Source organism: Lepisma saccharinum, chromosome 17 (assembly GCF_977018435.1).
Source record: "Lepisma saccharinum chromosome 17, izLepSacc3.1, whole genome shotgun sequence".
In the NCBI taxonomy this organism is placed as follows: domain Eukaryota; kingdom Metazoa; phylum Arthropoda; class Insecta; order Zygentoma; family Lepismatidae; genus Lepisma; species Lepisma saccharinum.
This window is the reverse complement of record NC_139245.1, coordinates 1,548,744-1,676,361: the sequence shown is the minus strand read 5'-3', so window position 1 is coordinate 1,676,361 and position 127,618 is coordinate 1,548,744. Positions and strand designations below refer to the sequence as shown.

Below are 127,618 nucleotides of genomic sequence, written 5' to 3'. Positions count from 1 at the left end.
CGGAACTTTATGTGCTAAAAAACTCAAATATTTTTTTATGTGTCCTAAATGTTGAAAATATGTGAAAAAAAAACATTTGGTAACAAAAACAAAATATTAGGTACATGCATATTAAACACCTGAAATCACTTTCTAAATGCTTACCTCTTAGTGAGCTATTTCTTGGAAGAGTTGCAGTGGATCACCATAGTTTTTCCAAATTCTCCGTTGTAAATCTGTGACGATTATCTCTAAAAAGCATGTTATATTGCGAGAAAGATCGCTCCACGTCACAAGAAACAATTCTTGCATATTTGAAGCACGAATGCCACTAACGCTGAAATTTTCCAAAGCTTCATCTTCCTCACCTTCCAAAACACGTGCAATTTGGCACAAAGTTTGAAAACCTTGATTTTTCCCAAAATTGTCTGTACATTTACACATTAGCACTTGAGGGTTAGATCCAATGGGGGTAATATTTCCCCCCAATAGGATCGTAGGCGAGGCGCCACAAGTCTGCCAGCGAGCGTTTTTAAAGACAAAACAAACCTAACACTCTCGATATGAAAGAGGTGCGGAGAATAAACATTTTTCCTTCGAGGATTTCGAGGTAGCTGAAGTCAATGAGCGATTTTATGTATTTAAAATGAAAATTCCAAAAATATGTATTTACATACGGCAAACTGGAAAATATGTGTTTTTATGTAAAATAAAATTTGCTGTGTTGACATATAAGGCTATGATCAGAATTTTGGCAAAAACAAGGGTCTCTATCTTATCGCAGAAATTCATTCATTCATTCCTTTATTTGGAACCTAACAGCTTTTATGCCGTTTTTTGTCCATAACAATACACACACAATTGTTTTACAATAAAATTATCAGTCCATCCCCCCTATTTTACAGATATTAGTTTTTTTGTTTTTTTAAAGAACATTTTGCCTTTTACAATTGTATGTTACACTTCCTTAAAAATGATAACAAACTATAACCAATTCTCACATCTGGATTAACAACTAAACTTAACAAATTTGTTGGAAACTGAACCTTTAGATTATTTAAAGTTTTATACAAGATATTTCTCTATTATATTTTGAGCATTCCAGTATTATATGTTGCGCATCTGCACTTTCCAAGCCACATTCACATTTCTTATTGTTCGTTATTCCAATTTTGGATAAATGTTGCCTAGTACACAAATGGCCCGTTCTCAGTCTATTAATTAATACAATTACATTTCTTGTAGCACTTACATGATGAAACCATGGTTTTTGTGTTTTGAATTCAGCAAATGGTCTGTATGATTCTCCAACTGTTGTAAGTCCATTTCGACACCAATCAAACCATTCATTCAGAATTTTCTTCTTTACTCTAGGGAGAAGATCCGTATAGTATAATGATAAGTTCGTAATATTTGGAAGGCGCACTGCTTTCTTTGCACATTCATCTACATGAGAATTACCTGTAATATTGCTATGAGCTTTAACCCAAGAAAACTCGATGATTTTTCCAGATTTTTGTATTGTTTGAACTAATTGTATGCAATTTATAATATAAGGGGATAATTTGTAAAGACTCTTGTAAGAAGATTTAAGAGCCTGTAATACACTTTGCGAGTCAGTAAGTATTAAGAACTTTCGTAAATTTAATTTTTGGACATATATTAAAGCTTGGTAAATTGCGTAAGATTTTGCTGTAAATATTGAACAGTCTTGTGGAAGCCGAAATAATAGGTCTGTTTTATGTTGTAGATCGTACACTGCACATCCAACTCCTGACTCACTTTTAGATCCATCTGTGTATATGAAATAAAAACTTGGCCATTGAGTAAAATATTCCGATATGTGCGAATAACGAGGGAAATGAATATTATCCAGAGACTGTTGAGGATAATCTAATGAAAGAACAGGCCGTGAACGCATCTGTAGAACATCCTGATATTCTTGACAAAACGAATTATACAATTCTATCCACATAGCAGATTTTCTGTTTGTTATTTTTCCTGTTTCATGTAAGTGTATCATATTTGTTAGCACATTGTTGAAAGGATGCTCACGATATGATTTCACTTTGAAGAGCATATTTGCTGCTAACATCTTCTGTCTACATGAAATGGAACATTCACCCGCTTCCATGTATACTACTACGTTTGGAGTGCTGAAAAAAAAACATTCATTTACCTAAAGTTTCGTTCCCTAGTGATAATACAATTGTTTGTTTATTCCCGGAAAATTTGGACTTCGGAAGGATTCAAGTTCAACAGGCTCTCTTAAATACGCCACTGACTAACAATGTTAATCAACGAAACAAACAAGCTGCACAATATCATGCGAGTTCTTCAAGACACGCAAGCTCTTAAAAAATACTGCAATATTCAACATAGCAGCGTTGTATTTGGTACACTCCTACGTCCTACGCTTGCAGATCGAAGTTCCTGTCTGTCGCCATAAACTCGACTTAAAACCTGTCTCCTTCCTTTACGTTCAATTTTTAAACCTGTCTGACGTCAAGTAGTATACAGGGCATTTCGTTTAAATTATTAAATTGGCACGAATGCAATGTCTTCCTCATGCAACTTCTTAGCTTCCCATTAGCAGGGACGGCGCTACAGGGAGCTGCACTCCCACTCTCCCAGATTTTGATAGTACGGCGGGAAACAAGAAAAACTAGAAGTTTTCTTACATAATATTTTCCATTGCAATGTTCAAGGACTATATTTCCTCATGGCCGTAGGCATGAAAAATTTTCGGGGGGTTCATTCATAATTGTTCCCATGGGCGTCGCCAGAAATTTGAATAATATGAATAATAATAATAAGTATACAATAATAATTAAAATTTCATAATAATAAAACAATTTAATTCCAAAATAATAACAATAATAATAATTATTATTATTATTGTTATATCCTCGAGGGGGCTTACTCAATCCATCACAAGGTTTTTTCTTTTGTTTCATACAGTGTACTGAAATGAACACTTATTATACTTTGTTATTAAATTTTAGATACCTTTAAGAAAATGCTCTGTAAGTTAGATGGAAATTTTAGTCATAAAGTTCTTGTTGATTGACCTTAAAACTTAATTTTTGGAATTTTGAAAAGTGTGGAACCAACTTAGCCTGGTGCCTGGATTGTAACCTCAATCGCGAACTTAACGCGCTCCAAAACTGGAGATCCTATTGTCGGGACGAGCTAGCAAGCGGCGTGGGACCACCCACTCTGGTAGCGACGCGCTGTTGCCGGATTGACCTACTTCAGGATTCTCGCGAGCCCACAGAAACATGAGGAAGGCTGAACTACTGCAGCTCCTTATGTTACACAAACCCCAGTTCCCCATATATCGAATAGACAAGCTTGCAGAAGAAGCGGGACATACGGTGGTCCGTCTCCCGCCTTATCATTGTATGTACAATGCAATCGAATGTATTTGGGCACAGGTCAAAGGGCTGGTAGCACAGAGGAACACTTCGCCACCTTTTACACCGTTTAAAATTTTGCAATTGATAGAATAGGCTATCGGGGATGTGACAGCAGATAGGTGGCGTTCGGCTATAGAACACACAAGGAAGATTATTTCCGAAGCATGGGAAAAGGAGGGAGTTGAAGAGCAGCAAATGGAGGATTTTGTAATTTCACTTGGGCGGGAAGACAGCAGTGACAGTAGTAGCTCAGATGAAGATGTTCCTTTACCAACAATGAAGATGATCTTGGGATAGCGCCACTGCAATGGTAGCCGGTAAGCAAAAACAACTGATTCTTTAACTACTACTTCTGTTCTTTCATTCATTTTTTTATGTTTTTACATACAGGTAGCTCAAAGCATTAATAACACATGTACCAAATGTATCATTAATGTTAAGGAAATCGAGCAATTGCCAAGCGTTTCGTTGTAATTTATTGAACTCTGTATTGCCAGAGCCTGTATTCTCATATAGCTCCAAAATTATCTCACTTCACACACCCACATGTGCCTCCCCGATGGCACAGTGGTAGGGTAAGTGTTGTCGCCTTGTAATCAAGTAGTCCTGGGTTCGATACCCTGTCGAGGCACATAGTGGTTCGGATCCCACTTCCATCTGTATGTCCATTCCAGATTAGCCGTAGTGTGCATAAAGTAGACTTTAAAACAACAACTCAATCAATCAATTCACACACAATTGATTTGTTCTTGATAAATTCTTCTCCGTAATACAGTAACTCAGTTCTGTAAAATTCTGTTTTAGAGGTGAATTTTTGTAGGTTCCTCAAAATATAATTTAAAAATGTGTTAACGAAACGAAGTTGTACGTAATTTGCCATAATTTTCAAGAAATACATTTCATTTGTATGTTCTGAAGCTTCAACAATCGCGGCGTGACAAAGAGGCGGCATGAAATCAAAGGAGAACGATTTGCCACAGTGTTGTTCATAACAGAAGACGCATTTTCTTTTGTTGGTAATTGTGATACGATACAACATAAGTAAAAAGATGCCGGTAGCTGATGCTTGCAATGTACCATAATAAAAACACAACAAAGGTTCTTTCAGTGAAGGTTTTCGGTTGCTGTGTAGAGCAGGAAGATAAAATGTTTCATGCTTACCAGAATGCCCGAGCTTGCCAACAGCTGACGCCTGTCCGCCTGTTTGCGCGAACGTGGCAACGTAGAAACCCCCCAGCCACATGGCAGCCAACGAGGAGACAGAATTTGGTCACGTTCTGCCGTTCTGCGTTTTGATTGCACGCCGCTTCTTATCGCGTCCGTACAGTAGGTTTGAACTCCTATCAAGGGGGATTTTTTACTTTATCGGACAAGGAATTAAAAAATTGGAAAGGGAATTTTGGGACAATCGTAAGGGAATTTTCAATCTACATTCCTTGTGACACAGGAACAGCACAAGACTAATATTTGTAAACGCTGTAAGTGCCACAATAATTGAAACACCGTTTTCCACGTTAAACTGTGAAATGTGCCATGCTTTATAATGTGGTAAACGTGAAATGTGGCTGGTAGCCGTCTACGTAGTTCAAAGGGCGTGCAAAGAGGCCACTAGTGTGCACGTTCTTACGGGCTGATGTGCGGAACGATGCGATTTCCCAACACTTTCGCTTTTGGCACTTAACAACGTTTACCACTTTCAGTCCTCAACACTGGAAAGAGGACAGCAGAAGTGAAAATGGAAGGGTCGCGGGTGGGCTGCGATTCCGAGAATAAATCCTGTTTCACTCAAGTTTCAAAATTCCAAATGTAGAAAATTCTAGCCCGAAAGTCTCAACATTGTCTCCTTGTATTTTTGTGATGCTTCGAAAAAAATTTTGAAAATGAGTTACAGATTTTGGTTTCTGAACTTCCATTAATCCAACATGTCAGATGTTTCTGGGGGGGGTTGAACCCTAGAAACCCCCCTTCTAAATACGGCCATGTATTTGCTGCTTCAGGCCGTGTCCGAAAGGTGCAAGACCGTACTTGAAGAGAGCATCCTCCGAGTATGGTCTTGGAGTGCGGTCTTCAAGTCGTGGGTTGGAAGTGCTGTCTTTCGAATTGCACTACGACTGCAGCGCCAAATACGACCAGTACATAAAACTCAGTACTCGTTGTTTTCCTCGCCGTTTAAACACTTCATTTTCACAATAGAAATCACATAGCATTTTCAAATGCTCGTACACATAGTCCACACATTAGAAGAACTATAACCAACAACTTGCTGGCCAATAACGTATATCTACCTGTGCTCCTCGCTTTCTACCTCCGTGATTTTAAACAAATGAACAACGAGTGTGGAAACCACGTGACCTAGTCACCAACCATCTGTACTGCACGCTGTGTACTTGCGTACTTCTGTTCTTGGCGCTTTCGAACTGTATTAGGTGACGTCACTTCCGCCAAGACCATACTTCAAGTCTGTGCTTTGTACCTTTCGGACAGAGCCTCAGTAAGATCGTCATATTACTTCATTATGGTGTGTTATAAAATCGTAAGGAAGGGCGGGGGAGCTGCAGATCAGCGTGGATCAACAATGGCCACTCATCATCTGAACTAAGTAAATAGTGGCTGTGAGATTGTTCTTTAGCGTAGCGAGTCTAGCAGTGATAAATCAATGATCTCACACATCTAATTATTTTTTAAATCGCAATATTTATTGTCTTCTCGAAGTCAATGAGCAACACTTTTTCTCACGTGCTCAGTCCCACAGGGGTGAAACTGTAATGTGGATGTACTATGCCTCATTTTTGTACAAAATGACTGATACAGTTAAAGAAAAATGTGAGTAATGCTGAGAAAAGTTGTGTGGCTCCATACCGACAACAAACCACCCCATGCCTCTGCTATTACCAGGGACAAAGTGCATGAGTATGGCTTTGAACTTGTTCCCCAGTCGAACTGTTATCTCTTCCACAACTCAAAAATCACCTAGCTACAATCTGATTTGCTGATATGGAAGTGAGGAGTTCTGCACCCCCTTTCTTTCCTTCTTTCTCTTTTTCTTATTCTCTCTCGCTCTCTCTCTCTCTATTTACACATGCAAGAGGATACCTTCTACTTCTATTCAGAACAAGGAAAAGTCAAGTGATGAGCACGGGGTTTTTAGTATATTCATAATTATATATACACCAAAGTTCACCACCTACTTCCTACTTCATGTAAATCTGAAACATTCCCCTCCCCCAACCTAGATTGCTTTTTACTGTTCAGTTCCCTCTGCATTTCCATATTTCTGCTGGTATCCTGTCTTTCCCTTGTGCTTTGAAATTTTTTAGATTCTGAATAGCTTTTCAAATTTCTGCTAGTGTGGGTGGCTCTTCTGATTCTTCTTCCCTCCTTGCTCTAATCTTTTGGTTCTCATTTTGGGGTTCTGTGTTGTTCAGTAACTGTTCAAAATATTCAGTCCATCTACTTAATATTTGCTTTTCCTTCCCCAGTAGTTTTCCCTCTTTATCTTTGCAGATGTTTGTTCTTGGTTTAAATCCTTCCCTAATATTCTTTATCTCCTTGTATGCCATGTATGTATTTCTTTGTTTAAAGTCTTCATTGATTTTATCTGCTAAGTTTTCATTTCTTCCTACGACATATGTTGCATACTCTTTTTCCTAGCTCTTCCAGTTTTTGTTTCTTTGATCTTGTTGGACTATCCACATATGACTGATATACGTACTATATCTCTTTCTTGGATGGCCCTATTGCATTCTTCATCAAACCATTCCTTCCCTTTGTTGTTCTGTATTGATCCTAAGACCCTCTCTGCTGCTTCCTCAATATCTGATTTCATCTTATGCCATATTTCTTCCACTTCTGCTTCTTCAGTTATTTGCATGCTGTTTGTGCGCTAATTCTTTCTGAAACCTCTCACTATGTATCTTTTCTGTTACTTTCTTAAGATCGCACTTCAGATTCGTTTTGTTTCTTTGTCATTTTGTTATTCGTCCTCTGAAGACACAGCTGGGCCCTCTGTATGATCATATATTTATAATGCTTGTTGCTCTCCTTCGATCTTTCAAAACGTCTATTTGATTGTTGGTTCTTCCATCAGGTGATCTCCATGTATATTTATGTAATTGTTTTCTGGGGAACATTGTGGATGCTATTATCATATTTTTACTAATTGCCAGGTCAATGAGTCTATGACCATTATCATTGGAATTTCCACATAAGCTGTGCCTTCCAATTGTTTCTTTATAGGATTCTTCTTTGCCTACCTGTGCGTTCAGGTCCCCCACTATTATCTTCGCATCACTGGATGATACACTGTCTATTATCTTTTCTAGTATATCATAGAAGCCATCTTTTATTAGACGTTCCTTTTGTAGGTGCAGACATTTATAACGGTTACATTAAAGAATTTAGTTTTCATTCTTATTTTACATATTCTCTCATCTATAGGTTTAAAATCAATTATGTTCTCTTTCCTTCTTCTCTCTACCATGAAGGCCACCCCTGCTTCTTTATTTCCTTTCTTTTTGCCACTACTGTATATAACATGTGTTTTTGTTTCCCATATATCATTATCTGTCCACCTTGTTTCCTGTAGGGCAGCTATCTGTATGTTATATTTAATCAGTTGGTCCGTGGCTATTTTCAGGGCCTCTGGTTTGAGTGTGTTCTGATGTTCCATGTACTCATCTCAATGTCCATATCCCTTCGCCCCGGTCGTCTTAATTTATGTCCATCCTTCTGAGGCTCTGGTTGTGGTTTTGTAACTGTTGGGATTTTTCAGGGCTGAGTTGTCGGCAAAGCGCCCATCTCCCAAAATGGGGGCCAGGATTTTCTTTGAAGTTTCCCTTCTCCACAAGGCAGTGGTTTCCCTCTTCCGCCATCTCTGCCATTCCGAAGGTCTCCTTCTCTGCCACAGATGCCGTTGAGGTCTTCACCGTATCCCTGGTAAGGGGCCCTTACAAGGTGTTGCCATCCGGAGCCAGATGGACCAAGGTTATTTAAAGAGGTATTCCTCCTCTTGGTTCCTCCGCCTCCTCAGTCATTGAGATGACCATCCATCTTCTTCCGCCTTTGGAGCCGTTGCTTCTTAGTCTGGCTCTTTACCTGCTAGCATGCCTGGCATGGGAGACCCTGCCAGAAGCTATGCTACCGCCAGTAGAGCCTAGGGGATCATCAGAGCATGCAAGCCCCACCACCAAATACAAGGTCCTGCAACCACTAGATGGGGTATTGATTTTTAGTTATGGTTATCATGTACAGTTGTTCTACCTACGTGTGGTGATCGCGGCGGTGGGGTTGAAAAGAAACACAACCTCTTATGCCTTTAGAATTGGTTTGGAAAGGAAGGGGGGGTGCTGTTCCCATTAATACAAGATTAGACAAGCAGACAAAATGTTAAGAATATGATTCAGTACATTAACAATGGTGTGAGTCTGAGCAATTCTGTACGTTTTATGTTAGCAAACATGAAAGTGAGGCATGCTTTTTCTTTCTTTAGTCTTTTAACCCATATATGACTAACTTTTTTAGTCCAAAATTTGTTTGTATTGACAACACTCACCATGTGTTGAGTTAATGATGACACAAAAAGTGAGAATTTATTTTTTTGACATTTTATATGAGAAAAACACTGCCCAAAAATGGGGTGCTGGGCACTGGAGGTTACATGCTATTGAAGCCAATTTTATTTTTGATTCTGTTATATTTATTTTTCTCACTACTATAAGAGTAAAACATTACAATACTGACAGTATAAAAAATATATACACTGAAAAGGTACCGTTTGCACCCTCTAACATGGTCTTCTTCAGACGAATATTCACAATAGATTGGTCTGAAGAAGACTATGTTAGAGGGTGGAAACGTTACATTTTATTGTATAATTTTTTCTACAAAAAATGTTGCCTTGGTCAGCATTTGATAGTTTTACTTAAATATGTCTGTATTGTATTCCACGAATTTAGTCTGACCAAAATAAATTGAGTAAACAATTCCACACAAAGGGAGCAGTGGGGTGAATGTTCTACTTTTTTGGGGGGGGGAGTGCATCATAGGTCTTGGGGGTTAAGGGGACCCCTGCTAGCAATCATTCCTAATCTAAAATTATTATTACTAGTAGTACATAGTAAAAAGTGCTCCCCTGTGCTTTGCATAATGCCATGAAGTTGTATAGGGATGTAGAGTTAGGGCCCCACACATGGGAGTGATGTGATAAGCACCAAGCCCCTAGCCACTTTTACCCCCTAGAGTTTGCTCCAGGTACCCACTTTATATGATGCTGGGTGGGCGCTAGAGCTGCTTGAGCAGGTTGAAAAAATCCCTGTTCTTCCTTGCCAGGGATTGAATCCGGGTCTCCCCCCATGGTAGTCAGATGCCCTAACGACTGAGCTACCACGACTCATATTATTATTAGTAGTGGTAGAATTTTGCAACGTAATAAGTTTACCTTCTCAAAAAATGTTACAGTGTCTTTTTGCACTTTTCTTAAGCCCCCCCCCAAAAAAAAACACATCAATTGTCTGTTGTTCAAAGTGAAGTAAATGCACATGGGCATCGGGAGCAGGGGGGAAGGGATAAAACTGGTCTGCTGAGCCCCAACCCCTTCCCTGTAGATATTGCCACTATTCATTTCAAGTTAAAGGAAAGCAGAAAGGCTGTTATTTTTTATTGTTAATGCAGAAATAAATTTCAGTTCCAACAGAAAAACCCAAGTAAAGCATGTCAGAGATAATAAAAATTGAGTGTAAAATGCAAGGATCATATTCTGCCACATAATCCAAAGAATAAATGGCTCTAGTGTTTTCAAAATTAGATTTTTATGTGAGAGGTCTTACATTAACTTAAACAGAAGTTCCCAAACTTTATCATTTCATGGTGCCCTTAGTGTTTCAAGATTTTTCCGTGGCACCCAAGTCAAAATGTACGTCTATATAACACTTGCAACGCTCAGTTTAGTGTTATTAGGTTGCTTGCCTTCAGTTAAAAAAAAACAACACATATTTCAAATTCAGAAACGTTTTATATGTAAACAGTACTAAATAAGCACATGTTTGGAATAAGTGTCATGTCAGTGAAAATATTGGAACATTTCGCGGTGCCCCTGTAAGGTAGCTACGGTGCACCAGTGTGCACCGCCGACTTATAACAAAAAAAATCCCCTAACTTTCAAGACCGTTTCTTATAAAAGGTATGTAAAAGAAAATAACAAAATATAATAATTATGTATTTCAGTAGAGTAACTATGTGTAATATATATGAAAAAGAGTTGTGCTGGATATTCACTTGTCTGGTGGACCTTCCCATAGATACAATAATAATAATAATAATAGGAATAAAACTTGCTTATTTTTATTAGTTTATAAGTTTATAATAGTTATTGTTAAAAAACTAAATATGCTGACCAAGGCAGTAATTTATTTTATTAAAAACATAAACTAAACGTAACGTTTCAACCTTCTAGCAAGGTCTCCTTCAGACTCTGTATCAAGTACAAAAGTAACAAGATACAAAAACAGGGCACAAAACATTACAAACATTACTCCCTCCAGACTATTTAGAAAGTTGTTTGGAACTTTCTAGCAGGTGACTTTCACTTGTCAACTTTACTTTCACCTAAAAGGCTAAACACAATTACTTCCATATAGAATGTGGTTGGACTTTTAATCTCACGCTCTTTTCCCTTCATTTTTCTTCCTTCCCCTCTCCTCTTTCTCTCTTGTCCTTTCCACTCTTTCTAACATCTTCTTCCATTCTTTGTTTAACTTCAGTCCCCCATTCCAGTTCATTGTGTCTTCTTCACCTTTCTTCTCTATTTCATTGGCTTCCTTCCATTTTCTCACTAGCATTCTCTTCTCCCTTCCTATCTGCTTAGCCTCATCCCACTCTATGTCATGTCCTGTTTCTCTCGTGTCTTTAAATATTGCATTTCTCTCTCTCTTAAGTCGTACATCATCCCTATGTTGTTTCAACCTGTCTTTCAGCCTTTTTTTCGTTTCTCCTATGTACACACACACTGACATTCTTTAGATTTCACTTCACTGCCTTGGTCAGCATATTTAGTTTTTCATAATCATGGAAACAAGGCTTAATGGTGTTATAGTTATTGTTGTAGAATTACAATTATTATTCATTGGAACACACTATGGAATTTTAAAGTGAAAAATCTGATGTTGGCTTTTATGCACAAAGCTCCTATGTGTAATGACAACAATAAGATAGTTTCTCACTTAGAAAAATGGAAAAATTAGAGCTGACGATATCTCATTTTTTGCAGTGTCTGCTCCTGTGAAGTCAAACAACCTTGACAAAATAGGATTAGTAGGTTTTTTGCTTTTCGTGATTGGCATTCTGTGCCAATGTTCTGCCACTGAGCTATCAAACCAGCTTCTGTCCTCTCCACAACTATAACTCAGATCTCTGTGTAAGTTTACAAATGCCATCTCTCTGCAATTCAGGGAACTAGTTACATGAAATACCTTTAGCACACAGGGGACATATTATAACTTACTGAAAAGTTATGCTGGCATCCAAGGCAGAAAGGTTAGCACAGTGTGCTATGATGGCAGGTGTCCTGGGTTCGAATCCTACCTTGGGCACTGGTGTTCTTTGTCATTGTCCATTCATCATTTCATCATATCATCACCCATTCTCTTCTTCGCAATTAGCCAAACGTGGCAGAAAAGTGAAGTAAAATAAACCAAATCACTGAAAAGTTGTAGTGTGTCAAAAACCCAGTTCTATACCTGGCTCAGCCACAAGTTTCAGTAAGTTATAATAGAACATATTGTTTAAAATAGTTCTGAAAAAAAATTGCTGTGTAATTTCAAACCTGGATGAATTATAGCATTCTATTTAATTAATGAAAGGACATGTTAGAAATGGCATAGAGCCGATATCACTTTGATACCAATACACACACCGATGCTCGAAAATCGTAACAATTAAAGAAAGTTGTTCAGGATATTGAGTAATATTAATATACAAGTATTCCACTGCAAATACATGCATCAATTTATCAGTTTTGCTTTAACATATTCAAGAAATACATTAAAATATTAAAATAGCATTAAAATCCATCTTTAACACAAAATTAATGCAAAATAAATTAAGATTTTCAAACTTTGCACAATTTAAAGGATGATTAGACTCTGAGAAACTGTTGCAGGCAATTTTTGCAAACTCTGTGAAATACCAAACTCTGGAAATGTATCTGCCAGCATTAGTGAATGAATTGCAATCAATATTTCTACTATTTGATTGATTTGTTTTTTTTACTTCACTTGTCTGCCACTTTTGGATAATTGCAAAGATGAGGATGATATGATGAATTTGGTGAAAGAACACCCATGCACAGGCTGGGATTCGAACCTGGGATTATCAGTAGATAAGAATACAATGGTATCAGCCCTGGCTAGAAAGCTTACAAGTAAACACAATTCTTTCTTTACTAAACACACTTTAATTGCACAAACATAACATGTTCAAAAATTTGAGAACATACTACAGTACACACTCATGATATTCGTCAGAACTCTTTCTCTTACCCACAACACTTTGAACCCAAACCTTCAATATTTTTTGTCCCGAGATCGGTGGAAGTTCAAACATAACTTTCGGTTTGCGAACTTTAAAAAGCTGTTCAAAATCACCATCAATCTTAACAACTACTTCATAATATAAATCACTTGCTATATCACTATTTACTGACGGCACCCACTGAACTGCAACTAAATTATCTCTCTCTAAGTTATGGCAAGTAATATGAGCCACACGTGATGGAAAGAACCACTTCTGTAATGCAAGTTGAGTTTCATTAATTTCATAAAGCGTTGAAGAAAAATGCTTTTGACTTCTCAAACCATGTTCAAATACTTCTACAATACTGTCATCTACAATTGTATCCTGAAACATTCGATATAAGTATGCAGGATCATGACAACAATATACGGCAGGTATATTGGTAGTTTTTAAAATTTTCTCTTGTTCCTCTTTTGGCAAATGCACTATACCACCTAACAATGGGTCGGCCTCTGGATGAACAACACTGTTCTTTACGTTCACATTCCTCCATGAATGATAGAATAAACCATATTCTGATTTACTGTACAAAGCCTTCAGGAAAGAAACATTCTCTGGGTCAATTCCATATGGGAAAAGTTCAACAAGTAGAGAGCCTGGTTGTAAAAATATTGATAGTACCATTCCAGCACCATGCATTCCAACGATAAAATTACAGGATAATAATATTGATATAATTGATTTTAAACTATCACTTGAAAAGTCGACAACAATAACATTAAAATCTTTCTGACCAGAGTATACTGAATTATATGCACTTCTCATTGCACCAATTAAATAATCTTCATTCATAATTTTTCGTGTGTTCTTCCTGCTAAACAATGTTCCACACGCTTTATTCCTTCCATGATTAGATGGAGTTATATTAAGCTCCTTTATTATATATTGTGAAAATGACTTGACCACATTTGGAACAAAGTAATTATTATTTATTGGACCTTGTGGTGAACCAAACCCATACTGAAACCACAAGGTATTTCTAAGGACACCAACATATGCTTCATCAAAACATATTGTAACATCTTCAAGCTGCTGTGAAAGATACAAGGGGTCCGAATTGGAAAATATTCTATACAGATCTGCGAAAGGATCCAAATGACTTGTATCTATGTACACTAACCTATTTTGTTTGACACATTCGTTAACATCTCCTGCACAAAGATGAGAATATGTAAAATACAATGGTATTAAATCATCATGAAAAACATGCATTATATTATCAGGTTTAAAGCGAGAAATTATGAATACTGATTTGTGCAGCATCACCTTTCCTTTTAAAAGTGTACTGTTACGTGTCACAATTGCAAGTGACATAAAAAACTGTGTATGGTTAGCTACTGACGACATTTCTATTGTTTTCAAGTCATCAGCATTTTCAATACCAGATATTACCGATTCACTTGTTAAGATAAACAAAAATTGTGAAGTTGGTGGAGAATAACATATATTTTGAAATTTACATGTTTTATGTTCACTCTTATCAGCATTACACCAAACAGAAGATGAAGAATTAAAATATGGCACACTTTTGTTCTTATGTTGATATGTCATTGATATTTCTTCATATATTCCTAAATACTTATAAAATGCATAGTGCGTAAATAAAAAACTAACAAATAATGAGCATACAAACCATAATGCACTATTTGTATATTCACTCATTGTTTCTAGCTGAAGAGTAAGTTGTACATTGTGAATAAAGTCGAATCTGAAATAAAGAGAATAAAAAATATAAGTGATGTTTAAATTAATTAAGAAACTGACAAAAGCTAATAAAACATTAAAATACTGACCAAGGCGAACTTTTATAGTATAAAAAATATATATAAAAATGTAAATACATGAATTTATTGTGAATATTCATCTGAAGAAGACCCTGTTAGAGGGTTGAAACGTTACATTTTTATACTACAAAAATTTGCCTTGGTCAGCATTCTAATATTTTATTAACATGGAAAAAAGGCTTAACAGTGTTACAATTGACAAAAGTTATGTATATGAGTGTGTGTATATACATACACATAGAGGGTGTCCGAAAAGTCCCACACCATAGGCAATTTTTTTTTCTCTCTCTCTCTCTCTCCGTTCTCTTATAGGGAATGATGCTGTCGCAGGACGAACGTGTGGAAATAATATTACTGTGTGGGCATGAAGTTACTCACACCGAGATGTTGTCAGTGAGTTCAAGCAATGCCATCCTGGATGACAACGATAACCAGTATCCCACACCACAGTTGCACGATTGCTGGAGAAATTTAAAAGGATGGGTTCTGTTGCGGATTTGCCCTGGTCAGGAAGGCCACACAAACATGTGTGGAACTCAACAGAGAGCACATTGGTTTTGCCTATGGTGTGGGACTTTTTAGACACCCTGTACAAACACACAGAGGGTACTCTGAATGTCTTTTTCCAGCTCCCAAGTGATTATCACAATAGAACTAATTAAATTTATTCACAGACATTCCAAAGTTCAAAGGTGATATTGAAGTCCAATCAGCCAAAAGATATATGCATGAGTTAAATGTCAGTTTTGATCTAATGCAAGTGCCTGACCACGATAGGTTGGAATTGTTATCCAGGGTTTTCACTGGCAAAGCTGGCCATTGGTTCGCTGGTAATATGGACAACTTAGTAAATTATGCTAATTTCTGCGCAGGCTTTAAGGATGAATTTGCCTCTGAAAAGGAGAAACAAAGGCAACTAGTGGCTGTGAGGAACTGGAGAGCGAGTGTCTACGCAGCATATAGAAACCTCAAATGGATGTTAAAATAGGATCCGAGTGCCTCGATGTGTCTCAGAATTTTCAGCGAGTGGCTTTTCAACCCCCTTGTAGGTCATTAACAGGCAGGTTGGGTGTTGTCCTTGTGTCCAAACAATGCATCCAGCTCCAGTAGTTTGTGACAAGATTGAAGAATGACAGCTTGTGCGGCGGTAAATCACATGTATGCAAACAGTTACAACCAGTCCCGAATCAGAGAATTGAATTGAATTTAAAATTTTGGGAGCGTCAGCACTCAGGCTATTTTGCTCCCGTCACATTATACGGGGGCCAGCCCCTTACCATTACAAATAACAACTCGAACGTTGCATAACTTAAAAATTTAAAATGTTCTGACTTCTGTTAAAAGCTGAGGCTGTAAATGGGCACTCAGCACATATAAGGACAAAAACCAGGAGAACACACACAAAATTATACTGGCCATAGTGCCAGTCGCCAGAGCCTCGTTAGTCTTTAGTCCAGGATGCACTACGTGGAAGTGAGGTTGACTATTGAGTGCACTACGTGGAAGATGCACCCCTTACACCCCCCGAATCAGAGAGCAATACACGTTAAAATGAGTATAATGGTGATGGGATGCCTATGTAGATTATCAAATAACTATTCTATAACTGAGTCAGCATAAAACACACAACATGTTAATATTAATTATCTTCACTCTCTTTGAGTCACAAGTTATTTTTCTCAATTTCATGAAGACCGATTTTGAGAATCCTCCTTAACAAATGTTTCGAAAAATGAAAAATTTAAACGTTAGTTTTTGTTCTTTGTAGCTGACCAGTGGTGATTTATTCATTCTTACTTTTTGGGCTTTTTTAAAATACCAACGTTTTGGAGGCTGAATCTGCTTCCGTCTTCAGGGTAGTGTGTAGTCTGTTAAATCATATGGTGTCTATAAATGGTTGCCCTGGAGGATTATTCTCGGTGGCCAATTCTCCACCTCGTCTGTCGGTTACAAGTTAGTTCTTGTCATTATGAATCTGCCTCGTACAATAAGTTTATTTTATTTACGTGTTTTATTTATTTAATTGAAACACAACAGGTGCATGCCCAATTACAGTGTTCAATATTGGATGCCACCATTACATTACCAAGATCATAATAAAGATAGTCCACAAGAAATATGAATGACGTAATATACAATTTGCATTAAATAACAATTGTGCAAAGAATTTAATTATTAGAGTATACGACAAAAATTAACACAGAGGTATTACAATAATAATGAAACTAAATTGTGGGATATAACCTTACAAGCTAATTGAAAATTGAAATTCTGTGAACAGAACAACAGAACAAAATATATAAAAATTCAACGATTACATCTAAAGTTACAATTACATTTAATTACATTTTATATGGCTAACGCAAAATAAATAATAAGTGAAGATTTTCGATTTTCATTTTTTAAAAAAAAATTGAGCCCCCATATCTCTGTTGGCAGACCTAAAAAAATTCGAGCATTTTCAAAGAGCTAACTAAAAGATGAAACCAGTAACAGAGCTCAAATATTTTCTGTCAAAAAGTTGGATGTATATGTTTTATCTTAAAAATATATAGCTCTGATATTATATTACTTCCCTACTAATAAAATCTTAAACTTTGATTTTTGTTCAAAATTAATCATCAATTTTGGCCTTAAGTTTCAGCTATTTTTATTATAGAGATTGTGAAAAAGGCACAGAACATAAAATGAAGCTTGAAATGTACTGAAAACAATGTTGTTTAGCATAGCTTTCTATCATTTCTCTTAGCTGAGTTATAATTATCACACCTGTTTGCAAAGACCAAAAGTCATGAAACAAAAAATGGCCACTATTCTTAAACAAAGTCAAAGTTTTACAAAAATTAATGCCTGCTTTGAACTACCCCTGCATAGGTGTTAGAACAACAAAAATATTGAAAATGTTAAAAGTGGTCAAGCATCCAGTGCTGGACCGTTCGGTATGGACTGACCCATATGCATTCTGGACAAAAACTCTGGTCTTAGAACAATTTCTATGAACTTAAAGTGGATGAACATCATAGTAATGCTTCTCCCACTTATTCAACATTTGTAACAATATTATGTGCACTCATATTAGTGGTAATTTGTGAGTGTTTTAGGGCCATTTTTCAAAAATATAGCTGTATGCCAGTGGAAAATTGGTTTACACACCCTATACTGAAACCTGTGATATTTTTCAGGAACAATATTACCTTCCTGATTTTTGAATATTATGTTTGACATGTATTGATTATGCTGTGGAACAATTTTCATTGTGGTAAAACCTGGGACTCCCTATCAAACAATTACCCAAAGTTCAGTGTCTTCTTCATCACAACATATTACTTTATTTATAGATTTTTCTACTTTCTGCATAGGTAAGAGTGATAATGTAGTCATTTTCTGTTAGGACTGTCCTTTTCCTCTCCAACAATACCTCATCACAATACTCCACATAGTTTCAGAGATATAACATGTTTTGTGTCACATGGTGTGTTCGTTCGTCCACCCAAGTTATGAAAATCTTTAAAATTTTCAAAAATTTGAAACTTTCAAAATATTTATTGGACAAGTCTAACATTACATATTTGTCATATTGGACCGAGAATCTATCAGTATATAAAAAAATTGAAACAAATCCTTGACTATGAAGCAACCTTCTCTGGGTGATTTCACATGAAATGACCCTACTCTTGTTTCATTCAATTTGCAAACTAAGCTTGTAACACTTCTATCAAGCATGCATGCCAGTAAAAGGGTTTGCAGTTCTTCAAAGAAACATCCACACATATTGTGGGATGAAGGACACAGAGTTGACACCTTGGAACAAATGTGTCAATCCATGAAGTGTGGTTGAAAGCTCATATACGCTGGTCTCTTTGCTTCTTGCATATTCAGTATTGCTGGGATCAATGGCTTAATACATACATGAGTATTACAAAGAAAATGTTAGGCCGAAGGTAAATGTTCATAATTTAGCATTGTGGAATAAACATTAAACAATGTACACATTTATTTTCCTTGTTTTGTAACAAAATTCTGCATTATGTAAATTTTGGGTAACAGTTTCATAGATCGGAAACACATTAAAATCGCATATTTTGTGTTTCGCATGGTTCGTACTTACCAATTGTGTATTGCGGAACATAGTTCAAGGTGCCATTATGCTTTTTACATCAATTGTGTATTGCAGAACATAGTTCAAGGTGTCATTATGCTTTTTACATGAAAACAAACACAATTTTTAACATTCTTAGTGCTTTTTTTTTTATTCCTTTCTTCGCTTCCGGAACACATAATATGGCAGGCACATCTTGACTCACGTTGTGGGTATGCAGTGTTTCAACCTTCTTCACCGAAAAATATCTACCATCGTGTTCGTCACCGGTGGAAATTATACATTATGCACGGGTAGATGACGGATAGCCCCACGAACCATACACGGATAGCTCCACAAACCATTCACAGATAGCCCCATGAACCATTATGCACGGTAGCTGACCGATAGCCCCACGAACCATTTCCGATAAGGTTAGGTTAGGTTTGGTTAAGTTAGGCAAGCATAGTAAAAAAAAGGGGTTTGAAACACTGACGGGTTTATGTCATCAAACGTACGCAGCATCCGGCTGGCGTAGAGCAAACAAATGAAAGCAATGGAAATTGTGCATCGGTGAGATATTTCTCTTGAAAAATATATGATTTCCCGTTCAAATATATTCCACGATGACCTCGACGAACGTTGTAAACCTTGCAGGAACTCATTTCTGTAAGTAGTTTCTTGTGTACAATTGAAGAAATGTGTCTCCGATGTATGAAACTGTTACCAAATTTTCTGTATTTTTAGTAATAAGCACCTAATAAGTCTGTTAAAACAGACTTTGGATATCCTTGACCGTCTGTACCCTCTAAAGGAAGTAAAAATATTTTGCATGGTTTATGAAGATTATGTTGTTCATGAATTGTTACGTACCCAATAGGACCAAGTAATGTGAATAGTTTGCCACATTAACAGTTTCATGCATCGGAGACACATTTAAATCCGATATTTTATCTTTCTCGTGGTTTGTACTTACCAATTATGTATTGCGGAACATAGTGGAAGGTGCCAATATGCTTTTTGCACGAAAACAAACACTTTTTCTGCTAAAATAAACCATTTTCCTTAATGCTACGGAAAGCACGTCACGGTGCGATATCGCTTGCTTTGCGAATTGTAACGCTTCTTTTGTTTTCGAATATCAATGTTTCCAACTCTATTGTGTATGAAAGTTGTAAAAAAGCCCCAAAAACCATCCACGGGTAGCCCCACAAACCATTGACGTTAGCCCCAAAAACCATGCACGGGTAGCCCCACAAACCATTGACGTTAACCCCAAAAACCATCCACGGGTAGCCCCACAAACCATTGACGTTAGCCCCAAAAACCATCCACGGGTAACCCCACAAACCATTGACGTTAGCCCCAAAAACCATCCACGGGTAGCCCCACGAACCATTCACACGAGGTTAGGTTAGGCCTGTTAGGTTAGGTTCCATTAGCACCCATTTCACCCCTAAATTCATCGAAAAACCATTTTCCTTTCTCGACAAAAAAACGCGCGATTTTCTTCGAGAAACGCGCGTTTGGAAACCCTGATTCCACTAGCGAGATCGCGTGACTTCCGACGCTAGAGCCATCTGCAGGTACATCTTGGAAACAACGGCATAATGTTGTCGATTTTCACAAAATGCGCAATATTATTACATGAAAAGTGATTATTTATTGTTCTGCTGCATTGTAGGATGAAGTTCTAGGAAGAATATATATCGACGGAGGTTATAAACCTTGGAGAAACTCATTTCCGTAAGTAGTTTCTTGTGTAAAATTGAAGAAATGTGTCTCCGATGCATGAAACTGTTACCGTTTGCCACAGACGAATAGAGATGGCAGCACCAGGCGTGCAAGGTTAAGAATTGGCATAATATATGTGAATAACTTTATAAATAAGAACAAAGCAAATTGGAAAGATGAAAAACAATAGAATATATTATAAGAAGACAAAGAATAAATATGAAAGAAGTAAATTAATATATATATATTTTATAAATCAAATCAGTGATCACATGTAAGTTAATATGAAAATTGAGGAAGTCAAAGCACTGATAGAGCCAACGTATTTTCGGAACAGCTACGAGATCTTTCACTTCACTAGTTAGCGAGCCTAAAATTCTACTCGTGGATGCGATGACGTAGCAAGTTGCGCAGAAAGAATGCTCAGAAATCACTTGTGCGTGTAAAGTCGAGGTGATAGGATCGGGTGTTTGAGTTTCGCGTTCTTGCCGGGCTATTGTTGTTTTCTACAATCTTTTGTTGAAGACCGGGTAGAAGTGCTATTACGTTTCACGTGAAGAATATGCCTCCTACACACTCCAAAATATATCATAGGACACTTAAGGGACAAACGCGTGAAGTTGTCGCGAACGTATTGAAATTTATGCAGGAGGAAGCCGACCAAAAGGATCTGAAGTTGCCTCTGAAGAAAGTGATGGACCGTGTTTGTACTGCGACTGGTGTCTCTGTAAATACAATAAAATCAATTAAAAAGGAAAGTTCACAGGTTAATGCGGGAACATCCTCGTCATATAGCACGCCACGTAGAAATAAAAACCGACCGCGACCATGTACAAATATTGACGATTTCGATATGTGCGTTGTTCGAAGGACAATAAACGAATTTTATACCACAGACAACCAAGTGCCTACAGTAAAATCTGTGCTCGCTAAATTCAAGACTTCAATAGGGTTTAAAGGGCAGGCGTCTAGTTTGTTAAAGATTTTTAGAAAACTCGGGTTCAGGTGGAAGAAAGTGCAGAGTAATAGGCGGATACTTATTGAAAGAAATGATATTCGCAATGCGAGAATAAGTTTTCTGCGTGCAATTTGTAGATATCGAAGGGAAGAGCGTCCTATTATTTATTCCGACGAAACATACATCCACAGCTCTCACACAACATCCAAAGCATGGTGTGACGACACTGTTCAGGACCTAAAATCACCAGTATCTAAAGGGCAACGCCTGATTATTGTTCATGCAGGCACCCACAATGGCTTTATCCCGAACGCCCTTTTGATATTCAAGTCTAGTCAAAAAACTGGTGATTATCATACAGAAATGAATTCCAACAATTACACGCGATGGATACGGGAAATGTTATTACCAAATTTACCACCAAATTCAGTATTAGTAATTGACAATGCATCATATCACAATGTCCAGAAAGAAAGAAGCCCATCCTCTAATAGTAGAAAAAGTGAAATGGAAGACTGGTTATTGAAAAACGGGATACCTTTTACTAATGATATGTTTAAACCTGAACTGTACAGTCTCATAAAACTACACAAACCAAAAATAAAGTCTTACGTTATAGATGACATAATGAGTGAGCATGGTCACACTGTCCTTCGTTTGCCCGCATATCATCCCGACTTGAACCCAATTGAGAAAATTTGGGGGATATGTAAACAAAAGGTTGCCAATCGCAATGTCACCTTCAAATTGAACGACGTCTGGGAACTGTGCAAGGAAGTGTTTGCCGAAATTGGCGAGAAGGAATGGGAGCCCTGTTGCTGCAATGTCAAAAACGCTGAGGAAGAATACATTCGTTTGGAAGGTTTGCTGGAACCGGAAATTGAACGTCTCATTTTCAGTGTTGGTGACAGCAGTAGCAGTGCAGACGACTCTGTTTCAAGTGCCGGTGAGGATTTGTGCGACATGACAGATTCGGATTCCGAGCTTGATGGTATTGAGCAGTTGGAATAAAAACAACTTTGTTTCATCATGACATTTGCGGCATTACAATACACAAGGTAAGTTTATTAAATTAAATTGTTTTGCGTGTGCCTTTCTAGTCAGATGTCTGCTTTGTGTCACTGTCAGCCGCCGTTCCTTCGTTTACTTGCAACACTGCACAAGGCGCGCTAACATCACTTGTTTCTCCTCCCCCACAGCTGTAGGGGGCTCGCTTCGAGCTTGTACATAAGAAAACCTCATAGCTGTTCCGAAAATACGCTGGCTCTACAAGTTTGTGTCTTTGAACAGATATTGCATCTGTATGATTGATTTACCATTCCTATAGGGGAAATTTTGTTTACATCAGTGGCGAGCGCGTTCTGATCGACGCCCCACAGCACTTTTTGGTTGCGCAGTTTAACTGTAGCACCTACTTGGATGCGCATGTCAATCGGCTGCACCAAGTATACACTCTGTTGTACCTAGTTAGTGGTGGCACGTTCCAATTGCAGCCCCAAGGGAGGATATTAGTATTATTCCCAAAGCTTGGAGGAAAAAGTTGGAAAAGGATAAAGGAATTCGTTAAATAGTCAAAACCTAAATAAATTGAAATCCAGAGGGAAGTTTACAAAGAAGATAAGAAGGAAGTCCCTATCCAGAACGTCCATTGAGAAGGAAGTCCATATCCTCCATATTAAGAAGGAAGTCTAGATCCAGACTGCCCATTGAGAAGGAAGTTCCGATCCAGGCCGTCCATCAAGAAGGAAGTCCCGATCCAGAACGTCCATTAAGAGGGAAGTCCAGATCCTCCATATTGAGAAGGAAGTCCAGATCCAGACCGTCCATTGAGAAGGAAGTCCCGATCCAGATCTGCCCATTACGAAGGAAGAATATTGAGATGAAAATTGACTGTAAACGAGAAAATTATAGAAGAATGTAGCTTATCATGTAAAATTCTTACTCCATGTATCCTGTGTTTAAATAATATATTCGTTTAAACGTCTCCATTGGAAGGCATCCTGTCTGGTTTCGTTGTCTACAAAGAACCCTACCCTGTAGATAAGCTAGCTGAGTTTTAAGATTAAGGTTTGTGTACCTTTGCACCAAATGAAGGTAGCATAAATAAATGGCGCCCAACGTGGGGCTAGAGAATTAGGAACCAGACAGCGAAGAGAGAAAGAATAATTGAAAATGGAGGAAAAGGATAAAGATGGAAATGAGAATGGGGAAGCTACAATGAAGGAAGACGGAGAAAAAAGGGAAACTTTCATTTGTTGCGGAGAGGAAGGAAACAAGGAAGAAATTATTTTCTGTGTCACACGTAAGGAAATGAAACATTGGACGTGCGAAGGAATAAGAAAGGAGAAATACATATCAATAAGTAAAAGGGAAGAATATTATACATGTAAGGAATGCAAGAAGGAAAAGCTAAAAGAAAAGCAGAAGAAGACAGAAGAAATAAACTTGATGGAAATGTTCCAAAAGCTGTCAATGCAGATAAATGAAAATAACAGAGAACTGAAGAAGATTGAAGAAAGTAATAGGAAGGCAGAAGAAAATAACAGAGAAGTAAAAGAAAAGTTGGAAGAAAATAACAGAGAAGTAAAAGAAAAGTTAGAAGAAAATAACAAGGAAGTGAAAGAAAGGCTCGATGAAAATAGTAGAAAATTAGAAGAAGTAAGAAATGAAAGCAAGAAAAGGTACGAGATAATAACAGAGACATGTGAAGAAAATAGAAGATCATTGGAAAAGAAGATAGAAGAAACAACACTGCTAATTGAAAACAAAAGCGTGGATATAAGTAGGACGATCGAGGAAGAAGTTTCAAAACTTAGAGAGGAGAATATACATAGAACCAACAGTATGGAAAGAAAAATTGTTGAAAATAAACCGCAAATAGAAGCAGTATCTTCTAGAGTAGATGCAAATGAAAGCAAGATAGAAGAAGCAAAGGTCCTAATGGAAGATAGAAGCTGGGAAACACGCAATAGAATGGAAAAGGAAGTTCTAAAACTGAGAGAAGTAAGTACACGGGAACTGCAAGAAGTTCAAGAAAAAACTAGCAGTATGGAGAAGGACATTGCGGAAAATCAAAATAAAATTAATGCAGCAGATAAGAAAGGAAAGGAATTAGACAGAAAATTAAATGGGGCAGTGTCAAAGATAGAGAAGACAAAAAAGAAAGTAGAAGAAGTGGAAAGAAAGTTAGGAAAGCTATTCATCAAAGAAGGAAACACAAATCCTAGGTTTCGAGAAAGTGAAGAAACAAAGGTTAAGAAAGAGCTGAGAGAAGAGAGTTCAAGCGATGAATCGACGACAGAGGAAGAAGAGACGCATAAGAGATATAGAATAGCGGGAGGTCACAAGAAAAGGAAATGGAAGAATAGCGAAGATGGAAGTAATAATGAAAGGCTCTTAGACATATTGGAAAATGAATTCCCGAGAGACGAGAACTATAGGACAAGGATACCTAGGCCACAAGAATTGCAGCATCTTCCAAAATTCAATGGGAATATATCTGATAAATGTCCCAGAAAGTTTTTAAGGGAACTAACAACAAATGTCAGACTTATGAGGATCCCCGAAGGAATGATTTTGAACGTCATAGAGACATGTTTTGAACAGTCGGCAGCAGGATGGTATCAACTAAATGAGCACAAATTTAGAAATTTTAAGGAGTTCACCCGAAAATTCCTGAATTACTACTGCAGTGAGGACATAAAGGAAAGGCAGCTAGAAGCATTAAAAAGAAGATATGTAGATTGGTCAAAAGTCGACAGCCTGGAAGAACATACATGGGAGACTCTAAGAAGCTTCACAAACCTAAAGGAAGGATGCAGTGAAGAGGAGCTGGTTAAACAAGTTGTCCAAACATTGCCATTAAGAATACAGAGAGCTATAGCAGCGGTTAAGATAAAAGCAGTTGATGATTTGATTGAATATCTAAGAACCGAAGATGTGCTAACAAAAACTCAGAATTCCTGGAACGATAAGGAAGGAAGATTCTATGGAAAGAGGCAACAATCAGAAGAAGAAGGGTGCTCAAAACCAAAGTTCCGGAGACAGGAATTTGATGTAAGAAGAATAGAAGTTAGAAACCAGAGACCAAGTGCAGAAAGAAGAGATGTAGGAAGAAACAATGGAAGATATGAAAGAAACATAGACTCTGTGGAAGAAAGAGAGAGAAACGATGATAGATATCGAGGAAATTGGAGAAACTTGAGAGGCCGAAATAATTTCCGAAGATACGGAAGAGGAGGAAATCAGCGATGGAGGAACATATATGAACACAACGAAAGAGAATACCGAGTAAGTGTGCCCAATGAAGAAATGGAAAGAAGAAATGCACTTCCGGATGTAGAAAGAGACGAAGCCATAGAATTAGCCAGAAATTATTGTAATAACGGAAGAAGATTACAAGACAGACTACGGGAAGACAATGGCCCAAGAAATGTAGACTTTAACGATGAGAGAAGGTTTCCGGATAGATTGGTGGAAGAAGATCGCCAAAATGCACAAGATATAATGGCAAACAGATGAAAATATAGTAATATAGTTAAACTGTAAATCGAAGTAAACTATATGTAAATATTTGTAAATAGGAGAAATTATAATTGATCAAATAATCTATATAGATAAAACAGAAATTTTGTTCGAAGAGGAAAGTATATGTTGAGAAGTTAAATAGAGCCCAAAAGATTATTCAGATAAGAGACTCACAAGCTCACTTGAAGACATCGGACAAGGATAAGAATAAAATTAGTCATCGCAGTAGAAAATGGAATTAATATAATAGGAACTGTTGATGGGGATATGAATCTCCAAGGAATAAGTTTCATTGACGACTCAACCTTACCAAAAAGCTGGATATGTAACGCCAATGGTTGAACAACGTTTGAGAAAAGTAGGCTGGACATGATCTACGTTAACGAATGGAAGGCGAGAAGACAATTAATGTAAATGAATATGCTAGGTGTTCCTATGAAAAAGCAATTGTGAAGCAGAAAAATGTGCATTAAAAATGAGAATCTTGTGTATAAGACGAAGAAGTTATGAGACATGTGAGTTATAGAAATGAATAGAGAAAATGAAAGATAATTATAATGCATATGTCGATGATACATGAGATAAAGATGATGCACGCAAGAATGTCCCGAAAAAAAGAGACAGAAGAAGCGAAAAATGTGCTATTTGAAACGTAGTAATTCATTTATGAAGAGCCTAGACCATCCATAATATATGTTTGTCATGTACAGAAAAAGACTGAAATCTTCCGACAAGAAAAGAGTTGAGTGTTACAGAAATTATAAGAATAGAGCATTTTAGGACAAACAAACATGCTAGTTCCTGAAAAGAAAGCAATGAAACAGAAGCCAAACGAAGATGCTGCGAATGCTAAATATAGTCTGTGAAAAGGAGAGCGGTGTATACATAGCGAGTTTTGTGAATCCAACATGAAAATTATGAAGATTGAAGAATAGATGAAGAAAAGAAGAAATTTAGGAAGAAGAAAAAATTTTCTATCTTCATATTTTTACGATGAATTTTTTTTTATGGCCAACGGGGGGAATATTATGTTACGTACCCAATAGGACCAAGTAATGTGAATAGTTTGCCAAAGACGAATAGAGATGGCAGCACCAGGCGTGCAAGGTTAAGAATTGGCATAATATATGTGAATAACTTTATAAATAAGAACAAAGCAAATTGGAAAGATGAAAAACAATAGAATATATTATAAGAAGACAAAGAATAAATATGAAAGAAGTAAATTAATATATATATTTTATAAATCAAATCAGTGATCACATGTAAGTTAATATGAAAATTAAGGAAGTCAAAGCACTGATACAAGTTTGTGTCTTTGAACAGATATTGCATCTGTCTGATTGATTTACCATTCCTATAGGGGAAATTTTGTTTACATCAGTGGCGAGCGCGTTCTGATCGACGCCCCACAGCACTTTTTGGTTGCGCAGTTTAACTGTAGCACCTACTTGGATGTGCATGTCAATCGGCTGCACCAAGTATACACTCTGTTGTACCTAGTTAGTGGTGGCGCGTTCCAATTGCAGCCCCAAGGGAGGATATTAGTATTATTCCCAAAGCTTGGAGGAAAAAGTTGGAAAAGGATAAAGGAATTCGTTAAATAGTCAAAACCTAAATAAATTGAAATCCAGAGGGAAGTTTACAAAGAAGATAAGAAGGAAGTCCCTATCCAGAACGTCCATTGAGAAGGAAGTCCATATCCTCCATATTAAGAAGGAAGTCTAGATCCAGACCGCCCATTGAGAAGGAAGTTCCGATCCAGGCCGTCCATCAAGAAGGAAGTCCCGATCCAGAACGTCCATTAAGAGGGAAGTCCAGATCCTCCATATTGAGAAGGAAGTCCAGATCCAGACCGTCCATTGAGAAGGAAGTCCCGATCCAGATCTGCCCATTACGAAGGAAGAATATTGAGATGAAAATTGACTGTAAACGAGAAAATTATAGAAGAATGTAGCTTATCATGTAAAATTCTTACTCCATGTATCCTGTGTTTAAATAATATATTCGTTTAAACGTCTCCATTGGAAGGCATCCTGTCTGGTTTCGTTGTCTACAAAGAACCCTACCCTGTAGATAAGCTAGCTGAGTTTTAAGATTAAGGTTTATGTACCTTTGCACCAAATGAAGGTAGCAGAATGTTTTCAGTTTATGAAGATTATATTGTTATGAATGTTTTCAGTTGTTTTGCTTGCAGAAATGTGTTATTGTGAAGTAAAGTATGTCTGTTACCTTAGCATGAAGCAGAAGAGCCTGAAGGTTTGGCGCAAGTGAATACAGCACCCAACATAGCATTCCACAACATCGGCTGACAGAACATTGCCTACCGTTTCATAAATGTATTATAAAATAAAGTAAATAAAACACGGACTGAAACCTTATGAATCCAAAATAGAAGTGAAATTGTGGTAACAGTCCCAAAGCATTAATGCACATAGTAAAAAAAATTACCTTTATAATATGTTTAGAGTGCAGAAATTGGTAATGATTCCGAATGTTTAACGGTTTTTTCAAAGCTTCATAAGAAAAAGAAGGAAGTATTGCTGAATTGTTTGTTGCTATAAATTTCAACCTTGGTGAAAGAAATTACCACTGTTTGGAGATACGCAAAGTGCAATTTATCAGCGAAAAAAGAAAAGTACCTTATGTGAGCATTCGTGCTATCCATCAACAAGGCCACGGCTTGTTTTAGAAGAGAAAGTATCCTAGAATAGTGAAAATGATTATGAAAGTAAATTTGAAGCTTTTTGGAAGCAATTAGCACTGTTTGCAGTTCCAAAAAGTCCTATTTATCGGTGAAAAGAAGATGTAAAATGTACCTTACTCAAATTTCCTCACTTCACATCGACAAGGCATTCCAGACTAATGCTGACTTGAGGCTCGCAGGGGTGTCATGCTAGAGACCAGCACCAACATGATGAGATGTTGAAAGCATTTAGAAATTATTGTACTGCTAAAAGCTCTAAACCTGGCACTTCTAACTTAACCACGAAAGCACTAAAACGGACTTGCCTAACCTACCTTCGAAATTCCTTCGCACCACACAAAGTTACCTAGATGGCATATCCAGCAGCAGTCCGTAACCAAATTGGCTGGTTGCAAAAGAAGAATCGTGTGAGAATGAAGAAGTATACAGAAGTGAAAAACCAATCTCCAGCAAACATGCATTAAGTAATCGCTAAAACTCGGAAGTATGTGCTAACACACACAAATAAAATTCGAAGCATGAAAAAATGGGTAAAACTTCGATAGCGACCCAACCCCTCTCACTCGTTTATTTCGTCATTTTTAATATTTGTACTTAAATATTCTGCATTGCGAAAGATTCTTCAAGGTGCTATTTTGCTTTTTTCACGAAAAAAGTTCAATTTTTGAACAATTATTAAACCATTGACGTTAGTTCCACAAACCATTGACGTTAGTCCCAAAAACCATCCACGGATAGCTGCACAAACCATTGATGTTAGCTCCAAAAACCATTGACGTTATGCCCACAAATTCACGATAGCCCCACGAACCATCACGGTGACGAGGTATGCCTACGAGGTTAGGTTCCATTAGCACTCACGGACAACATCGGTTTTTCTTGATGAAAGAAAATACCATCAAGAACTTCTAAATGCTACAGTAACTCATTTCGGTAAGTAGTTTGTTGTGTGAGAATGAAGAAATCTATTGGGATGCTATCGAAGTTTTACCAAAAAATACGTGTATCATGATGAAATCGGGATTAAACAATCGGAACTTGGGCCGAAATGATAGTTAGGAATGTTTAATAAACTATGTCTTTTACCTTATTGTGAAGCAGAACAGCCCAAGGCTTCGCGTAAGTGAATATATAGCACCAAACACGATATTCCACAACAGCAACAGACAGGACGTTACCTACTGTTTCATAAATGTATTATAAAATAAAGGACTGAAGTAAAATAAGGGCAAAATAGAAGTGAATTATCGTTAGGAGTGTTAGATTTGGTACTACTTTACTATACCGGAGACACCTATCAATGATTTATTTTGCAATTTTTTACATTGATAACGTACTATTCTGCGTTGCAGAACATTTCTTTAGGTGAAACAATGGATTTCTAACGAAAATAATGTCTATTTCTTAGCCCCACGAACCATCACGGGGACGAGGTATGCCTGTTAGGTTAGGTTCCATTAGTACTCCTTTCATGAATTTAGCATATACGGACATCATCGGAATTACAAATTCCACGGCATCTTCCACACCCGGCAACAATTTCACGACGCATCATGTTGTAGCAGCAGCAATAGCGTGTCGGAAATAGATTTTCGTAGAAAACCACATGCATTCGCATTAAAATGGATCAAAACTACATTCCCGAACATCAACAACGCTACAGAAAATGATTTGCGTAAGTACTTTCTCCTGTAAATTTCAAGAAATCCGTCTCCGGTATAGTAAAGTGTTACCTTAGATTTATTGGTATTTATAAATTTACGTCGTTAGGTTAGGTTCTGACAGCAATATTCGACGTTTTTGTTAAGTTAGGAGTGCGAAGTTTGATCTTTTACCTCTCTAGCTATTTGTGTGTGCATACAACCGGTTTTTACTAATAAAAAGCGGAGAAAGTACTCCGAGATGGCAGGTTTTTACTTACGCGGGCCATATTTTGGGATCTCAAATATCTCAGTTAGTTGTGTTTTTCATGCGCTGGATTAAAAAAAAAAATCAATGAAATTCTCGAAGGGTAACAGTGGGTCAACGGCACGCGCGGATTGTTCTGCGATTTCCAATACAAAAAGTAAATAGAAACCACTACAATAAGCACATTATTAACAGTGACGTTTAATATAAAATACGATTAGTTTGTATAAAAAATATATCTTGTACATACATTTGAACAAGTAGTTTTGGTAAATTTCTCGTATCGGATCCTCGCCTTGAAAAACCGCCCTTATCCTGAGTGATCAATATTTGTTATCAGTCTTTAGTCCTACGCCGCGCAGAGCTGCGTAGCAAATATCTATTTCACTTAATCATACCTTTATTGTAATATTACATATACACAAAAGTTCAGTGCCTGTGGTTCACTTTTTGGTCGTCATGACGTACTTCACTTCACAGGTCATCCCCAATGCGGGACAAATTGCGGGATGCGCGATCTGTCCTCTTTGCTGGCGGCTGCTGCGTTCTTCGGTTTCCTTTATCACACAACGTGCAACCAACTTCGTGTTCCGACGTCAGACAGATAATGCCTACCAGCACAGACAAGAAATGAATGTCTACGTTGTTAGGCTACGTTATGTTATAAATACACTGCAAATGTATTATTTATGCCGAGAGAACTAAACCTGAGAAGCCTAACCTAACAACTAAGGAATGTAGCCTAAAAATGCAAGCATTCCAAGGTGACATAGAATAAATGCATGGGTGCATATTGCTGGTGACGTCACTACTTCAACAAGTGGTCACGTTTTTTTGTGGGCGTGGCGCAACCCATAGCTGACGTTAGCTTAGCATGCGCTTAGCATCTGCTGACCTAGCGCTTCCTCTCAAGTTGTAACAATACACTACCATTATAATATCCCCTTTCATTTGTTTTAATACTAATTAAAAGCAATTTGATTGGATAGTGTCTTGTACTTTTACATCATTCGATGACACGCAAGTGATTTGATGTTTTAGCAAAAATTGTTAAAACAGATTGAATCTCTTATTGCAGGTAATGTAATTTTTTTATCCCCTTTTCTCCCACGAAACTGACATTCTGAAAAAACAGTTCAATTTTACTTTGCCATTAATTAATTTCTGGAATTTTCTGTGTGTAATAAACTGGCGAAGTATTAAAACTATCTTGAGGCTCTCTATTAATAAACATGAGTAGCCTCCCCCGGTGGCGCAGTGGTATCGTCGTCGCCTTGTAATCAACGGGTCCTGGGTTCGATACCTGGTGGAGGCACATTGCACAGTGGTTTGGATCCTGGCAGGCCCAGTCCCAATTTACCATACTGTATCGGACAAACGGCTGAAATTTGCTACCTAATTTAATTTGAATATTCGTACTTACGTATTCTGCACTGAGAAACATTGTTGAAGGTGGCATTTCACGGAAATAAGCTCTATTTGCGACATCGAGTAAGTTTTCTTCGTTTCTTTTTGCCTTTGGTAACACGCAAAATGGCGGTCACAGTTTCACTACCTTACTCGGCATGCAGTGTTTCCACCCCACTGCCCCAAAAATATTTACGTAGCCCCACAAACCATTGGCGCGTAGCCCCACGAACCATTTCTGGTAAGGTTAGGTTTGGCCACGTTTAGATTACAATAGTTAAAAATTGGTTTAGATAAAAAAAATGCTTAGCCCCACGAACCATTGACACATAGCCCCACAAACCATTTTCGGAAACGTACCTTCTTCAGTTACAAAAACACATGTTTGGAAACACTGACCATGATTATGTCATCACACACAGGCAACACCCGGCTGTAATATGTTTTTGGATAGTAAAAGTGATACACCATATATACATACACATACAGTGCTGTAGTCCCACAATTTTCAGAGAGTACACGTCAAGATTAGTGAAGTGGACCCGGTTTCCATTAACTTTGGGTTATGTTCCCATTAAAATGTAGGTATGAAATCAAGTAACTGTACAAAAAAATAATTCTATGCACATTACAATAGAGAAGGCATTGTTAAAAAAAAAAAAAAGGTAACAGTTTGATATAGGCAAACAGATTTCAGATCTTCAATTTTACAGGAGAAAATACATACGGAACTGAGTTTCTGTATACTTTTCAAAGGTCTTGGAAGTGTTTACTCCCTTTGTTCAATTTATTCTGCCAGTAAATCATGTATTTTTCGACATTAATATCTCTCAAATGCACAAAAGCTCTTACCTCCATTACGTTTGACTACATGAACCAAAAGTTCTGTGCGTTCGATGACTAAACCCCTAGTCAGCGTTTCCAAACATGCCATTGTTTTGCCAGAACATGACAATTTTAACTATGTTTGCCTAAACTAACATTACCATGCATGGTTCGTGGAGCTATTTATGAATGTTTTATTGGGGCTATCATTCATGGTTCATGGGCTATTCGAATGGTTTGTGGGGCTATCCGTGAATGATGTTGGGGCTACACGTGCATGGTTCGTGGGGCTACGCGTGCATGGTTTGTGGGGTTTTCAAACCCAGAAAAAATACAAAATAAGTAACACGAAAGTAGGAATTTTGTCAGTGAGTAGTTGGAAACACTGCATACGCACAGATGATAGACACCGCTAGTCAAGATTTGCCTGCCATATTGTGTGTACACAAGCCAAAGAGGAACGAACAATAATGTGGAAAATTGAGGCTATTTTCGTAAAAAAAAAAAAGCGAAATCCCACCTTAAAGAATGTTTCGGAATGCATAATAGTATGTTATGGGCTACAGTACAACATGTTATTGTATTTTATTTTCTTTTTGATATTGCTTTTGTGAATTATGAATTTCTATACTATTAATGACTGTATTAATGCTACTAAGTACAATTAAAAATTAAGAAAATAACAGAAATAGCAATAATTTTCTTGTAATGATTTTCCATTTAAAATTTAGATATGACCAGCCGAATGGAATCAACAACTATAAAGGCAAGAAGCCAGGAGCTCTTACAATCAGGATCCTATACTGATTGTGAATTTCTGGTGGGAGCTGAAGGGAAGGAAAAGGTTTGTATTTTCAAAGGGAGTGTATTTTTTTAATGTATTTTTGTTCTACAGTTGCTGTCGAGCAAATAACAAAACAATAATCCGCCTTCCAATTTCCAAGTGACGGCACATGAAAGCAGTGTAGCAACTGAGCATTGAGTGCAATGAAATTCTGATAGGAAACACAGTACATGATGCCTTAGTATGTAATACATAACCCTAAAACACTACCATGTTCCAATATTACAGTGTAACTTGCGCTACGTAAATTTTACGTACATGAAGGAATCGATTTTCAAAACAACCTCTACATCATGAAATCAAAATGACGATTCTTTGTGAACATTATTTTGTTTATTTTCCTTATATTGGTGTTTTAATTTTCATTTTAAAATGTATAAACATGGTTTTGTTAAACATAGAATATTTTAAGAGAATGTCTTGATTGACAAGCCCATACATACATTAAGAATAAAAAACAAACAATAATAATATTCATAACACTGTAAATAAGGAACAAATGTAATTTTATAGTCTTACACGAAAATAGTGCATGGTTCTGAACTTTTGTTTCAAAATCTAACTATCCAAATCGAATTTACAAATGTCAAAATTAAGTGAAAGATTTTTCTCGTTTTACTAGAGCTACGTAAAATTGACGTACAGTGTACAACATAACAAACTAAATCAAGATGATCAGCGCTTGCACCCCTCCTTACCACAGTGCTGCTCAGGATGTGAATCGTTGCAGATTGGTGGGGGGAAGAAGCAGAGACAAACACACACACACAATATATATAAATATATATAATGTCATTAGAAGTGGCTGCGGTGGCGCAGTCGGTAACGCGTCTGACTACCATGCTAAAGGTCCCGGGTTCGATCTCCGGCCGGTTCAAATCCGGGAACTTTTCTATTGATGGAAGCGGCCCCGGCGCCCACCCAGCATCGAATAACATGGGTACCTGGGGGGTAAAGGCGGTCAGGGGCATGATGCTGATCACATCACCCCCACTCACGACCGGATCAAGAAAGTGTGGGACGTTACCCCCACATCCCCTATACGCCTTCATTATTTTATAAAACATACAATATATTATATCAACTGTCCATTTAAAATTTGATTGCACATTTAAGATTATAATAATGGCTACTACCAATGCAATGAACGATGCTTTCCGTGACTAAGGAGCAAAGATTACGAGACATTAAGAAGATAATTGTTTCCTTTAAAAAATTCACATCTAAATTCTCTTGCGTGTTTTAGTAATATATTTATATACAGTACTTTGTAGTTGGTAGCTGAATAAAGATGAGAAATGGAGAAGAAATAACAAGTCTGATTAATTTCTGTGTTCCAGTAATTGCTGGGTTCAGAAATGCCATTAAAGATGAGGAGGCTCTTTGTTGTCCATTCCTTATGTGTTTTAGATATTATTCCAGTACAGTATATTCGACTCCCAAACAAATTGTTTATGTTTGTTGTTACAACCAAAACTCTCTCCCCCCGGAAAAGTTTGGTGGGGGGGATTTCAGGACGAGATCGTTGGTTGGGAAATTCCCCCTCCCCCCAGGATTTCACACCCTGAACTGCTGCTGACAGACTGCTTGAAGCACTGCTAGCTGGAGGGGTGTGTAGGTGAGGTGGAAGGTAGGGAAGGAAATTAAGGGCACACCACACGTAAATGTTTTTACGTATGGTAGTGTTTTAGGGTTAATAACAACATTGTTAACTTTGTAGTGATAAAATTTTTCACTTAATAAACAGTTATATTATGTTTAATGTAAAAAAAATTAACCATTGTTATAACTGTATCTTTAATTTCAATAAAAATGAATGTCTGATGAAGGAAGCGTGTGTTCTCCTGAAACGTCACAACAAAAATTGTGTTTTTATGCTTGTAACACCTGAAGGCTACAAGAGAAATAATTCTACAATGCAAGCAATGCATACATACAAGGAAAACAAAAGCTGGTACATTGAAGATGCTTTGTTAATTATAATTAAAAAATATAAGCGAATAAAACACTTTCGTTCCAGATGTTTGCAGCACATAAACTGTTACTGGCAATTGCAAGTCCTGTTTTTGAAGCCATGTTTTTTGGAGAACTCAGCAAAGAAGAGAAGATTCAGATCACAGATATATTGCCAGAGGCTTTTCAGCTGTTGTTGAAGTAAGTGTAAATTTAAAAGTATGTTTCACTGGTTTCCTTCAGGTTTTCTTAGTCAGTGCTATTTTATTTCAATATAGGAGATTACTTTTGTTATCAATTCATTTGACTTAATATGTCTTCAAAGTACTAGCACAAATGGTCACTTCAAATTTGTCATACAAAGGTTAAAAAAATACTCTATAATATACTGTCACTGTAGTAATTAAATAACACTTTTTGCACATTGTGCTGCAAACTTTTGGATCTTACATCATGTGGGTCATTGCATGATATGATGATTAAATTGGACCCCAAAGCTATAATAATAATAAAAAACAAAAGATAAAGGAGATGCTATAGGCAGCCCAAAATAAACGCACAGGCTTCAGGACAAAAACGTCCGTATGGGTTTCATGTGACGTCAGGATTCGTCCTGCCACAATGTTCAGGGCCAAGCTTGTTTGTCTGCAAGGAAATACCCACCATGTAGCGTTCGTTACATCTGCACCAACTGAACGTTTGTTGTCAGCAATGTTGTTCCATGCCATGTGGAAATAGCAGTAATTTTCCATATGTTCAAGCTCTTTGCACAGTTGACAGAAAAAGATATGAAGAAAAATGAAGTTCTTTTGTGCGGTGTAGATCCATATGAACTGGACGATAACTCAATGAAAAGGGGGTGGAAACTTTTGGCCATCTACAAAGTGTGTAAATAAAGTAATGAGACTGATTTTTTTTTACCAAGTACATTACAATGCAACATTGTCTCCTTCAAAGTAATTGCCTTGTGAAGCCACACAGCGCTGGAGACGGTTCTTCCACTCCTGAAAGTCACAAGGACTCAAGTTGGGCAAATAAGGAGGCTGAGGAGCCACAGGAATGTTCTTACTGGCCAAAAAAATGTTTACTGAAATTGCTGTGTGACAAGGCACATTGTCATGATGCAACACCCAGTTCAGTTTGATGTTTGGTCGCACACGCATGACCCTTTCTCGCAATTTATTAGTCAACAGCTGATGAACAGTGGTGTGACTCAAATTCAACTCTGCCACGATCATTCTGACTGTCAACCAATGACTTTCCGGACTCTGTCGACATTTGCATCAGTTCTTGCAACCGAAGGCCTTCCACTGCGAGGTTCATCTGCAATTGACTTTCTTCCTTCTGCAAATGCCTTAAACCAATGAAACACCTGGGCCCTTGACAAAACACGGTCTCCGTAGGCCTGTTGCAGTTTTGCAAAAGTTTCCGTTGCACTGTGTCCAAGTCTGAAGCAAAACTTGATTGCATACCGTTGCTCGATGTTCGAACGCACAAGCAAAACCTGCTTCACTAAAACAATCGCTACAGACAACCAGGGGCGGCGCCAGAAATTTTCGACAGGGTGGGCAGAAGCTCCATATTGATAGATTAGGGTGGGCAGTATAAATGTAAGACCATATATAGTATACATGTATGTAAGACGTATGTATCCCCCTCTCTCTTACACTCCCGATTTTTCTCTTACTTCTTTGTCCTTTCCTTTTCTTGTTTTCCTCTATTATTTTCTAATCTATTCTCGCATCTTGTTCCATTTTCTTTCGCTTTGTCTCTGATGGACACAATTATTTCAAGGAAGTGTTTACCCATGCACAGCCATACATTCTAATCACATTCTCTCATGCATGTTAATACAGTGAAAAAAAATTGAATTAGGTTCAACCTTGTGTTGCAAATACAAGGCACATACTTGATTTTATGTATTCGGCGACAATGATAGAAAGTGCGATGGTAGACAATCATGAAGTTTCTCGTAATTTAAATGCATGTTCCTGAGCATAGTATTTTCATCGTATGAGTTTTTGACTGAAAGAGTTTTCTTACTCCTTGGGGGTCACTTTTCTTAGCTTACAAGGTTTGTACAACTGACAAATCTATCTGAATGTTTGCAGTAGGGGCGTTTGGGTGCCAACATTTGAGGGGCAAGGACAATATACGTTCTCTTGGTAGAAAAGGCTTAGCATAAAGAGGCCATAGTGCGGGGGCAAGAAGTGGCAAAATGTGGCGGGGAGTACTGCATCCCCCACTTCCCGCTCCTCTCGCCGCCATTGAATGTTTGGATTAAAATGAACGTCTTATTAGGAATGATTTAAATCACACACGGAAAACCAATTATTTGTTCATTGTCCATGAAGTATTCCTAGGCTAATGAAAGGCTATTTTGACAAAATATCACTCATAAGTAATAAACAAGTAAGATTGAGAAATCTGTTCAGAATTGAAGAAATTAATAGCCAAGTTGCTATTTGTTTTCTGAACTGTCATGTTACTAATGCGGGAGAAGCAATACACGTATGGTTACATGAACGTATTTTCTGAGGTAACAAAATGATTTAGGACACAAGGAATTCATCGAAGTTGATCACCGTACCAGTAATAATTCATCTATTTGTCATAGATGTCTTGGGTTGTATGGCGTGACCATTTCGAACACACTAGAATGTCAACCTCTAACCTGTGCAGCATACCCTGGAAACTTTATTCTTTCAGGACAACGAGTCCCTGGCGCCTGAAACCACTTTCAAAGTAATAATTTATGAGGGTTTGTATTTTGAGTGTCAGCATGTGTTTGTTTTCGCCCCTTCGATACATTCATCTAATCAGCATTGAACCTTATCGTCGTCATTATCAAAATTAGCAAAAAAAACAACTTAAAATGAAACAAATCAACCACAACTTACTCTTCCAAAAATGGAGTTTCATTAGTTCATACTTCTTAGAAATTGAGGTGGTAGTTTCAATTGCACAGCGTTTCATTAGTGGATCAAGGCAGCTAATTCCGTGAACAATGACGTTGATTTCCGAAAGTCTTAAATATTTGTCTCGGGCAATACACCCTCTTAAAATGGACGCATCTTCTGTGGTGATAAAATGACACGTTTGGTGCGAGTTCTTTCTGTATATTTTTCCCCCCAATGGCATAACGCTGTCTCATTATAGAGAGGTCCTGTGTTCGACTCCCCCCCCTCCTTTTGGTGGAAGCACAATGCACACTGGTTCGGACTACACGTTAAACTGTAGGTTTAGTCCCGATTAGCCTATCTGAGAATAAAAGTGGGCTTAAAAACAAACTAACAAAATCGTCTTCTGGATACTTCGTGGCATAACTTTTTTTTCTTTACTTCAGCTGCATCTACATTCTGTTGACATTTTTGGCTGATTCATGTGGCAAAATTTATGTGTGGAACGAGGATTTCTAAGTAGGCTAAGCCACTCATTAGCAATTGAATAATTCTGTAGCTTTTTCCATACTTAAAATTATTCACTTTGGTATTGTAGTGATTATTGTGATTCCTTCTTAATAGTAGAACGAATATAAAGTTGATATCTCGCATACCATATTGATATTTGAAGATGACGGAATATAAAAATTGTAATGAAATAAAAAAAGGGACACTTCTGGAATTTCAATGCAGAGCTAATTAAAACTATATTATACTCTCTAGCATACTTAAACCCGAAGGTTTATGGATGCAGCAATACAAGCGTTCCATCTGTCCCTATCCGGGGCAAGATCAGTCCAATCTTTCTCATCTTTGCCGATTTCTTTTAGGTCCATATCAACTTTATCCCTCCATCCTCGTCTTGGCCTTCCTACTGATCTATTACCATCAGGTTTCCCAACAAGAATCCTGTAAACTATTCTTTCCTCTGCCATTCGTGTCACGCGGCCTGCCCATCTAAGTCTTCTTGATTCAATTATTCTAATAATAATAATTAAAAAGTCAAAATAATGTATTGTGTTGCCTGGTGGAAGTAACGCTAAGATGATGATTTTATTTGTTTATTTAGAGATTATTTTAACCATACCCAGGCCGGGATTTATATACGTATGTGGAGGCCCGGAGCTGCAGTTCTCAAGTTCACCCTAAATTCTGATCTAATCTTGATCATACCCTGCATAATTTTGAGCCTCCTAAGCCTACTAACTGCTTTTAATCATGGAAGTGTTCATTTGATCACAGTTTTTGTTTCAATAGCTCTAGTAATTACTTTCACCTTCTAATGACAAAATTGGCTTTTTATGGGTTGATAATATGTGAACATTTCTAGCATAGATAATATTCACAAGTAAAATATACGTTATGAACACCAGAATACACTTATATATTGAATCATTCATATATCCCCAAGTATATGTACTTATTGAATTTGATTGGGTGGGCACAGGAATTTTTGGGTGGGCGCTTGCCCACCCGTGCCCACCCCTGTCGCCGTCCCTGCAGACAACCAACATGATGCTAGCGAGTTCCAACTTGCACTGATGGTGTATCACATGTTCATCCACCTCCCCTCCAAGTCCCACGTCGCTTGTTCGTGCGCAGTGCTGCCAGTCTCATTACTTTATTTACACACCTTGTATAGTTAACATGTGCTTATTTACTTGACCCAGCTATCTGGAATCAATTTGTTTTTGTATTTATTAGTGATTCAGTTTCAGCTTGAAGTATTTACATCCAGAACAGGTAACTGTAAATTCCAAGGCTCCACCATTATCATCACTATTACCTTTTAATGTTTGTTAAAGCATTGTAATTTAAAATGTTCGGGACATGCCGGTCTCCGTGGCGGAGTGATTAGCACTGAATGCTAAGATGCCAAGGGTATCAGGTTCGAATCTCGGCCTGGACATTCTTTGTGAGTGACCCTTGGGATTTGCACCACACCATGGGTTGTGGAGTTAGGACCCCACACTTTCTTGATCATGGCCGAAGGTGGGGGTGATGTGATCACCACCATGCTCCCTGACTGCCTTTACCCCTCAAGGATTTCCTCCAGGTACCCACTTTATATGATGCTGGGTGGGTGCCGGAGCTCCTTGAACAGGTGGAACAAATCCCAGTTCTCCCCTGCCAGGGATCATACCCGGGTCTCTTGTGTGGTAGTCCGATGCCCTAACGACTGAGCTATATTGGAGCTTGCGTCCTTCCCAAAACTCACATCCAAACTGATTTGCTTCAGTCTTTCCACAAAATCTTAATCTTACAATAATCAAGAACAGAGAAACAGAAAAATGCTGTTTTCCCATTGTTTCCATCAGCAAACCTTTCATCCCCCACACCCTAGTGAGGAGAAAAAAAAAATGTATTCAAACAGATGTGCCAACAGCCTGGCTAAAAATAGCATTCGAAAGGTAAACATGTCTTGAAACTTGCCTATAAGAATTGACGTTCCTTCTTATGTTGCAAAACGCTGCAATATGATTTTTGAATAACAGAATCAACAATTGCAGGAAATCGACATTGATAAATCCTCATGTACGAATGACCCACATTTTTTGAGGTACCCAAAGAAAATACTAACTCAACAATATCATCGTTATTCTATGTTTATCCTCATGCAACTGTTGCTTTGATATTTCTTGGGAGTTTTCCAGGAGGGGCCTCTTAAGCTAACCTCTGCCAAGAGGGTTGGTTATATAGTTCACCAGGAAACAGTATTTTCCTGTAAAACAGCTTCAAAGCAAGTTTAATCCCCAACACTGTCTCTGCCATGCATGGCACAGAAACAGAATGGAAGTAGCAGTTTTATCCTCACCAATGTTTTTTGCAGCTTTGAAACTGAGCATGCTGGCCACATGTGTTTAAATAAAACCACTCACCCACTTTCTCTTTTGCTCTCTTGCACAACCAGGGAAGAAACAACCAAATCGTCAGCAGTCTGTATTGGAGACAGTTAGTGGCCAAAACCTTCTCTGTCGTCTGCAGGGCATTGTTGCCACTGATTTCAGTGCAAGTGAGCAAACGTGGTGACAGGCTGTGCTGCGAGCAGTCATTTGGGAGTGCAAGCACAGATATCTCCACCAGCAGAACATTCACATCTATGACAATGTGGCAACAAAGGACTCATTGTCCACTCAAAAGAAACGGCAACCCCTGAGGACGAAGCACGTGCTGTCTCCAAGGCTTCTGCCAATGGATGAAAAGACCCATGTGATGCCCCGAAAGTCTGCTAGCAGAAGGAAATCAACGGTTTGGCACCAACTGTATCAGGTTAAACCTTCTACGCTATAAACTACTCAGAGTTCTTTAATTTTTTTATTTAAGTTCTGGCTTAAAAGCTTCTTGTAATAGTTCGCATAATATTTAATAAACAATTTTCCATATATTAAAGCTAAATGTATAAAAAATAGTGAAAAGGTTGGTTTACTAGTGTTAAACGTAGTAACATGAAGAATATGCACTTCACTTCATTTGGCAAATATTTAATAACGTATTTTTATTTTCATTCCAGTTTTGTATATACAAGGACAGTAGATTTTAAATCAGTCTCCCAAGTTGCTGATGTATACCGTGCAGCAAATAAATACTTAATGTCAGAATTACTTGAATGTTGCAGTGATTACCTTTGCATGTATGTCACTGCAGATAATGTGTGGTATGTTCTCCAGTTGGCTGTTGAATATGAAGACAAACATCTTAAGAACTGTGCTCTACAGGTAAGAAATATTGTGTTTATTTCTTCCTCTCTGCGTGCTGAATTCTGCCAGCTCTTCTGTTGAGTATTGAAAAATATGGTGGTCAGATGTTTAAACATAAAGGAAGAAAACCCTGACAATTGAATAACAGTATTTACTTTATTTCTGTTGTACACAAGTTTATAAAATTAACAGGGAACAATTGAAATAAAGAATGCTATATCAATGTCGATATTTGTATTAAGTTGTTGACTTTGATTCGTTTTTGTTATATAAGAGGCTAGATTTAAAAAGTCTTGTCGAGTGTTGTTTATTTCTTGCAATTTAATTTTAAAATTGCGTTAAAGTCTGCTCATCCTTCGCGTACTATATATATATTCAGTGTAAAGTAGTTGCACAATGTAGCATTAGTAGAATTATTATAATTATAGGATTAATACACTCCTGTAGCAAGTACATACATAACTGACATAAACAAATAATTAAGATATGAAACTTTTGAAGAAAACACCCTGAATAAAATTACAGGAAATACCTGACTTTATGCAATATGCAATAGAGAACTCGTGCAATGGACTTTGCATGCATTCTATTGATGTTAATGATGATAATCCGTGGCTCGACAGCCCTGGAAGAGCCTTGGCCTATCTCCCTCCCACAATCCTACCTAGAGGTGTGGAGATCTTCAACCGGTAATGGGGTGACGTGGGGTCAGAAAGTCGAACCCTCAGCTGTTTTAGGACATTTCGGAGACCAGATTACTACTCACTCATAGCTCCCCAATTTCCTCACAATGGTGGATTGCCACCAGTCCTATACACAGGTCGAAAATCCAGAGACTGAACCCATGCCGTCCCGCAGTCAGAGTCCAAGGCACAGTGCCTTAGACTGCACGGCCACGGAGGAGGACTCTATAATGATGTTACTAATGTAATTTCTGCCAGGTTAAAGTATGTTTGAATGTGTTTTTGTTACTGTAAACAGTGGTCAAAGTGTGAATTCATAGCTCGGAAAGGTGGGGTGTTTGTAGGGATCAGCTTCGAGACAGTGCAGTAGGTGAGGAATGTTTATATGCAAATCATGCTAGCTTAACTGGGAGTATAGCCCCCCCCCACCCCCAGACACACACTTTGAACTCTGGCTGTAAGTTAGTAATTGTTCTTTCAAGATTATTAATTGTTGTTTTTTTCCCTTTGTTTTAGATAGTTCACCACCACAGCAAGGCAGCTCTAGAAAGTTCCTCTCTTGAGACAACAACGCTTGAAACATTAGAAAGTGTTTTACAAGATGATGAGCTGAACATTGACACAGAAATGATCCTTTATGAGGCTCTCCTTCGTTGGTCAAAGAAAGAATGCGAGCGTCGAAGTCTTGAAGAAACTCGGGAGAATATTAGAGACGTATCTGGTGATGCGTTAAAGAAAATTAGATTCTTGACAATGTCATCACAAGTGTTTGCTGATGGCCCGGGAGATTTAAGTATGCTAACTTCGGAAGAAGTGTACTACTTCTTTATGCATAAGCATTGCACTAGCGAGATGGTGACAACATCTCCCATTAACATTAATTGTAAGACTAGAAACGTTAAGCCTAAAGAAAAAGTCAGACACATACAAACATATCATTTGCCTCTGCTGTCCCCTCAGTTTTACAAGTCTGAGGGAAATGCATTTCTTAATGAGGTATGTCAGTTCACAGTGACATCGCAGCTTATTGCTTTATATTTTCCAACACAGACAAATAAAAGTTTCCCACCAGATTATGTAAGCTTGCAAGATGAAAGTTTTGATTCTTCTTACAGAGAGATTATGCAGGTCTCTGTTGGTCATAATACATTTATTAGAACTTTTCCCATTGATCGTTGCAATCCCTGGAACAGTGAACAAAAGATTGTTATTTGTGAATTGCATGAAAATCAAGTAGGGAGTACGTGTACTTGCATTTCAGTAAACAAAGGAGATACAATTGCTCTTACTGTTAATATTCGTTCTGTAGGATGGTATCCCCTAATTTTGTCAGCATGCAAAGAGAAATGGTATAAGACCTTAAGTAGTTCGAGTAGTAAAACTCATCACTTTCTAAAAAAGTTCACAAAACAAGTTGTAAAATGAAGGCGAGTGTCTGTATCAGTGGTATAGCAGAGGTGATATAAGGGCCCTGCAGTGTTCTCTCGCAGAAAACGGCACTATGCCATTGGTCAGTATGTTATCGTATTTACTCGTGTATAATGTGCACTTTTCCAAAAGTTTTGCCCCCCAAAACTGTGGTGCATATTATGCACGATTTGTATTTGTGTATGCCGTGCATAATATGCACGGCATACACAAATACAAATTACCAGATCAGGTTTCTTTAGTAATAATAATTTTTAAAAAAACATGAATAAAAGTGAAATGGTAGTTTCCCATGATTTTTCATTTTGTATCGGAGCATTTTGAGACATGGATAAAAGCAGTACCATTCTGGAAGCATCGGATCATGCTCCTCTAGACAACCACGATGCGTAAAGTCTGTATTTCCCACATGAGAATAGAAAATATCTTGCAGAGGACTGAAAATCCATAATGTAATTATGTAGCTGCTGCTCCACTTCTAAAAAGTCTGCTTCTTGGATGGAGCTGCCTCAATTGCCTCACCATGTCAATTTTTCAAACCGCAGCCCTGTTGTCTGTTTTCTGCATATACCGCAAACTTGCAATTTTCTATTGCGCATTATATTGATATATATTTTTTTGTTGCTTTTCGCCATTAAAAACAAGGGTGTGCATTAATCATGTGTACATACGGTATTTCATAATTCCTAAATATGCAAAGATTTGTTACTTTTCCGTAATTATGAATGAGCTAGCATTTTTGCAAACTGCAGTGTGGCTGAAAATATAATGTAAAAAATTTATTTCAAGCAATGTTGATGAATAACATAAATAAATAGAAGTGCTTTTTTCAATAAAAATATAATTGACAACACTATTATTTGGTAATTTATATGGTGCAGTCACATGTGTAATGATAACTTAAATATAGCATTAAGATTTATTTAGGAAGTAATGTGTTGTTTTTTGTACTTTATAGAATGACCACTAATGCAAGTTAGTTAACCAATCATTCTGAATTGGTGCCTTCTTATTTCTTACCTCCTTTGGCATTAAGAAATAACTTCCAGTTCGCAGATACACAAAAATGTGGCATATATCTCTATTAGGGTAATTTACGATTACGGGACAAAGCTTTGTAACCATAGTTACTAAGCTTGTGGAGTAATTTGAGAAATTTTCCACTATTCTAGGTATACAACCCTTGATGGCACACCGATTATAGTAAAAAAAAATGTTCAAAAATACATGCAATTTGTCATTAGCATGGACATCTTTGTTATGATGTATTTTTTCCTATATGTAACTTTTCATTTATGAAGTAAAATATTTTTTGTATGAACTAAGTATGATAATTCATAATACCATGAAAAAAATAGCAATCAACAATACAATACAATGGGGGATGTGAATAATTGTTTTTCCCTAGCTCGTATGATCAGCATGGCCAAATTTTAATTTGATTATTGGAAGGTGGGGACATTATTTTTCTTCCGAGTAATAGTACATATGGCAACACTATTTCAAGCTACAGAGTAACCATGTGGTTTGGAGGAATCTTGTTTCACTGATTGGGTTACAAATACATTTCCACTGAAACCAAGATCAGTACATTCATTTGTTGTCATTAGCATGGACTAAGTATAATTCAATAATAAAAGTTATACTAAAATTAGAATTTACATGTTGAATGAGCTAACAGGGCTGTTTCAACCCAACATCCTAAAGAGAAAAGTAAAAAATGTTTGGTTTGTCATTAGCATGGGTAAAATGCAGTTAGCATTGAGCATGAATTTTTCAGCAATTAAATAAAATGTGAAAATTAAGTTCTGCTGCCTATATAGCATACAAACAGGTCTCGACTTGACCACCAGACTACGAGCCGCCTCTGCCACCAAAAAATAATCCTCCTAGGCCAGTGGTTCTCAACCTTTTCCAGCCTGGGACCCACTTCGAAGAATATTACTTCATGGGTACTAATCGAGTACTTTAAGAAACCCTCTGTTTACGCTTGCTTAAATAAATTAATCATACATACATCTAGAAAAGTAAATATGTAATTTAAAATAATAATTTACTCTAATCTAACATCTAAGTACACATGCTTAAATTGATAACATTTTTTATGTGGTTAGCTTTGCAATCCAAACAGTCTCGATAGCAATGTGAAATTATGACCGTTTACACCTCTCGGCAATCGCACACACACACACAAAGGTGGTCAGAGATATCAAGCGACACCTTAAGTCGACATGCATGTGATACAGATAATTAAGAACTCCTTACTGCAACCGAAACGAAAACAACAGATATCAGATTCCCTTGAGTTAAACATCAGAGAGATGCAGGTAAAGGGCAATGGTAGAGCGTGAACAACACAAATGTAGAGTTTAGAGTACATACAACGTGGGATGAATTTAAATTGTTAAAACAAATAGATTTTCAAGCCAGACTTTGCGACTCAGCAGTGGGTCGCAGCCCATAGGTTGAGAAACTATATCCTAGGCAGTAGATTTATCATACATATTCTATCATGTCAACACATGTCCAGGGACTGAACAAATGAATAGCACACTACCCTGAGGACTGAGACCAAATCAGTCTCAAACGTAGGTACATATATAAATTTAAAACGATGATTAAAAGTAAAAAACCAACACGAATCAATAGCTTTTAATATTGAGTTGGTAAGTTATTAAAATACATATTTTATTTTGTTAGGAGCCCGTCCCCAATTTTGTTTTACTTAAGCGGTGTATCCCCATATCGTGACAGGCAAAAATAGCCTGTGCGCTGAAATGACCATAATGTAAAAAAGCAATCAATCGACCAGCATCCACAAACGCACCTGTGGACACCACTGTACATACAAACAAAGCTTCAAGAAGCTAGTCATGGCAGTGTGCACTATATAGTAGGAATGGACCGATATTATACAGGGTCATCGAGACTGATTGCCAGGATTTTAAACTGTTATTATAATTATAAAAGTAGTATTTAATGGATATACACGTGTGTCGTCTTAAAATGTTCAGCAAAGTTTAAAGTTTTAGACTTAGCTTAGTACACATCAATATGGCACCATTTGTAGCTCTGGTGATGCCTAGACGTCATCTGAATCGTGTCCAGAGTTACAGTTGCTGCAGTGACCCTCTCTTAAAGGTGCTCCCCCGCATGCACACACGAAACTTTAAACTTTTCTGAACATTTTAAGATGCCACACGTGTATGCATTAAAAAGTTATTTTATAATAACAGTTTAAAATCCCGGCAATCATTCTCAATGACCCTGTATTTTCGCAGATACAATTTACCAGTAAACCACATTTGGTACACCCTGTCAAGTTTCCTGCGCTTGCTGAGCGTTAACATTTCTAGCAGAAACCACCCGGCGTTGCCACTGTAGAGACAGAGAACACCATGTTGCGAAAAGCTGAGGTTTGGTTGTGCATTAAGATATGCGGGAATGCACAAATGCAACCAGTTGCAACCTCCCCCCTCCCAACCTTTGATGGAAGTCAATTCTAGGGGGGGGGGGGACATTGGAAGCTAAGGGCACCTGCAGGGAGGCACAGGGGAGCAATTACCCTCACCCCCTCGATTTCAAATTTTACGCAAATAAAAATACATTTCGTAAAATTTTCTTGCTCTCAATACCTACTTTTCTGTCTCATCAAGTTCTAACCTGTAGCTAGGGGCAGTGGGAGTTGGCCATGGGTGCCGTGAGATCTAAATGCAAAAATGTTGTAAAAGAGAGAATACCACTGCATCCAGTGAAATTATTTGTGCCCTATTAAATCAATCTTATTTTCAATAGCAAAAATTGGAACTAAAAATTTTCTTGCTTGCAATTTATTTGTTTGCTATAGTGTGATCGAAAAGTCCCCGAACCTAAACTTCAAAAAAAAATTTTCGCTGGTCGTTATGATGATAATGTAATAATTTCTGTGGAAGCTGGTTTGCGAGGGTCTTGGCTGTATACGACACAAGAGATGGTGCTGGGGAGTGGCGCTAGCAGTGCTGGTAACAAAATAATCATGCCAGTTGCAAGGACAAGTTTGTCGGTGGAGGAGCGTGTTTTTTTTTTATAGTAGTATTTGAAAACGACATCATACAGTGCTGCGAACGAGAAATATGAGAGGCGTTTCGGGCGTTCTGTGAGTAAATCAACTCTTCATGCATTAATAAAGAGATTTCGTGAACATGGTAGTGTGCACGATAAACCATGTAGTGGGCGCCCTCTAGTTGTGACGAATGATGTTTTGGAAGACGTTGCCGCACGATTACAACAATCACTGCAGAAAGGACTGCGGCGGTTATCACAACAGGTGGGCGTATCATATGGCTCAGTACACAAGGCAACAAAACAGTTAAAATTACGGCCATACCACGTGAAAGTGGTTCAGGAACTGCGACCAGGTGACAATGGTGATCGAATTAAGTACTGTCGGTGGTTTCAACAATTCACTCTCAACAATATTGCTGTCCTTGATAAGGTATACTTCACGGACGAGGCCTGGTTCCATTTGTCAGGTCATGTTAATGCACAGAACACTCACTACTGGTCCACAGAAAATCCACAAATCTTACACGAGGTCCCCCTCAACTCGCAGAAAATTGGTGTCTGGTGTGCCGTGTCCAGATCACGATTATTGCACAGATTTTTTTCGAAAACTGAGTGAACTCTATTGGGTACCAGGACATTATACAGCAGTTTATCGTGCTTTTGGACGCCGATGAACGAGATGTGTGGTTACAGCAAGACGGGGCAACATGCCATACGTCCAATGCCACCATGACATTTCTGCGTGAATTTTTTGATGACCACCTGATTTCATCAGTGCTTTGGCCGGCAAGATCACCTGATTTAACCTCACCCAATTTTTTCTTGTGGGGTTATTTGAAGGGGAAAGTGTACAAAAATAATCCACACGATTTAGATACCCTGAAAACCAACATTGCCCAGTGCATTACTGTAATTAATGTGCCTATTCTGCATCGCGTAGCACGAAACATGTGCCGTCGCATACGTTTATGCATGCTGCACCATGGGGGACACTTTCAGCATCTCTTGTGATGTGCCTACATCCAACCAGATATCCAATGAGAAAGATCTACACGATCACGCAGGTAAGGTCCACTTGTTCCTTGCTTTCACAGTTTAGGTTAACTGTTGGTTTGGTTTACCTGATTATTTTGTTACCAGCACTGCTTGCAGTTCATTTCCTCGACACGACTGCTAGCGCCATCTCTTGTGTCGTGTACAGCTAAGACCCTCGCAAACCAGCTTCCACAGAAATTTTGACATTATCATAATAACGACCGGCGAAAAAAAATTTAGAAGTTTGGGTTCGGGGACTTTTCGATCACCCTTTATAATGTAATGTATTTAAATAATGTGTGTTGTACATATGTATTTCATACTTTGAATATGTGCATAATTTAGTGTTAGCATGTTGCATACGAGTCATTCCATATGAAATCAACACAACCCACAACCTGACCAACTCAGATTTTCATGAAATTTGGGGAGTTGAAACTATGCATGGAACTTAGTAACTATGAAAATTTTGAGTCTCGTGCATCTTGTAAATGTTCAATTATTCAAGGTCAAAGTTCGCATAAATTGCCCCTTTTCAGACCGCTTAGCTGTACTGAATGTGCTGTAACTCCACCCCCATTTCTCCTAGGAAGCTCAAATAAACTTATTGTACAGGGAATTGAACAACTTTTCCAGAGATATATATAACAAGCCTACCTTTGGATAAAAATATAATTTTGTCACATGACCTTGACCTTTGTCCATGAATATCTGAAAACATGTCACCAAAAATCGTGAAAAAAATATATTTGATCCCTCTAAAACATATAAAAAAATAATTCTGGGACTGCAATGGGATCAGAAGATACAAAATAATATGTGTAACTATGTGACCGATAAAAGCCTCATTGCATGAACTATGACGAGTCAAAAGTCCCTTAAGACCCCCTACAAAATGTAAAGGAGTTATCCTGATCATGAAAGAAATATAACGAATTTGAAACATTTCATTTTTAAAAAAATACCATGAAATCGACTTTGGGCAATTTCTTTCAAATGTTGAGTACAGGGGCAGTGCACAGGAAATACCATATTTACTCATGTATAATGCGCACTTTTTTCCAAAATGTTTGCCCCCCCCCCAAAAAAAAACAACAAACTAACTGTGGTGCGTATTATGCACAGAATAATTTGGACAGCCAACATGAAACCGTACAGGGTCATTCCATGATTTTCTGACACCTGCAATGATTTCTCATTTTTACGGAACCCTATCATGTTATATATTGTTGGAAAGCTTAAATCCTGCATTTTATGAATATGGAAACAGTATTTCATTCAAGATAGTGACACTAATGTGAAATGCGGTTAAAATAAGCTCATCACAAAATGAAGAAACATTCTGGTTTTTATGGTACTTTGGATGAAAGAAAAGATAAGGAAAAAGAAAACAATAATTAAAAATGCATTACTGGCCAAATAATAATAATATAATATGGAGTGTGAATGTCTTAATGGAAGAAATATTGTGCTCCTAACTGCCAGTTTGAGGGGCCTGAATGTGCCTCCTATAAATGTTACGTTAAGTCATGGAAATAGTATAGATTTTGAAGTTTTTTTTAGAAAAAGTAAAGAGGAAATGAGCAAAACCATGCATAAAAGTTTAAAGGCCGTGTTGTTCTGGTGGAATTCGGGAATTCACATCCCGTCACATGGGATACGTATCAGCAGTATTTGTTGAGTGAGAAATAATAACTACTTGAGCACTGCAAATACAAAACTTAATTTTGATCTCACTTTCTATTATTTACACAACAAGAGAATATTCTCCTCTTGGTCCACATTGCTACACGCGACTCATTTAATAGGTATGATGTCATTCACTCTTGATCGGCATAGCAACAGCTTTACAACCTACAATTAAGAAAGCCATTTCTTGAAACTGGATTGTACTGCACACTATATACAAGATACAGTTGTTTGTCACTTTTCCCCATCAAAAACCAGGGTGCACATTATACACGCGTAAATACGGTATGACATGCAAAGGGCAGCACAGACCCAAATGTTGGGAACTCTTAGGTTACCCCACGCATTAAGTTAACAATAATGAAATGATTCTATTCATATTGCAGTTTTCAAGGAGTAAAATTACAGGGACATCTGTCAGTGGGGGGATATCGTTCTATTCCTTGAGATCCTTTTTACAAATAAATGTTGTATTACTGAGATACTCTTTTGTCCTTACTTATTATACCTCTTGTTTATTTTTTATCATAATGTAAACTGTGAAACCTGAGTTCTAGAATCAATTCAACGATGTGAATTAATAACCACAGTTATATTGTAGACTTGACAGTACTTCTTTGCAGTTTATAGTCAAAGGCAAAATTGACATTACTTATGAAAAGAAAACAAATTATTTACAAGTAACAGCATTTAAATTTCTTTATGACACACCCAATCGCTTACACCATGCACAATTCCCACAGTCTTGAATGTTGAGAACAAAAAGGCAGGTATATCTATTACAATTTCAATTCCTGCATTTACAATGCAATTAGCTCTAAGCACAAAATGTTCACAAAATATTTAACCAAATAAACACCATGCAATATAATCCCGTACAAAATTTTCCTTCATATATATATATATACAAAATATATACATACTTTCCCAAAGAACAGAAAAAACAATTTTGTTACTTGAATTATTCATCCTAGAAAAAAGTATAAGAATGTTATATAAATAATAGTAACTGGTACAAAATTAAAACAGGAGTAACAAAAGACTGTTACTTGATCATTTTGCGATGGGAGAGATGATTTGAGTAAACATGTAGCAACTCTTGAAAATGCCTACTACTATTATACTGTGTGTTCAGATGATATGTACTTCATAAACAAAAAGTTATCTCTCTTAAGTACTCATTATAAATTCCTATGCTTTACCACATCATCATATCATCGCAAACTCTTCAAAATTCTCCTTATAAATGTCCATGCTGCAAAATGACAATCTCTACTCTGCAAGATAGATATTTTGCATAAAAATTGCACACTATGAGCTACAGTTTTAAAACCTGCAGAATCAAATGGAAATATTAATCCTAGTGCAAACACTTTGATTTGCTATAAGAGATTGTAGTTACGTGGCATAGCAAGTGCTTCCAGGGAGAATGTGTTCGTTTGAGACAACAACAGGATAGTTGCAGAGCCCAACCACTCCCACATAGCACCAAATGTGCTACTACCTAGAAAGATATGTCAATATCGTCTGGATTACTTCTGTAGCACCAAACCTTCACATTCAAGCACCTGAAAAGACTGACAGAAAAATCTGAAAGAGAGATTTTGACCAATTATGCAATAAATCAGTTTTATAACATTTACTTTTTGGATACCTATCATCTCGACACACTGTATTTCCTGTGTATGATGCTTTTTACTTCACTGCTGCCAATTTAAAAGTGCTGCAATGCAATCTACCCTTGTATTTCAATCCATGCAAAAAACTTATCACTTACTTATCACCAGACGTAAAACTGGTAGCAAAGTTTATAAGAGTTTTAAGTTTTCTCCAAGCAAGCAATGTTCAATGGAAATGAATAATATGCATATGCATTTGTGCACGATCAAAGGCCGTATTTCATCAAACACCACTTTTCATCAAGTGATTTAAAGTTAATGTTTAAAAAATACCACACTATATATATACACAGAAAATGTAGCAGAGTGAACCTCTACATGGCTGGTTATTTTTAAACATATTCAGACACTGGAATGGTAATTTTATCGTTTCATATCTTTTATTCTACCTATTTCTGTGTTATTGTAAGTGAACTATTAAAATCCTATAATTAACGAGATAAAATGTGCAATTAAACAGCCCATATTTCACTAAAATAATTAGGGATGAACCAAAATGCATTCATAAAACAGAGCAAACATGGCTGAATTGTTATTTTACCTCCTTAATTTACATATGAAGAAGTTGGCTGTTGTGGTTATGATTTAGAAAAAAAAATGTATTTAGAAATTTACTCCACAAAAATCAAAGTACATCAACAATACTTTTATATACATGAAAATAATAACAAAATGATAAGAATTGTACACTCAATTTCAGGGTATGTATATATATATATATATATATATATATAAATTCCCAATAAACCGATAAACTTATATTGGCTGATATTGACAGAGTACTTTTCCTAAACATAATATTACATAGCTGCTCATTAACATTACCATTCTCAGTTATTGCTTGTTCTGTTTTTGGGAAAGAACATTCTCCAATGAGATGTTTGAACAAAAATGCACAGAATAGAATATTGTGATAAAATTCATACAATATTTCACATGTGAATAATTTAAGAATGATAACGGCCTTTAAGCACGAACCCTTCAGTCATTGTCAAAGAATTTGAAATGTGTAACATCACGCATGAACATTGTTTTTAGCTATGCTGAAAGAAAAATGAGTTGTTTGTAATACGTTAAAAATTGAATTTACAGACTATCTTTTCTTATTCATCAAATATGTACAACTAAATACAGACATACATACATAAGATTTAATTCACCACTTAAAAATAATTTCGCACAAACTGTGGTATCCCATCCCTTCAAAATATCAACCTGCTGATCCAAACTATCTACTCGTAGATAGTATTTAATTGCAGAATGTAAAAAATATTGCTCTCACACTGTATGACCAATACAGAATGTGGGAGAAAAAGTTTCCTAATAGGAATACGAGAATTAAATTGCTAGAAACTTAATGCCTATCAACTTCAAGGATAAAATATCAAACAGTACCCTATATTACAAATATACATACAAAAAAAAACTGCCAATCCAAATTTTAAAAAAAAGTAAGAAAAAATTACTTCACACAATACTAATCTTGTAAAAGGTACACAAGATGCAAAAAAAAAAAATATATATATATAATAATTGTGAAATAACTTGACATTATTGATGCTAAATCAGACACAAAAGGCATTCCACAACTATGCATTCTTCCTTGCAGAAAAGGAGTACACAGTACTAACACAAATTTATGCTACTAGATTCCAATATTTTTTTATAATATTGACTACAGTGTTATCCCCATCAAAGGAACGTAAAAGTCTGTAATAGGAGATACACCTACCAATCTTTGGCAGTAAGACACATTGAGTTGTAGGAAAAAGTGTAAACAGTCTCACACGTTTTGTGATTCCCTTTGCTCTGATATTTGAGCATAAAAATATCAATAATAATACATTTGATGAGATCATTTTTTCTTTCTTGAAACGCTCTAAGATTTATATTAGCTACGGAAGTTTTATTCAATGATCCTTGTGTACGGACTCCTGTAGTGATTTTGTTTCTACCTTATTATGTATAGTACTTTTCAAAAATCCAGATGAAAAAAAATCACTTCTGAAGGTCTTCCTGATTATTTCCCAATCTTCAGTTAAAGCTTCAAAAATTTGTTAAGTCACTGGGCAAGAAAATAATGTGTACAGAGACACAGATTTCTTCATTTTGCTTCACAAACACTCCATAAAACATTCTCTGTATATATATATTTCTTCCAGTATAATATATAAACATTTAGAAAAACAATTAGTAATGAATGCCATGATTGACTAATCTAATCTTGGGTCTTGCCAAGCCTGTCACCTATCAGATCGTGCAATTTTCTAGTGACTAGTGCCGGTTGCTTTGCCTGAGGGGCGTCGGCATCTGAATTATCATCTGCTAGCAACCGCTTACCAACCTTCCTAGAGTCGAGTTGAATCATGTTGTTGATCGTATCCAAGTCCTGAAATTACAACAGTAACAACCTTAGTCAAAAGCAAAATCAAAATGTACTGGAACTCAACTATTAGAGATGATACATGGAAATTCAAAACTTATTTCCAAAATTTTCCATCTTAATTTCTTCACTGTAATGGCCTATGACAAAAGCAGTAGCTTACAACAATACAGGCAATGTGGTTATGTTTGACTTACATTGATACATGCAACACAAATGGGTCATTCCATGTCAAACCAACAAATAAAAAAAATCAGTTAAGACTGCTTTATACGTAACTCAGTCCTGCGTAATTCTGCTTTATATGTAAATTACTGCAGGTCCCGGCAAAATATAATTTAAAGAATGTGTTAATTAAACCTAATACGTAATTCGGTGTTATATGTACTAATTTTCATAAAATACAGTTGATTTGTATGTAACCAAGCTAAAACAATTTCATAGAAGTATAAATTTCTGGTTGTTACAAGGAGTTTCAAATACGAAACAGGATAGGTGGGGATGGATGGTGGCCATCGGTCTCGAGTTGAGGGAAAGAAGAGTGCGGCACGGCAGGTTCACAGAAAAAGAAAGGAGAAGCAGCATGAAATCAGAGGAGAATGATTTGCCGCAGTTGTTCAGAACACGAGACGCATTTTTTTGTACATAATCGCGATATAAAAAAAAATACACACGTTAAAAAGATGCCGATAGCTGACGTTTGCAGTGTTCCATTATAAAAACTAAACCAGTTCCTCTAGTGAACATTTTTCAGTTGCTGCTGGAGGAAAAGTTACATGCTTGACCTGAAAATAAAATTTATACGGGAAGTGGATGCTAATCCACATAAAACTAATAAAGTGTAATGTATTCAAGAATGAAACTTTTAGATTCATTATGTTACAAGTTTATAACAGAAATAACCTGTATTATACTGTATCTTGATCCTGAAAAATTACAGTATTTTAATAATGATATGACATGGTATCTAAATCTGATTTGTAAGTAATTTTTAGTTATGCATATTATTTTCTCTTCACTTGACATATGTATAACTCAGGTTCAAGTATATTTTTGAACCTTTAGGATTCAGATTTTAAAGATTTTGTGTTTATTCATTGTATTTAGAGGACTAAAACTGCCAAATTTCAGTTTATTTGTGCTCTTAGTTTCTTGAGTTATTGACTTTCCAAAACGCAAAACAAAAAATTTGACATTTTGAAATCTTTAGATCAAAAACTATTTGACCTAGAGCTCAAATTAGTGTCATTCGCTTCTTCTTTCAATGCGCTTTAATTTGAAATGCAACATGACTGTGCCATTTGTAATTGTTCAAAAATTAAAAAAAAAAAAAAAACTTTTAAAAAATAATAATCTCAAAAACACCTTTCTTTAAAAAAAATATGTTTTTGTTGTGAAGACATCAATTGACTATTTGTGTCCAAAATTTCATAATAGGACGGCAATGGGTTTCTATGGAAATTAATTTTTTGTATTGAAATATATGTATGAAATTTGCTAAATTTGTTAACTTCCATTTTAAAACCATAACTGAGGATGTCTATAATTAAAAAAAAAAAAAAAAAAATCTGACTTTTCCAGACCAAGAACCAAAATTTTCCACACCAAGTCATTAGGGCAATTTTAGTATTTTAACATGGGTGTAAGAAGGCCACTATAGTTTGACGAACATCACAGTTACAATCTTAATTAATTAAATATTTAGAATATTCACTTCACATATAAGTGAGAATAGCAGGACTGACTAACAGTTAACAACAAATTCTTTCTTACATAAAAAAGCATTGCAATTGTAGAATAAATCAGTGAAATTTAGTAACAAAATCTGCATTAATTGTAATATCTACCAAACATAACACAAAAATTACAAAAAAGCTGTAAATACCAACAGCCACTTAGTGTAGTCGATTTCTAAATGAAAACAGTTCAAAACATGACCTTTTCCTGGAGTATTTAATACACGATTTCCATTGTAACTATCAAATTGTAATATGCACTACACAAAAAATTTAATTCATAATTGGGAAAAGAGATGCGGTAGTATATATAATTTTATAAATATGGAGAAACTAGTAATCACTTTATCCGCGAAACTGTTTTTCTTCTTTGTTCTATTAATTTCAGTGGCCACTGCCACCATGCTCGTTGGAACTCGCTGTACTGTTGCTTGGCATGCACGCGAGTTCCAGTGAGGATGGTGGCAGTGGCCACTGAAATTAATAGAACGAAGAAGAAAAAACAGTTTTGCAGATAAAGTGATTACTAGTTTCTCCATATTTATACAATTTAAGTATAGTTTGTCCACAAGAAACGTAATCTTTTTTCCTTTTTTTCAAAAACATTCTTTTAGTGTACTACTACAAAAATGTTGATTTTTCCAGAAACACAGTAAATTCCTCTGACAGTTCCAAGACTTTTTCCAGAATTAAATTCACTGACTTTTCCAGGATTTCCAGAATGTTAGACACCTGTATAACTATTTTTGATCAGTTCAAAAACTTAACTGAAAGAGCAATTCTACATTCATACATAACATACTGGTAATGTGCGTAAGTTGCCGATTTTTAATCTTTTAGCCTAAAGTTTGTATACATTCATACATGCTCGCAAAACAATAATCACGAACACAGAAACTGGAAAGTGACAATACCTTGGCTGGACTTCTGTGGAACGAATAGCTGAAAGGTTGCGTTGGCGATGCTGGAATACAGCGTGGCGTCAGTGAACGTATATACACAGAATGCTTGTCAGACACTCGACGACATGGTGACATAGGCTGCATCTTTGAAGGTGGCAGTGGTGATAAAGTAAGAGCATCATTCTAAAATTGGATTGAAAAAAAAAATGCAATGTACAAATAAAGAAATATTGTATCGTAAGAATGTCAATCATTTCAACCCAGCATTCCAACATAAATGCTAAATGTATTTTTCCAGTTTCCAGAAACAAATGTTTCGAGCTGCCTCCCCTGCCTTTGCCCCTATGTTAAACTCAGACAGAAGAATATGTTGGAAATCCCCCCATCCCCCCACTGGACACTTATTGTTCTTTAGCCCATAAATAACACAGTCTTTCTTCAAATCTGTAAAATTCAAAGCATATTTACAAGCACAACAATGCCACTACAATTGATGAACATTAGACAATCTCCTAACACCGCAGTGTTGCCATACCAAACACAAATGCTACGAACTAATGCATCAACCCAATATATTTGTTTATCCTTATACATAGGGACATTGAATTTTCATGAACGCTTTTTCGTGAAATAACCATGAAATATCATCAAATTAAGTAGAAAACATGAGAAAACCGGCAATCGAGGTTGTGCGCGCAAACTGTCGATTTGTAACGAAACGTTTGCCTAAAGTTTCCTACCACTTGCAGCTGAAGAACGTTTTATCTTCTATCACATCAGGAAGACACGCAAATTGGGATTTCCCAATTTCTTCTTTTTATTTTAGTGCAATTACCATTGGTGGCATTTCGGCGGTGGGGAGGGTGCGGGGTCCTCACTTTCTTTGCCCCTGCACTATGGCCTCTAAATACTTAGCCTTGTCTAGCAAGAAAAGTAAACTATCCTTGCCCCACCCAATTGCCACTACTGGCAATTAAAGTTGAAATCTAAGTACTTTTAAAGTTGAAATCTAAGTACTTTTAAAGTTGAAATCTAAGTACTTGTGTATTTGTACAGTATATAAAAATGAAGTAGTTTATCAATTTTTGTATGTTGTTTCCTCTCATGATGAAAAAGTGTGTGCCAATTTTTTTTTTCACTGCTGGTACATACCGCTGGTCTTACATTTTATTTACCGCTCTCCTCAGTTTTTATTTACTATAAATTTGTCTCCCTACTTATACATAATGGTTCAGCTTGTTAACATAATTAATTTGTGTTTGCAGCACGGTCGTATGGACAACGAAGTTAGTATAATAATGTGTGTTTTATACAGCGTATATTGATACACTTGTAGGTTGAATTTTACCTTCTGCAAATATGCTGTATAGAGAAACAAACTGTACTAAGGAAGGTCAGTGTACTTGTACCTGCATATTCATTAGGATCTTTTATAACTATACGGAGCAAAATTTTACCCCACAAACATTAAAAGTATGTTAATACTTATATGATAGGCTTAATATTTTATTAGTTAATTTATATAAATGATGAACTATATCAAACTGTAAGAAAACTGTGCACTACTGCTTTAAAATACAATGTTTTTGAATTGTAATTAAAAACAATAACTTATTTTGCATATCACATTCGCTTCTCCCAAGCACTGACCAGGTGGCTTCTAATAGCTGCTTCAAACTTTTCTTTTATGAGGTTTTAGATTGTGATATGCGCGGTTTTAGATTTGTGTGTGGACAGAATGACTGTTTTTATGGCTACAATGCAGGTTCTTCAGTTAGTGTTTTTTTACCATAACCTTTAACCTGTATCCTGAACTAACACTTTCTTAACGTGTTTCTTCTAAGAATATGCACGTTGTTTTGATCGACAAATCATACTCACACACGTAAGTAATTGACCTTAGATCTTTTAAAAGTTCTTAGTTATTTAGCTGTGAGTAATACGCACGTCACAATATGCCCCTTAAATAACAAGGTCCTGTTTAACACCACCATTCACATGAACTTACCTGATTGATTTTACCCGAAAACTTCAGAACAAAATCTTGAATCTTTTGTACATATACTTCATTGTAGAATTTTATGAGATCACCCCTATCTTCATTTTCAAAACTAGTTGAAGTTCCAGCCAAATGTGTAGGAGTTGGAGGAGCAGACGGTGGGTGAGTGACAGACAACGTGCTGCACGAACGGATTCTTTCATTTGGTTCTTCTGCAAGAGGAAATTACTATTAACAGCATATTTCGATGAACATTTCCATTCACTTATGAAAGTACACACACTATATCATGCAATGCTTCAACAACTGGCTCATTTCTAGTTATTTGTAAACTCCTTTATAAATTTTCATAATTTGTTCAGAAGCTTTATTTTTATATTTCTACTAAATTTTGTATTAGTAATTTTAACAATCAATGTGCCTCATCAAAAAGAGTTATAAAGATGAACATCTGAAAATGGCATCAAAGTATATTGTAAAGTTGTGTGTATGATGTGCACAAAAAAATGCTAAGCCCCCATCCCTCTCCCCATTTCATGACTTGAGGAAGAACTTGTTTGCAGTGTTGAAAATCCCATGGAAGCTGCAATACTTTGGCTTTCAAAGACCTTGTATTGATGACTAAGGTGCAGATTTATAGGCCCTAAAACTTAGCAAATAGGCACTTAAAAAGGCACTGTAGAATTTTTACATTTTCCTACATTAGACATTCAATTTTTATGGTCACAATACAGCAACATGTTAAGATCAAGGTTACACTGTATTTTCTGTCAGTTGCACGCTAACTGATTTGATTTTTTTGTACTTTATTTATAAATGGAAAACATGCAAAAAATCTCCACCCTACTGATAAGACAGTCTACAGGCATATATTTTCGGTAATAAAAAAAAAGCAAAATTTTGGTACAAAATCAGTCAATTTCAGGTTCAAAAGTGGTATATAAAATAAAATGTCTGTGTTATAGCGGTGAAAAATCATAAGCAGTATATAAAATGACATTTTGGTAATTCACTCTGATAAGTTCACTTTTCACTTTTGCGTGCAGATTTTCTTCGTGATCAATTTCACCACCTGCCTGGTGGCTTTATCATGAATGTACTTCAGAAATTAAAAAAAAAATTGGCTCTCCTCAAACAACCTCTGATGCATGCATGCGGACAAAGCAAACCAATATGTAATAATCACTAAGGAAGCTTTTTCAGCAAAAATAAAGGACTGTCAACTTGGAAGGTTACAAGTCCACTTGACTCCTGCCCCCTGAGCAAAATATGCCAAGAAATCCAAGCAGCTCTGGACTCATCCCCCCCTATTCAAAGAAGAGAAGAAAAAGGTAAAAGTTCACGAACCGGATATCCCTGCAGTCTATGGCATCCAAAAAATGCAAACCTGGAACCGCCCTCTGTGTAAAAGTCGGCGGCTTCAAACACCCAGGAAACCACCTTGCTAAGTGGCTACAACAAAAGATAAGTGAACACAACCACCATCTGAAATATTGTGTCCGAAACAGCCAAGAAGTAAAAGCATAATAAAAGTACTTAAAAATACTATAAAATGAACTACTTACGATTTGTAAGTATAAGTTTTACAAAAAACAACATTTCAAGACACAACTGGTCCCTTCATCAGGTTCACTTCTTGGCGAGTGGTATCACTTTATGGACACGTCTTTTATTCTAATTGACATGGCCACGAAGTGATACCACTCGCCAAGAAGTGTACCTGATGAAGGGACCAGTTGCATCTTGACATGTTGTTTTTTGTAAAACTTATACTCACAAATCATAAGTATTTTTAAGTACTTTTATTATATTATCGTAAGTTGCACATGCCTTAAATATGAGAAAGAAGTAAAAGAAATGGTCACCGGATACGTGGAGGCTGACAAAATAAGAATGGCCAGCATAAACGTCCAGGAATTGTACCCATCCATACCAAGAAGCCTTGACATAAGTGAAACCAGGAAGTGGCTATTAAACAACACGAAAAGCCCGAATGAGACTGAACTAACCATATCCCTCCTGAAAGTTTGCCTAGAAACCCTACAGTTCGAAGGCCAATACTTCTATCAAGAGGAAGGTCTGGCTATGGGAAACCTGCTATTCCTTCAAACATAGTCATGAATTCAATAGAAATCAATGCCCTGTCCTCACCCCACCCTCCGGAATTGGCCAGAAACGACATGATGATGACTCCATCTTTCTCTACAAAAACCACAAGCAATTGCAAAGAAAATCTGCATGAAAAAATGAAAAGTCAACTTATCAAGGGTGAATTACCTATCTCCGTGTAACCGCCAAACAGATATCTTTAGTTACAATGTGACATTTTGGTTTTAAAATTGTGAATATAATCCTAAATTTGATTTAAAACTGCACTTATTACACAAAATAAACATATTCCTTCTAATGCATATTGATGTAGTTACCAGAGTATTAACTTTATTTCTGTATGAAGGGAGCAGGATAACTTGCAGGATATTTCAAACTTCAGAAAGCGTCACATCGGCAAATAAACTCTAAATTTCACGTTTAAGACTATTTTGCAGTTCATTTTGCATCATTTCGTGACAAAATAGGGTAGGAAAAAGCACCTCACACCTTTGAGAAAAACTAAATATCCATGCCTCTACACATTACCTTTATTTTCAGCATCCTCCCTGTCACTAGGAGCTGGACTACTTGTACTAGAAGCACCGTTGCTTGAAGATCCTGAACCTCTTCTCTTCTTTGTACACAGAAGAACACTTCGATAAACATGCGATCTAGCTTGGGGTTGGTACCTGTAGCATTTCATGATGTCTGTGAATGTCCTTTCATGCTGTGTTACCTGCAAAAGAAGCAGATTTCAGTATTCAACACAGCTGAAAAAATAAATCTAATTTTCACATGTATAAAACCCATCTCTAATTTAGTATCACATCCTGACTTTTAGGGGAAGAAATACAAAATCTCTACATTGTCTTAAAAAATTTCCACATGCTTCACAAGAATTGGAAACTAGTAAAGCCTTTGTAGTCACATATCTGTACTTTTAGTACTACTTACATCTCACCACACTTCCATACCAACCCCTAAAATTGCAACTATTCTTCATTCTAATGTTGATACAAACTCATATTTCAGAGGATGGAAAATATGGAAGCAAATTAATATCCTGAGATAAAGTACTTACTAATCCAGGCATGTAGCTCACATCCTGACACATTCAAAAATCAAAGAAATGCATGCCATTATGCAGTTACCACATGAACTAAACACTGACAGCATAAAGCCACACCATGCCTGGATCTTTCTTCAACGAGTAGCAGGTAACACAACAAATGAACTGGTGATGACAGTGTACCTCGAGGCTCATAGTAAAACAACAGACAGAGGAAGCTTGCCAAGTAGTAACACATTCCTGAGTGGATAGTGGCAGAAACCACCAAAATTAATACTTTGATAGCTAAGTATTGAGACACGGGCATTGTAGAATATAGCTGAAAGAAGCAAACTTAGTTTAAATGAAGTCCTTTTCTTGTTTAAATGTACGAGTGCTGGGGCATAAGTAGAGGCACATATTTTTGGTAAATAAAAAAGCAAAATTTCGGTACAAAAACTGAGTCAATTTCGGGTTCAAAAGCGGTAAATAAAATGAAATATCGGTGTTATAGCGGTGAAAAATTGGATGAAAAGTGGTATATAAAAAGACATTTTGGTTTTAAAATTGTGAATATAATCCTAAATTTGATTTAAAAACTACACTTATTCCACAAAATTAACATTTCACTTCTAATAGCACATTAAGTTTATTTCTGCGTAAAGGAGTCCATTTTTGCTTCTCCAATATTAACAGCAGAATTAATCAATTTTCCGGGAATTGCATAACTCACAGGATACTTCAGACTTCAGAAAGTGTCGCGTCGGTATATAAATGGTAAATTTCGTGTTTAAGAGTTAATTTCGCTTTTTGAAGTTCATTTCGCATTATTTCGTGACAAAACATGGTCACAAAATGCATCTCACACCTTTCAAAAACATGAAAAATTAACACTACAATGTGTTTTTTCAAATTTCGTTTTTTCGTCAAAAACGAAATATGCATGCCCCTAGGCATAAGTCATGGAAACTATTTTTTTGTGAGAATGCAGGACCAGAACAAAAATTCAAAATATACAAATGGAAGAAGACATTTTATGGAATTGAACAATGCATGAACAAGGTAGGTCATGTATACCAGGGATTAATATGGAAGTGGCCAGAAAAAAAAAAAAACATTTAAAAAGTTTTGTTCTACATGCGTGTATTAGTCACAAGGGTACATTGTCAGTACAAAAACGAAAGAGGCACCTAGGAACTCTGAAAGTAGTCCTTGGGAGCATCCACAGCATGCTGCCAACGATGTGGGAGACAGTTTTTCACATGTGAGAGGCATCATATACAATCAAATGTTTTGTGGCAATGGCATTCCCACATCATTGAGACCAGCATGTTGTAGAACAACTTTTTTTAAATGGATTTTTGGCACTTCCCTGACAACCAATGAGACACATGACCTGCTTCTTCCATTTGTATATTTTTTTTCCACTCCTGCATTCACAAAAAAAAAAAAAAAAAAAAATGCCATGGCTTATGCCCCAGCCCTCTTAGTTCACAACTTCAACCACCAGATGAGAATACATAACATAAGAGCAGACAATAGGTACATGTGCACAAAACCACAAAAAAGGACAGAGGGGTTGCTGATGCTGCATTGAGATGATATTTCCAGTATTTTCCCTTGAAATGCACAAACTTTTCAACAATATTTTTGGTGATTTCCCACTTTTTACAAGAACTCCGAAAACACACTAGTGCCAGCTTATTAAAAAGGGGGCTCACATATTATTCAGGTTCTGTATATAATGTACTTTATATCAAGTCTTTACCAGCAGATATCATCAGTAATTTTGTAAACGTACTGATAAAAAAAAAATTAGCAGTACTTCCGACATGCACACATTTATATCTTCACAGAATATAAGAAACATACATACCTTACATATAACATACACAGCACACATTAAGATTTGGTCCAAATGCCTATCTTGCATGAGATCGGTGTGCTGGATAATAGTATGTTCAAAGCAAGTCCAGATTTTCCTTCGAAGTTCATCATCAGTAACTTTCAAATGCGAACACAATTCTTGCATACGTATGGCTGCCAGGGAATAAAACTGGAAAAAGAAGGTGAATATGGATTTATATACCACGGCTGCAAATCACCTTGAATCATATATTTAAAAAAGACAAAACACTATTGAGTCAAATCAAACACTTCCCAAAAATCAATTTAAAATTTTTACCACCACAGATGTACTGGGTTTTCCTAAGTCCATCCCACATTTAAATTTACTAGGGATGGGACCGATTAATCGGTACTCTATCGGTATTGGCCGATATAGGCATATCGGTGTATCGGTAAAATTACCGATTATTTTACCGATCCGATATATCGATAAATATCTTATAATTTAGTGCAAAATTCTGCCATTTTGTTGTAATTTTTATGGATAATCTTGATGCCCTACTTTTTAAAAAAGTAATTGTCTAAATATTCAACTTCTTTTGCACTGCAGTCACCTCGAAACACACATTTATTAAGGAAATCAATGAACATTTCAGGTTCTTCAAGGACCATTTCTAATTTTATATCGGATCGGTAGAATATCGGTTATCGGTATCTGTAAATTTTGTATCGGTACTTTATCGGTATCGGCCAAAATTTCGTATCGGCCCATCCCTAAAATTTACTATAATTCTGTAACCAACAGACATATTTCAGTGAAATAAAGTTTGAACTTCACAGCAGTCTTCAACGTTTTACTTGGCAACACTCCATGACTGTTTTACTCATCGCCACACCTCCAACTGGGTACCATTCATATTGATGCATTCCTGCAATCTCGTCCTGAAACCCAGAATGTCTTTCTGGTGCTGCTCATCCGAAATGCCCAACGATGACTGCAGATCACCTTGCTTTGAGGTCATCCAGATCTCTTGGCTTTCCTGCGTACACTTTCATCTTGACATATCCCCACAGCCAAGTCACACGGAGTAAGGTCTGGCAACCTTGAAAGCCATGATGTGGGCTAGCCACCTACCTCCGAATTCTTGATCCAGGAAGTTTCTGACTGCAAGAGCGAGATGGGGAGGGGCCACAATGCTCTCCCTCACTCGGTCAACCGTCTCTTCGCTTGTCCTCTGCTGGTCTCTTCACGGTAAATCTGCAACATTTCCTTTTTGTCATACATGCTTCTTAACTTTCAATGCACCAGAATGCATGATTTCAGCTCTGCATACCACAGAACACACTGCCTTCTGAATCAATGCCATCTAGGAAACACCTGATCGCTTGTAGTCACATGATCCTCTCAATGTGCAGTGTTGCCAGGCGAAACTTTGAAAGATTACAGTGCTGTACAAACTTGACATTTTAGCAACCCTGTTAACGAGCCAAAGGTCAGAAAAGTGTCGGCTGATTCAGATACATTGGTATTGGCTCAGGCCTCATTTAAGACATCGTTAATGCTACATTTCCACCACCAATATTTCAATCTGGAGAGACTTTTTGTGGACAAAATAGCACAGAAAATGGAAAACACTACATGAATAACAGAAAGCCAAGATTAAATGCATCAAAAAATCTACTAGAGACTTACTTTTCTGAAGAAGAGACCCAGAGATCCAGTTCTCTTTGGTTTTTTGATTCTCTTGTCTATGATTGTATTATTATTGTTGTTGTTTTGGGTGGCACTGTTCAGGTTTTTCCCTGTAATGGCAGTGAAAGGCTGGGTATGCTGGGCTTGTATAATGACGCTTCCGCTACCCTGAATGTGCGATATGGGAATGTAACGCTCACCATTTTCTCCCTGGATGGCTGGAAGAAAATTGATGAAATGTTAGTAAAAAATAACAATGACAGTAAAACAGATACGTAAACCTAGACTTCTTTCAAAGATAATTTCATTGATTAATGGAAGCATGATTCCTAATATCAACCAAGTGACCGATGGAACTTGCAAATAGAATTTTGTTAATTGTTGAATTTCACAAAGGCTTTAAAATTTAAATAAGGGTGAGACAGATTAATCGGTTCTCTATCAGTAAAGCTACATATTTATGGTGAATAAAATATAAAGATTTTTGGTACAAAAACTGGGCATATTTCGGAATCAAAAGCAGTATATAAAATGGCATTTAGGTGTTAAAATGGTGAATAAAAACCTAATTTTCATTAAAAAACTATACTTAATACACAAATTTAACACTTTACTCCTAATAGTACATTTACACAGTTTTAAGTTTATTCCTGTGTAGAGTGAATTTTTCCTTCTCAAATATTTACAGCACAATTAATCAATTTTCCATGACTTGCATAACTTACAGAATAATTCAGGTGTTAAGTCGGTAAATAAAGTGTTTATTTCTCATTATGAAGTTCATTTCGCTTCATTTCGTGACAAAACACTGTACCAAAATGCACCTCACATCTTTCAAAACATGATAAATTACATTGCAATGTGTTATTTTACATTTCGTATTTTTGTCAAAAACAAAATATTTATTCCCCCACACTGATTGGTATATTGGTTATCAGTATCGGTAAATTTTATGTCTGTATATTACCAGTCAAAATTTCATATCAGCCCATCCCTGTATAAAATTTAGCAGCTGTAAAACTGCAAAATGACCTGTGACTACATGCAAATGCTGCATACAAAATAACGTACTCTGTATATTGAATGCCATCGTCTTCCCAGGGCTCTGAAGAAGTGACTGGCCAGGTTTTATTGCTGCTACAAGAGCTGTGACCTGTGGAGATGCACACGTCACGGTCGTGGCAGTGGTAGAAGCTGGAGCATCAGCAAAGAGCCTCTTCTTTGCTAAGCTTGGTTGGATAGGAGACTGGAATCTGTCCACAGAAGAAACTGGAGATTGCTGAGGATCTGAAATTAAAATTAGATTAACTTTATTTCATAGCTTCCGAGCAAGTTCACGTACCATAGCTTATGGTAGGAACCAGTAAAGAGTACCTGTGAGGGCGGAATTGATATTCTTACCGATTCCTATTGATACAAATCCTTAAAACTTGTACGAATGGGACAAATTAATCGATACTGTATCAGTATCGGCCGAAATAGGCATATTGGGGATGGTGTCTGTTATCGAGAATAAAAATTTACAATATAATCCTCCCTGGCAATTTACATATAATAAATAAGTCTTGACGTGACAATTGGATGAGGTCGAGTCTTGACCACAGAGAACTATTCTCCAAGGCAACAATTTTTCACTCTCCATAATAGACATCGTTCCCAAACACATCATGTGTCCATGGACTGAACTTTGATTTATGAGATTAACACAATACCCAGAATCAGCCAGTGGTTAAAAGTACAAAAACTCAAAATGAATGAATCACCACTGATCAGCTACAAAGAAGAGATCATCATTATACCACAAAATCAATTACTCCACACAATGTTCTTGCAAATATAATGTAAATTCTGCATACTTTCCTAAGATTTTTTATATGCTGAAAAAGTATTGTGCGTCATTATTGAGGATCTATGACACAAAGAAAATTAAAACACAAGAGCATTTTTATACACTATACTACAACCAATAATTTGATGGACTTGGTTTTAAACCCAGTGGTGATACAATATTAATGAACCTGAACCTGGTGGTATAATCTTAATGTGATACTACGAGGGTCACTATTTATATTTTGACCCCAACAATGAAAAAACAGGAATTTGGCATTGAAAACTGCTTTACTGTTTTTCGAAGTATTCTCCTTTATGGTCAATACACTTTTGCATTCGTTCGAACCATTTGTCAAAGCAGTTTTTCCAATCTTGAGACACCTCCACAATATGGTTTTAGAACGCATCAACGGCATCTTCCACCAACGAAAATCGTTGTCCATGTAATTTATTCTTGACATTCAGGAACAAGAAGAAGTCATTGGGTGCCAAATCAGGACTGTACGGTGGATGATCCATCAATTCGATTTTTTGACTGTTCATAAAGTTGGTTGTTAGACGAGATGTGTGATAGCTGGCACTGTCTTGATGAAGAATGATCTGACGGCGTTTGCTTGTTTTCCATATTTGACCGAAGACCTCTGCGAAACAAATTGTTGTGTACCATTCAGAGTTGACCATTCTACGTTCCTCTAAAGGCACAGTTGCCACATGACCAGTTTTCCCGAAAAAACAGGCGACCATTTGTTTCGATGTGCTTCGAGCGCGAACAACTTTTGTTGGATTGGGTTCATCTTGAAACACCCATACAGTCGACTGCTAATTACGTTCCAGCTCATATGCATATATCCATGATTCGTCACCTGTTACAATCTTATATACGTCTTTTGAAGCACCACGATTGTATTTATTGAGCATTTGTTTGCACCAATTGACGCGAGCGTCTTTTTGAGTTTTTGTCAAATTGTGTGGGATCCAACGAGAACATACCTTTCTCACAGCTAAATGATCATGTAATATTTTATATATGCTGGTGGAACTAATGCCTATGGTTGCCTCAATCTCACAGTATGTCACATGACGATCTTGCAGTATTAGGTTTTGCACAGCATCAATCTTTTCTTGAACAACAACTGATTTTGGACGACCTTCGCGAATCTCGTCGGTGAGCGAATGGCGGCCACGATTAAATTCGTTATACCAGCGTTTCACAGTGGCAAAGGATGGGGCTTCATCGCCAAATGTGGAAGTAAGTTGATCGATGCACTCTTGTCTTGATAATCCACGTCGAAAATCGTAAAAAATCATCGCATGAAAATGTTCACGAGTTAATTCCATTTTATTGTTGTCGCGCAATCTCCAAGGCAACATAAACAACACAAATGAAGCTACTGACAAAACATTTGAAGTACGTTATGGTCAATAATGCCAGACGATTTCGTGCAAACGTCAAATCGCGCCTAACTTCAATCAGTGTTGCCAAGGCTCAAAATATAAATAGTGACCCTCGTAAAGCGATTATCAAAGAAAATATGAGGGATGATCGAAAAAAAAAAAGGTTACAAAGCATATAACTTTTGTTTTATTCACTGTAACGTAACAAAAATTTATGTGTAAATTAATAACATGTTTGTCTTGTTGCGAGTTTGAGGACTTCGGATTCTGACCATGTATACCCGAGAAAGGGACATTTAAAATGGTGACTCGTCTAGAAAATTGGTCAAGAGTAGAAGGGAGGGCAGTGATGCGGTTCCTGTGGGCCAAAAACAAACACTACACCTGCTGACATTCATAGACAGATTGTGGAGGTGTATGGGGAGGGGACAATTTTAAGGCAACATGTAGCGAAGTGGTGTCATGCCTTCAAAGAAGGACGGACCAGTATTGTTAATGACAACCCTGGACACAGTACCTCAACCACTGACGTGAACTGTGCTCTTGTGGATGAGTGTATTCGTGAGGACAGAAGAAGAACATTACGCTCAATATCAGCTGAGCTGGGACTACCATTTGGTTGGCTGGCCACCATAATCTGACATGTTATGATGTCAAAAGAGCTGCCTCACGGTGGCTACGAGAACTTGACGTGGATTTCTGTGCAACCGGTACGGAAAACCTCATCTACCGTTGTGACAAGTGCTTGAACAAAAAAGATGATTACATTGAGGACTAGTATTGAGTGCCCTCCATCATCAGGTGTGTTGATCTTCCAGCTATGTCTAACACATACACCATAATAGGCTTTGTAACTTTTTTTTTTCCCCGATCATCCCTTGTACATATTCTACTTATTCATAAACATTCCAAACGTGAAATAATTAGTGTTCAAATGCTGATATTAACAATTAACAAGTGCCAGCATTGGTATAGGTTTGATTTGATACTTTTTAGCGTCACTTTTCTGCAACTTTTTGCTCATCGTGACTATGAGGATGAGTGATGAAGGAACACTTACAAAGAAAGAACACCCAGACTGCAAAGCATCGTAGCATGCTGTGCTAACCACTCTACAACAGAGGTTGGCAGCTTTGGTATTGTGTCAGCTCTGTTTGATACACTTCAGTTTTACTAATTTTCAATTCTGTCATCACATAATGACATGGACCAACAAAAAATATTTTCTTACCTGTCAAGAGGACAGATTGGCACACAACATGAAATAAAATTAAGATACAATGCTCATGTTCAGCCAGTTTCTCACTGACTGAGTTTGAATTTTTTTTTAAGTCCACTTTATGCACTGAAATGCTAATTGGGGCTTGACCTAGAATTTAAAGTGGGATCTGAACCACTGTGTGCCTACACCAGGTATCAAACTTGATAGTCCATTATTACAAGATGGCGTTACCACCACACCATCGGGGAGGCCCCCATTTCTGACATCCACAAAGAAAAATTGAAGGTAAACACTAGCCGATACAACTCATTGATTCTGACAGATACCGATGAATCAGATACAGATACCCCAATCAATTGTGCAACACTGAAACACGATTAAATTGATTGATTGAATACTTGTTTCAAGTCTACTCTGTGCACAGAAAGGCTAATCACGACTGGACCTACTGTTTAAAGTGGGATTGAACCTGTGCAATATCAGAGTGGCTACTTCAGGACCATAATAAAATTCAAGTATAATTCCCGGTTTTCAAGGCGAACATATCAAAAATTCATGTGTAGAAGCAGATGTTTTATCTAATTCAGCCTTATGTATTATCGCCCCTCACCATCCACATACACACACAAATATATTAGCAATGTAAAGGTTATGTCTGATTCCAACGTATCCAAAAATTCTAAATTCAATTGAATAAACATTGAATAAATTTAATATATTTAAATAGAATAAATAAAAATTAATATATATTTAAAATATTTAATTTAAGGTGTGGAATTTACTTCTGCCATTTCACATACACAGGCTCAAATCTCCAAACACAAGTCACACGGGATATACTAAGCTTTGAAAAATTGTTAACCTTTTGTTTACCAGCTATCTATAAATAGATACCTCTAGGTATACCCCTTGTTTACCAACTATCTATAAATAGATACCTCTAGGTATACCCCTTGTTTACCAGCTATCTATATATAGATACCTCAACAAGGTTGTAGTTTTTACGTCATAATGTCGCTATTTTTCGCTGGAATTGCGATTTTCTTCTTTTATATTATTGTTAACACACATACTACACCGTAAAGACTCTCTCCCCATAAGAGGGGGGGGGGGAATGCTGGGAAAATGGCGGCTTCCTTTGAACAGTGGCGCACAGACATGTCTTTTGGGGGTTACAAGTTGTGTTCTATTACTTGTATGATAATAATGCAATTATTTTCTTGTTCCAAATATGCCTGGTATCATTTCCATGTGTATTTTGACAATGTCATGTACTTTGTTGTCCAGGGGCAGAGGGGAAAGTGGCATTTTTCTTCAGAAAGTTTGGAATTTTCCGGTTTCTCCCCTCCCCCACATCCATACATACACTCAATGTACATAAATTGTATGTAGTCCGATTTTATGGTTTATTCAGAGTATAACTGTACTTGATTCGTCCGTCTAGTGCAATTAGCTTCGGACCTACAGTCATTTCAAGGTAACTGCATATTTTGCTGAATGGCTCAGTGGCATACAGACATATCGTTTTGGGGGTACAAGTCGTGTTGTATTGTTCATATCATAATAGTGCAATTATTTTCTTGTTCCAGACATGCCAGCGATCATTTCCATGTGTGTGTATTTTGACAATGTCCTGTACTTTGTTGTCCAGGGGCAGAGGGGGGAAGGGGCATTTTTCTTCAGAAATTTTAAAATTTTCCAGTTCCTCCCCTCCCCCCGTATCCATACATACACAAATTGTATGTTGTCCGAATGTATGGTTCAATCCGCATATAACGATATATCATTCTTCTGTCTTGAACAATTAGCCTCTGATCTACAGTCATCTAAATGAAACTCTGCATTTTGCTTAAAATTAGCCTGGTAGACAAGGAGCTTACCTGGCAAAATGGGTTTGGTAAACAAAAGGCTAGACAAAAAGCTGAAAAACTTGCCTCAGGACATTTATAAATATATATAAATTGAATACGATTTGGATTAATAAAAGTTTCATTTTTTCACATCTACAGAGAAAAATTTATGCATAATTCCCGGTGCCAATAATTCATGCATAATTCCCGACGAGTAGCCACCCCGAATATGCATCCACCGGGTATCAAACTTGGGAACTCTTGATTATAAGGTGATGACATTATCACTACACCTTCGGGGAAGCTGCTGAAACACGAAACTTCACGATGTATTTCATTCTGTTTCTGTACATTCTTGATGGGAAAGAACATGTTCTACCCAGCAGCAATACTTCAGAGGAAAAGAAAGTACTTACTTTTGATGCTAGGTCTGTCCATATTAGTTAACCTGCAGATGGAGGGGTTATGTAGAGGTGACATTGGCTGAGAATCACTGTTCAAAGGCTCCTCCTTGATCATAAGCTGACTTGGCAGTGAAACCTCCTCACATGACGGAATTGGCAAACCTGAATTCCTGATGTTTTCCCACAAAGGGCTTCCACCCTTCCATGCCATAGATTCCAGGATTTGTTCTTCAATCTATAAAAAAAGTTGCACAAAGCATTGGATGACAGCTTATATCAACTAAAATGATTACATAAAATGTGGCAATTTAAAATGACTATAAAGGATGTAAAATAAGCATGTAAATAAAATAAAAAATATATAAAGTATGGTCAGAAATAAAGTACCGAAATACAGAACATGTAGCGCTTTATTTAATTTTCTTATAACACAGGTTAGTACTTGTTTTGCAATATAAATAAAATTGCATGCTAAATATATATTTTTTCTTGTATGTATGCATTGCCTGCAATGTAGAATTATGTCTTTTGTAGTCTACGGTTGTTACACGCATAAAAAAACATTTTTTGGTTGTGACATTTCAGAACATACACGCCCTTCATCAGACATTTATTTTTACTTAGATCTTTAATTATAAATGCTTGATGAAGGGAGCATGTATTCTCCTGAAACCTAACAAGAAAAAAAATGTTTTTATGCTTGTAACAACCAAAGACTACAAGAGAAATAATGCTGAAGATATGTGCATAAAAATAAGCAGGATGTTATGAATCGAAAATTGGACCATGTATCACCATCTGCAGTCACGTGCTATCTCCACCCTGAGCCAAAGTGAACGCACTGTGTACATACAGGGGATGGACAAAAATATAGAAACACCTGCGAAGAAAAGCAGGAATGCTGTAGCTAATAAGGTGCAAAAATGCTTCCAAAATGGCCTGCAATCTCAGAGGAATGGACAAATACAAGTCCTGGATGGTGGATAATGGGATCTTGCACCATTCTTCATGCAAAACATGGTCACAATCCTTCTCAGTGTCTGTCTGTTTCTGTCATGCAGTGTACATTTTCGTCCACGCAGGTGTTTATCTGATGATGTCTTTCCAGACACACTATTATGTTATCATAGTTATCATGATCTTGGATCAAGTCCCTCTTGATACGCCAAATAATATGACTACTTTGGTAACAGAGGCCCCTGCAATGCGGGCACCAACAATAGGCCCTCTTTGAAACACAGCCAGCTCAGACATGATTCAGTATCAACTGCACTGCATGCTATTTACAGTGCAACTGTCGACTCCTACCAGTCCGAGAAGATCCTATCTCATGGTGCAAAACAAAAAAATGTCACACCATGTCTGATTTTAAGGGGAAAAATTGTGTCGATATCATCCATTCTGATGTTGTGGCGTTTCCGTATTTTTGTCCATCCTCTGTATATAAATGTTCATATCCACTGGTACTCAGGGATATAAATAAAAGCATGCTAATTTGTTTTGTGCACATCTTCCAATTATTTTATTTCAAATGGATGTGCTTCATTCTGAACCTGTAACTTCTATCATGGGAAAGAATGAAAAATAACCAACTTTCAAACATCTACCACACATAAATTCAATCCTCTTTATGTATTAATAAAACAGAATATACTTACGAGATTCAGATGTTTCACCATGTCTCTTGACAGGCCATCTTCTGCACGGACAATTATTTCTATCACCTTGTAGAAATGGTAAGGTTCCAAATTGAATGCTTCAACAATCCATGGAAATGTCCTTTGGGAATTGTAGGAAAATATCACTATTTCAAGGCAGCATGCAAAAAGGCTCTGAAGAAAGACATCTTGTTCCAACAGATGCTGAAAATAGAAGAGAAAAAAAAACATGAGAAACAAGTCACAGAATTTAACATTGCCTTGTACAGGGTGTGGCATAAAAATGGGTCTTTTTGATTTTGTTGGGAGCGTTTCTGTAATGGTGTTGGTAACACTTATAATTGTTATTTGCATCAGCAATGTACTCCATTTACAAACATGGCAAATGAATCGCTGAAACGGAGATCAACATGCTGTAGCTGTGAGGGAGTTTTATAAATATGCTGACACTGACATGATCTTATTCCATCGGCCAATGCAATCAGGATGTGGGTGAAGAACTTTGATGCTACAGGAAGTGCATTGAAGCAGAAATTGACATGTTTCAAATGTTGCAACATGCCATGGACGATTTCCATTGCAGATTGTCTGAGTGTTAACAACAAAATGGTGTTCACCTGTAGGACAAAATTTTCAAACGTTACTGTACATATCTCGCAAATGGCAATGCTTAAGGATGTAGTTGATGTGTTCGTATTTTTTTAAAAAATAGAACGCAATATTAGTTTTGTTGCATTTATGAAAAGCCCATTCTTATGCCATGCCCTTTATATTACACTCCTCACAAAAAGTTTGGAATATTGTTATATTAGACAATAGGTGATAAGAGATGGCCTTGGAATTCAACAACACATGGCATCTGTCTGGTGAACGTTCTCTTTTCGCCGACATATGCCACCGTACCTATCACCTATTGCCAAACATAATAATATTCCAAACTTGTCGTGTCTAATATAACAATATTTCCAACTTTTTGTGAGGAGTGTATATCCATTATATTTAAGTACAATTCATTCTCAGACTAATTGGAAATTTTTTATATTTAAAAAGGTCAAAGAATTTTATTTCCTAAACAGTATACAAGATATGGTTACATAGAACGATTATTATTTTATGTATACGGATAAAAGTAGTCAAGCTACTTTCGGAGGTATGTGCTTATGCCCTGGTACCTGAAAATTAACCCAGGGCGTCAGTTCCGTGAATTTTTTACGGATTCCCCCGCTTTTCTTTGATTCATCCTTGATTTCCATTATTTTTTTTAATTACAATAATTCACTGTGACATTGGCAAGAATGCCCCAGTGTGAAGAACCAAATTTGTTCGGTTTTCCTGAGTGTTAGTGTTTAACATTAATATTATTTATGATCACAGATACGAAATTACATAAGTGTGTAATTGGGTGGGTAATGTTTTCTTAGGATAAGTTTTATTGTGAGTCGTGTGCATTAGTGTTGATGGATGAGATGAGGAATGGACATTAACACGATTCTATGAATGTTAAGCAGGGTCTATGTTCTAGTATGTTATGTTTGAGATAGTGAGAGTATTATTGGCTTTGAGATGTACGTATTAATAGTAGGAAGAGATATGAAAGAACGAGTGGTACCTGATGCAAGGAGACTTGCGGGAGACCAGCAAGAGTTGGTCGGACTGGGATGAACATCGGTACGACGGTTGGTACCCGGGACATCATCAGGAAGGGAAGAAGTAGGGAGGGATTTCCTGGGAAGTATCGGGTACATTAGTACGTTCGGTAGTGGAAATATAGAGAATTGTCAAGAATCAGTGAGAGAAGTTTGCAGTGTGTTTAGTAACGAGAATAAAGAAGGGGGTGTAAGATTACAATTTAAGAAAGAAACGAAAATTCGGTTGGTTCCTAGGTCGAGTCCTTGCAGTGTTATCCTTTGCCTTTCTCCGGGGAGGCGTAACCTTTTCTCGTTTTGGCATATCACTGTCTTGTGTATTAGTGTCTCCTTCTTGATGTTCCTGTGGGAGGTTCTGCTTCATTATCCTCTTGGTGATCTTAGTCCTAAGGAGGGATGTCCTGTTGTTGAGTTTGTCGAAGGTGGATTCTTTGTGATCTTCTGGGGGGTATATTACATTCCGGAGGTAGGGGTTGAATGGGGAGGTGAGTGATGCCGGATTGGAAGAGGGAATGTTCCTCTTTCGACACTAGGTTTGTTAAGTCGTTTAGTGACGTAAAGTGCTCGGGATTTCTTATTAACTGGTACGTGTTGAAGTTTGGTAGCTTTTGTCTTAAATCTTCGATTTGTTTGTTTGATGTCTGGCAAAAGAAGGCTTTATGTTCCGGTGTGTCCGTCTCGGTTTTACATTTCAGGCATTTATCAGTCTGTCTGAGGTTGTGCTTATTTAGGTGTTGACCGTAGGGACCGTGTCCCGTTAGGAAATGTATGAGACCTCTCGTGGGATGGAAATGGTCCATCGAAAGTCGTTCTTTTATGTTTGGAAGGAAGCTGTGAAGTCTCCTTCCTTGCGTAGCTTGTGTCCATTCCTGTTGCCCGACGCTAAACAAGTGGTTGTAAATTTCTGGTACCGTGGCAGGGCGTATTCCAATTAGTTTATAGATTTCGTCCTCTTGTCCATTTCTAAAGTAATACTTTGATGCTCTAGTTTTAATAACGATTTCAATAGGCTGTAGGCCCGCAATCATGAGAAGAGCCAGGGTTGAGGTTGTTCTGAATGCACCCGTGAGGCGAAGTATCACTTTGCGTTGTGAAGATCTCAATCTGGTTTTAATGTACTGTTTACTGGTTTCCATGGCCCACAGGGGTGAGCCATAGGAAATAATAGCATTATATATGGTAATGAGATATGTTTTTATGTGTGATAGTGGAAGGTTGTAGTTTGCTGAACTCAATGTGGCTAGACTGTTTATAGTTTTTTCGTCCTGGGTTGTTGCCAGGGCTATGTGTCTGTTAAAAAACATCTTCTTTTGAAGAGTAATACCAAGGTATTTAGCTTCTCTTACTCTTTTTAAGTTTCTTTCTCTGAGTTTGATTTGAGGGTTTCTTTGTAACTTCCCCTTAAGGATAATATAATGAGTCTTTTCCGAAGCTATTTTGAGTTTAGCATGATCACACCAATTGGATAGCATATTGATTGCAGTAGATGCTTTATCTTCGATTTCCCTTCTTGAGTTACCGGAAGTGAGCATGATAATGTCATCCGCATAAGATATGATCTGGTCTATGTCTGGATGGTCTTGTAGTTTCATAAGCGCAGGCTCCAAGTTAGTATTCCAAAGCTCGGGTCCCAGAATGGAACCCTGAGGACAACCTTTTGAAGTGATCTTACTCATTTGTAGATCCGGATATTTGATGCTAACTTTTCTGTTAGAGAAATAACTTTTCAGAAGTAGGAAGAGTGTACCTGGGCAGTTCATATTTTTAAGTGTTTGAAAAAGGCTGGGCCACCACAAGTTGTCAAATGCCCCGGCGATGTCCACCATAATTCCAACCATGTACTTGTTTGGAGTGTTTTGTGTTGTAGACGATAGCAGGCGTAATGCATCGTCAGTGCATTTACCTTTCGTGAACCCAAATTGTATCCCTGATATGGGTTTGAGCAGGCGAAATTCTTAGTGTCTTTTTAGGATAAGTTTCTCGAAGAGTTTTCCCAAAACGTTGAGAAGGCATATTGGTCTGTAAGAATTGACCCTGGCTTCATCTTTATTTGGATGTTTCTTGATGATTATTAAGTTTGCTTCCTTCCAGGTTTCTGGGAATATCTTCTGAACAAGGCACTCATTAAATAGTTGAGTAATGTAAGGCGTAAGTACTGGGGTGATTTCTTGTATTATTTCCACAGGAATTCCATCTGGTCCCGGGGACTTCTTCATTTTCATGCTGCTTATTTCGTTTTCTACTTCCTGGGTAGTGAAAGGTAATATTGGTGATTCTGGATATGGCTGGTGATAGATTTTTCTTGTATCCTTATTTTCATCGCTGTCGTTTTCAGGTTTGTCGTCTGGTATGAGATTCTTCATTAAGAAGTTGATGGTTTCTTCCAAGTCGTTTGTCATATTCGTGTTGTTCTCGCCATTAATTAAGGTGGAAATGGTTTGCGGTTTTTTTATTTTGCCGGTAGCGATTTTATACGGGGTGCCCCATTTATTTATTTCCAGACGTTTTTCGATGAAGATAATCCATTGTTGTGTCTTATAATTTAGTAGCTCGGTTTCGTATTTTTTTGGCACGGTAAATCTGGATGTTGGCATTTCTGTATTGTGCGATGATGGATTTTTGATATAGTTTCCTGGCTTTTTGCATTTGTTTCTTAAGGTTGGTTAGTTTCTTTGGCCATGGCTTCCTCTTCATTTTCCTTTGGTTATTTCTGGGTGATGAATTTTCAATTGCTTGTCTGATGTTTGCAGAGAGTTCCTCTGCGAGCGTGTTGAGTGATTTTTGTTGGTCCAATTGTTCAGGGATAATGAGCTTTTCTAGGAATTTTTGATGATCGATTTTTCTCCAGTTCAATATGTTCTCCTGGTTTGTCTGTTCAAGCTGATGTTGCCTGTAGATTAAGTCGAATAGTATTAAGTTGTGGTCGCTTGTTGTGGCGAGATCTATAACTTTCCAGTTTTGGACATCGCCCAAGGCCCTTGCATTCGTGAGTGTTAGATCAATGTTGCTTGAGGCGCCCGCCCTTCCCCTGTAGGTGGGGGGATTATCTGGCTGATTTTCGACTTGTAGGTTGTGCTCAGAAATGAATTCTTCCATGGCTACCCCCTTGGTGTCGGTTTCTTGGCTGTACCACCACGGAGAGGAGGAGTTGATGTGTTCGTATTTTTTTAAAAAATAGAACGCAATATTAGTTTTGTTGCATTTATGAAAAGCCCATTTTTATGCCATGCCCTTTATATTACACTCCTCACAAAAAGTTTGGAATATTGTTATATTAGACAATAGGTGATAAGAGATGGCCTTGGAATTCAACAACACATGGCATCTGTCTGGTGAACGTTCTCTTTTCGCCGACATATGCCACCGTACCTATCACCTATTGCCAAACATAATAATATTCCAAACTTGTCGTGTCTAATATAACAATATTTCCAACTTTTTGTGAGGAGTGTATATCCATTATATTTAAGTACAATTCATTCTCAGACTAATTGGAAATGTATCTGTGATTTAAAGTAGATTTATATAAAGTGAACTAGATATGTGAAAAATCTTGTGGCACAAACAGAAGATATATAACTAAGGCTGAGTCAATACTGATGTCAATGCATTTGTATCAGAAAACATTGGTTCAATTTAATCACCAATAACAACTGATGCCTGTTGATATATACATGTTACACACAGTGACATAGTAAAAACATGCGTAATTTCATTCTGTGGGGGACAAAAATTTGGAAAAAAGTGAGTTTTGAGAAATACGCCTACTGTATTTACTAATGTACGAGGGGGTATCAAAAATTTTTGCCTGTTGAGGTATAATTTGTTTAATAATGGAAAGATTGAAACAATGAACATACATATAGTTTGTCTGTAGTGTCCTCTATTCAGAGTTACCCTTCCACACAGTTGCCATCATGTTCGATGCATTTGTGCCAACCCTCAAAACCAGTTTGGAAAAATTCCACAGAACACTCCCTGCCCAACCCCTCAGAGCTGTTTTAACCTCCCGTAGGTCATCAAATCTCATGCCACGGAGCACAGACTTAGCTCAGACTTTATGGTATCCCAAACTCTCAATAATTGCATGTGCTGACCCATAGGACATGTGCACTGCATCAGAAATTTCCTGGATGGCGATGCATCTATCCTCTCGAATGAGCTCATCATCCCTGTGGTGGTTGTCGTCGGTCAACAACGTTGATGGACTGTCACTCCTTGTCATGTCCACACTTTTGGTTCCTCTCACTTTGAACTTAACTACCTAAGTCCGAACTTCGATGACCTACGGGAGGTTAAAACAGCTCTGAACAGTGGGGCAGGGAGTGTTCTGTGGAATTTTTCCAAACTGGTTTTGAGGGCTGGAGAAAATGCATCAAACTTGATGACAACTGTGTGGAAGGGTAACTTTGAGTAGAGGACACTCAGGAACTATATGTATGTTAATTGTTTCAATCTTTCCATTATTAAACAAATTATACCTCAACAGGCAAAACTTTTTGATACCCCCGCGTACATTAGTAAATACAGTAGGATTTCTCACAACTGCTACCACCACTTGCAAAGCTGCACATTGCAATGGATTTTCCAATCCTATCGCATGGGATAAACCCACATGCTCAGTGACGTCACGCTAATGTGGCCCATTATGCAAAATTTACTTTTTCATTTTTTACAACACTGTGGGAAGAAATTAATTTTGTGATTCAGCAATTATCTCATGTGCAATTATTAATATTTTATACCAAACTCCCACAGATTTTGCAATATAGTTAAAAATGGAAAATGTATAAATATTCAGAATTCTGAAGAAAGAGTTCTGGTGGGAGTTGGCAGGAGTATCAGTAGTCATATTGGTTCAAATTTGAATCAACTCTGCCGGAATACAAGGGGAAGTAAAAAATTATCAGCATTTTCAACATAACTTTCTTCAGGTTGGCCGCACTGCCTAGTGCTAAAACGTGGTATACTCTTGTGGTTGTGTGACCGAGATTTGATCTTAATCGCTCCATTTTTCATTCTTTTGTTGCAGAGTAAACATGGCTGCACCATTGGTATTGTGCACCAAGGAAGAACAGTCTGACTCAAAGCAATGGACCCCGGCCTCATCTCCTGTGACCATTCTCTCCACCCCCCCCCCCCCCAAAAAGCAGCTTCGCCTTCATTGTTGTAACGGTTGAGTAAGTGTTGACAGATCTCTACATGATTGCGCTTTGGTGAGCTCTCTTGGCACCCATCCTGCACAACTTTATGGAAGCAAAGTTTTCTTGTGGATGATTTTGCATGTGGCCCTGTTTTCTCTGGAACAAAAGAATGAAAAATGGAACAATTAAGACGAAACCCCGGCCACACAACCACAAGAGTACCACCTTTCAGCAAGCGAGCGCTGAAGACAGTATGCTCCACCTTAAGAAAGTTATGGCGAAAGTGCAGATAATTCTTAACTTACCCTCATAATATGCACAGGAACTGCTACAACAAAGGAATTTACCAGGCATATTTATCTATTTATAAAACTTTTACTCCCAAAACATGTCAATATCAAACAACTAATTTCACTTACCGTCAAATCAAATCCAGGCTTCTTTTTCTTTTCTTCACTAAGAATATTCTCTAGAAGCTTGTAGTATAAACTTTGGCCTAGCTGCAATCTTTTCCTTGCAAAATCAATGTGAGAACCCGGTTGGTGGTCATCTGCCTGGGTATACTTGGTACAGAACAATGAACCCATTTCCTTGACTTTTTCTTCAATTCTAACATCTTGTTTTCTTTCACATGACCTAAGAAAAAATATGAATAAATCTCCTCTGAAGCACGTCCATAAATATTACATACTATGCAAGATTCACATTATCATGAAGACACATTTAGGGGATATGGGAGAAGGGCCCCACACATTCTCAATCTCCGCAAATTTTGGAGGTGATGTGATCAGCACCATGCTCTGGCTGCCTTCTTTCATGCAAAATACCATAAAATTCAGAACGTTCCTTCATTTTGTGAGGAGCTTACTTCAACTGCATTGCACATTAGTGTCACCATTTTGAGTTGAATACTGTTCCCATATGCACAAAATGGAGAATTTAAGCTTTACAAAGATGTATAACATGGTAGGGTTCCGTAAACATGAAAAATCAATGCAAGTGTCATAAAATCATGGAATGACCGTGTAGGGCTTCATGTTGGCTGTGCAAATTGTTCCGTGCATTATACGCACCACAGTTTTTGGTGGCAAAAATTTTGGATAAAAGTGCACATTATACATGAGTAAATACGGTACGTTCCTACAATCATGCAAAGTTTCGTTGAAATCAGACTGACACTTTTTGAGTAAAAAAAATAACATATAAGGTGGCAGTGTTGCCAGCTTTGGGGACAATGCCCGAAATTGGCCCAGCTTCCCCCATCCTGGATGCTCAATTGTCGGATGTTACTTAAAATGTTGCTTTTCCCGTTTTTAGATTTAGAATTTAAATAGTTCAAAAAGATGGAGTGGTTGAGCATTTATAGCCTTTTATCTTCATCTTTTATCATAGTAACAAAATGGAAACAAAGGGCCTTTTCAAATGGTGCATGTTAATAATAGTAACAATGAATATATTGTTTTGAAATTTGAGTACGTCATACTTTTATACATATACTAAAGAAAAAAGAGAGAACAGAAATATCATGTGTAGTTTTCATGAAATAGAATGTTAATTGTTGCAGTGCGCTGCAGCTCAAAATGTTGACCATTCGTGCACAACGGAAATGCAGGCATGGTTCAAGATCGACCATCCGTACACTGAAGGTTAAAAAGCAACAAACCTATGCTGTTAAGACCAATACATATCCTGCTGAAGAAATAAACTGATGTATTAAAATACTTCAGACAAAAATTGACACCTTCTGCCGATCTATATTGAAACTGTCAAGAAATAAAATATTAAAATCATGTATTCAGAACTTATATTTTTCTTATGTTCACCACTTTTCTGCCTGTTTAGGCTAGCAGGAAGATGAGAATGTATAATGATTAGATGAAATCGATGGTGGTGAGACTATGAATCCAGTGTCACAATAAATTCATACCAGGTTTCATAATCTTAATAAAAAAATATATGGGGTGGTGAGGACAACATTAAAAAAAAATACCTTAGTATCTCAAACAAGGCATCACTTGGTGTAGCCTGTCTCCCAGATAATAAAGTCTGCAGACGACTGACGCTCTGTGTTGCCGTGGATATTGGCGTTATCTTAGAATTGTCTTTGGCTTTCAGATACTTTCTTCCTGTCAATGGAGTTGATGGCACAAGGTGATGAGCCTATAAGTAGGAAAACAATTGGAATCTTCTACATTAAAAATTAGGCCTACCTGGAACTAAAAATATATAGATACTAGGGTGTAGGTGGACCGTGGCAACACCGCAAGCAGTTACACTGAATAAAAACCAAAATCAGTTTCTCAATATGAATCGACAATGATAATGGATTTTTAAACACAGATGTGAAGAGATTCAAAACAAGACCAGTATTGTATTTCTAGGACTACCCAATACTAAGACAAAGTTGTTTCGCAAAATTGAAAGTAGGGCTTTTTCCCAAATTTTAAAACTGAAAATTAAGAATTGTGTTTAAAACCTTCCTGTCTGTACCGTACTAAAATTCCATCATGATCGAACCACCAGTTTTTGATTTATAGAATTTCAATGAGAGCGATCATTAGCAAGCAAAACTCAAATATACCAGCCTTTTTTTTGTTTATACAATAAAAAATATTAGGCATACTAAAAAAACAGGTTAGCATAGATTAACGCAGAATTGAATACGCTAAATTTTGATGTAACTCATTTTATGTAGGTCTACTGGTTAATTTTTAACTGCAGTCTAAACCTGAGTATCTGTAATTTTCATCCGATGGTAATGCACACTTTCAAACTATAAAACATTGGTTAGCATCATTGCATTAAAAAAAAAAAAATGGCAAAAACTCTTTCATGTTTTATTTTCCTTCCAACAGCATGCATCATGAGAAGGTTTCTCACCTTCCTATGCACAAAGGGTTGCATAACTATACAGGATAAATGGTGTTAACATCTATTGAGCCTCTTCGTATTTGGGTAAGCTGCACATTCTCATTTTCAGTTGGGAAAAAACATTGCGGTGCACTTTAATACATATAGCATGTGCAAATTTTCATTAACATTCAAAAGTATTAATTTGTAGCACACACACTATATGATCAAAAGTATCCAGATAGCCACTCAAATCCTTCATCCGACATACCTTAATGCCACAAGTTTCAGTAATTGACATAATTACGGAGTGGTTCCACCCATTGCTGCAATGAGACTGTGGGGCAGACTTTCAATCGAGTGTCGGAAGAAATGGCAGCCAATCTTTCCTGTTCCTGAAGAGCTGTAGCCAGAGGAGGTTATGATGTAGGTTGTTGGGGTCTGGAGTACACCCGGCATTCGGATTCATCCCAAAGGTGTCCAGTGGAATTCACGTCAGGCTCAATCATCATCACCGAATTGTTCTATCGTAGACAGGATGAAAGGTGGTCAAATATGTCTTTGTACCCACTGCATTTAAATTTGTAATCAGGTTTACAAGGGCCCATTCCATTGCATGATGAACACTCCCACATTGTAACACCACCTCCTCCAAATTTCACTGTTGACACTATGCATTCTGGCAGGTATCATTCTCCAGGCATTCGCCACACCCGAACCGTTCCCATCAGACTGTAACGTGGGAGTGTGATTCGTTGTTCCAAACCACATGTTTCCAGCCGTCCACATTCAAGTGACATTGTTCTTTACACCACTGCAGGTAACACATTTGCTGCAGCAATGCTTGGCTTGTGGGCAGCTGTTGGACCATGGAACCCCATTTGTTTCAATTCTCGACATACAGTCATGGTGGTTGCTGGACAATCAGTCAATCGGTAGCACCGTGAAACTCCTGGCCGATGCTTTCACAAAATGACTGGCAATTTTTGAGAACCACTTTCTTCACTGCATTCCAGTTTAGTTCTGTCGTTGCACGTAGCCTAGTGGTTATGTTGTTGTTGTGCTTTCACCTAACCATTTCACAATCACATCACTAACTGCTGATTTGGGTAAACTGAGAAATGCTGAAATGTCTCTGATTGACATGTTCAAAGTCACTGAGCTCTCTCAAAATAAAAATACGTTAGAGTATTGAATTTCGTCTACTTACGGAAGTATGTATTTTTTGTAAATTACATTTCGGAAGCTTTACTGCTTCCTTCTTCAGGTGGTCGTATTTTAGGCTCGGAACATCAAGCCACGTCGGAGAAGTGTCATGCGAGGATACTAAGTGAAAGGTTTGGGTTAAAAACACTTTATAGTGCTCCACATATACACAATTAAAACTACCTTTGTTAAAAACCCTGAAAACTCTCGATAAAACATGTTAAAACCACTACTACGGTAGTTAGGAAAGGGAACTAGGGCTTTCAACAGTCACTCAAGTACACCGTAGTGGTGGTTTTAACATGTTTTATCGAGAGTTTTAAGGGTTTTTAACAAAGGTAGTTTTAATTGTGTATATGTCGAGCACTATGAAGTGTTTTTAACCCAAACCTTTCACCTAGTATCCTCGCATGACACTTCTCCGACGTGGCTTCATGTTCCAAGCCTAAAATACGACCACCTGAATAAGGAAGCAGTAAAGCTTCTGAAACGTAGTTTACATATGAATACATACTCACTTACGTAAGTAGACCAATTTCAATACTCTAACGTATTTTTATTTTTGTTTATAGATAGTGAGTAACACGTACATAACCAATATGCTATTGAGCTCTCTCAACTTACACATTCTACTCGTACTTCTTCTAACTGAACAACAAGTAGCTTCGTGCCCCTTTTATACCTGTTGGTCAGGACATAGTGACCTCTAGATGTCAGTTTACAAGTTAGAGATTAAAGATTGATTGATTGATTTAGTTTATTTTACTTCGCGTTTTGTGTCTCTTTGCTAATTTGCGAAGATGGGGATGATTGATGAAATTGATGAATGGACAAACAACCAAGCCCGACCGGGATTCGAACCCGGGACCCTTGGCATCGCAGCGTGATGTGCTAACCACTCGGCCACAGGGTCGGGCTAGATATAAAAGAGTCTACATACTTTTAATCTGAGAGTGATAAAGCATATTTTGTGAGCTATTACCACTTTTACACTATTAACTTATTTCCAACTGAAAAACAAATGCCATCTTGAAAAGTTTGGATAACTTGAAGTCATTTAATTAAAAGTTGATTTTTTTGGTCCCTTCAACTTTGAATTGACGAGGCTTTTTTCTGTAATTCAAATCACACACCCACCATGCAAGTTTATTAAAGGGTCCAATTGTTAATATAAGACCATTTTATTTTCTATATCTTTAATAAAATTACAAACAAATGAACTTTACAAGCTTACCCCATCAAAATGCTGCAAATTTCTCTTGGCTTTAAGTTTTTCCTGAAATTCATCAATGCCATTTTGATTTGAAATTTTGGTGGGGGTACCAATTTCAGTGTTAGCATCATCGCCTGTAATAAATAACGAACATTAACATCCCCTTACAATTTACACACCACAAGAAACGTTATAAAAATGTACATAATTAAAAATCGTTAAGACTTAAAATTTCACTTCCCAGCACACAAACATTAAATTCTTTTACAATATTCAGAGTAAAAATTGGTTACATGTTACATCATTAGTAGGGAAGGGCCAATGACAATGTATCCATTGTATTTTATTGTCTGATACTTTTCCGGCATTTTGGCCTTTCATATGATCTGCAAAAATGCAACAATTTCTGAGTAATTATCCTGGAAATTATGCAAAATTCAAACTACACATTTAATTTGCACCAATATTGTTTCGAAAAACTGTGGTTTGTGATTATATAAGAGATAATTCTTGAATATTTTAAGGAAAACTCTGGTCAATTGAAACTCGTAAGTGGAATAGTCACCACATATATTAATATTTTGAACAACTCGCAACTCTTGCAACTTTCAAGCATCAGAATTGTGGAAATCAGTGAGAACTGGTTTAGCCCCAAGCAAGTACACCGGGTGTTTCGTAACTAATTAAGGGGTTACAAAAAGTTATTGCAAGTAAACTATTGAAGTTACGTTAATGAAACCACTCCAGAACTATTGAGGAACACAATGTGGTCATAACCCCCCCCCCCTTCTTTTAGGTCCCAGTATTCGTAAAAAATAGAATGTCAATAACAGGAAAAGGATGAGAAATGAGTACTAAAAAAAGTACACGTAACCCCCCGCCCCAACTGAAAATAAAAGATTTGATTGACTAATAAGCCAGAGATCCTGTTTTGAATCTCGACTTGGCCATGGGTATTCTTTTTTGTGTGTCCCTTCATCAATTTTATCGTATCATTTTCGCGATTAGCCAAAAGTGGCGGAAAAGCGAAGTAAAATAAACCAAATCAAGCAATCAATCAATGATTTGATTTTTGATACTTAGCCTTGCTTTCTTGTCACATTTTGTTAATTGCTAAGATGATACGATAAAATTAATTAAGGGACAAACACAAAGAACAGCCATGCCCAGGTCGAAGTTTGAACCTGGAACACCTGGTGTCCTAGCATGCTGTGATAACCACTCCCACATGGTCGATTGATTTGGGGTTTTAAGTCCATTTTATGCACAGAAACAAAACAGGTAACAAAACACACTTTTTTGTAGTTTCTTCAATAATATTCATTTGGCTTTTTCGAGTTCTGAGATACAATTTTCATTCCAAATTATTTCATTATCCACTACAGAGTACAACACACAGGAACAAGAATACACGCTCATCACTGGTTCGAATCCCTGCCTGGATTGTTCATATGAGGTCCCTTCATCAATTTATCCTCATTTTCGCGATAAACAAATGTGGCAGAAAAGCGAAGTAAAATAAACCAAACTAACAACAATATGAACGTGCGATCCCTTGCCCAAATAAATAATTGTAATTTAATCATTATAATTCCATATTTGGAAAAGAAAGAAAGCATAACATTATTGTCTGCACATAACACGTTCTCATTTCATAAATAATAAAACTACATCCCATATTATACATACATATTGTACAACGTGGAAAAAGTTGTGGTCTAAATACAGAGAACATAAGTACTGCAGAAAATTTCCCCGTAAGTTCTTTACAGGATTTACAAAGAAATCAAAGGGAAACAAATCCCCTATCTGTCCTATAGGAGATAGACTGGGAGACCTGAATGCACGGACTTTCAATGATTGCAGCAAGGGACGTAGAGGCAGAAATCTTTCCTTTTCCTTCGGGTTGCCGTTTCTATACCTGGAACTGGTCAGGCAGAGGAAGAGCGAGCTAGGCCAGCTTTGCCCACGAATCGCACCGAGGGACGAGAAGCACGCAAAAAGAAAAGTTTTGCATAAGTTCTGTGGCTTTAACAAGACAATAAATATTGTGATTTGAAAATAATTAGAGATGTGCAATTGATTGATCTATCTCTGCTAGACTAGCTACTCCTCAGTGCACGTCACTGTTGTATGTTTTGTTAAGCTGAGAGTTCATCTTGGTCAACTGTCCTAGGACTGTCAGGATGATTTGTTTGTGTGGTTAGTCACCCTGCTATGTGTATGTAATCTTTCTGTATCTGTATTTCGTCATTTTAGTTTAGTTACAGGGTTGAAACGTTACTTGTTAAGTGTTTTTATTTCTTAATAAATCTGCCTTGGTCAGCAAATTTAGTGTTTTTAATATGGAAACTAGGCTTAATTATATTACTATTGTAATTGGTTATATATGTGAGTGTCCACATATAATCCCCATCACCAAATTTAAAAAAAAATTGAAAATATGCAAAATGTTAGAAAATTATAATCCTTGGGTAATTTTGAAAATTAACGATTCCTGCTGGATCTCTAATTGCTTCACATGAACATTCTTTTTTAGAAGCGTAATACCCACACATAAGTTGCATAATTTTTCGCGGGAAAAAAATATTCAAAATGCATATGTTTAAAATAGTAAGAATAAATATACACTCCTCACAAAAAGTTTGGAATATTATTATATTATGCAATAGGTGATAGGCACCATGGGAAATGTTGGTAAAAAGACGAGAACGTTCACCACACAGATACCATGCATTGTTGCATTCCATGGCCATGTCTATCACGTGACAATATTCCAAACTTTTTGTAAGCAGTGTATATTTTGTCATTCCAGTATGTCATACCTTCATATGTATGTCAATGAACAAAAAAGGCAGAACTGAATTATAATCTGTAGTTTTCAAAACATGACATGATTAATTGCTGCCATGTGTGATGTTTTCGTCCAGAACGAGCTGGCCACAAGCATATTGTAATTTGGGTTAATAACAAAATCCATTTCTTATACAGTACTAGTGCAAAATAAATGAAATCTTCAATTTTATTTACATAATCTTTATGATAACTAGACACAGCGAAAGTGTTGTAATGAATTTTTGAGGGTCCTACAAAATATACAAACCCTGGAAATGTAATGGTGGACAAAATCCAACTGACAGTGTGCTATGCTAGTATATTGGCATTTCATCACTTACCTAAAAAGATCGTTTCATCGAAGTCACCAACATTTAAAACATATTCTTCATAGGTTTTCTTGATGCTTTTGAAGTTAAATTCAAAACATCCCAACTCTAAAAGGCCAGTAAAATTAATGCCGTCACCTTTTAAAAACTGCACAGAAAGAAAATAAAATATCAGTTAGTACAAAATACCCATGTCACTTAATGTAGGAAACACATGTGAAACACAAGATTTTATGAAACTGTGATATTCCCAAAGGCTTGGATTTGGGATCATGGTGTTCTGTGCCACCAGCAACATATTTAAAATGTATGTTGGACAGAGAGCTAGAAATAGCTCTAACATCAAAGTAATACAGGTAATTCTCTTGAAGTGGCAGAAGGAAAAATCGAGAAAATCACAACACTTTATTTATGCAACTAAGATGATATACAGGATGATTCAGAAATATGAATACACGTTCATAAATATGGTGCATTACTGTACAGTGTAAAGGGAAATGGTGAATGGTATATTAAACTTGAAACTTCATTTTTCATCTCATATAAGTCTTGCGCTCCCAAGCTTACGTCATTAGCCAAGATAGTGCTGAACATGGTATCGGTAAATTTTATATCGATACTTTATCGGTATCGGCCAAAATTTCATATCAGCCCATCCCTAATTTACTTCAAACATGTAGCCATATTTCTGACTCACCCTGCACAAGGGTCATTCACAGTTAGCCGAGACTTTTGTTAATCAAAAATCTATGAATAACTGTCACGATAAAACATGTAGAGGATATAACAAATTAAAATTTAAAAAAAACAATAATAGAAATAGAATACATACACCTTAACATATTATTAATCTTAATATTCCAAATACAACTTTCAACTCCTACAATTTTGAAGCAAATATAGAGTACTCGCTGGCATCAGTGTGAGTACTGGTTCAAGGTGGAATCTGCTCACGCTTTACAAATGTGTCAGAATACCAACAAAAGAGTGTGTAATAGTTTTTCTTGTATGTACGCATTGCTTGCATGATAGAATTATTTTCCTGTAGTTTACGGTTATTACAAGCATAAGAAAACATTTTCTTAATAAAATCGGACAAGGAAAATAAACCTGTCCTTATCCGAATTAAGGACTATAAAGAAAAAATGGAAGAATGTTTCAAATTAAACAATTTCACAGAAACCTCTCGAAACCCTATAACTAAAATAATAAATGAGGTAAAGAAAGTAATTGAAAGCAGTATCACGATACCAAGAGAAATGAAGAAAAAACTCATTGTCAAAAATTCAACCCTGCCGATTGCCTTTGGACTACCAAAAACTCACAAACCTGGAACTCCAATACGACCCATCATTGCAACTTTCACACATCCTGCATACAAACTATCCAAATATTTAGTTGAAAGACTTGCTATAATTAAACAACAAACACCATTCAGTGTTAAAAATGCATATGAAGTGAAACAGAAACTAAAAAATATTGTTTGGAATAGTGAGTATCGTATTGCAAGTTTTGATGTAGAAAATTTATATCCTAGTGTCCCAATAGAAGGTGCCACAGATGCATTACACAGATGGCTTATTGAGATGAAGGTTAACCCAGTAGAATCATGGGAAATGGTTCGATGGTTTACTGTATGTGCAAATTACAATTACTTTATATTTGATGGCAAAATCTATCAGCAAAATAATGGTCTATCAATGGGAAACCCAGTATCCGGAATCATCTCCAGCATTTTCCTTCATTACATAGAATCTCCAATTGTTAATGCGATAGGTGCGGATATCAAACTCTACATCAGATATGTAGATGATGTGCTAATTATTGCTAAAAATGAGAACACCATCATGGACGTATTTAAATCGTTAAATGAATCACATCGTCGCATAAAATTCACTTGCGAACCCATGAATAACAATGTAATTTCTTTCCTTGATCTGCAAATTAAGACAACTGACTCAATAATTCAAACATCAGTCCATAGAAAAAAATTAGCGGGGGAAAAATACATCCATGCCAAATCAGAACATTCGCGTATAACAATGGATAACATATTTTTAAATTTTTTCCTGAGAGCACAAAGACTATGTTCTAATAATGAGGATATCAAAAATGAAGAAGAAAGGCTCTTTAATATAGCAAAAGAAAATGGCTTTCACACTAACAGAATAAACCAAATCAAAAAACAAGTTGCAAGAAAACTAAAGAAAAAGAGAAATACAGACAAAGATGAAAAATCTGTTGAAAAGAAATTTGTGTGCATTCCATTCCACAAGGGATTCTCACATAAAATTGCAAAAATTTTTAGAAGTTTTAATTTCAAAATTGTTTTTAAATCACCAAGAAGTTTGGAATGTACATTTAATGAATTCAAAATGAGAAACTCGCTACCAGATGTGGAAACCACAGGAATATATAATATAAGTTGTTCATGTTCAAAAGATTATGTGGGACAAACAGCAAGGAAAATGGCAATAAGATGGCACGAACATGATTTGGACATTATAAATCTAAACCCAAGAACAGGTTTGTCAACTCATATCATCGAAGAGAAGCATTTGATTAAAAAGAGAAGGGTTTTAAAAAGATTAACGGGAAAAACAGAGTTGAATGTCTGGGAAGCCTCGTTCATTGCAGAAGAACACTGGAATAAATTAAATAATGAAAATGGTAACATAGATCCAGTGTGGAGTTTTCTTTTTCACAAATGGAGTAAGCCACCATCTTTAAAATTTAATGTAACAGAAAACATCAAGAGACTTTGTGAAAACAATGATGAATTTGAATTACCTGATGATATTTGGGATTCATAATTTTAAAAAATAGACTGCTTTTTTCACAGTTAAGTTGCTATATTACAACAATGTAACATTGACAACATCCATTATATAACAGATTCTTTTTGTTTAAAAATTACTAACCATTGTTATAACTGTATCTTTAGTCAAAATGAAAATAAATGTCTGATGAAAGGAGCGTGTGTTCTCCTGAAACGTCACAAAGAAAAAACTGTTTTCTTATGCTTGTAATAACCGTAAACTACAGGAAAATAAAGAGTGTGTAGAAATTACTTATTCAACTTAAAGGAATACCTACACTAAATTTGGAATTTCAAATAGCATCCCCTGGTATCTACAAGTCCACATGCCAATGCCAAGACAGGTACATCGACAGAACCATCTGCACTGTTCAAGAGCGGATCGATGAACACACAAAATATGCCAACAAAGAAACCAGGATCAGCTCTTTCACAGCACTTCCACACCACAAACCACTCCATCTCCTCCACACATATACTTTACCCAACTGCCCCTCTCATAAAAAAAACACTTTAAAAGAAACCCATGCCATAATCCAACAGAAATCAGCACTAGACAATGAACAGGAACACCCAACTTGGCATCACGTCCTTCAAAACTCCCCCCACCCATGCAAAGAACAGGAACTACACCTGCAGATGACACAAGCCAGGAAAAATAAGTGCAGCCAAACAGGAGAAAATGCAATTACCACTGCCCGGGAACTAACAAGAAGTGCACTTCACCACCTCTGCTCCAGACATCATACCCTTAGTGAATGAAGGCAGACAGCCTTCGAAATTAATTGGAAAAAACTATCAAATTGTGAAACACAAACTCCACGCACATAATACTTAAACCACGTATAGCCCCTCAATCATGAACAATAGGAATACATTAATAAAGACTTACCTTTTTCTCAAATAATTCTCTCATGTGGGGCTTCCAGCAATATTCCTTGATTCCTTTGGCTTCTAATTTTATTCCCTCATGCTTTTCACAGAGCTGGTCTATAATGCAAGGTGGGTCCGTAGCCATTTTATAGTCTTGTTGCAAGAAATTTCTTGGAAGACCTTTGTGGAGAAGAATGATATGATTATTTGCATAATTCTCTGTTTTTCTTCTATAGTTTTACTAGAATAACATGTAGTTTTAAGATGTCTTATCTGCAGTGTAACCTCAACTATTTAAGTTTCTCAACAGGGGAGCAAGCCAAGAAAACTTAAAATGTGGGAAAAGGCAAAATAGTTGAAAATTTTATTACACTTACCACTTACCACATTTGGCGACAAGACACAGAAAAGTGATTTTGCAGCATGACAATGCCTCATCACACACAGCGAAAGGCATCACACACACCATTTCTGCATTCTTGCTCCCCCACCACACTCACCAGACATAGCACCTTCGGACTACCACTTGTTTTCATCGATGTCTCACTCACTTTTGCAGCAACACTTCAACAATTATGAAGATGTCGAACAATGGCTTGCTGACTGGACCACCTCAAAATTTGAACGATTTTTCTGGAAGGGCATCCACAATTTGATGGGACAGATGGGCACAATGTATAGCTAGCGATGGCACATACTTTGAATAAAGCATTTGTTACCTTTCTCCCCAGATACACTTGTCTTCTTTCGGATCAATGAAGAATTATTAACCGGCACACCTGGTATTTTAAATTTTCCTATTTTAAGTTTTTTCAACCCGGTCCCCTGAGAAACGTGAAATCGAGGTTCCACTGTATTCTTTTTACATGCCTCAAAAATATTTCTGTTGTATAGTTTTAAATCACAGTTATTACTAGAGTGCGGATTTTGCATATTTTATTCCGGTCCTCTAATTAATATGCAACCGGGTTCTAAAGTTGTTTCAGAGCATTCCGAACCGAAGTAGGGGGGTTTTAAAGTGCATATTTAAGATGTTCGCGCATATTTACTGCGTAAGCGCATATAAATGTATATTACATGAAAAAATCATTAATTTGATAGTTTTTTAAAAATATATTTGTTTACTTGGTTATGTTTCATCTGTGGAGTGTTTCCGAGAGTAAAATTTTCAAGCACAGGTATTCGAAAACCCCTGTTTATGCGCTGCAGGGCAGACGGTCCCCCCTCCGTCGCGCATACCTGGCAAAGACATAGAGAACATGTGCATCCCCTCCCCCGGCCTTCTTCCTTGGCCTATATAAGGCAACGGAGATTTTTGCTCGTAAACAGTCTGTACTCCGTTGAATTAGTGTAGTTTGCATCGTGTGAAGATTCCGAAGGAAGAATCATCGAAGATTGTTTTACTGAAACAGTGAAACAAGGTGAATCAACAGAACTATTACAAGATCTCACGCCAGAGAACATAGCTGCATTGAAATATTGTCCACTGACAAGTTGTAGTGTGGAGCGCACCGTTTCTTCATACAAGGATATACTAACTGATAAACGGAAAAATTTCACTATAACCAATTTAGAGAGATATGTTGTAGTGGACTGCAATTTACATAAATTCAAAACTACTTAACGACTTTCGTTATATTGTGTTTAACAACTGGAAATAGTAAATTCAATTTAATACAAGATTTTGCTACCTTACTTGACATGGAAGCTGTTGTTACTTCGTCTTTACCTTCAATGGTCACTATGTGTGTGTAGTACTTTAAAAAATAAATGTATTTCGAGGATTTTTTTTGCCTATATTTTTCTTTTAGTGCATAATTTGCATATTTGAGTGCATATTTTACTTGTTTTTAGTGCATAGATGCATGCATATTTTCCACTTTTTTAGTGCATATTGATCCGCACTCTAGTTATTACAATGACAATATATAATTGGTTAATTGTGTGAACAATTACCTATTAGCCTCATTTCACAATGCTGCATATATGAACAAATGTAGAGATTTGAGGGTGTAGTGAATACATTTCCAAGTTAGAAACTTACCTGAGAAATTAAAATTTAAAAGATCCCTCCTATCTGCCAGAAGTGCATTGCCAAACATAAGATCACAACATGCCAACAGCAAATGGTATGAATTCACAAGGTCATCGCTTATGGCAGGGAAAGCAGCTTTTACACACACAAACAGTGTCCAGCAGAAGTCAAATACTTCAGAAGGTGTACATGGGGCTCGCCTAGAAAGAAAAATAAGATAACAATGTATAGAATGATTATGGATAAGTTTCTCCATTCTTGGTGATAAGGTCTGCTTCCTTTATTATCACAATGTTACAATTTCGATGACAAAAATGGAACTCCCTTGTCTATTGTAAAACATAATGCAGTCATCTGGTTTCACAAATTTCTGAAGGAACAGAGTGATAAGCCGTACTTGCAAAAAATGTTCACTACATTCAGTTCAATAAGCCGCACAATATCTAAATTACTCTTTTAAAAGTTTCTAAATTTCAGAGTAATGAACATATGATGTTTGTACATTTTGAATATGGAGAAACTAACTTGTACTTCGTAAGTAGCGGACAGTATTATTTTGCAGGGATTAATGCTGTGAAAGGAGTTTTCACAAGTGACTGTACTTGAAGATGTCAATTAGCATGTACATATGCAGCAAGGTTTTTGAGGCAAACAATCCCAACCTATTCAAAGCTTACAAACAGTAGCACTAAGCATGTATAAGCATGTCTACCAAAATAACAAATCCAAAATTAACAAGAGATTTACACTTGCTTTAATTATAATTATTAATGCTTCAGACTTCATCCTGGATGGTGAATGACCACAAAATTCTTAAGAAACAAAGTGAACAAATCTCAATACAATTTTAGATTTTCCGAACATTCAATTTTATCAAATCCCAGAACAGGTATATAACAATGTAAATTCACAATACTGTAAAAAATAGCAAAAATCCTTGACCTACCTGTGATTTCTTAAGTTGTAGACACCCTGTTATAATGCTAAGAGCACCTAATCTACTCATGTATATACATAGCAGTGAAACAGAAAAAAATCATTTTGCACAAAAGATGAGCTTGTAGACATGTAAAGAATTAGATCCATGCATGTGCATAATGGCGATATTGGAATCACACAATCTGAAATTGGGCCTGGTTCCTTGTGCAGCCTATGTTACAAGATATACACTCACAAATTTATACTTTGTGAGAGTTTAAAAGGCGCATGTCAGTTTCTCCAATCTTCAAACATCTTCCTTGACCTCTTGTGCAAATTGTAAATATTACACCTAAACCCTGACCAATATTACAATTCCTACATTTACAATGTAACTTTCTAGCCTACAGGTAGGAAGTAAATACAACATAATCAGAAAGAGAGAAAAAAAATCCTACTATTATGAATTTGGATTTGTTTATATTGCATATAAACACCACATCCCTTCTGTGGCATACTTTCAAATATTCTCCACATTTAGATGCTTCAAATCAAAGTTTATAACTGTGTTTCAGGGATGGAAGTTTACTCTTTTTGCATAAAAACATGATGTTTGGCATTTATGCATAAAACATAATTATTTGTCACTCTATGGTCATAAAAATACCCTAGGCAAAAATATCAATATGCATGGAGGAATTAATGAAACAATACCTTGTCTTCCTAGATCTGGGCAGTCGAGGTGGATCATCTGCTGGATCTCGAAACATGTCCTTAAAAATTGGCTGAAACTTCTTAAAAATAACCATGGAAACAGAAAAGTTTCTCTCCAAACAGTCAATTTTGGTTCGTAATTCAGAAGAGACATTAGCCATATCTAGCCACTTCTTCACTTTATTAAAAAACTGTATTAAGCTGAAATATAAAGACCATGGTAAGGTAAGATAAAAACTACAAAATAAAAACACAGTAGTCATCAAGGCAAATCTGATTTCTTGATTTGACAATTTCTATCATTAATTTGTCATGAAACCATTATGGTCTGAAACATGATAACAACTTGTGGATGTTGCTACAAATTAGGGATGGGACCGATTATTCGATACTCTATCGGTATCGGCCAATATAGGCATATCGGTAAAATTACCAATTTTTTTACCGATCCGATATATCAATAAATACCTGATAATTTAGAGCAAAATTCTTCAATTTTGTTGTAATTTCTTTGGGTAATCTCCATGCCCTACTTTCTAAAAAAGTAAATGTCTAAATATTCAATTTCTTTTCACTGCAGTCACCTTATTTACTGCTAGACAACAAGATATTAAACATGTATTACAATTACCTAAGCTTGCAGGACCTCAAAAGTCTTGTCAAACTGACACGATTACCTTCTATCTTAGCATCTGTTGCACCTACTGTAGGAACAGTTGTATTGCGGCATGCAACGTACAAAGCACACGCAATCCAATGGAGGGGATCACCCTATAACAAAACAAAGATAAATAGAAACAGAATTTTCCAAAGAATATGTTTACAAGTGTGCTTATAAAAAAAATGTATACACATGTATAAACATTATATACTGTCTGGAAACGTATCTTGAATTAGCCTCAGTTCAGACTGAAGTAATTTTTCACAAGGTCCACAGGAGGATAAGGAGTTCATTTCATGGCAAATCTACCAGGGATCTCAACGCTGCCTTCAGATTCATGATCATTTGATTTATGAAATGTCAATACACTACAAAAACTGCATTTTTTGAATTTTTGAACATGTCATATTGCTGGGATTGATCTTTGAAAACTAAAAAAAACATCCAGTTTTCGATTAATAAAAATATTTCAGCACCTACCTGAGCTACGAGGTCCATGTTGGGCTCACTTTAAAGTTCTTTGTGTGAGATTTCATTTTCTAAAGTTCCTTGTATGAGCTTTCGTATTATTTACAACTCTACTATATTACGAATAAAAAAAATTAAAAATCCCAAAAACAGCATTTTAAAAAAATGTAAATAGGTTACTGTTTTTAAGAACAATACGTATTATTATTCAGTTCAAAAAAATTGTTAAATGCCCAAGAAAATCAATATTAGGAAATTAAAATATGTAACAAACCATTCAGTAAGAGCAATAATTCATGATTTGATCCTTGTTATCAAGTATTGCTTTTCTTCCAATTTTGGTTAATCAGAATGATGAGAATCCGTACTGATATGAAATTGATGAAGGGACATCCACAAAGAACACCCACGTCAAAGCCCGGATTCAAAACCAAGAATGATATGGATTGGGGGAGTGGGTGAAGGATGTTTTTTCCCAGTATGGTAAATGTGACTGAACGATGGATCTAATTTAATTTCACATAAAGCTCAGTCATAGCTTATACCTCACTACTGACAAGTATTAATAGTCTGTAACTATATATTGATTTGAAATCTTGTACAGAAAAACAGAAAAGAACCGTTGTATAATAACATTAATTATTGGCTATTACTAGGGTTGCCATATTTGCCAACACGGACACACACTAAGGGGAAAGTAAAAAAACAGCTTTCATACACTAACACAGAACAGCCGCAATACTCCTAATACAAATAATACATCACAAATTTTCACAAGACATCTGGCAATATTGAACATAATATAAATCTTTAAAATGGTGAACAGAAGCATGGCTGCATCCACGATGGATACAAATCTTTTGTAACGAGCTTATTTATTCTGTAGTAGAAGAGAAAAAATTGTATTACCCTCAACAAAGTCTAATCTACACACTTGTTGGAGTTAAATTCTTTAAGGCTGCTGGGTAACACTTTACTATAGGGGTGACGGATTTCTTACTTTTTACAGGAGAAAGTACTTACGCAAATCATTTTCTGTAGCATTGTAGAAGTTCGTGAATGTAGTTTTCATCCATTTTAATGTGAATGCATGTTGTTTTCTGAGAAAATCTCTGTTCGACATGCTGTTTCGAGAGCACAATGTTCCGTGTGTTAGATGACGTAAACCTCGTAGTCAGTGATTCAAACTCGCCGTGTTTTCACTATAACATTACGTGTCATTTATTTTTAATTATTTTTTTTAACTATGCTTGCCTAACCTAACCTTACGGAAAATGGTTTGTGGGGCTAACGTGAATGGTTTGCGAGGTATTAGCATAATTTCAAATACTGGCACGAAAGTAGGCATTTTCCGGTGAACAAGGTTGCAACACTGCATAAATCGACAAAACACTCGCAACGCGCGATGAACCAGTACACTATCGCCATAATGTGTGTTACAGAATCGAAATAACAAGTAACAGTAAGTACTCGTAAATGTAAGAAATAGACATTATTTTCGTTAGAAATTCATTATTTCACCTAAAAAAATGTTCCACATTCCAGAATAGTACGTTAGCAATGTAAAAAAGTGTGAAATAAATGATTTATATGTGTCACCCCTATAGTTCAAAATTACTCCTTTATTTTCGCCTTATTTTAATTCTACATATAATGATCCCTAATCACCTTAAAAACATTGCATTAGCACTACAAACAAATTTAGTCACATGTATCTCAGAGATGGAGGGTTAAAGTTGTCTTGGATGTACAGTAATCATTTCCTCTTGTAGAAACAGATTTGGCTAGTCCAACATTAGTTAGTTTTCTAATAGCAGAGATGTTACAAGACAAGATCTCAACATGGTCACCAAACTTCGACAAGTCAGACCACTAGAAATCATCCGGAGGTGGGCGAACACTGCATCTGAGCATTATAGGAAGACCATGACAAACTTTTCTCTTACCAAAATGATTGATTGCATTGTCTTGGTTTTTGATATTTAACATTAGTGTCGACTACCAGCTCATAGTCAAAGACTGGGGTACTTACACACTATTTTTGGAAATGGAATTCGTTTGGAAACAGACTACGCTATAAAGGATTTGATTGAGCTACTATTTATCATCATGATCAGCAATTTATACATACCAACAACACTGCTGAATATACTCCTACAAAACACCTCCTGGGGAATTCCACACAAAGTGGTTCTACTCCACATAACAAAATCAATCAATCTGAAAGTTATTATCATCTTTTATCAATGCACCAAGGTTTAAATGTTTGTGAATACTTATAAATTGCAAGCTTCATCAGCAGAAACTATTAGCATCTGTAGTCGAAGTGCTTCCTACACAAATGGAGTGGAATTTTGTTTTTAAGTGTCACACACCTAACACACTTTTATTAATGTTTTCATGCACCCAGGATACGTCATCATATTGAAGCTTTTTAAAAATTTGTTAGTAAACACCAATATATATGTAGTAATTTTACGAAATCAGTGCATTACGAATATTTTAATCTTATTACACGTCTAGAAGCTCACACTTTACGTGTGAATGTCACACATAAAGCTGGAATACCTCTCCTATCTTGAATGAAAAGTAAATTTTAGTCTTTACAATACAGTTATTTCTGGAAAAAATAGGGCTCACAAACTGTAAATAGACCAAAATTTCGGACCCAGTTTGTTCCTGGCTGTGTAGCTTTGCTTAAAATTTACATGAAATATGATTGAAGTTAAAGGCAAGTTCGTCTAGATATATATTTCATATATTTCTACAACATACATACGTAACATTCGTAACTCGTTTATCGAAACCATATATTGTATTACATATCTGATTTATCATATACATACATACACCCTCGCTCAAATTTTGATTCGCTTAATATGTAAGAAGCAGCAAGGCAATTTCCATTTCGATAGGATATTTTATACATTAAACCCAACAGGAATGCGCGTCGATAAAAAAGAGAAGTTGTGCTTTAATAATTACATGACCCTATCATGGTTGATGCAACACTGGGATTTTAAATCATTAACCTTCCAACAAATGTATTTGCTAAAAACTACCAGAATAAATATCGTCGATTATTTAGCAATCGTATCTGCTACACTAATTTGCATCATCATATCTCACTTAGTAAGTGGAACACTCAATCGATACACAAACCCCATAGCTTCAGCCATCAAAGAATTTCTACTCGTAGCCACTTACCTCTAGAATGTAATTGTGTCGAATTTTTTCATAGCTTTGCCAAGCTTGATCTGCGGCATCTTTATCCATATTTAGATCATGACACAATTCTTGATGTCGCTGAATAACACTATTCGCTTCATCCAGCAAACCCATGGTGAATTACTGTACGAACTTAATAAAACAGCAACAAGAATCAACCAGCTCTTGGGTCCGCCTCGCAACCTACGATTTGGCGGGAAAGGGACCACACAACTGCGATGATTACACTGTGCTCGTAAAGTTAGTTCACTGAATGTTAGGTACATTTCTTGTACAATTAGCATTTTCTTCAGGATTTAAAATGATGAAATTGAAGTATAATACATCATGTTATGTTTAAAACAGTGCTATCAAGAACAATATATTTTATCATGACGTGTTGTAATGAAAAAGCGTACGCGGATTAACACATGCAATTTCCTCAGACGAAAAGGGCGGGAAACAGACGTGTTTACTAGTTTCGCAACTTTCAGAGTATCGCACTTTTACATATTGTACATACCTCCAGTTTATTTCTTTAACCTCAAAAATTCCATATTTTAAACACGAATAAGGTGATACAATGATTTCATTCTTACTTTTGGACTTGGAGGAATAAACATTGTTAATGTGGATTGTCTGCTTGATAACGAACAGAGAAGCACTGTTGCCAACTTGGCTTTTTGAGGCCAAATTTTCGCTATGCTTCAGGAAAGCATCATTTATCTAGCCATGTCTCGCCTTTATTTATGTCAAATCATAATATAACTTGAAATTCACGTTCTACTAAACTATCACTTCCATGAAATAGCTAAATTGATTCGTCTTTATTGAAAGAACACTTCACTCTATGCAGTGGCGGTGCCCACTTTTCTGTGGCCCCTCGAGTGAAAAAAAATATCGAAAATATGTAATATAATGTATATACCAATATGCCACACAGACTTAGGTATTCCCCTTCCCCTCACAGTTGTACTAGAAATTTCCATTTTTTGATATCGACATTAAAATATCAGTGTAGTATTTGAATTCTTTTTTCGAGGAGCCGGCCCCCGTGACGGAATGGTTAGCACTTCGCGCTAAGACGCTAGGAGTCCTGGGTTCGAATCCCGGCCTTGGCATGGATGGTTGTGAGTGTCCATTCATCAGTTTCATCACATCTTCGCAAATTAGCCGAAAGTGACACAAAAAGCGAAGTAAAATAAAACAATTCAATCAATCTTTCTTGGAGGAGGACGGAGGGAGACATGATTGACTGATTGATTTGGTTTATTTTACTTCGCTTTTCTGCAAATTTTGGCTACTCGCTAAATTGATAATGAGACAGACAAAGAACGTTTATGCACCAACTGAGATTCGAATCCGGAATTCCTGGCGTCGTAGCAGAACTCTGCGATAACTACTCCACCACGGATGTCGGCAGATATGATATTTTTTCTTTTCTTCATACATTGAAGATACACGCAGATATTAAAAAGAGAGCTACTGTTTTGGAGAATTGTTTAAAGAATGTTAAGCAAACTCTTCTTTTGGACTTTGTGGTAGGGGGGACTTCAGCCACAAAAGAAAAAAAAATGAGAAACATGAGATGAAATGCCTTACATTTTTCTTGATTGAAAAATTGATTGGTTTTTTGTAGAACGTATGGTGAGATAAAGTTCCCCGTGCGCATATTATCAGGGGCGGCGCCAGAAATTTTCGACCGGGTGGGCAGAAGCTCCTTATTGATAAATTAGGGTGGGCAGTATAAATGTAAGACCATATATACACAGAGAATTCCCTGACATTCGCTACGAGACTCGGCGGCAAGCGGCCCTGCATTAGCGCATGTCTTTCCCGGTGAACGGGGTCCGCAACAGTCGCTAGAGTCTGCTATTAAAATTACAGTTTTCATATTGTGTACTAACCTTGACTACAGAAGGTGTTGAAAATGATGTCCCTCTGCTGCAACACATTCCTGGCATCTACGAAGGAAATTGGCATTTACACGTGCAAGTTCGTCTACTGTAATTCTCCCGATTTCTCGTACAATACTCTCTTTTAACTCACGGATGGTGTGCGGATTGTCTTTGTATACTTTATTTTTAGATTTCCACATTTTTCTTTCCACTTTTATTCAGAACTGACCCTGTTACTCTAAACTTTTTACGAGGTGTAATATAGTGGTCCTATGCGGAACGGGAACACCAGGAAATTTCGTTGCAAAACTTCGTCGCACTTCTCCACAATTCCTCTTTCCGAAGTAAAACTCGACAAGATAAATCCTTTGTTATAATGTAAACTTTTGTGGCGCCATATTAAGCCACAAACTTCAACACACGGACAGGACACAACACAACTTCCGAGGGAGGATTATCCTGGCGTCAGTCTGCAACGTCAACAGAAATGGAAAGAGAGCGAAGGCAGGGAGAGCGAAAAAACAGATTGTAGCGTGTGACTGTCGCGGACCCGTTCACCGGAAAAGACAAGCGCTGACGCCGGGCCGCTTGCCCCCGATTCTTGTAGCGAATGTCAGGGAATGCTCTAGTATATATGTGTATGTAAGACGTATGTATCCCCCTCTCTCTCACACTCCCGATTTTCCTCTTACTTCTTTTCCCTTTCCTTTTCTTGTATTCCTCTTTATTCTTTTCTAATCTATTCTCGCATCTTGTTCCATTTCCTTTCGCTTTGTCTCTGATGGACACAATTATTTCAAGGAATTGTTTATCCATGCGCAGCCATACCCTAGCCATACATTCTAATCACATTCTTTCATGCATGTTAATACAGTGAAATAAATGCGAATTAGATTTAAGCTTGTGTTGAAAATACAAGGCACATACTTGATTTTATGTATTCGGCGACAATGATAGAGAGTGCGATGGTAGACAATCGTGAAGTTTCTCGTAATTTAAATGCATGTTCCTGAGCATAGTATTTTCATCGTATGAGTTTTTGACTGAAAGAGTTTTCTTACTCCTTGGGGGTCACTTTTCTTAGCTTACAAGGTTTGTACAACTGAGAAATCTATCTGAATGTTTGTATAGTAACGACGATTGGGTGCCAACATTTGAGGGGCAAGAACAATATACTTTCTCTTGGTAGAAAAGGCTTAGCATAAAGAGGCCATAGTGCGGAGGCAAAAAGTGGCAAAATGTGACGGGGAAACTGCATCCCTCACTTCCCGGTCCTCCTAATCGGCGCCACTGAATGTTTGGAACGTCTCATTAGGAATGATTTAAAGCACACACAAAAAACAAATTCTTTGTTCATTGTCCATGAAAGTATTCCTAGGCTAATGAAAGGATATTTTGACAAAATATCACTCATAAGTAATAAACAAGTAAGATTGAAAAATCTGTTCAGAATTGAAGAGATTATTAGCTAAGTTGCTATTCGTTTTCTGATCTGTCATGTTACTAATGCGGGAGAAGGAATACACGTAGGGTTACAAGAACATATTTTTTGAGGTAACAAAATGATTTAGGACACAAGGAATTAATCGAAGTTGATCACCGTGCCAGTAATAATTCATCTATTTTTCATAGATGACTTGGGTTGTATGGTGTGACCATTTCGAACACAGTAGAATGTCAACCTCTACCCTGTGCAGCATACCCTGGAAACTTCATTCTTTCAGGGCAACGAGCCCCTGGCGCCTGGAACCACTGTCAAAGTAATAATTTATGAGGGTTTGTATTTTGAGTATCAGCATGTGTTTGTTTTCGCCCCTTCGTTACTTTCATCTAATCACCATTGAACCTTATCGTCGTCATTATCAAAATTAGCAGGAAAATGACTTTAAATAGAACAAATCAATCACAACTTACTCTTCCAGAAATGGAGTTTCATTAGTCCATAGCTCTTAGAAAGTTGAGGTGGTAGTTTCAATTGCACAGCATTTCATTAGTGGATCAAGGCAGCTAATTCCGTGAACAAGGACGTTGTTTTCCGAAATTCTCAAATATTTGTCTCAGGCAATCATCCTCTTAAAATGGACACATCTTCTGTGGTGATAAAATGCCACGTTTGGTACAAGTTCTTTCTGTAAATTTTTCCCCAGTGGCATAACTCTGTCGCATTTTAATGAAGAGGTCCAATGTTCGACTCCCCCCTCCTCTGGTGGGATAACAATGCACACGGGTTCGGACTACACGTTAAACTGTAGGTTTAGTCCCGATTAGCCTATCTGAGCATAAAAGTGGGCTTAATAACAAACTAACAAAATCATGTTATAGATACTTCGTGACAACTTTTTTTCTTTACTTCAACTGCATCTACAGATTCTGTTGACATTTTCGGCTGATTCATGTGGCAAAATTTATGTGTGGGACGAGAATTTCTAAATAGGATAAGCCACTCATTAGTGATTAAATAATTCTGTAGTTCTTTCCATACATAACTGGTTTACTAAAATTTATTCACTTCAGTATTGTAGTGATTATTGTGATTCCTTCTTATTAGTAGAATGAATATAAAGTTGATATTTCGCTTACCATATTGATATTTCAAGATAACAGGTATATAAAAATTGTAATGAGATAAAAAAGGGGACACTTCTGGAATTTCAATGCAGAGCTAATTACAACTATATTATACTCTCTAGCATACTTAAACCCGAAGGTTTATGGCTGCAGCAACACAAGCCTTCCATCTTTTCCTATTCGGGGCAAGATCAATCCAATCTTTCCCATTTTTGCCGATTTATTTTAGGTCCATCTCAACGTTATCCCTCAATCCTCGTCTTGGCCTTCCTACTGTTCTCTTACCATCAGGTTTCCCAACAAGAATCCTGTAAACTATTCTTTCCTCTGCCATTCGTGTCACATGGCGTGCCCATTTAAGTCTTCTTGATTAAATTATTCTAATAATAATTAAAAAGTCTAAATAATTTATTGTGTTGCTGGAGGAAGTAACGCTAAGATGATGTTTTATTTGTTTATTTGGACATTATTTTAACCATACCCAGGCCGCGATTTATATACGTATGTCGAGGCCCGGAGCTGCAGTCCTCAAGTTCACCCTAAATTCTCATCTAATCTTGATCATACCCTGCATAATTTTGAGCCTCTTAACTGCTTTTAATCACAGTTTTTGTTTCAATAGCCCTAGTAATTACTTTCACTTTCTAATGACAAAATTGGCTTTTTATGGGATGATAATATGTGAACATTTCATACATGTTATGAACACCAGAATACATTTATTTATCGAATCATTTACATAACTATCTCCAAGTATATGTACTTATTGAATTTTATTGGGTGAGCAATCGGGTGGGCACAGGAAGTTTTGGGTGGGCGCTTGCCCACCCGTGCCCGCCCCTGTCGCCGTCCCTGCATATTATCGATCTCGGCCATGTTGGAGGTGATGTGATCAGCACCACTCCTTAACCCGTCTCCCCTGGATTGCCCCCAGGGTGTCTCCCGCGTGCTAATCAGGCGCCCTACCTACTTCCCCCCTTTTTTTAAAGAGGACCCCTAAGCGGCAGCTTTCCCCACACATCAAACTCACATATCAATTTATCTTTAATTCAGAACAGATAAACACAAACATCAATGTCCGAAACGGAATTCGAAAGCGGCACCTCTGGCGTCGTAGCGCGCTGCGCTGACCACTAAGGCCGATACCGACTAGACTACCGCGCCGCGGGTCATTATGAATAATAACAAAAATTATAACCAATAAAATTTTCTATACACAAGGACATCAGATCATGGAAAATAATCTTCATGTTGATGCACCCTGAATGCCATTCCTCAAGATAGCACGCAGGAAGTTGAAGAGAAATTAGCGCTTTGTCAATAATCTGGTTTAGCAGCACTGCAGCCAGGCGATGAAAGTGGCGTTGTTTTCATGCGCGTCCGACAGAGGACAGCAACATGCAGACGGTATTCAGCTGTTCAACAATAACAAAATAAAACGCAAAAGCGTGTGTGCGAGTGTTAGTTTGTTCAAAAATATATAAAACTGAAGTTGTTCGTAATTTTGCAGTTGTATAATTGTTTTCATGAAAGTAATCTCGTTTTTCATTAGCACAGGATATTTTCTATGTTGTAGTGGTATTTGTTAACGACTTCTTAGGAAATGCTGTTATATGTTACCTTTTTCTCATCTCTTAAGAATAGTGCAATAGTTTCCTGTTCAAATATTATCATGAATTCCATCCATAAATGCAGAATGAGCCGTGTTCATATGTGATGTATGTTTATTGCAAGTTTGGCGGCATACATTAATAGAAAATGCATGTGCAGAGATTTACTCAGACACTGCGAGAATCGTATGTCCGTCATGTAAGATTCTTTACCACTACTAGCACAAATGACTCGAATAAAAACAAAAACCAAGCTAGAGAAGCACGCTTTTTGAACAAAATGATGGGCGGATCTTCGAAACATAGGTAGGTTTACTGAAGAGTTTCCAACCCATGGCTGCCCACAGGGTGGATTTTCAAAATGGGTTAATAGGCTGTTGTGCTAAGTACATTTTCAAAATCAACATTTCAATAAATAGCTAATTTTTTATGTAATATTTACACATAACATTGACTATTTAATCCTTTATTTGGGCACTAGTTTACTATCCTTCGGACACATTTATTTATTTTTACAGAAGAAACTACTTACTGTAATAAGTTCCTGTAGCATTGTCGAACATCGGGAAGGTGTTTTGTTTGATGTGGGAATGTTTCATAGCTGAAATTCATGTTGTTTGTTGAAAATTAATTCTCCGACGGAGAATAGCTAGCCCCACGAACCATTGGCGCGTGGATAGGTTAGGAAACATAGTTAAAATTTGGTGTCGTGTTAGTATCAGTATCTAGAAATTGGAAATAATTGCGAACCATTGGTGCTAGCCCCACGAACCATTGGTGCGTGGTTAGGTTAGTTCTGTTAGGTTAGGAAACAGTTAAAATTTCATAAAAACAACGTTGATACACCTTCAGGAATGTTCCGCGAAGCAGATACCTAAGTACAAATGTCAAAAATTGACGAAACGAAAAAATTAGGTGTGTCCGAAGGATAGTAAATTTTTACCCTTTATTTGATATATGAGTTGTCTGTGTTACCGTAAGCTATTTTTTTTTACTCCATTCCTTGCATCAGCCTCAAATCAATGGATGCATGGGAGCAACCCTGGGGGGTAAAGGAGTGGTGCTGATCACATCATCTCTGGAATGGCTGAGATCGAGAATCTGTGGGGCCCTCTCCCACAGCTCCTAAATGTGCCTTCATGGGATTGTGCTATATGCACAGGAAACTTTACTTTTTTCACCTTCCCACTCCTTGCATCTCTTGTTTTCCTTAATTTTGCTAGTGTGTTTTTAAAGCAAATCTGTGGAAGCAACAAATGCGAATGGATGATGTTCAATTTGATGCCATCACACAAACAGATTCACATGTGTTAAGGGAAGCGTATGAGAAGCCTTCAAGAAAATTTGCATTTAACCACTTTACACATTTTTTATGCTTTCTGTAGGGCTTAGAAAAAGGTTAAAAATATACATTCTTCACGAACCATACACAGATAGCCCCATGAACCATTCACGGATAGCCCCACGAACCATTTCCGATAAGGTTAGGTTATGTTTGGTTACATTAGGCAAACGGAGTAAAAAAAGGGGGGTTGAAACACTGACAGGGGCTTACGTCATCAAACATACGTAGCATCCGGTTGTCGTAAGGCAAACAAATTAAAGCAATGGCAATTTTGCGTCTGTGAGATATTTCTCTTGAAAAATACATGATTTCCTGGTCAAATATATTCCACGATGAAAGAAAATACCTCGACGAACGTTGTAAACCTTGAAGAAACTCGTTTCCGTAAGTAGTGTCTTGAGTAAAATTGAAGAAATGTGTCTCCAATATATGAAACTGTTACCAACATTTTTGCAATGAGCAATCTTAGATGCTCCAGCGTATTTAACTTGCCATAATCACATTGAGATGGAGTAACTGCTTCCAAGTTGCCACTCGGCTAGCTGTGTTTATCTTTCACTTGTATATAATCTGTGCTTGGGGCTGAGGTGTGTGCCAATTCAGGATCTGCATGAGCATCTTTCTTGATTGAGTGATTGAATTAGGTTCTTTAGGGTGCTTTTCTGTCCTAATCGCGACGATGATATGATGAAATTGATGAAGGGACACTCACAGAGAACATATTATTAATGCATAATAATTTGTGTCTTATTTTGATAATTTTTCTTCCATTTTCCAGAACATGGCATGCGCCAAGTGAAGGAGGTCTTCCATCTGCCACTAATATTATTGGGGAAAAGAAAGGAAAATCTGGCAATCGACGTGTTGTAGTACTTAGTAAAGTTTTCATGAAATACATCTCTAGTTTCTTAGCAACGGGAGAAATTGCACCTGAAATTGAGGGCAAGGGAGTGCAACTTGTTAAGGTTATTATTTTTAGTTAATGTTATTTGTGGCTATTGGATGTGTTTATTAAGGTTAACATTTTTATGCTTGCAGAGTGTATGCTAATAAAAATATTACGGTGAAAAATTACTAAATGTGATGCAAGAGTTAAAACTTGCACCATCTTCAATGTCTCTTCACCAGTACTAAAAGGGTCTGTTTTTATGTAGTTGATCCTCGGTACTTTGGTCTCCTTCGAGTTAATCACAAGTCCTGTTTTCTTTATCAAAACTACAGAGCATTCCCTGACATTCGCTACGAGACTCGGCGGCAAGCGGCCCGGCATCAGCACTTTTCTTTCCCGGTGAATGGATCCGTGACAGTCGCCTATTAAAATTAAAGTTTTTGTATTGTGTACTAACCTGACTACAGGTGTTGAAAATGATGTCCCTGTGCTGCAACACATTCCTGGCATCTCCGAAGGAAATTGGCATTTACACGTGCAAGTTCGTCTACTGTAATTCTCGTACAATACTCTCTTTTAATTCACGGATGGTGTGCGGATTGTCTTTGTATACTTTATTTTTTAGATTTCCCATTTTTCTTTTGAGGTTTAATATAGTGGTCCTATGTGGAATGGGAACACAAGGAAATTTCGTTGCAAAACGTCGTCGCACTTCTCCACAATTCCTCTTTCCGAAGTAACACTCGACAAGATAAATAGTTTGTTGTAATGTAAACTTTTGTGGTGCCATATTAAGCCACAATCTTCAACACACGGACACAACACAACTTCCGAGGGAGGATTATACTGGCGTCAGTCTGCAACGTCAAGGGAAAGAGAGCGAAACAAATGGACAGTAGCGTGCGACTGTCGCGGACCCATTCACCGGGAAAGACAAGCGCTGATGCCGGGCCTCTTGCCGCCGAGTCTCGTAGCGAATGTCAGGGAATGCTCTGTAGTTTTGTTTTGTTTGCGTAGTTTGTTTGTGTTTTTCAGGCAGTATAACACAAATCGTCTGCAAAACCAAGGTCTTCTAGTCTAGTCTTTTCTCTCCTATTACATATCACATTACTGCATCGATTACAATGAACATCGTGGGTGATAATATACAACCTTGCCTGACTCCGGACTGCACATCTATTGGCTCAGATTATACATGTATAATCACTAAGGCTAGGATTTTCATGACCTTTAAAAAATACATTTATGACCTAATAAATTCAAGAAAATGCCCTATAAAGTTAGAAAAATGACCTAAAATTTCTGAAAGATTTGTAGAACAAATTTATAAACTACCAAGAGAAATTCAAATTACAAATTAACGTTACAGTATCTATCACATGTTCATTGCATATGGTAGTATAAGTAAGGAAGTTCACTTTTTGTCATCTTTTACACTTTAAGTACCGAGTTGCAGTACACAATGAAAATCATATGCAAATTTTCAAAAATGAATGATTGTCGGACAAGAGAGCCTTGTACATGGAAAAACTTCTCTGGACTTCCAATGAACTTGACTTGAAATGAACAATATCACTTGCTGTTAAGTCACTTTCAATTCCATGGAGTGCAAATTGTTTCCCTGACAAAATATCCGATACAGAGCACAAAACTTTGTACTCCTCAATTTTGAATAATAATCTGACAATGTATTTACTGATAGAGGGGGAAATCACATTATTTGAGCTGAATTGTTACACAACAGCTTGTATCTACAATACTGCACAGAATTTCTTTGTTTCTTCAAACACATGCGTTCAGAACTGCGCTGAAGGCAATGAGACGAGAGTCGGGAACCTCTATCCTTCAAAGGGTTATATTTGTTTCATCAAAATGTAGGAAAATGCATAAGATGGCTTTTAAAAGGCCGAAAAATGACAAACGGTTTAAAAAGTGACCTTTACTCCAATTTATTCACTTACGTGTAAAACACGTTCCTATCTACTTATGCAATGTTTCTGCCTTACCAAAAAAGAGATGCATTTGCATCAAAATCCTAGTCCTAATATTCACAATAGGTTTCTCGGATGAAAGCAAGATTTTTTTGTCGGCACTACATAATATTTCACTTCCTTCCACATTGCTTCTCTGTTGACCTAAGTTTCTTAAAGTTAACGAAAACTGTATACAGATGCAAAACTTTGATCAATACAAGAGTGACTTGGTCGAAACGCTGCCCGTTCTCTTCTGTGTCTTAGCTTAACATGTTCTTTAATTTTGTTTGGGATAACTCTACTGAAGACTTTGCTTGGAATGGAGGCCCCAGAGCCATTTTATGCAGCGATATTGTTGGAAAAATTCCTACCACCTCTGCATGGTGGTCAAGACATCCAACTTAAGGGACTATCATGGTTTTAGAAGTCTTCATTTAATTAATCTAATTCCAGGAGATGGATATGAAGCATGCTGAGCAGTATTATGTAATCTTCTCCACTCACCTGTTTCATCTCTTTTAGGTCCACACATCTTTCGTTAAGATTTTAGTTTAAAAATTGTTCACTTAGCTATTCTCTGTAGCGAGCAAATGAAACTGGTGGCTCCACCAATGAATTTGTGACAGGGGAAGTGAGTGAGGTTCCAGCCATTTTCAGCTGTGCGCACTGCTTTGCTCCACCAACTCGCTTTCTCCCCTTCTCCTCTGTTATGCATGGCCTTACTGCAGAGATTCCAGGGACTTGAGTATAAATTTATTTCTTAGTGTAAGAGACCGTGCTTCACATCCATACAAAACTATAGGCATAATAACTGTTATGTATATTTTAACTGTCAGAATCTTTGATGTTAAACAAGAGGATGAACGTTTATGAATAGAAATGGAACATGCATTTTCTAAATTGTCTGCTTTTGAGTTCCTCCTTAATATAATTTTCATTTTCTAATATTACTAGTATGCATTTAGTAGCTGTACTAACTTCCAAACCTGTCATCTTTGCTTATTTTACACCAATTTTAGCATTATTCTTCACTGTATTTACACCTTTCCCTAGCATTTCAACATCATCTTAATATGCTAACAACTGAGTGACACCATTTAATTTTAGTGCTTGTGTTGTTCCTTCTATCTTATTCCCACTGTTCTTTTTAGTTCCCTTCCCACCGTTTAATCAGTATTATTTCTTTTGTAGTCTGCGGTTATTCCAAGCATAAAAAAACAGTTTTTCGTTGTGACGTTTCAGGAGAACACACACTCCCTTAATCAGACATTCATTTAACTAAAAATGAAGGGAGCATGTGTTCTCCTGAAACGTCACAATGAAAAGCTGCGTTTTTTAGATTACAAGAGAATAATTCTACAATGCATACATATAAGATTTTTTTCAGTAGTTGTCACATTTTAAACTGCATTGATAATCAACAAGAATTTCATTAGAATATGGGATAAGTCTTGTTAAATAAATTTTACATAATGTTTTGCATGAAGTTGAAGCAAAATTAATTCTATGTCGGTTATTACATAAGTTTCATCAGCCTTTTTAAACAGCAGAAGAAAAAGCTGAAGATAAAGTTCCCCGTGCATACATCACCATGCCATTAAGGCACATTTACGGATGTGGGGGTAGGGAGACACACGTATTTGAGCTCGGCAATTTTGGAGGTGATGTGAACAGCACCATGCTCCTGCCACCTTAACCCCCAAGGGTTGCCTCACACACCCATTGATTTGAGGCTGGATGAGCCCCAGAGCTGCTTTATGCAGGGACAAGGCTGGAAGAATTCTGACCTTAGATTGACCACCCTGGGAATTGAACATGGGTCTCTCGCGTGGCAGTCAGATGCCCTCCGACTAGGTCACCGTGGCTCTTTAGCAGAAGAAAAATAAGATTCAATTCACAAGGAATATTGTGATTACCACATATGATGTAATTGCAACATTAAAATAGCTATCATGTAGTGAGAAGTGCTCTTTTGGCACATGCTGTTGATACAAAATTAACGACAATTGCACTTTTTGCGTAACTAAATATTGAGACTCCAAAAAATGTTGAGCAGCATTTTACACATCCTGTGAGAAACCAGCATTTAGAATAATATCGACGAGGATCATGGATTAAATTTGGACTAATACATTCCAATACGTATGTATCAGAATGGCCCAATTTTTCAACATTCGCGAAGCCCTATTTTGAGCCTAGCATTTGTAATTGTATGATAATTAAAAGGATTAACATATTGAGTGCAATGTGTAACATTATTTAGGATAGTGCTAGAAATTATATTTTTCCAGGTGTTATAAAGTAAAGTGGGTATAAAACATAGGAGTCAATTGATTAAAAATTGTAGCATAAGTGGGAATAACAAGAGTGTATTTTCATGCAGGTGAAGATTGCAGAGGACATCAACGCTGTTAATGTATTTTGGTATGCTGTCAATACAGATGACGTGGATGGTGTTGAGAAGATTTTAAAGAAGAATCAAGGACTATTGAGGCACGAGTTGTCTCAGTTGCGAGTTATTGGTGAAGTTCCAAAAATTAACTTTGTTCGAGGTAAGATGAATGTTATATAATGAAGATCTTTTCTTTAATTGTATTTTCTTCTAATTCTTCTTGCAGGTCTGGGTAACCAAAGCCCATTATGAGACTACAAAAATTGATCATTCCATCGGCTATTTGGTAGTCCTATATTTCTTTTTCCTTTTGTCCTGCATTCCATAATTTTCAAGATAAACGGCTGTCTGGTATCCTCAGAACATGTTGACTCCACTTTTACTGATAATTTTGATTGCTTTGACTCTTCCATTTATTTCAGATTTTTTCACTTCTAATTTTGTCTCATAAGGTTTCTCCACTTAAAGACTGCAAAAGTCTCATTTCTGAACAATTTTTTTTTTCTGGTTTTATCATGTTGATCAAGAGTCCAACATTCACTACCATACAGAAGAGCCGGTTTTGAAATTATGTTATGGTATCTAATTTGAATTTCTTTCCTAATGTGTTTTCAATTTTTTTAAAAAAAATCTATTTAATATAAGACTGAGCCAATACTGATGTATCTGTATCGGCAAGTATCGGTTCAATTTTTTTTGCCGATACCAAAGATTTTGAGTGTCAAGATTTGTCCTTTTCAAAGGTTCATTCACTCTTCCTTGTGGCAGGTTGAGGTCCCACACAAGAATTCCATGTACATTTGCAAAACTGATGCACCCTCCTGGGAAGCAGATGACAAGATCAAAGGCAGGGCTAAAGTGAAAGCGCTGCACCCAAACGTGACATTGAAGGCCTGTAAATGCCTGGTGGTCAACGCTATGTCGAAATAAAAGAAACCATCCATTGCCAATACTTGCTCGCAAACTCGTGGGTTAAGAACGTGACGTTTTCAAAACCAGCATTATTATAATGCTAGGCTGATTTCGGAGTTCCTGTGAAAGGGATGAATGTCGCTGTGGGAGGGAGGGTTGTGGATTTTCTTCTTGTGCTCTTACCCTTCTGTCATTGCTGCCCGATGCCGACACTGCAGTGACTTGTTTGTATTGCAAATAAACAGCAGGTCATATACAGAGCTGCCAAATGAGCATTAAATATACAGATCTGTATTGTGTATATTTTTCAGTCTTTTTCCTCCCTCTCCAGGTTAACCAAACGATAAGAATGTTATTTTCCTGTAGTTTACGGTTATTACAAGCATAAGAAAACAGTTTTTTCTTTGTGACGTTTCAGGAGAACACACGCTCCTTTGATGATATTTGGGATTCATAATTTAAAAAAAAAAAATAATAATAATAAAAAATAAAAAAAATTCTAAAATAAAAATAAAATAGACTGCTTTTTTCACAGTTAAGTTGCTATATTACAACAATGTAACATTGACAACATCCATTATATAACAGATTCTTTTTGTTTAAAAATTACTAACCATTGTTATAACTGTATCTTTAGTCAAAATGAAAATAAATGTCTGATGAAAGGAGCGTGTGTTCTCCTGAAACGTCACAAAGAAAAAACTGTTTTCTTATGCTTGTAATAACCGTAAACTACAGGAAAATAATTCTATCATGCAAGCAATGCGTACATACAAGAAAAAGATAAGAATGTTGTTTACATTTGTATTTATTTTGTATTCCTTGTGCAAGCTGTACGCTATATTCACTACATAAATTTTATTTTACACGGTATGACTTTCTCTCACCTTAAAGACATGTATAATAAAATTGCGGATCATGAAATGAAGCAGGGATACTTATAATAATTCACAGATTTTAACAATGCTTGCATCATTTCAAAAACTACTACTTCTTCTTTTGCATCCTCTGGGGTTAGAAAGAAGTTCACATAAAATGTCACAGGACATTTTAAGTGATATAATGCTATACGAGAATAATTTGAGAGTATTTGATATCATGAATAGAATGTGATGTCATGAGTTTTGTGACTCGGTAATTAACCTTTGTTATTTTAAATTGAAATTATACAAGTATCGGCATCGGTTATGGTATCGGTATAGGGAAATTGTGGTATCGACTCAGCCCTAATTTAATATGTTATATTTTACTCAATTGTTGTCAATATCTTCTTGATGTTCAAACTGTGAATATGCCTTCCCAAATATACAAAGTCTGTTACCTGTTCAATTATTTTATCATTTATCACCATTTTTACTTTAGAACGTTTTTTATAATTTATTGCCATTAACTTGGTTTTATCCTCCAAAATTTTCATGTCATAATTTGAAAGCAGACCATTGTTGATCGTCTTGTAGCCATGAATATTTGGTTGTCTGCAAATATTACTATTTATAGTATTGTATTTCCATTAATCCTGGGGGCTTTAAAGTTTATTTTATTGAGATATATAATAATGGAGAAAGAGCACATCCTTGTCTTAATCCATGATTTATTTCAAAGGCTTCCATTGTTCCGTGGAACAACATCTCTCTACGACAATTAGTTCTCAAGGTATGATTTTTTTACGGCATGTTTGAAAAGCACATGCTTGAAAATTTCCAGGCTAGAGAGGCTATCCCCATGAGCAAGGATATATATATATTTGACTTTTTTGGTCATAATAATACAAACGTTATCCAGATTATGCATTAATTCTTTAGGTACAAGGTTTCAATGTATATGTTTATCTTGTCCATTTTCTACATTAATTTGTGAAACTTCCCCAGTTCTGGTAGTTTTGGGTTCCCTTTACTATTATATTATTATATTTTAGTATTATTTATATTGGATCAACATAATTTCCAATCATAACAGTGCAGATCAATTCAAGTGTCAGTTAAAATTGCTCCCTGTCTATGCAAGGTCTAAGAAAGCTAATGATATAATGTCTTTTTATGACACTCTGTACATATGCACAAAATTCATTCACATTTTCCCCCCGACAGATAAAAACTATGAGAAGATTGCAGAAGTGGAGAGATTACTGGCAAAAGCAGATTTTGGACCAGATTTTGTGCCTCATGATCACAGTCATTATATTAAGTCTGAATTCGTGTTGAATAGTACACTGAAACCTGAGCTCAAGGTGAGTGAAGTATTGGCTTCTCTGTACAGCAGTCAGCCCACGAGAAGATCCCCAAGTGAAGGGGGACAGGGGAAGACTGGTCCATTTGCAGATTTTAAGGGGTAGGAGGAAGTTTTCCATTGCAGTCAGTGTACTTGTGGAAGTGTGTGTTAGTTTTTCATGGTGTTCTAGGAATTATGGCAGGCAGAAGGATGAAAAGTGCTACCGTACAAAGTGAAGCATGTGAGATTGTAAGCACAGTAATTGATTTCTGTGAATCTGCAGAAACAGGTTTGTCTGAGCCCACAGTCAAGAGGGGAGTCGCCTGTCACTGCTTTACTTCCGTCGGGGATCCTCTTGTGAGCTGTTAGCCGTACAGAGTGGTCCCAAAGTGGGCACACCCACCTTTATTTTCAACACTATGATTGTTATGGTTGAATGCTTGATATGAACACATACCTGAGAGTTTAAAGAGCCCGAAATATCAATATGGAGATCGTAATTTTTCTAGCACAGCAGATTTCTGCACCATGTTCTGACATGCTTCGCTTTTCAAGTATGTCATTGCCTGAATAAGACATTTCTTGCGATTGGAAGAGGTTCTGAAGGGCCTCCAAGAAGTCCCAGATGTGGTTCATCAACGACAGAGTCAGACATAACTGGTATTGCACAACGCAAGAGTTACAAGCATTTGTGGAAGATGCCTGCACACGAGTGACTCCAGATTATCTCTGCCAAACATCTGCCAGAACATGGCACAATATTCGCTGTGCTATGAAAATGATGGTCTCCATACTGATGTTCCAGACTCTCAAACTATCAGGCATGTGTCCATATCAAGCATTCAACCATAACCACTCTAGTGTCAAAATTAGAAGTCCTTGTAGAATGAATGTACAAGAGTATTATGAAGAGCAAATTTTTTAGCGGTTGCATCATACTTTTGTACAAGTTCTTTGTTAATGTTAGTTATCAGTGAATCATGTCCTGCTCTGTGGCCAAGCAGTGCTTTGGGCTCTGACTGCAGGATGACATGGGTTTGAATCCACCTGGGTTTTCGGTTTGTGTATAGGACCGGTGGCCACCCACCATCGTGAGGAAATTGGGGAGCTACGAGTGAGTAGCGTAACCCAGTCTGGGAAATCTCCTATAATGGCTGAGGGTTAGACGTGCTGACTCCACGTCACCCCATTACTGGTTGAAGCATGGAGGTATGAAGGGGGAGGAGTAAGCCTAGCGTGATTTTCCTGAAGCCGGGTCAAGTGACAGAACCGGAGAAGTCAGACCAAAACATGCGAAGACGCCGTAAGAAAGCATGTAATTTTGTGTACTTTTGAATAAGATTTAGGGAGCAATGGTGCCTGCTCAACACACGGCTGTACTAACAGAAGCAACAGGAAAACTGAAGGAATAATATTCCATAAGCAAATAAAGCTAGGTATAGTTTGTTTTGTAGTATTTAAGTGTAAAGTAGACCTCGAGCTTGCGTTTGTAGTTTGAGCCTACTTCCATGCTCCTTCCAGCCGCGTGTGCTTGCAGCAGCCGATGCAATGTTCTTCTGTCTGTGAAGTCATTGGTTGAAGTAGATGCGGGCGGCAGGCAGCATGCGGCCATCTTACTCAAACCATAAGCTCCGCCCACTGGCTTCAAAACGAAAGCAAGGAGTGATACGAGACTGCAGGCACCTGGGTTGAAGATCTACACACCTCTAGGTAGGATTGTGGGAGGGAGACTGGCAGTCGGGAGATAGGCCAAGGCCCTTCCAGGGCTGTAGAGCCACTGGTTATTTATATATTATTTATCAGTGAATCATACCCCAACACTCTCTTGAAAATTATTTTTGTGTGTGCTGATGATGTGTGCTGACTTCTTAAATTATATATAATAATAATAATAATAATGTGCAAGAACTGTGGTGGTCCAATGGGTAGCAAATCTGAATGTCATGCAGGAGACGTGGGTTCTGTTCCTGGGGTGGGAATTTTCACAACAATGTCCACCCTTCTCAGTACTTTTCCAGTGACTTCTGGGTGTTGGGACCTTAAATTGGCTGTTAGATGATCAGTTCCGCTCGCAGAGCCGTAGAAACGCTGCTTGAGTAAATTTCACCCAACACGCACTCATACATTTTAGTTTGATATTTTGCCATGTTATTTTTCTCTAATTTTTTCAATTGTGTGATTCAATGTAAATGTTGAAAATTAATATAGTTAGATTAATCAATGACGGTACTACTATTTACATGCTTTCAAACAATTAAAATTCGGACTTGAGAAGTAATTTTGCTTCTGGGTATTTTTTACGCAGCACATGACTTTAAGTCATGGCAGAGAGCACTCGTCTTTCTGTCTTTTTTTTCTCATCTCTTCTCAACTTTATCTTTGCATAATGAAATAAAAATGTTCAAACATAATAAAATTATGAATTCACACAGAGATTTAAGTTTTGTAAATTGCGGAGAGGCCAAAACATTGGCTAGATACTTCTGTGGAAGGGCATTGGCACAAAATACCAAAGATGCAGGTTGTGTGTACCATAAACTCTTTTATGTAGCTAACTAGTTAAGTTGATTTAAAATTGTTATCTTTCAGGCAAAAATCCTGCAGCTCGAGGCAGAGAGTTTAGGAGGATGTTCTTCCGAAAGTCCGGATGAACCTTTGCCTCCAATGAGAAATGATGTTCTGGGATTAGATCATGCAAGCATCATGAGCCATGTAAGTTCATATGTCAGGTGGATGCATGTGGGTAACCAAATGGGTGCTTTAGCACAGTTGGAAAAAAGGTAGAGAGGGAACAAGAGCAACAGAAAAATAGAGTGAGGATCCTCTTGACATGCCTGCGTTCCATCTGGCTTTGGACAAAAGACATATAGACAGAAAAAGGGGGGTGTGTTGAAGTAAGATGGAAAAATGCTCGTTTTTGATCCACCACACTTGAAGAAAGTGGGATATTTCATGACAAAATGGCAAAAGGAGTGTAATTCGCATACCATAAGAATATCAGATCTTAAACATTTTTAGTAAATATCAATATACGAGGGCTGTTCAATAAAGAATGATCATTATTTTTTTCTTGACAACATACCTTTACTCTTTCTCATACCCATTCTCATACCTTTGTTCCAACATGACTGGCTGGAAGCTGTTTTTTGATAGGCCATTCACTATTATTTCCTTCTCTACTGCTTCTGATGATGGAAAACGCCTTATGCAAAGGCATTTATTAAAATTTTGGAAAAGAAAAAGTTTCATCTGCAGTGATTACTTTGAAAAAACCTCCTCGTCTTCGTGTAATATCATCTTCAACTGCAAACAAATCTGTATGCAAACGTCCTGTTGTTTGGGTATGAAGTGTCTTGGAACCCACTGTGTGGGTGGCACCCAATTAAATTTTCAGTATTTCGGATAGTACTCGTAACATTGTTTGACGATCTTCTCTCACAATGACAGCAGTGGTGTTGATGTTTTCTTCCGTAAGAGCACTGACCTGAGCTGAAGGTCTATTTTCCTTTGAAATTGATTTGTCTCTCCTCTATAGGAAAGCAGACTCCAAAGACATCCTGTAGTATTGCATAGGTCCCAGCTGATTATTTGTTCAGACGAAAGCAAAATTTCAATGCAGCATATTGTTCAATGCGTGATACCTCCATTATTGCCATAGGCAGAACTGAACATGTCTCAACATGCACGGCTGACACTGGTACAAAACTAAAGTCAAAACAATGAAAGTAGCACTGCATGTACATTACACATTAAGCGTGAGAAATTATGTGAATAAAAATATTACAAGCATTCTTTATTGAAAAGGCCACATATAATACCTTGATATGCTGTTAACACTTTCCGGTCGGGAATCTGGTGTGATCCGAGCAGAGTAAAACACCCGTTCCGGTTGCCAATCGCTAGGATCAGTTGCGTTTAAATTTAGTTGCCCGAACCTTATGCGATTATTGTTGCACACGCTTGGAGATAGTTCTATCTCTCGCCACCAGAGAGCATCTTATGTTGGTTCGGTAAAGGCTTACCGTTATTTCGTTGTTTTTTTTATAACGTGCACAGTGCATGTTTATGCTGATTTATCAAAAATACAAAAAAATACGTAATTTTTCAATAAATATTGCAATGTGTAGATTATAAAAATGTAACATCTAATTGAATTATCTATTAGAACAGAATCTAAGCTTTCATTTGATCTATAATACATTGTGATACTATTAATAGTGTTTTTCAAAAAATGCCCTAAAACATCCGTCCACAGGTAAAAGACGCGTGAAAACAGTCAGACCGGAAAGTGTTAAACCATTAATCATTATCATGCAATTAGTTGGGTTTACCCCCATCTTAGGCGTATGATCACTATTTTTTTAAAATTGAAATTCATCACTGCAAAATGTGATTTATTCTAAGTATCAAAATTTCACATTAAAAATTAATGAATTCATTGACAAGCAATTCACATAGTTAAGAACCCTGATTAGTATGATAGAATTTTGAACTCTGGGATACAGCATCCTACATGTTTTATTAGTAACAATTTTTTTTTAAAATCAGCTAAGTTTTAGATTGTGGCAAGTGAAATTTATTTCTTGAGAGAGAGTTTTTTTTAGTATTTATAATGCCCAAAATTATATCTTAAAAGTGCCTGGAAAATTATATCAAACAGGTGAAAATACGCATGAAGAAATTGGTAGCACAAGTTTGATTTTGATGAGGGAAACCCTACAGTTAGTACTATACCGAAAACTTAATTTTCCTCTTTAGATTACAACTAGCATGAAGAAGGCAGAAGCTCCACATCGAAAAGATGAACAAAGTGTATTCAGTTCATCAGATTCTATGAAGGAAGAAGTATGCAGTGATGAACTTGATCCTGTAATAGTAAAGAGAAAAGCTGATTTTGCTAAGTTTTTGTTGCAAAGGAAGATTGCAAAAAATAAAGCCATGAAGAATTACCAACCGGAAACAGATTATTACGTGGAGGAACAAGAAAGGAAGCTAATGTTTGAGTATGCTGCTTCTGATGAGAATATAAATGATGTGGATGACTTTGATGAAGATATTGATGATGATCATTACAAAGTAAGGTAGGAATACAGTGATTTAGTTGTAAATAGAAAATGTAAATATGTTTTGTAGCATTTGCGTGAATAAATGCAGTTTCTCAGAGAGAATGTTGTAAATTCTTTACCTCCCCGATGGCGTTGTTGCCTTGTAATCAAGGGTCCCGAGTTCGATACCCATTGGAGCCATATAGTGGTTCGGATCCCACTTTAAACTTTAGGTCCAGTCCCGATTAGCCTTACTGTGCATAAAGTGGACTGAACCCTAAGACACTACCGTATGAAAAATTTAATTATGCTTTGCGCTCAAATCCTTCCCCTACCTCCCACCCACTCACCTCTCTGCCTAGCAGTGCCTCGGGCATTCGTCAGACGCGAGGCAGCACTGTACGTCAATTTTACGTAGCTCTAGTAAAATGAGACAAATCTTTCATGTAATTTTGACATTTGTAAATTCGATTTTCATAGATTTTGAAAACAAAAGTTTAGAAGCTTGCACTATTTCTTGTAAAACTGTAAAATTACATCCATTCCTTATTTTTAGTGTTATAAATATTTTTATTGTTTGTTTTTCATTGTTTGAACTTTTCGCCTTCATTCTTAATGTAATGTACATGCTTGTCAATCAAGACATTCTATTAAAATATTCTATGTTTAATAAGAACATGTTTATACATTTTTAAATGAAGAATAAAACACAAATATAAGGAAAATAATTTTTAAAAAGAATAGCCATTTTGTTCTCACGATGTGGAGGTTCATGTACATAAAATTTACGTAGTGCTAGTTACAATGTAATATAGGGACACGATAGTGTTCAAATCTCAATCAATTTATCATATCAACCCATTTTAAAATGAAGTTGAAGAGATTATTAAGGTATATTAGATCATTCAACAGTAAACTCAGTTGTATTTCTTTCTTCTGTTTAGTGCTGCAAAGACAAATTAGGGCAGTGGACATGTGTGTGCATACAGCTCTCCATCAGGATTGAAAAATCTTCTATTTTTTGGGAGGGGGGATTTAAGACAATGTCAAATATAATAGCAATCTATTCTGCTTCAGTTAGATCTTGACAACATGGTTATTTTCTAGTGGCGCAACCACAAATTTTGTCTAGGTGCAGAGGTGGTGCAAGTGCCAGGATAGAATAAACGTGCCATTATTATTATTATTAGTAACAGTAGTAGTAGTAGTGGTGGTGGTGGTATCAAAGACGTTATTATCCTCATAAATCATGTAAAAAAGGGGGTAGAAGTCAGTGCTAAAGCAATTGTGTTGGAACAAACGATTCAAAATATTTTTTCAACACCTTCAATTTCATATTAGCTGATAATGGAAAATAAGCACACAAACTGTATTTTGGAAAGGCAGAAAATGCATGACAAATATAATTCTTTTTGTACTTACAACATGTATAACTTTCATGTACAACATAGGTTTTACACATCTGCCAAATGGAGCGACATTAATTAAGAAACTACATATGCAACATGCTAACACTAAATTGTGTATGTATTCAAAGTTTCTTTAACACACAGACACACATAAATTAGGTACATAGGAATAGGATGAGAAAAAGTGCCAGAAGGGTGGATAAATACAAATGATGGAGATAGTAAACACTTACCACACGAAAAGTATGTACGTAATATATAAAAAAATTTGAATTTTTCTACTGTCCGGTGAGTGTTTCCTTTTACCTTCTTTGATTTATTTATATATATATATATATAATGGATAAAAGCAAGGAGGGCCAAAAGGGCTAAGTAAAAATCAAAGAAGGTAAAAGGAAACACTCACCGGACAGTAGGAAAATTCAAAATTTTCGCTAATTTATAGCATCATCGGTGTGAGAAGAAACAGAAGACGGAACCGGAAGTTGGGGTCCTGCAGAGTTGCCAGGTCCCCATTGAAGAAGAAGCGGTGCGTAGAACGAAAAAAACACTGTTTCGTCACCAGGCTCGTCGTAAACTGTGAGTGTGTAGGATGAGTTGGGAGGGTGGGTGAGGGTTGGGCATTACTGGGTGGCCTTGTTCAGGCCAGGTGGAGTGGTTGCACTCATGGCCGATATATAGGCCCTCTCCCATCTTTTGCGAACAGAGGTGTTGGCTGGTTGGGGTAGGAGGTGGATGATCGCTACCCGGAAGCAGTCGTTGAAACTGATGTTGTGGTGGTTGGTGTGGACGGCGACAGTGAAGTCCAGGTTGTGGGTGGAGGAGGGGTGGTTATTGATGCGGAGGTTGAGGGCTGTTGATGTTTCCCCCAGGTAAAAATCACCACAGATGTTGCAGGTGAGGATGTAGATAAGGTTTGAGGCATGGCAGGTCCCTTTGGGATGGAGGGTAAATTTGCCAGTGGCCGTGTGCACCTGGAGGGTGTGAGAAGTGATGAGGATGGGACAGGTCTTGCACCTGGGTCGGTTGCATTTATGGGCAGGGGGGTGTTGGATGTGTGGTGAAGGAGTGTTGTGGACCAGGATGTTTTGGAGGTTAGGGGGCGTTTGGCTACCCAACCCCTCCAACCCCTCCTCTGGCTCCGCTTCATCGACGACATCTTCATGCTCTGGACACATGGAGAACCATCCTTGTCAGCCTTCCTGGACCAACTTAACCACTTCCGTTCCCTAAAATTCACCTGGACACACTCCCCCAACCAGATCACCTTCCTGGATGTGGACGTGCACATCGAGGGAGGACACCTGACTACCTCCATCCACATAAAACCCACCAACCACATGCAATACCTACACTTCTCCAGCTCCCACCCGTTCCACACCAAAAAAGCAATTCCATTCTCTCTGGCCCTCAGGGGACAGCGCCTGAACACTTCACCCACCTCCCGCCAGAATTATAACCTCCGCCTACACCAGGCCCTGGTTAACCGTGGATATCCCTCCATCCTGGTCACCAAGCAAATATCACGAGCTGCCTCACATACCACTACCACCAAGAAACCTGCTGCCACCAACCCACCTGCACTCATCACCTAATATCATCCCCACCTCAACAAAATCAGGCACACACTGCACTCTCTTCTCCCAATCCTCCACAGTGATCCCGAAACCAAAAACATATTTCCCGACAAACCCAGGGTGGTTTTCAAACGCCCCCCTAACCTCCAAAACATCCTGGTCCACAACACTCCTTCACCACACATCCAACACCCCCCTGCCCATAAATGCAACCGACCCAGGTGCAAGACCTGTCCCATCCTCATCACTTCTCACACCCTCCAGGTGCACACGGCCACTGGCAAATTTACCCTCCATCCCAAAGGGACCTGCCATGCCTCAAACCTTATCTACATCCTCACCTGCAACATCTGTGGTGATTTTTACCTGGGGGGAAACATCAACGGCCCTCAACCTCCGCATCAATAACCACCGCTCCTCCACCCACAACCTGGACTTCACTGTCGCCGTCCACACCAACCACCACAACATCAGTTTCAATGACTGCTTCCGGGTAGCGATCATCCACCTCCTACCCCAACCAGCCAACACCTCTGTTCGCAAAAGATGGGAGAGGGCCTATATATCGGCCATGAGTGCAACCACTCCACCTGGCCTGAACAAGGCCACCCAGTAATGCCCAACCCTCACCCACCCTCCCAACTCATCCTACACACTCACAGTTTACGACGAGCCTGGTGACGAAACAGTGTTTTTTTCGTTCTACGCACCGCTTCTTCTTCAATGGGGACCTGGCAACTCTGCAGGACCCCAACTTCCGGTTCCGTCTTCTGTTTCTTCTCACACCGATGATGCTATAAATTAGCGAAAATTTTGAATTTTCCTACTGTCCGGTGAGTGTTTCCTTTCACCTTATTTGATTTTTACTTAGCCCTTTTGGCCCTCCTTGCTTTTATCCATTATATATATATATATATATATATATATATATATATATATATATATATATATATACACACACACACACACAGGAATAGGGTTAGAAATGGTGCCAGAAGGGCGGATAAATACAAATAATGAAGGAGACAGTAAACACTTACCACACGAATAGAAATAATTCAATATTTCGCGATCTGAGTCGCATTTTCAAGAAGGTAGATAAAAGATCGATGACACTGTGAGTAGAGGCACAGAATACTGACCGTAGCGTCTCTACGGTCAGTGTTGCCAGAAACAGTTGAAAGGAAACACGAAATACTTTAGCCAGTGTTTACTGTAAGGTGGGTGGGTAGTTTCGGGGAGGAGAGGAAAGAGTTACTGGTTGGCTAGGTTGAGTTCGGGGGTGTATAGTGGCGTGCATGCCTGCCTGCTATATAGGCCCTTTCCCATCGCCTGCGGAAAGATGTGTCAGAGCGGAGGGGTAAAAGGTGGATGATGGCAACACGGAAGCAGTTATTGAAGGTGGTGTTATGGCTGTTGGTGTGGATGGCAACTGTGAAATCTGAGTTTTGGGTGGAGGAACGGTGATTATTTATCCTTAGATTCAAGGGGGTGGAGGTTTCGCCTAGGTAGAAGTTGCCGCAGATTTGACAGATGAGGGTGTAAATTAGATTGGATGAGTGGCAGGTGCCCTTAGGGTGAAGGGTGAACTCACCTGCCCGCTGTAGGGATCAGGAGGGTGGGGGGAGGTGATGAGTATGGGGCAGGTCTTGCATCTGGGTTTGTTGCACCTGTGGGCTGGGGGAAGGGGTGCGGAAGGGGTGGGGTGTTTCGGACCAAGATGTTTTGGAGGTTGGGGGGCGACGGAAGACGACCCTAGGTTTTTCCCGAAAGATGTCTCTGGTCTCGGGATCACTGTGCAGGATGGGGAGGAGGGAGTGGAGGGTATGTCTGATTTTCGTAATGTGAGGGTGGTATTGGGTGATCAGAGTTGGAGGGTTGGTTTTGGGTTGTTTGGTGCGGTTGTGGGAGTTAGCTCTAGTGATTTG

At 37.2% G+C, this 127,618-nt stretch overlaps 5 protein-coding genes across 7 annotated transcripts; 3 read left to right on the top strand and 2 right to left on the bottom strand.

Moving 5' to 3' along the window:
* Positions 1-12,278: 12,278 nt before the first annotated feature.
* On the bottom strand, positions 12,279-30,988 carry LOC146001462 (protein O-linked-mannose beta-1,4-N-acetylglucosaminyltransferase 2-like). The gene is made up of 2 exons (XM_083138788.1): positions 30,912-30,988; positions 12,279-14,673 (listed from the first exon to the last, which is right to left on the bottom strand). Exon 2 carries the CDS (start codon positions 14,625-14,627, stop codon positions 12,888-12,890), a length of 1,740 nt encoding a protein of 579 aa, XP_082994914.1. The 5' UTR covers positions 14,628-14,673; positions 30,912-30,988; the 3' UTR covers positions 12,279-12,887.
* On the top strand, positions 22,549-29,228 carry LOC146001451 (uncharacterized). The gene is made up of 3 exons (XM_083138772.1): positions 22,549-22,577; positions 24,747-24,859; positions 29,155-29,228. Exons 1-3 carry the CDS (start codon positions 22,549-22,551, stop codon positions 29,226-29,228), a joined length of 216 nt encoding a protein of 71 aa, XP_082994898.1.
* A 508-nt stretch (positions 30,989-31,496) lies between the features above and the next one.
* On the top strand, positions 31,497-45,637 carry LOC146001461 (TD and POZ domain-containing protein 4-like). Of its 2 annotated transcripts, none has more exons than XM_083138786.1 (5): positions 31,497-31,739; positions 33,625-33,737; positions 35,758-35,891; positions 42,144-42,348; positions 43,530-45,637. In XM_083138786.1, exons 2-5 carry the CDS (start codon positions 33,627-33,629, stop codon positions 44,436-44,438), a joined length of 1,359 nt encoding a protein of 452 aa, XP_082994912.1. In that variant the 5' UTR covers positions 31,497-31,739; positions 33,625-33,626; the 3' UTR covers positions 44,439-45,637. The 2 variants fall into 2 exon arrangements, with proteins under 2 accessions (XP_082994912.1, XP_082994913.1); XM_083138787.1 differs by having other exon boundaries at positions 31,501-31,739; positions 43,534-43,709.
* Positions 45,638-51,723: 6,086 nt separating this feature from the next.
* On the bottom strand, positions 51,724-102,069 carry LOC146001460 (retinoblastoma-like protein 1). Its single transcript, XM_083138785.1, has 18 exons — positions 101,865-102,069; positions 98,160-98,299; positions 97,529-97,729; positions 95,906-96,096; positions 93,881-94,041; positions 90,183-90,318; positions 87,028-87,140; positions 83,728-83,897; positions 82,157-82,373; positions 74,948-75,151; positions 73,302-73,524; positions 67,660-67,875; positions 66,589-66,806; positions 64,924-65,103; positions 62,546-62,735; positions 59,918-60,120; positions 57,922-58,092; positions 51,724-55,277 (listed from the first exon to the last, which is right to left on the bottom strand). Exons 1-18 carry the CDS (start codon positions 101,997-101,999, stop codon positions 55,107-55,109), a joined length of 3,240 nt encoding a protein of 1,079 aa, XP_082994911.1. The 5' UTR covers positions 102,000-102,069; the 3' UTR covers positions 51,724-55,106.
* A 5,694-nt stretch (positions 102,070-107,763) lies between these two features.
* LOC146001140 (putative ribosome-binding factor A, mitochondrial) lies at positions 107,764-123,052 on the top strand. 2 transcript variants are annotated; one of them, XM_083138433.1, is made up of 6 exons: positions 107,764-107,862; positions 110,064-110,250; positions 114,531-114,699; positions 117,539-117,678; positions 120,249-120,371; positions 122,418-123,052. In XM_083138433.1, exons 2-6 carry the CDS (start codon positions 110,173-110,175, stop codon positions 122,742-122,744), a joined length of 837 nt encoding a protein of 278 aa, XP_082994559.1. In that variant the 5' UTR covers positions 107,764-107,862; positions 110,064-110,172; the 3' UTR covers positions 122,745-123,052. The 2 variants fall into 2 exon arrangements, with proteins under 2 accessions (XP_082994559.1, XP_082994558.1); XM_083138432.1 differs by having other exon boundaries at positions 107,764-108,246; positions 122,418-123,050.
* Positions 123,053-127,618: the final 4,566 nt, after the last annotated feature.

Bases quoted from the DNA above. Each gene is read 5' to 3' on its own strand.
- LOC146001462 (XM_083138788.1), bottom strand. From the start codon at position 14,627: ATGAGTGAATATACAAATAGTGCATTATGGTTTGTATGCTCATTATTT.
- LOC146001451 (XM_083138772.1), top strand. From the start codon at position 22,549: ATGACATTTGCGGCATTACAATACACAAG. The intron at 22,578-24,746 runs GTAAGTTTATTA...CACAAATCCTAG, and splicing joins GCGGCATTACAATACACAAG to GTTTCGAGAAAGTGAAGAAA. The intron at 24,860-29,154 runs GTCACAAGAAAA...TTGCAAAAGAAG, and splicing joins GAGATATAGAATAGCGGGAG to AATCGTGTGAGAATGAAGAA.
- LOC146001461 (XM_083138786.1), top strand. From the start codon at position 33,627: ATGACCAGCCGAATGGAATCAACAACTATAAAGGCAAGAAGCCAGGAG. The intron at 33,738-35,757 runs GTTTGTATTTTC...CTTTCGTTCCAG, and splicing joins GAGCTGAAGGGAAGGAAAAG to ATGTTTGCAGCACATAAACT. The intron at 35,892-42,143 runs GTAAGTGTAAAT...TTTTCATTCCAG, and splicing joins GCTTTTCAGCTGTTGTTGAA to TTTTGTATATACAAGGACAG.
- LOC146001460 (XM_083138785.1), bottom strand. From the start codon at position 101,999: ATGGGTTTGCTGGATGAAGCGAATAGTGTTATTCAGCGACATCAAGAA. The intron at 82,374-83,727 runs GTATTTTTTTTT...ATTTTTTCTTAG, and splicing joins GCCTTGTTTGAGATACTAAG to GTCATGTGAAAGAAAACAAG. The intron at 75,152-82,156 runs GTAAGTGAAATT...TTCTATTTTCAG, and splicing joins AGCCTGGATTTGATTTGACG to CATCTGTTGGAACAAGATGT.
- LOC146001140 (XM_083138432.1), top strand. From the start codon at position 108,089: ATGCATGTGCAGAGATTTACTCAGACACTGCGAGAATCGTATGTCCGT. The intron at 110,251-114,530 runs GTTATTATTTTT...ATTTTCATGCAG, and splicing joins AGGGAGTGCAACTTGTTAAG to GTGAAGATTGCAGAGGACAT. The intron at 120,372-122,417 runs GTAAGTTCATAT...TTTCCTCTTTAG, and splicing joins ATGCAAGCATCATGAGCCAT to ATTACAACTAGCATGAAGAA.